Source organism: Magnolia sinica, chromosome 11 (genome assembly GCF_029962835.1).
Source record: "Magnolia sinica isolate HGM2019 chromosome 11, MsV1, whole genome shotgun sequence".
Classification (NCBI taxonomy): domain Eukaryota; kingdom Viridiplantae; phylum Streptophyta; class Magnoliopsida; order Magnoliales; family Magnoliaceae; genus Magnolia; species Magnolia sinica.
In genome coordinates, this window is record NC_080583.1 from 7,220,481 (window position 1) to 7,364,659 (window position 144,179).

The 144,179-nt window shown below is 40.0% G+C and overlaps 4 protein-coding genes across 10 annotated transcripts; 2 read left to right on the forward strand and 2 right to left on the reverse strand.

Moving 5' to 3' along the window:
• Nucleotides 1–3,260: 3,260 nt before the first annotated feature.
• On the forward strand, nucleotides 3,261–36,996 carry LOC131218709 (chloride channel protein CLC-e). Of its 5 annotated transcripts, none has more exons than XM_058213432.1 (8): nucleotides 3,261–3,875; nucleotides 13,729–14,116; nucleotides 16,174–16,374; nucleotides 16,849–17,315; nucleotides 33,727–34,278; nucleotides 35,666–35,883; nucleotides 36,029–36,259; nucleotides 36,404–36,996. In XM_058213432.1, the coding sequence occupies exons 1-7, from the start codon at nucleotides 3,459–3,461 to the stop codon at nucleotides 36,216–36,218; spliced, it is 2,433 nt and encodes an 810-aa protein (XP_058069415.1). In that variant the 5' UTR covers nucleotides 3,261–3,458; the 3' UTR covers nucleotides 36,219–36,259; nucleotides 36,404–36,996. The 5 variants fall into 5 exon arrangements, with proteins under 5 accessions (XP_058069415.1, XP_058069416.1, XP_058069418.1 ...); XM_058213433.1 differs by having other exon boundaries at nucleotides 36,029–36,255; XM_058213434.1 differs by lacking the exon at nucleotides 36,029–36,259 and having other exon boundaries at nucleotides 3,263–3,875.
• A 1,178-nt stretch (nucleotides 36,997–38,174) lies between these two features.
• Nucleotides 38,175–71,755, reverse strand: LOC131218711 (dynamin-related protein 3A-like). Of its 3 annotated transcripts, XM_058213437.1 has the most exons (21): nucleotides 71,046–71,670; nucleotides 68,263–68,545; nucleotides 68,090–68,118; nucleotides 67,866–67,967; nucleotides 67,273–67,341; nucleotides 67,126–67,185; nucleotides 66,682–66,795; nucleotides 62,739–62,787; nucleotides 62,187–62,296; nucleotides 61,804–61,896; nucleotides 61,578–61,670; nucleotides 61,212–61,349; nucleotides 60,385–60,498; nucleotides 60,166–60,264; nucleotides 59,938–59,980; nucleotides 57,671–57,730; nucleotides 45,013–45,161; nucleotides 44,774–44,920; nucleotides 39,923–39,975; nucleotides 39,669–39,768; nucleotides 38,175–38,772 (listed from the first exon to the last, which is right to left on the reverse strand). In XM_058213437.1, exons 1-21 carry the CDS (start codon nucleotides 71,409–71,411, stop codon nucleotides 38,524–38,526), a joined length of 2,520 nt encoding a protein of 839 aa, XP_058069420.1. In that variant the 5' UTR covers nucleotides 71,412–71,670; the 3' UTR covers nucleotides 38,175–38,523. The 3 variants fall into 3 exon arrangements, with proteins under 3 accessions (XP_058069420.1, XP_058069421.1, XP_058069422.1); XM_058213438.1 differs by lacking the exon at nucleotides 57,671–57,730 and having other exon boundaries at nucleotides 71,046–71,651; XM_058213439.1 differs by lacking the exons at nucleotides 38,175–38,772; nucleotides 39,669–39,768; nucleotides 39,923–39,975; ... (1 more) ...; nucleotides 45,013–45,161; nucleotides 57,671–57,730 and adding an exon at nucleotides 54,065–55,891 and having other exon boundaries at nucleotides 71,046–71,755.
• Nucleotides 71,756–101,683: 29,928 nt separating this feature from the next.
• On the forward strand, nucleotides 101,684–109,042 carry LOC131218712 (uncharacterized protein C6C3.02c-like). The gene is made up of 5 exons (XM_058213440.1): nucleotides 101,684–101,821; nucleotides 106,614–106,673; nucleotides 106,977–107,057; nucleotides 107,177–107,352; nucleotides 108,731–109,042. Exons 1-5 carry the CDS (start codon nucleotides 101,800–101,802, stop codon nucleotides 108,827–108,829), a joined length of 438 nt encoding a protein of 145 aa, XP_058069423.1. The 5' UTR covers nucleotides 101,684–101,799; the 3' UTR covers nucleotides 108,830–109,042.
• A 5,844-nt stretch (nucleotides 109,043–114,886) lies between these two features.
• On the reverse strand, nucleotides 114,887–120,736 carry LOC131218713 (gamma-glutamyl peptidase 5-like). Its single transcript, XM_058213442.1, has 4 exons — nucleotides 120,325–120,736; nucleotides 118,129–118,278; nucleotides 116,844–117,011; nucleotides 114,887–115,247 (listed from the first exon to the last, which is right to left on the reverse strand). Exons 1-4 carry the CDS (start codon nucleotides 120,634–120,636, stop codon nucleotides 115,152–115,154), a joined length of 726 nt encoding a protein of 241 aa, XP_058069425.1. The 5' UTR covers nucleotides 120,637–120,736; the 3' UTR covers nucleotides 114,887–115,151.
• Nucleotides 120,737–144,179: the final 23,443 nt, after the last annotated feature.

Below are 144,179 nucleotides of genomic sequence, written 5' to 3' on the forward strand. Positions count from 1 at the left end.
AAGGCGATTTGGATCAATGGGTGGGGCTGATAAACATTTATGGATTGAACTGTCTGATCCATGATCCAGCCCGTTCATCATGTGTGTCCCACTTTGGAGCGGCCACGGTAAGAAAATATCACCGATTGGGTGACTCTTTGACCATTTGGTTGTTGAGTTGCAAGATGCATCTATGAGAGAGACTTTCACAGGTACCTGAGCTGGTACTGAGCCGCATCTGATTTAGGTCAGATGCCTCCGAGATGGTATCCGGGCCTGTCAAGTACTTGCTAACATAGCAAATGCATGAAATTCCGTGCTACTTGGCAAATGTACGTTCATGCAATTGTACAAAGCTATGTTGACAAATGACAATTTCAAAGAGCTCGTACCCTACACCAATACATGATAAGATTCATCCCTTGGAGCAGCTAGACGGTTCTGATTCTGCGACAAAATCCATGCGTGGCACTAGATTTCGATGCTCGAGCAGAGTATGATGTTCCATACGCGAGCGGTAGGAAATTGCATACTTTACATCGATGAAAACACTCCTGACTGTTCAATTTGTGGACATTCAATGAACGGTGAAGAAAAGATAGCCAACCGTCTGAATTCAACAAAAATAAGCCCATTGGCTGGGATCGCTCAACCAATATAAACTTTCACTCCGATTGCGTAGTGTAGCAGTCGGTTCCGTGTGCTGCTGGAAAAGTCTGTGGGCCCCACTATGATGTATGTGTCTTATCCACGCCATTCATTTTGCCAACTCATTTAAGGCAGATCCAAATCTCAGGTGGACCACACTACAGGAAACCGTTGTGGTCTAGTGTGAAGTTTATTTGCCATTCAACCTGTTGATCAGGATTGGACACTTTTTTGTAAAAAAAACCATATCAGCTTGATCCAAAACTTTTGTAGCCTTCAAGATGCTGTTTCCTATGATGCGGTCCACATGAGATTTGGATCTGCCTTATTTATTGGGTTAATGCCCTAAAATGAGTTGGCAAAATAAATAGACGGTGCAGATAAAACACACACATCGTGGTGGGGCCTACAGAGCTTTTTTGATCAGCACACGGTACCTATCCGAGTCCAAACTTTGAACGATGACCTATCAAAGGTGGGCCCCAAAATTTATACTAACCGAATCCTGTATGGGATAGATTGTCAGTTCAGCCACATGTATAATACTGGCATGGCATGGTTGTACGGCAACCAAGCGGACGGGTGTTGCATACTGACACTGCCAGCAGCTACTGGACGGTGCTTTATGGGCCCCACAATGATTTATCCGTTTTATCAACTCCGTCCATCCATTTTTCTTAGGGCATGAGCCCAAAATTGAGGCAGATCAATATCTCAGGTGGATCACAACACAGGAAACAGTGGTGATTAAATGCCCACCATTAAAAGCTTCTTGAGGCCCATAAGTTTTGGATCAAGCTTATATTTGTCTTTTTCCTTCATCCGGGCCTGTGCGACATAATCAGCAGGTTAGATGACAAATAAACATTACAGTGGGCCTTAAAATTTTTCAACGGCTGCATTCAATCACCACTGTTATCTGTGGTGTGGTCCACCTAAGATTTGGATCTGCTCATTTTTGGGCTCACGCCCTAAAATATGATCCTAAATGGATGGGCAGCATGCATTGAACTTTCTATACATTTATCATTGTGGGGCCAAGGGCCAACGGAGCACTCTCCATTAGCCACGTTGTTACTAGCCGTGTCAGTATGCCATCCGCATGGACCGCATCCGTCCAAACCTGTGACTGAATCGTGGATTGAGAATAACCCAAAATATGAATTGATAATGAGAGTACTCACCTGCTGACTGTGCCCGCCCCTTTTAGCTGTATTTGTAAAAGATCCCTCCCATTTCTACATATTGCAAATTACACTTCCAACTTACTTTTGGGTGCCGATTCAGTCACGTCGAACACGGATGGCGTACTGAGTAAACTTTGTGGGGCCCACCATGATGTAGTCTAAATACTGCCCCATTCATTTTACTAGCTCATTCTAAGGCGTAATCTTAAAATTGAAGCATATCCAAAGCTCAAGTGGACCACGCAATTAGAAAGAGTGGGAATTGAATACCTACCATTAAAAATTTCTCAGGGCCGCTGAAGTTTTGGATTAAGCTGATATAACACATACAACATCGTGGGGCCACAAAACTTTGCTGCGTCAGGCATGCGTCAGGCACACCTCACAATCCATTTCCATCCAAACCTGTGAGCATAACGCAAAGTAAGAATTGAAAAAGGTACCACTCACCACCAGATTTTGCCCTTCCCTTTTAGCTGTATTTGCAAAAGATCCCTCTCCTTTGTCAAATATTGTGAACTAGGCCACCAAGTTACTTTTTATGACAAGTTAAATGGTTTTGCTTTTTCACAAGGGCTAGGGTTGCAATGGGTTGAGTTAGGGTTTCACTAAGAGAGAATGGTCTTTGATAAAGGAGGAATTGGGTCCAAACAGGAGGGGAAACGGTCATTGATGGAGGAAAGAGAAGAGGAGAGAGAAGAGATGGCTTAAAGGTTAGTTTTAGTTCCTTAAAAATAAGAGAGGAGGAGAGAGCTTTAAGGTTAGTTTTGGTACCATGATAATATTATAATTTTCCATTTTTAACTTATTGTTAAAGGAAGCTCAACTTTTTAAGTAGGAAGGTTGATCAAGGTATCAACCCTATGTTAAGGACCTAACCAATATTCCTAAAGCTCTAGGACTAAAGAAACATGTCAAGTTAGACTCTTTAAACCATTGAGATTGTAATATTCTACAAAACTCCGCAGCCAATATCTATGACAGCTCACCCTGTGGTAGTACTCACTTCAGCATCATGTTTAGGTAACTCTTTTCAGGGCATGGAGGTTGCACTTTGTTTATTTAAGTGCCATTTCTACACTTTGATTGCTCAAATAGCTCTTTTCATCCCGTGACAATTTTTACTCTAATTCAAGTTATTATTTTCATAGGTCACACTTTTTGTGACTTTAGTATAAAATGTGGTGCTAGCTCTAATACTAATTGTTAAAAGCTTTATAAATAAATAAAAAGCTTTAGGACTGGTGGAACCTGTCAAACTAGGTTCAGTAAGCCTTTGGGATCATAACACCTTGCTTGCCTTGCGAAAGGGGTTTCTTGTAACCCACAAAAAGAAGTAGGGTGTTAGTTAAAAATATAGAAATGGAGGGTTTTTCCTAGCTTAGTAGAAAGAGAGGGAGGCATATGTTAAGGAACCCTACGTATCATGACGTGCGTTGATTTTTGCCGCTTGACGGTTCGAAGTTGGAAGAGCCACGCAGTCTTTTGCTTTCAGTTATCTCGCTCCCGCTCCTTATCCGTTTTCATTTGGTTCAACATCTGGCGAGCAGATAATCTCTTTCGTCTCTTGTTCTTCTTCCATATGCAAATTAGATCTTAATGGCGTGTCGGGCGTTGATACGTGCCATGTAATTGGGCGTCATCATGGCTTTAGCATGCTGCATATGGAATTTTCCAAACCCGATTTCCTACTCGCTTCTTCGCTTGGGTTCTTCTGCTGGCAACAGATCTCCCCCTCCTCATCTTGCCAAGCAGCGTTCAAATGCGGCCCGCTGCTATGATTTGCTTCGATTCCATTGTCGTCATGGCAAATCTAATCAGGGCGTGGTGCTGCCACCCCCTGCCAGTCTGCCTGAAGTAAGAGGAGGAGGAGAAGGAGGAGTTGAGGAGGAGAAAAAAGATCAAACAGGTGATAGAAGAGAGCTGGGTAAAGAGCCGAGAGGGATAGCATTTTCGACGGCGATGATAGAAGAAGCTATCTCCCCTGACGGTTTCATGGTCATCAGCGCTTGTTTAGTGGGGCTCCTCACTGGCATGGGCGTTGTGCTCTTTAATAACACTGTACGCCTCTGTGTTTTTCATCCTCCCCTTTTCTTTGTTTGTTTGTTTCTTTTTTTTCTTTTAAATACTGTTATAAAGGTTCGAATTTGATTTCTCTATGAACGAATTGATTTAACACACATTAATCCAGACAGTCCATTGCACTGACTCAATTGTGGATGGAGAACTTCCCAAAGATCACATTGACGAGATGATTGTAACATCTGAATTTGCCCTTGAAATTGGGAACATTCATGGTGAAAGTTATGGCATAAGTTTGACGCCAGTTGCCAACCTGACGCGACCCTCCTTTATCCAGGCTGGGGACCAGCAATGAGAGCACAAAACTCCCATAGGCTCAGTGTAATAGACTATTGCATAGATTGATTACAATCAAGTGCTATCTAATAGTCTTATTACATTGGTTGAGCACAATCAACAGGTTGCAACACGCCTCTGCCCATAATGTGCCCCACAATTTGGAGGGTATGTGAGTGCTGCTTGTGAAGAGGATGCGTTTTCGCCATTTTCAATATTTTGGCAAACACACACACACACACACGTGCAGGCATACCCCTTCACCCCCCCTCCCCCAATGGGGGCATGATTACTGTGCCAAATGCTTCTAAATGACAATTGAATATTGCGTGGTTAATGCAATTTTATAGATATGCTCCATCCATAATGTGGCCAATTTGGAGGGTATGTGGGTGCCACTTTTGAAGAGAATGAATAACCAGTTTACGACTATTTTTAAAATGGTGGTAAATTAACACATTGTAGACACCCCACCTAGGATAAGTAGCTTGGTCATTATGATGCTTGAGATGCAAATGGTTCTGACTCCCATACCCACCAAACCAAAGCCTAATCCAACCTCTAATCCTAACCAAAAACCCAAGCCTGAGCCAAACCCAAGTTAAACCTAAAGTCAAAGCCAAGCTCCCAAAACTTGGAGCTGAATGCAATCCAATTTTGAGCCAGATGCAAGTCAAATAAGAATCAAATTGAAGCCAAATTCAAGCCCAAAATCCAAGCCTAGACCCTACAAAACCCACATTTAGACGGAGACATAAAAACCCAGAGCCTCCACAAGTCCCAACAAGGCACCCCCTTAAATCTGGGGTCAAGCCACGTGGCAAGCGGCACATCATGTGCCGCCTACCAGCTGGCTCGGCTCCAGATTCGAGGTGGGAGTTGTTATGGGGATGAGATAGGTAGTGCCCCCCTCGATTTGGGTGCCTCGTCTTTGAAATTCACGATATGCCCTCACCTCTTCTTTCATTTTACCCCTCATACCACCCCATGCACATATAGGGGAGTGACACCCGACACTCCTCTCCTCTCCACCAATCACCATCATTCACCTCATCTTTCACCTTCCAACTTTACTAAAATCACACTTATGCCACTCCCTCCACCTTTAAATACCCCTCTCACCCCTTCATTTTCAACAAGAGCAACAATCCATCTTAAGGAAGAGGTGAGCTCCCACACGAGAGAGAGAGAGAGAGAGAGAGAGAGAGAGAGAGAGAGAGAGAGAGAGAGAGAGAGAGAGAGAGAGCACTTACGAAATGCTTGTTCATGGTTGACTAATAGAAGATTATGTCAATTTTCATTTTCTTTTAGCTCTTTTTGGATACTGGTCGTGACAAGAGCACTATTGTGTTCTACTACTTCCATCTCCAAGTTGGGCTTGCTTGTGGTCGCCTAGTAATAATCTCTTTCCCTTCTAACATTAACAAGTAAACTGATGCTAGAACCACACTTAATCTCCTAAAACCCCATTAATCCTACAATGTAGAGAACACTCAAGCGCGGGCGGAGAAGGTGCCTAACACCTTCCTTATCCATTACTAAGGTCCCTTAGAATCCTAGTCACCAATTAGGAGTTATTACAAAGCAGGGAGTCCCTAAACTATCTAATTTTTAAAGATTCTTCAGGGTTTAGCCGACTATGGAATTATGAGATAATTGGCTAGTAGCGACTCCAAGTCAAACGCATCATATTTCAGAATCAAAACACAACCCCCTTTACACACATATTAATGCAGGGGCATTTTCACACTGGACTCGAGTGGGGTAGCTTGTGGGATGAGGGGACACACTCGGGGTGGGCGGCCCATGTGAGGTGGGTGGCTCGTGTGAGGCGGTACCCACGTAATGTGGGGCCCACGAGGAGGGTTCAGCTGAGGTCCTAACCCATGCGATGTGAGACCTGAGCTACGAGATAAAAGGATTAATTCGCCATGCTCCATCAGTTCGAGCTCTTAGAGCAAATGGTTAATTGTCCTGCATCAAAGTGGTATCAGAGCAGGTGGTCTCGTGTTCAAGACTCCACACCGGGGATGATTAATGCAGGGGCATTTTCACACTGGACTCGAGTGGCGTTAGCCTGTGGGATGCAGGGACACACTCGGGGTGGGCGGCCCGTCTGAGGTGGGTGGCTCATGTGAGGCGGGTCCCATGTGATGTGGGGCCTACAAGGAGGGTTCGGCCGAAGTCCTAACCCATGCGATGTGGGGCCTGGGCCATGAGATAAAGGGACTAATTCACTATGCTCTATCAGTTTGAGCTTTTAGAGCAAGTGGTTAATTGTCTTGCATCACATATACACATCTTCATGGGCACATTATTGTTGTGTCAAATGCTTGGTATGTGTGAATCTTTACTTTCCTTTCATTCCATACCAATTTGGCATGATATCATGCAGAAGTCACAATCATCTGATGATTTTAGCCCTCTAAATTTTGGTCATTTTGTTTTGTTCTTTGTACGGCACAAATTTCTTTAGAAGAGGGAGAAAATGAAACAAGACAACTGAGCTATTAGCTAACAAGTAATCCACTCATCACTCCACAAGCTAGTCATCATAAATATATAGAACAATAGTTTTTTTTAAAATAGATCAATGCAAAGCTCCTCATTTGAACAACATCGAAGCTTGGCCTTACTTGAATTATACTCCCATTTGGGTTCAACTCCTAAGATTAACACCTAGCAGATCCTCCTTAGAGTAGTAACCCATGAATTCCTTTCTCAACAAAACCTAGTTGATGATTGTGCAAATAATTCTTCTCTTCAAAAGAAAACCCTTCACCCCTTTATCCTTAGAGATTCTTCCATTTCTCTATTTCCACGAGCTCCAAATGGCCCAAAGAAGACCATCTTCTATAGAATCTCCTTGCGACCTTTAAATGGGCCAAATAACCAACTCACCATCATGCCAATAATGGACCCATTAAATGTCCAACTCACACCCAAAAGAGCAAGGACAATGTTCAACACCTCTCCTGTTGAAGTACAATGGATGAAGAGATGGTGAACAAGTCTCCTCATTTCTTCACATGATGCACATATTGGGGAAGGATATATTGCACTTCTTTAAGTTATCCAATGTTATGATTTTGTATTCATAGAAAACCATGCTAATGCTTTTATCCTAGGCTGGACAAGTCACATGAACCTTCCATAATCTAGCAGACAGATACAAAGCACTATCTTGAGTTGACATAAATGACAGGGACTTCAAGGAGAATTTTCTGACCATTCCAAACTTCCCTATCACTGTTGCCGTGAACAATCCACAATATACCTAGTAGGCTAGCAAAAAGTTTCCATTCCTCCTGATTTGAGCAGTCTGAGAGAAAGTTACCCCCCTGGAAATGTAATCTTCTTTCTTTGGATGGTAGAATTACTCTCATTAAATCTTCTCTGTCCAACTTGCATAATCTTCTTTCTTTGAGAGGTAGAATTATTTTTTATTAAATCTTCTCTGTCTAACTTGCGCAATCTTCTTTCTTTGAGAGGTAGAATTATTATTTTTATTAAATCTTCTCTGTCCAATTGGCCTCAATACTACATGTCCCTATTTTCTTGCCCCAAGTTGCTTATTGTCAGGATGGACAAATTGTGTAGATCCTATTTATGGCCAAGGGGGATCTACCTCGAAGAAATTCCCTCCTCTCGATTGAAAGGAGGTTTGCACCCCCTATTCAGAGGGTGGAGCTGGGATCAGATGCCTGGAATTGGTTAATGAAGCTTTGTTAGGTTAAGTGGTCCTCGATGCTTTTGAAAATTCCAGTCTTTGGAGATCTGTCATAGCTACTAAACACGGCCTTTGGGCTGGGGTTGGAGAACTATGTCCCCTTCTCTTTATCGTTCCTCGTCATTGTAGGAAGGTATAGTTATGCTTTCTCCTAAAGTGTTTTCTAACATCAGGTTTGTCCTTGGGAAGGGTGATTGTATTAGATTTTGGGAAGATCCTTGGTGTGGGCCTTCCCCCCTAAAGGATTCTTTTCCTTCCCTTGCCCTTCTTAGGCTAGTTAAGGACATATTTGGTGTCAAATTGTTTTTCGAGGTCCAAAGATTTGCGTTTATGGACCCCTCCGTTGCGGGGGAACCTTATTGACGAGGAATTCCAAGATCGTATGTCTATTCTTTCCCCTTTGCATGGGAATATCTCTCTCTGATAATGAGGATTCCATCTCCTGAAATCTCTCAAGCTTGGGTGCCTTCTCAGTCAAATCCTTTTACAATCGTTTGGCCTCTGAAAACTCTTTAGGTTCCATTGTCCACATGGGGAATATGTGACTGTATGGAGCCCCTCTCAAGGCGGCGGCCTTTGGATGATTTTTAAGAAGAAACTGTATCCTTACTATTGATAACCTCCAAAAAGGGGTATGATTCTGCCCAATGCTTGCTGCCTCTGCCTTCTTCAGGAACAATCTACTAATAGTCTCTTCATCCACTACAATTTCTCTTCGAATATCTGGTCTCATGCCTTGCAATTGGCTGGGATTAGTTGGGTCATGCTGGAAGACGTTAGAGATCTTTTCTCTTTGTGGTATGGTGAAGATGGAGGCCTCCTGTGTAGGAAGAAGTGGTGGATCTTGATGCTAGCTGTCCTGTGGTTGATCTGGCTTGAGAGAAATAGCTAGTGTTTCAACAACTCGAGTAGCTCTGAGTCTGGGGTTTTCAACACAGTTCTGATCTTGTTTAGTGATTGGGCCCCTTAATTAGGATTTGTCTTTGGGGTTTTGAGTGGATTTTCAGCTAGGGGACTAGGGCTTGTATTGTCTTGTTTTCTTTTTCGTTTTTTGTTTTTGTTTTTGTTTTCTTTCTTCTTCTTCTTCTTCTTCTTCCTTTTTTTTTTTTACTTGTTGTTGTGTGTTTCTTGGGTGTTCTTAATAAATTTCTTCTTAAAAAAAAAATAAAAATAAATTCTGCACCATGCGATACCCCACTAATCCATAGCAGTCCCATGCCAAGAATAGGACCTGATTAGAACCTCATCCAGCCAAAAAAGGATTTCATTGCCCTTTCTAACCAAGAAGCGGGCGCCATTACTACATTTTGACCCAATTCGGCCCAAGATATTTCTACTTGTCCCTCTGATTCCATTCGTAATTTACTAATTGCTTTCCAGATCTTTGATCCTCTTGACTTTGTGACAGTTCTCGAGAACCGACCATCTTCAGATTCGCCATATTTCCTAGTGATAGCAACCCTCACTAAATCTTCCCCACCACTTACGTCGGAGTACCTGATTCTTCTCTCCAACATTTCCAATCCTAAGACCTCCACTCACCGGCTCTTTCACCTGATTCCAGTTTATGAGATGAAACTTGTGTGTTGGTTCATTTCCTTTCCAAAGAAAATTCCTTTTGAGCAACTCAATTTTTGTTGCCACGGCTATTGAAAATTTGAAAAGTTAAGAGGAATTAGAACGGGATATTTGCCAGTTGATCGCACCTAAGGTCCTTTCCTTGTTAAGTGAAGCCTTCATATCCCTTCTCAATACCTCAACCTAAGGTCTCTCTCATCCTCTTTCAGGCCTTTCAACCCGAGTTGATGTTCCCCTCCTTACAGGAGCTGTCTCGTGTCTTCATTGCACATGACCAAACCATGATCCGCTCTACCTCATCTTGTCTCCTATTGGACTTTTCTTCTCTACTAGATGAAATTTTATTGGCTCTCGTATTGGACTTTTCTTCTCTAATTGATGAAATTTATGATCTTTTTTAGTGTAATTTTAGCTGCTAATAGAATCCATCATCAAAGAAACTTGCAGTCATTTAAAATAATGTAGTAGCTGGATATCTTTCAAAATAAAAAATAAAAAATGTAGTTGCATTTTTTGGTAGAATATCACTATATTTCCATATCCCAACAGAATTGAGAACTCAAAGGCAAGTTGGATGCCAAATAAGCAGCTTGTCAGTTTCTACTACTTGAATCTGAAGCATGTACATTGTCTATATTTTTTGTCACACATTACTGATGGTTAGCACCTCTATAGTTTGTGAGACAAACATATAAAAACTTTTAAATAAATTATGCATAAAGATAGAGGTCAGTCTATTAGGCTTCTCCCTCTCTAACTTTCCATGTTTTTGCTTTTTAGTTTCTATAATATGGATATGGCGAAAGTGGACAACTTCCAAAAAATTATTACATGTTTTGAGGTGGTGTTGGGGTTGAAAGTCAATATTATCAAAAGTGAGTTATTGGGGGCGGATCTCTCGAAGGAAGAAGTTGATGGTTTTGCTTCACTATTCGGATGTAGGGCGGGTTCTTTTCCGTCTTCATATCTTGGTCTTTATCTATGCATCAGGAAACCGACTAAACACTTGTGGGACAAAGTCATAGAAAGATTTGAAAGAAAACTTGCATCGTGAAAGGGTATACATCTTTCTTTGGGAGGAAGGTTAACGTTAATTGAGGCAGCCATCTCCAATTTACCAATTTATTTCATGTCTTCTTTTAAGTGCCCAAAGTTTGTTTTGGATAAGCTAGAGAAGATTAGGTGGGATTTCTTGTGGAGAGGGACGAAAGAAAAGCATAAATTTCACCTAATGAAATAGGAGAAGTATGCGGAAGAAAAGCTTAAATTTCACATAATGAAATAGGATAAGTATGCCAATAGATGGATGAAGGGGGTGGTTTAAGAAGTTGGGAGATAATGAATTCGACACTCTTGGAAAAGTGGATTCGGAGATTCAGAGTGGAAGAAGGTAGTCTTTGGAGAGAGGTGGTTGGTAGGAAATATGGGGTAGAAGAAGGGGGTAGATGGTTAAAGTCTTCATCGATGCATAGAGCTTCGTTTTTTTGGAAATCGATAGCATCATTAAAACAAGAGTGTTGGGAAGGGAATGTTTATTTATTTATTCATTTTTATTTTTATTATAAAGGTAATGGGCAAGACATTAGGTTTTGGGTGGATGTTTGGTTAGGCGATCATAAGCTGAGTGATATGTTTCCATGTTCAGCCGGTATCCCCGAAGATGTTAATTTATCAATTGATCGTTGCCTCTCTTTATGTCAGTGGGGAAATTATTTGGGCTCCTCCATGTAGAAGGAATTTGAATGATGAAGAGGTAGAAGAGTTGCTTAAACTGCCTAACATGTTGAGTAAAGTGCATCCTTCAAGGTCAGAAAAAGATTTCATGGCATAGTTATTGGAAAAATAAGGTAAATTCTTTCTATAGAATGATCGGTGGGTGGTTTGGTGCGGGCAGTGTGAGTCATACAACTTACATGTGGCGATATGGTGTGTCTTCAAAGGTGGGCGGCTCTAGCTAGGTTAGTGGGGTGAAACAAGGTTCTTACGATTGACAATATGCACAAGAGGAAGATGGCTTTACTGAATGTGCGCTTGATGTGCTATCAGAATGAGGAATTGGTAGATCATCTTTTAATACATTGTGTTTTTGCAAAAAAAAGTATGGGATTGTTTCTCTAATTTATTTGGAATAGTATGGGTTTTGCCAAAATTTTCAACTCTCTTATATTGGCCTAGCACGATGAGGCGTTGGAAAAATTGGGAAGAAAGTTTAGAGGTTTAGTTTACTAGCTGGGTTATGGTGCACCTGGTTAGAGAGGAACAATTGTTGCTTCAAGAATTGGAAGGGGCAGATTTCTGAGGTTGTCAATAGGGCTAAAAGGAATATAATGGAATGGGCAAAAGCATAAAATTCTATAAGCTTTGTCCATTTCCTCAATTTATGGTTTGAGTTCTAAATAGGTTCCTTTCCCCCTCTTTGCTTTCATAATTTTGTTTTGTGTAATTCTTTAGGCTTTTGCCTTATCTCAATAAATTCTCACGGTTCCAAAAGACAAAAAGGATATGGCCAACTTGCTGGGATCAATGGTTAAGAAGCTAGAATACACTGCCCTCTTCTAAATTTGATTATTAATATATCTCAGACACTTCAGAACTAAGAGGAGTCATTTGGTAGTTTGTTTTACTACAGGTTAGAGAAAGAAAATTTTAGCAATGAAAGTTATATACTATTTGAGTCATTGACTATAATAAGTTACATAATGATTTTTTAATGTTTCTTTGGCTCCAAAAGCATCATCATCATCATCATCATCATCATCTTTTAAGCCTTATCCCAACTAACTGAGGCTGGCTACATGAATCCTTTTCGCCATTCCAATCTATCAAGGGCCATAACTTCAGTTATACCATAGGTCTTCAGGTCTATTTCTTACTACCTCCACCCACGTCCTTTTGAGCTCTCCCTTGCCTTTTTAGTGCCTTTAACTTGTTCCAACTAATGTTCATAGTATTGGTATCGTTACATGTATCACTAGTTGGGGATACGGAAACATGTATCGTTAGTTGATATCTGGAAATGTATTGCTAATTGAGGAAAACATTGGGGAAACACAAGGAAATGGTGTAATTTCTCAATGAAACTTCAAGAATTGCTAAAATACACATTTGCATATTTAAGAATCAAATAATTGCAAAAAAGATGCATACATAATAAGTTTCTCCTTAATGGGGTTCTAAAAGCATGTATTGCTGACTCAAGGAAATGTTAGAGGAATGTGGGGAAAATGGTGGATCCGTCCATCCATCTGTCCAACCAATCATCCATCCATGCATGCACATACATGTATACAAACACACGTGCATGATCCATCCATCCATCCATGCAGACATCCATCTATCCATCCATGATCCATCCATCCATCCATCCACCATGCATCCATCCATCTATCCATCCATGATCCATCAATCCATCCATCCATCCATGCATGCATACATATCTACACATACAAACATGCATTTCATCACACATACAACCATCCATGCAGACATCCATCTATCCATCCATGCATGCATACATATCTACACATACAACCATGGAACCAAAAAAAAATTGAAGTGGAAAATTTTTTAATGAACAGATTTTTGGTGATGTTGATACATTGGTGATAATATCGAAATATCACCGATGCATTGGTAATAAAGTGACATTTGGAATTTGTAGTAAAAAATATTGGCAATACAAGTGACACCTGGAATATACATAGTCGAAAATATTGGCGATACATTGGTGATACTTAGCGATATATTGTTGATACTTGGATTTTTTTTACTACAAGTGTTATCGGTATCGCTGAGTTGGAGATACGGATAATATCGGGGATACTCCGAACAATGGTTTTAGCTTACAACTTCTAACCAGCGCAGTTCTTAGTCTCCGTTGTACATGACCAAACCATCTAAGTCTACTTTCCCTCATCTTATTACCTATTGGTGTTGCTCCTAAGTTCCCTCGAATGCAATCATTTCTAATTTTATCCTTCCTCCAAAAGAATACAAAAAGAAAATTCCAAACCTCACCATACATGAAATGGTGATAAATTACCCATTCATATTGGATAGTTCAAAAATCACAATTTTCTGTTATTTGGTCTTTTTTTAATCAATTGTTAATTTGTTATTTATTGATCTTTTGTTAGATCCCACAACACTTTTTCATTTATTTTTGGTACTCTACCTTAATATGAGCACACCATTGTTCTCATGATACAAGGAAATCTCTCAGAGCACTTCTCCACTCAAATTTTGTAGGTGCATGAAATACGGGATTTTTTCTGGGATGGAATTCCTGCCCGAGGAGCTTCATGGTTGAGAGAGGAGCCCATTGAAGAAATTTGGCAACAAGTAATATTAGTTCCTGTTTGTGGGGGTGTGATGGTAGGCATGCTGAACAGCATACGGAGTGCTCTTGACACATCAGGAGGTATCCTGTCATCTAACTTGAAAGCCGCATTGAAACCATTTTTGAAGGCATTGGCTGCTTCCATCACCCTTGGGACAGGGAATTCATTGGGGCCTGAAGGTCCCAGTGTTGAAATAGGTGCATCCATAGCCAAGGGAGTGGGTAATTTATTTGAGAGAGGTGGTGAAAGAAGGCTGTCTCTTGTGGCTGCAGGATCAGCTGCTGGAATTTCATCAGGTTGGTACTTCCCCCAAACCATGTTCTTCAGACCGTACCTATGGTAGTTCCTTGCTAAATCATGAGTCTGTCTTTCTATTGTTAGAGATAAGTCTTTCTTGAACAGGTACAGAAAACTGGTTAATTAGTTAACATTTTCATTATGCAACAAGGACACAGAACTTTTAGGTATTTTTCACCCCTGCTGGTAATATTAACATGGATGCATGTTAATGCAAGCCAAGCTGATCACAAGAAGTGTGCGATAAAGATGCAGGTCCGAAGGCCTAACCTGTTGGTTCTACGGGGTGGCCCCACTAGCATTGGACGGGGTCCTAGAAAGGGGCTTACAGTTTTTGACTGTTTTAGTTGCTTTCTTTTAATCCTTCAAAACAAAAAGTAGCTTTCTTTTAAGTCTTTCTATGAATGGTATTACACAATGCTTGAGTTGAAGGTTTGCACTGGACGCTTGAGCTTTCAGTTTGTACAACTGGGTCCTGTACTTCAATGATCCAATCTGTTGATACGATGGGACTCGGTTTGGATGGCTCATGCACCAAAATCCCCCAAATTGAAAGATCCTAGCCAAGGAAAGTTTAGCCTCTCCTTAATTGATGTGAACTGTTGTTGTGTTTTCCTTCTTGACCATATTTTTCTTCGCCACCCATTGAACTATTAGCAATTTTCCATCTAGGACTTTTGGTACACGGGCCATCCATGGTGAGACCCATGATATCAGTGGTTTGAATCACTTAACCATGGGCCCACTTGTACAAACTGAAGGGTGGAATGGTATTTTGTACAAACGTTTGCCCTGAGCATTGTATGAGGCCTCTTTTGTCAAAAGGTGTGACACACTACGATGTCAAGAAGGTGTGTGATTTCATCACTAGATTTTTCTCTTCTTCTTCTGGTAGCTATGGTCTGATAGTCCATATCTGTGTCCATGTCCTACGGAGACACTTTCTGTATGGAGGTTACTGTCTGTTCATAGCTAGAGACAAGTTGTATTCATAGCTTACATGCGAGTGCACTCACATAAATGTATGCTTGAACACGTTTCAAGAACTGATTCCAAAAGCCATTTTTGTAAAGAACAGAAATAGTCAGCCAGTTTTTTTATCCAATAGGCAAGTTGATTTAATGAAGTCAAAATTGGAAGAAAGACCAATGGTTTTTAGTCAGATCTGAGTTTCTGAAATATTTTTTAAGACTCCCATCCTTAAAAGAGAAAAAGAAAAAGAACGAAAGAAAGAAAAAATAAGAAGGAAAAAAAAGATTTTTTTTGGATGAACATTTGTTGACTTCTAAGGTACAGTTTAGCCATGATGTTCAAATGGTATTCCCAACCACCACCATACATTTAGCATGACATTCGGATTATATGGACTATCCCTCCAGTGTGCTGTACTGTAGATGAGTAAAGCTTCTGAACTTACAACATTGAAATGATTTTATGTCTACACATCCTATAATGGCCTGTGAAAGAGCAGTGGGAAATAAAACTGGCTTCTTATGTTTTAACCATCTGGTTTAGGTTTACCAGTCAGACAGCTACGGCTGTCCAACCATTGCAATTCATTCATTTTTGGCCCATACATAGTTGGGTCTGCCAGGTGATTGGTTACAATAAGCCTCCACCTTGGCAAGGAGATTGGGCAGGATACTATTTAGGAGTCCTTGCTGGAAACCTTCCTTCACTTGTAAATGACCATTCATTTGTTTTGAAATTTTTTTTTTTTAAATAAAAATAAATTATAAACGATCTTTCATTTCTATTGTTATAATATCACGTTTTTTAATATTATATGGTATTCCTGGCTTCCTGGCTGTCATGCGTGATCTGGATTCGACCCTTGGCATTGACTTTGCCCTTTTGCCTTTCAAATAGATAAACTTTACATTTCTTAATAATCTCAATGCATACTGCAAAAATATCTGACCGCTCAATGAATTGCAATACTCTATGGTCTGTACTTGCTCTCTAAACAGAATCTTTTAGACTCTTACGTCCTTATTTCTGTAATCCAATATGATTGTTTTACATTACATTTATACTTATTATTCTTCTCTTGTAGGGTTCAATGCTGCGGTTGCTGGCTGCTTTTTTGCTGTGGAATCCGTCTTATGGCCATCCCCAGTAGATTCGTCCTCATCCCTTGCAAATACAACCTCTATGGTGATACTCAGTGCTGTGATAGCATCCGTGGTTTCTGAAGTTGGTCTTGGTTCAGATCCAGCTTTCACAGTTCCAGAATATGATTTCCGTTCTCCAAGCGGTACATTTTTACTTTGTAGTTTTTAAGCAAGGTTAAAGAAAGATCGAAACTTGGCCTGGAGTGAATGATTGTCAAAGCTGAAGTCAACTTGGAACCTGGTCGAGTGCTCGATCGAGTCCATCAATTTTCAAAAGCTTATGCTTTACTCTAATCTTTTTTGTTGATGATAAATTGATCAACCTTTTCTGGGCTTTCAAAAGCTGAGCCTTGATGTAGTTGAGTAAACCCGCTTTCTAGTGTTTGATTGAATTTTGAAATTCCCATATCAGTGATATATCTCTATAAGTTTGGTTATACATACATACATACATACATACATACATATATATATATATATATATATATATATATATATATCTATATCTATATATATTATACGTACTTTTCTTGTTTTAAAGCGCTACTTTTCTTCATGTGTTCCCAGAGCTTGAAAAAAATTTCTGATGGTGTGTATGTGATTCGGTACATCTTCAGAACTTCCATTGTATCTTTTGCTGGGTGTCCTCTGTGGGTTGGTTTCACTAACCTTATCTAAGTGCACATCATATGCGGTTAAGGCTGTTGGCAATGCACAGAAGGCTACAGGAATGCCAAAGGCTGCATTTCCTGTGCTGGGTGGCTTGGCTGTTGGGCTAATAGCTTTAGCATATCCGGAGATTCTTTATTGGGGTTTTGAGAATGTTGACATTTTGCTGGAATCACGACCGTTTGTGAAAGGCCTCCCTGCTGATCTATTACTTCAGCTAGTGGGGGTAAAGATACTCACAACTTCATTGTGCCGAGCTTCTGGATTGGTAGGAGGCTACTATGCACCATCTCTCTTCATAGGCGCAGCAACGGGCATGGCATATGGAAAATTTGCTAGCTATGCTATTTCTCAGTCAGATCCTATCTTTCATCTCTCTATCTTGGAAGTGGCATCACCTCAAGCATATGGCCTGGTAACGTTGACATGGTTATATCCAATTTTAACATTCGTATACTATTAAATATAGTTTCGGTGTATTTTTATTCATCATTTCATCTGGATACATGTTTCTATATCTTATGCTTTTCTGAACTTGTATCCATGTAATGATGCACTCAATCAACATTATCATGTGACTATAAGGACTATGCATGTGTTGGCCTACCATGCTTTTTCAGTCCCTGATGCAAATGTAACCCTTCTTACTTGTGTGTAAGGAGACCCAAAGCATACTACCTCATCACACATGGGAAATAATTCCTGAAAATTCACTCCCTACTGACAGTTATATACAAGTAGCAGGAAATACAACCAGTGTTTTGAATAGTGAATAACATGTAGCTTAGTCTTCACCCCTATGGAATGTAGCTTAAGATACATGCTAGTGCTACTTCTAAATTTTTAATTAAGGCAGCGCTTGGTTGCACCAAATATCATGATATTTTCGTTAAAATTTCATGATATCTAGTGCAACCAAACACAACCTAAAATTATATGAAAAATGGGGCAAAGATGAAGTATAAAGACAGCAATAGCTGTGGAACTGGTTTAATACTGTTACTTGTATTATTTTAGTAAAATCATTGATGCCGATCCAACACACAAGAAAGGGAAAAATGGAGATAAGCAAGAAATAGAGAAAAAAAAAAGGAAGATTAATTGCTTTAATTGAAAATGGATATGACAGTACACTATAGATGGTTTGGGGATCCACTCACCCAAATACAAGATGACTCACTCATTGTCAATGATCAAGATATCTCATAAAAGGGGAAAAACACCAATATAGAGAGAGAGAGAGAGAGAGAGAGAGAGAGAGAGAGAGAGAGAGAGAGAGAGAGAGAGAGAGAGAGAGAGAGAGAGAGAGAGAGAGAGAGAGAGAGAGACGTTGGGGGTGGTGGGGCCCAATGGTTGCCAATGGTGCTGCATCAATTATTTTACTAAAATCATTGAAAACATTAACTAATTCCTATTAAAATAGAAAAATGTAAATTGGAATTATTAATTGATTTTAATGTTTTAGTGAAAAATAACTTGCAGTGTAAGTTACGCAGCGTGTTAGCATGGTCTATGTGGCATGTAGCATATGGCATATGCTAATTAGCTTGTAACGTAGGCTACTTGTGACTTAAAAGTTATTTTTCATGAGCTATGCAGCATGAAGGCTAAGCTGCACTACATAGTAAGCTACACGCTGTGCAGCGTATGTTATTTAAAGCAGCTATAAAACAATGTGCATAAAGTTTCAGATTTGTACATGCTTTATGCATGGAACACCAGTTGTGTACTTGTGTATGACCCAAAATAGCATGTATTCATATCCGACATGCATGTATTCATAAATATGGAATAAGTATAAAACAGTTTTTCCATGATTTCTTTGTGGTGATTACAAGCTTTAGGTTAGTAGCCTGTTGAACAACTTGTTCACAGCCTTTATTTATATCGGCTTACTGCATGTGGATTTTTCCTGGACTTTCTTAGTGATTTCAAGCATCATTCTGATGTAAGATTCAAATTTCTACAATCACTTTAGTAGTTCCGTTAGTCTCCCACGCAAGGTGTTCCAAATGGTAACAGTGGCTGCAGCGGCCACCATCGTTATTGTTGTGATACAGGCCGTAATGGCCGCTACGACCATTTAAAAAAAAAAAAAAAAACCGTTACAGGACCATTACGGTCTGTTAAGAGTCCATTACGGGCCCTTACGGACCGTTATGGGACCATTGCAGGGCCTTTACGGCCTGTTTTTTCTGTAACAGCCGTTACAGCCGTTTCGACTCGTAACGTGTAATGGTTATGACTGTTACCGTTACATAACGGCTGTTACATAACTGATTTTGAATACCCTGCTCCCATGTTTGACACATTTTAGCATCCATCACAGACACATTTCCCGCTGTAATTTGCATCACTTGAACAAACAATTTGCTTATTTGTTAGGTGGAAAAGTTTGGATGAAGCATATTGCGTGGGCTAGTCTGTTGGTTCATGCTTGGGCTTAACTCCTAGCCTGTTGGGTTGGTTTGAAAGTTTAGGGCTAATTAATAACTGGGTTGGGCTCACTCATGTGAATTGATCCATTGGACCAAATTGGCCAGCACCAACCCATGCCATTATAATTGTTATGGGTAAAAATGGATTGGCTAAAGAGAAAAGGTTAGCTCGGACATCTTTGCGGGACACGAGGTCGGCCAATGCCGGTCATGACCAATGAGCTCCTCAATGGAAGAGAGGTCGATTGCCTATTACATATGAAGGCTGGTCGGCAGGTTGGTAAGTCTACATACTCAATGGCCAATGATAAAGGGAAGCTCAAAGCTCATTCGAGTACCCAAGTCAGGTTGGCCAAGACCACCTCGGCCTCGGCAAGTTGGCAGGTTAGGTCGGCCATAGACCTCAGCCTCAGCCATCTGCCTCAAATTTCTCAGGGTTCGACCACTTGATCTTATCTTCACCAAAAATCTCACGTAACGATTGAGAAACTTATGTAAAGATTACGCCTAAGATCAAGAACTGTCTCTAGCCCACCTACACTATAAATAAGGGGCCCATCTACATGAAAAGGTGTGCAAAATCTCTCACCCAAAACTCCTCGATATTTGCAAACCCAGATTTCTAGCCTGACTTTGGCATCGGAGGCCCCCCTGCTCTAGCCAGGGTCTCACTTCCTGTGCAGGTGTTTGAAGGTCCAACAACTCAGTGAGGGTGAACCAGATTTTTGCATCAATAATTTGGCGTCGTCTGTGGGAACGACATCAAAGTCGTTCCTGCTTTACCAGAAAACAACAATGGCGAAAGGAAAGAAGAAAGCTCTAGTTGCCATTGCTACAGTCATCCCATCTCTTCCTGAATCATCAGCCGAGCAGGGTGCCTAGCCTTACAGCAGCGGGCTGACTCTACTCTCGCAGCGCCCGCTCCTCGATCCCGCACCCGGGGTGGTTGATTAGTCTCCTTGGAGAATCGAGTTGAAGCCCTGAATAAAAGCATGGATCGACTCATGCAACTCCTGGAGAGACAAAATCCACCCCTCAGTCGCAATGCGGAGGATGGTGCTACCACAACATCACCTCAAGCGCCAATCAACTCGCAGAGAAACAAGCAACCTCCTGAGCTGTTAGCCCAGGCTCTTTCCCATACTTCGAGAGCAACCACGCTCGCAGACTCCGACCAACACCCCACGCCAAAGAGGAAGAGTTGTGGAAAAGCTCCCAAAGTAGTGGCCAAGAACGGGGGCCCTTGGAAGGTAAAGCTCAGGAAAATTCGAGGGCAGATCAACGACATCAAACAAACCTACCATGTTCGAGTGCCGACCTCAGTAGAGGCCATGTTAGGAGAAACCGAACCACCATTCAATGATGACATTATGGCATCTCCGCTTCTGCCTAAGTTCTGGATGCCGCAGATAACCCCCTACTCTAGAACCGTCTATCCATCCGAGCACCTCGAGTCCTTCAAAGCCCGGATAGAGCTTCACGGCGCCTCGGGCCCTGTAATTTGCCGAGCATTCTCCCTGACCTTATCAGGAGCTGCTTGGCGCTGGTTCAGGCAGTTGAAGCCGAGGTCCATTAGTTCCTTCTCGTAGCTCAGCAAAGCCTTCCTCACACAGTTCATCGGTGGGAGAGACAAAAGAAAGCCATAAGCTCATCTTCTCACAATCAAGCAGGAGGACAAGTTGTTAAGAGACTACCTCATCCGTTTCAACGCTGAAGCTGTCCAGGTCGACGATTATTCCGACCAGATAGCTTTGACTGCCATGGTAGCTGGCCTCAAACAAGGGAAGTTCCTCTTGTCTATTGGTAAGAACCTCCTGACTACCATCACCGACCTACTTAACCGAGCTCAAAAATATTCCAATGTCGAGGAGCTCTTTAATTCACGAAAAGTTGCTCAAAGAGGAAATAACTCGACTGAGGATAGGAAACGAAGGGAAGGAGGGGAGCCCTCTGACGTTAACGCCAAAAGAAAGAAAGAGGACGATCAAGATCGAAACCATTGTATCAACTGACATCCGAAAAATCGCTTTCATCAGTACACTCCCTTGAACACCAAGCCGGAGCAGGTATTGAAAGAAGCTGAGCTGAGCAAGGAAACTTGACGACCGAGCTTGGTAATAAGACTTGTCGGCCAACTCCGACCTACTCGACTAAGAGCGACTTACATTTTAAAAAGGGAAAAAGGCGCTCATGATTCTACTATTGTGTTTTCGACAATAAAAAACTTCTCTCAGTTAGGAGAAAGGAATTTCTTTTAAATGTATCGACGATCCGAGTTAATGGGACTTCTCTCAATTAAAGGGAAGAAAGTCCCTCTTACTAGAACTATGCGACCGATTACGAGGACTTCCCTTAGTCCAACGGAAAAATAGTCCTTAACTAGTCGTCCGACCCTTAAAGAAGAGGTCGGACCACTAATTGGTAACGCCACTCGAATCGCATGATCTATAATGAGGATCTCTTATTGCAAGGAAAAATAATCCTCCTAAGTAAACTGCTCGGCCCCTCATGAAGGGGTCATTGCAGCTAACCCATCTGTTCGACAAAAGCAAAATTCCCCTAGTAAAAGGAAGAGCTCAAGAGCTCACCTCAACGCTACTATTTGGTTAAAATATTCGACCTCACCAAAACCAACTTACTTCCCAAGCCTGCTGCGCGAGCTCGAAAGTAAGAGGGCTTACTGTTATGGGTAAAAATGGATTGGCTAAAGAGAAGAGGTTAGCTCGGACATCTCTGCGGGACATGAGGTCGGCCAGCGCCAGTCATGACCAATGAGCTCCTCAATGGAAGAGAGGTCGGTCACTTACTACATATGAAGGCTGGTCGACATACTCCTCAATGACCAATGACAAGGGGAGGCTCAAAGCTAATCCGAGTACCTAGGTCAGGTCGGCATACTACCCCCATGTTAGGTCGGCCAAGACCACCTCGGCCTCGGTAGGTCGGCTATAGACCTCAGCCTCAGCCTTAGCCATCTGCATCAAATTTCTCAGGGTTTGACCACTTGATCTTATCTTCACCAGAAATCTCGCGTAACGGTTGAGAAACTTATGCAAAATATGCCTAAGATCAAGAACCATCTCTAGTCCACTATACTATAAATAAGGGGCCCATTTATATGAAAAGGTACGTAAAATCTCTCACCCAAAACTCCTCGATACTTCCAAACCCAAATTCCTAGCCTGACTTTGGCATCGGAGGGTCCCCTACTCTAGCCAGGGTCTCCCTTGTCTTCTTCCTGTGTAGGTGTTTGAAGGTCTAGCAGCTCAGCGAGGGTGAACCAGATTTTTGCATCAACAATAATAATCTACAATAGTCACGCATACAGTTAAAAGTTTACAATCAATATGCCTGTAGAAACTACCTAATGGGCCACGCGTAGGCTTACTGGGTCGGGCTGAGGACTGATAAGTTTGGACCTTTATGGTTTTGTGTCAGGCTCAGACTAGGACCTCGTATTTTTGGGCTGGGCTTGGGTGACCCGGAGTAGGCCCATGCCTGGCATATGTTGACACCCATATGAAGCATATAATGATATAGGGAACATACCGCTTGGTTTATATTATATCCTATCAAATAGTTTAATTTTAGATCACCTACCAAAAAAAAAAAAAAGTTTAACGTAGGTCGTAGATTAAGATGTATAAATTGATTTGCATCAATAGACCTAGACAGTAATAAATTGATGGAAGAAGGAAGGCTGAATGGTGGGGAAGAAGTTAATGTTTTGTAGGATGAGATCAAGGTATTCAATAACGGTATTATGATTTGGGCTGTTACGGCCTTGTAATGTCAATTTTATTTTTTAATTTTTCCTTTCAAATGAAGAAATTGTATTGGTCCCATCAGCCCATTACAGCCATTAGAGGGCCATTACGGGCCTTCGCTTGTTTGTTTGTTTTTTCAAAATTGCCGTTACAGCCTTGTATCGCATAACGACCCCCACCGTTACCATTACATCATTGTTTTTGGATACCATGAATGAGATAGTTGAATGCATTGGGTAAGTGGTGAAAGATGTTTTATGAGTAACTAGAGGTAAAACCACTCGTATAAGGAAACTTGGGTGGTGGAATGACAAGGTACAAAAGGTTATTAGTGAGAAACAATCATCTTTTAGAGCTTGGCAAGGGACTAGAACTGAGGAGAATTTAGAAGAATATCAAAACACTAAAAAGAATGCGGGTAAGTAGTAGGTGAAGCTAAAAGTTGTGGTGTATGATGTGTTTTACAATTGATTGGGAACAAGAGAAGGTGAGAAAGATGTCTTCAAACTTGCAAAAATGAGAGAGGGGAATGGTAGGGACTTAGATCAAGTTAAATGCATTGAGAGCAATGATTAAGGACGACGAGACCAATGGGATTTGGATAAGCTATTCTGGAGCTTGTTAAATGATGACCATTCTAAGAGTTTAGGGATAGAAGGAATCATCAACTCAAAATGAGGCTGGAGGCTAGATACTTTCATCGGATTAGGATACCCAAAGTAAAAGAAGATTTGAGAAAGATGAAGATGGGAAAGGCCCTTGAACCAGATGGTCTACTAGTAGAGATTTGGAAGTGCATGGGAGACATTAGTTTTTGGGTAAAAGAGCTGTTCAACAAGACTGTAGGTTAAAGAAAATGTAGACAATGGAGGGAAAGTACCATGGTACTAATAATAACAAACTAGACATACAGAGCTGCACTAGCTATCCTAGGATTAAAATCATGAGTCGTACTACGAAACTTTGTGGAGAGTAATTGAGCAAAGACTTTTTTTTATATTTTATATTAGCAATGATTTAGGCATGATACAAATGTATCAGAAAATCATTTTGGATTTTTGCTAGGAAGGTCCACCATTGAGACTATTTTCATGCTTGGACGACTTATGGAGAAATATAAGGAGAGTGGTCTTTATTGACATACAGAAAGCATACAATCCTTGAGAGTTAATTTAGTGGTGTTGGGAAAGAAGGGAGTCTCAAGACGATACATTGACATGATTAAGGATATATGAGGGAGCGGCAACAAATGTGAGGACCACTAATAGAGAGAGAAGTGAGTGTCCAATTATTGTAGGCTTATAGAAGGGGTTAGCTTGAACTTGTATCTTTTTGCAATGGTTATGGACAAGTTAATGAGGCATTTAAAAAGAGGTCACATGGTGTATGTTATTGGCAGATGACATAGTTTTGGTTGATGAGATGAGGGAGGGGTAAATGCAAAGCTAGAACTATAAGCGAGGTGCTTTAGAATCGAAGAGTTTTAGTATTACTGAAGGACGTGAAATCCAATCAGAATAATCAGAGGCTAATAAAGAAAAACCTCGATTCATTTCCTCCTTAACTTTCATTCCAAAATCTGGCCTTAATCTTCTCATCTTTTGCTCGACTGGTTTGACCCCTTCTGCCAAAAACTAAAACGGTATATGAAATGCAATTTTAGTAGCAATAGGAGTGGAAACGAAGAATTAATTAAGATTGTTGACTAAGAAGTACCCTAAAATAACCGCTTTTTATATCTCATGTCGAAAATTCAGGAAATTGGAGAGATTAAGAAGGATGTTGCTCATAGAATTAGAGCTGGGTAGATGAAGTGAAGATGCGCCTCTAGAGTTCTTTGTGGTCACTGCATACCAATGAAACTGAAGGGGAAATTTTATGCAATAGCTATAAGACCAGCCATACTTTATGCAATAGAATGTTGGGTAGTCAAGGAACAACATGTTCACAGGATTGGCGTAACTGAAATGAGGATGTTGAGATGGATGAGTGGCAAGACAAGTATAGAATTAGAAATTAATGCATTTGAGAGAACTTAGGAGTAGCACCATTAGGTAAGAAGATGAGGCCGCAACCAATATATATGAAAGAATAGAAGACCAAAGGACCAACTACCGCCAGCCCAAAGGAAAAGGAAAAGAGCTATTAGAAACCGAAATCCAATCTATGACTAAAGATTTAGCCCTCCTGAACAAATATTCCACTTCATTGCTCTTGTTTTTGAATACTTGACCATTTGTTTCTAACCAAAGAGCCCACAACACCGCTAGCCCACTAAGCCTCCATAACTTTTTCTTTGATTTCCCTGCACCCCATCCGTGTCAAGATAGGAGAAAATCCTCAATTGAACCCGGAGTCACCCATAGAACCCGGAACAATTGGAAGAAGAAATCCCACACCTCTCTTGCAAAAGAACAATGAAGAAACATATGATTTACTGACTCAGCATCTTGCAAACATAACGAGCAAGCATTAAGAAGAACCATACTCCTCTTTGAAAGGTTATCAATAGTAAGAACCTTGTTCCTACCTACTAACCAACCGAAAACCACAACCTTCAACAGAGCACCGTACTGCCAAATAAAAGTTGTTGACGACCCCCCAGAATTTTTGATAAAATGCTAATGGAAAACCGTCGGGACCCGGAGCTTTATCACCTCCCAAATGTGCCGCCATTTTCTTTACTTCTTTTAAGAAAGGTCTCTCTAGAGAATATGCCCCCTAAGATGAGAGACCTTTTTTTTTAAGGTAAGGATTTTATTGACTAAGGAAACAGAAAACAGAGAAGCATCAAACAAACCAGACAAAAACAAAAGCAAAAGGAGAAGAACAAAGCCTAAACCTATACATCAGCTGTCCCCAGGACATCAAAGACCCACAAACACCCACAAATTAAGGAGCCCAATCCCTATACATGACTAGGACCCGAGAAAAACCCCATGCCGCTGCAACTGAAGTATTCCTAAAACAATGATTGTTTCTTTTAGATCAGATGGCCCACATCACAAGCATGAGGATCCTCCATTTTCTTTTCCCCAACACCGCACCCAAGAGGCCCCAGAGAGTCTCAAGATGATCCACCAAATGTTTGTTGAGAAGGGACAATGGATAAAGAAATGATCCACTGTTTCTTCAGAATGAAGGCAAAGGAGACAGACATTCGGGATGCACATTCCATGTTTTTGGAGGTTGTCGATAGTGAGAACTTTGTTTCTTCTCAGCAACCAACCAAAAGCAGCAACTTTGGGAGGAACTCCATATTTCCACAAGGAAGCTATATGCGAAGGCAAGACAGAGGAGCCTGCAGTAAGAGATTTGTAGAAAGATCGAACAGAGAAGACATTCAATGCTGAATTACTCCATCTCATCGAATCTTCCACCCCAACAACGAGCTAGATATCTTGCAAGAGAGAAAGTAGACTAGTAAAGTCCTCGACTTCTGAATCAAGCAAGTTCCTACGAAAAGGGGGGAGCCAGATACCTCTCAGAAGGTGAAACAATCCTTGACAAGAATATCCTTATTCACACAAATCGTAAAAAGAGATGGAAAGGATTCAACCAAAATTTGGTTACTACACCAGAAGTCGATCCAAAATTTAATTCTGCACCCATTCCCAACAGAGTGGGAGATTCTTTCGAAGACCAGGGGGGCACTTCTGGCTATACCTTTCCAAATAAACAAAGCTCTATAGAGCGATGAAGGCTTATTCCACCACCTTAGAGGGGAAGTACCGTATTTAGCTGAAATGACTTGATGCCAGAGGCAATCAAATTCCAGACCAAATCTCCAAACCCATTTGCCTAACAAGGCTTCGTTCACAAGGGAGAGATCCTTGATGTTTGCCCCCCCTTCCTCAACAGATAAGCAAACCTCTTTCCACTTTAGCAAAAGAAATTTATTTCCTTTAGAACTACCTTGCCACATGAAATTCCACCGTAACTTGTCAATCCTAACAATGATCGATCTTGGACATATAAAGAGGGAGAGGTAGTAGATGGGCAGTTTCGAAAGGGAAGCTTTAATGAGGTTAATTCTCCCACCCAAGGAGAGGGCATTCATACTTCAGGAAGACAATTTAAATTCCGTTCTTTCAACAATCCTATTCCAAAGAGCTAGGGGAGGTTTAACTATACAGAGAGGGACCCCTAAGTAAAGAACACAAAGCTCACTTACCTTGCAACACAAAAAATCAGCAAAAGACAAGCAAACCTCCGGACTAATATTAATCCCAAACAACTCAAACTTCCGTAGGTTGATCTTTAGCCTTGAAATGACCTCGAACAACACAAAGATCATACCCAAAGAGGAGATCATCCTATCATCTGCCTGACAAAAGACAAGCGTGTCGTCAGCAAACTGCATATGTGAAATTGGGGAGTTAAGATTGGGTATGCTGAAACCTTTATAGAGACCCAAGTCTTGCCCCCTAGAGAGTAAACCACTAAGAGCTTTAGAAACAAAGAGAAATAACAAGGGGAGAGGGGGTCTCCTTGTCTCAGGCCACGAGAGGACTTGAAAAAGCTGAAGGGAGATCCATTAATAAGAATAGAAAATTTAGGAAAGGAAACACAATTCCTTATCCAAGATCTCCATTTGCCCGAAACCCATTTTTTTGGAGCATCAAAGCACAAATTATCTAATGGGGGTTAACGCCAAGAGTCTTTTGACAAAAGATTCTTATAGAACTCCACTATAGCACCACATTTTTTTTCTTTCCCCTCTAACCTCTCACCATCTTCCCAAAGAACTTTAATCTTGTTAGCGCGAGCTCTAGCACCGGCAATCCCATGAAAGAACTATGTATTTTTATCGCCTTCTTTGAGCCACAGGGCCCTCGGTCATTGATGCCATTTAATCTCATCCTCCTGAAGTCTAGCACCATATTTCGCACAATAGACCTCTTGCCATGCTTTCTCCTCCTCTGACAGTTACCCTGATTCTTCTCTTATATCCAACCTCTACAATTCCTGAAGCCGCAATGACGTTTCCTCCTCCCGACCTAGCAAGGTCTCTTTTTTCAAATCACAAATCTTCTTCTTTAGTAATTTGAGCTTTTGAAATAAAGAAAAGCCTGCCCCCCATAAAATGGAAAAGAAGCCCACCATTCTATTATCTTCTTCACAAACCCTTGAACCTGTAACCAAGCTAGCTCAAATCTAAAAAGGCGGGGACTCCATTTCTCTTTATCTACCTCAAGCAACACCGGGCAATTTCGGAAAAGGTTTGGGCATTCCGTTCTGGGGTATCAAAGGGAATTTCTCCGCCCATTTCGTTGATATAAGGAACCTATCTAATCTAGACATGATTGGATCAACTCAACCATTTGACCATGTGAATCTTACAACCCCCCCCCCCCCCCCCCCCCCTCGATCCACCAGCTCATTTTTTAAGATCCATGTAGATTTTTTTTTCATACTTTCAGACAACCTCCCCTCATTAAACTTCTCATTAGTAAACTGAATTACAATAAAGTCCCTTCCCAAGCACCAAGGAATAGGCCATCTACTCCACCTATCCAACTCGTTCCATAGCTCACCATGAAATCTTAGTTTACACGGCCTGTATACTGTTGTGAACATCCAGACAAATCTCAACACAATATCTTTTAAGACCACTGACACCGAATATTCCCCTACCTAACTGTCCTCTTTCTGCCACACCGCGAATTCCATATCACCAGAATACCTCCCGTTGAACCTATTGCATCTAGCACTACCCAATCATTCTGTTCTCCCCACCATACAAAATTAATCACCCTCATATCTACCTTTTCCAAATCTGCTATTTGAATTTTGAAATTCCGACACATCTTTTATTTGAGCCCACTTTTGGGCACAACCCATTCCCCTAACATTCCAAGACATTATCTTCATCTAGAACTTGTTGAACCCTTATTACACCCACTCATTCTAATCTCAATTCCATCTCCACCAATAAGATTGTTGTCTTCTAATATTGTCGTATTCATTAAATTGAAATGGACCTGTTTAGGAATTAATGGCCTCCCCCTTTCCTCAACAAATTCAAAGTAAGCTATGTAATCCTATGGTCCGTCCCCAAATCTAACCCCCACTGATCGAGCCACCTCCATTGTGACCAATTTAATTATCCTCATTCCTTGCGCCATAGAAATCCTCTGGTTCTGTAAGGGGAGTAGGTTCCCAAAGACAAGAAACCGTGCTTGACCCATTGCCGAGTTCCCCGAACTTTCTGCACCTCGAGAAGAACAATCGATCACTAGTGAAGCACAAAGAATTGGGATTTGAGAACCTACTTCCTCTGATGTCCTTGTCACACTTGGATTAAGATCGGTTTGTCGATGGTCAGCGGAGGAGGAGAGAACTTGAAATCCCTTGTTCTTCACAAATAATTATGTAACGATTGGAAACAAGGAAATCAAAGACTCAAATTGAAACGTTTTTCCCTTGTTCTTTCTATGGAGTCCTCACCTCACCCAAAAAGGGCCATTCTTCCTCGAAATTAAATTCTCACTCACTAGGAAAAGGGGAAGGAACCTTGTAAGTCCCATGTTCTTCACTGAGAGCTATTTGACGATCTAGAAAGACAAACACTTTTGGTAAATTATTTTGCCCAGAATCAACAATCGCAGTGCTTACCGACGAATGAAATGTTAGAAAATATTGATTCTCTCTCTGATCACGTACACCTCCTACTCTGACTTGAGCAAAGGAAGCTTGTCTACCATCTCACCACTTAGATCCAAAGCTATTCTTCACCAATTTGGGAAAAAGAAAAGAAATTGAAGAAGCCGCATCCAGCTAAGGAAGAATCGCTGTCGAGATCGAAGAAACCACGACACTAGGAGGAAGATTTGCTCTCAGGTTCCTTCTCCAACTGCTCCGCACACTGAGGGATGTCGCGTAGCACCCAGAAAGCGTTGGAATCGGGTTTAGAAGGGGAGAGTATCACACATGCTACAACTTAAGTTATCCCCCTGACATGTAGGCCACACATGCGGGCGACAACTCAACCCTATTCGATCGAGCACCAACTAGGGAACTCAGCCCATTTTCCAAATTTCTCGTCTCTTGAGAAATCTCTTGATATGGGGAGACACATGACACATTCTCTCCAAAAGAGAAAATCTGTTCGGAAGCTCCTTTATTTGAACATGCGTCGATCCCCGAGAGAACACCTTTGCACCGCCTTTTTTCAAATCAATCCCAAGTCGACAACACTCAAAATCTCATTCCAGAGTCTCGAGGGAGCACCCGAATGGAGTTCTACCATCGTCATCATCGTCCTTGGCCTCTAACAACAAAATTATCAACTCGAAAGCAAGATCGCTCTCCTTTTCCTGCACTACCGACATTACGATAACCGCATCTTCGATCTTTAAATGAATCTGAGTTGGAGGACGAGTTGTCTTCTTCTTCCGAATCTTTAGACGGGGAAAACGCATTTCAAAAGTCACAACTGATCTCTGATTTTGTATCGATCTCCATTAACTCCCCGAAACAAGCTCCAAGTTCTTTAAAGGTCTCCATCCAAAGCTCCAACGGAATCTTCGAAATCTGATACAAGTGCTCTTCCCACCCAAAGATTGACCAGTCCCCCCATCTAAGAACGTCTTTTATGAGATCGTTGCAAAGGCCCTTAGAAGCCCCATATACCTCCCATGCCTGATATTTGTTGCCCAATGAAAGAAGTAGTTTATCTGATTGTATTCGTTTGACAATCACATCCTCTTCTTCTATTGCACTACATAATCCGATGATCCGTTCCACCCAAATGTATTCAAAACCAGTTACATAATGGTCGTTATGTAACAGTAACGGTCATAACCGTTACGCGTTACGGGGTCGAAATGGCCATAACGACCGTTACGGAGAAAATAGGCCGTAAAGGCCTTGTAACGGCCCCGTAACGATCCTGTAACAGTTTTTTCAAAAAATAAAAAAGGGTTGTAACGGCCGTTACGACCCATATCATAATGGTAACGATGGTGGCCATTACGGCCACCGTTATTGTTTCGGAACACATTGGCTCCACCACTCTTTGTTTCAAGACCCCCACCTCCATCGAAACAATGAAACTAAACTGAAAGGACCTGAGAGAATTCTCTAAAACCTTGTTATGAATCGTCACAGTTGGAATTTCATCAGACAAATCCGTCCACACCCATTTTACTCCATGACTTACCACTTCCTTAGTATTTTGCCTCTCCTAATAGGATTTACCTTCCATAAGAGGCAATATTAATTCTTAACTTGTGCCTCTTTTTCTCTATTCCCTAATCTAATCCTCTTTCTTTCTAACGAAGTTCCTACATTGAAATCCATCTTCTGTTCTTTATGCTTCCTTTTCGGGCCGTACTTTGCTCTTTGCACTTTGATCTTCGTCCCCCCAAAGCTCTCCCCATTCAAATGGTAGACAACGTTGTTAACCTCATTGATGAGGATATCACTTCACGTATATCCTTGCGTACGTATCAAAGGAGGCGCATCACACCAATTTTCCCGTGACTAGGTGAGTATCCGTGATCGTGCTAAAGACCCCACACTGGGAAGATGCACATGGACTGCTTTATGGAGTGATCCAGACCGTTGGATCGGAGGGACGTGACAATCGGGCCTTTGGATCATGTGATCAGGTCATTGATCATGGAGCGTCCACACTAGTTTTTCTTAGATTTTATCAGCTTATAGGATTTAGTTTTGTTTATTTTATGTTTGGACACCATTATGAGTGTTTTTAGTTGATTTTAGTTAGATTAGGGATATTTTCATCAAATTTCACAAAACAGGGTGTTTATTGTAATTTTTTAACTTTCTTGAAGCTATAAAAGAGGGTGGGTGTGTGACCCTCTCCCTCATTGGATTTTGTGATTTTTTTTATTTTTATTTTTTTAACAAGAGAGAGAAAAGCTATTGCTTTCTTCTTCCATCTTCATGCAATGTGAAGATACTTCTATACGATTTGGAAGAAAGACTGGTGCGATGCTAATATTCACCAACGGAGTTGCAAGGTCTCCATCTATCCCCACACCATCTTCTCTTTTCTCCTCCGTCAATGTATTTTCTTCAAATTCTACGATTCTCCCATCCTAAGCATTCATTCTTTCATAAACCCATATTTCATTTACCTATCCACAATCACAAACCCTAACCGACCTAACCCGTCCATCCCACGCCGCATGTGTGACTGTACGGCCGCACGTGTGAATCCTTCGAGTTAGCCGTACGGCCACACCTTGCCCCCATTTGACTTCCCATCATCTTTGTATCAAAACCCCTTTCTTCTATTCTCAAAACCCTAACCCTAAACCTAAAATCTCTAATTTTCCTACTTTCCCAAATTACCCAAACCCTAATTTTTACCCTAGGTTGTATTAGGCCTTCTACTTTGAGATAGATTATATCCTATGCTAATTGGATGTCCCTACATCCATTAGATCCTAGTTTCGTTTTATTTAATGATCTTGTATGATGATGTTGGTAACCTAGGCTAGGATCATGCATGATGTTCTTTTGGTTTTCATGGGATTCGTGATTGTTATGGCAATGCTTGTGTTTTTTGTTAATTATCTTAATTCTGCTACTTGATCTCACATCTTATTTGGTTCATGCATCAGTCCTGTGTCACTCCTCCATTGTGCTCATTCTCACAAACACAAAACCTCTTGGAGCGTTTGAGAGTCTATCTTTCGGGACCACAACTTCCATTACCACCCCAAAACCTCCAAACACCCTTTCGAAATTAACTAGAGACCTACCCTCCGGGAAATATTCCACAAAAGGGTCGGTATTCCGATAGAGGAAGCTCCCCTCCTCGCCCACCTCCCCGTCGCACCGTCTTTTTTGTCCTAATCATCTGCCACTCGGACTGCCCATCCTCCGATATCGGGCCCTTCCCTCTTCCCTCTCTTTTCTCCATCCACTCCATTTCAGATGTATGTATTAGATAATGTTATATGGTGCATAGAAATCACCAATTTATGTACAAAATTAGTGACATGCTTTTTGGATTTCCTTCCTTTTCACTATGGTTCTTTTTGTTTATTGCCATGTAACTTGGATATGCATTTTTCTTGGTGTCAGGCATTGGGTCCTTGAAAAACCCAACAGCCAACTTGCCTGTACATATTATGACTTTGAAAAATGTATTATTATATTAATTTCATAAAAGCAGTAGATATAGAGAAATGTATCTGCATAAGAAAATACAGTGAGATGTAAATAAAAAGTGGATGCATACCGCTAAAATACTGGAATATAAGATGAATTAAAGTTTTCCCGATACAAATATCTACATGTCCAAAATGTGTGGTTAACACAGTAAATTTTTTTTTAATGCTATCCTTGTTATATAGGATTCTTCCTTTTCAAGGCAATCAATCAACCGGTAGAAAGCCCCCCTAAACTTTTGAACTTCCTAGCCATGTTTACCTTTTATGTGTAACCAATTTGAAATGCTGTTGTGCATAAATGAACTGCTGCGGCATTTGGAAATCAGATAGGCTCCATCCTAATGTTGATACTGAGATATGGTTTAGTGTATAGATGGTTTTGGGGTTCTATCTTGGGGTTCTATCTATAAATGAAACCCTTCATTCATGTATCTAGGCATGCATTTATACTCGATGGTTTTCATTTGCAGGTGGGGATGGCTGCTACTCTTGCAGGTGTGTGTCAAGTACCTTTGACATCAGTTTTGCTACTTTTTGAGCTGACACAGGACTACCGCATAGTTCTACCACTACTGGGGGCTGTGGGATTATCCTCATGGATTGCGTCATCCCAAACAAGAAATAAGGAAGCCAGAGATAGAATGTCATCTTTGGAAGCAAAGACCAGCACCATACAGAAACCTGAAACATCTTCATTGTTTTCAAGTCAGATATCTTCTGTTTCTGCAAGTGGAGCCTATGTGAATGAGCTCTGTGAACTGGAGAGTTCACTCTGTGTGGATGATTACAGAACTGAAACAAAAAAGTTGGAAGAAAGGATTCTTGTTTCACAAGCTATGCGAACAAGATATGTTACTGTCTTGAGGGGCACTTCTTTAACGGAAGCAGTGACTCTCATGTTTGCAGAGAAGCAGTCGTGTGCAGTTATAGTTGATGGTGACAACTTCGTGATAGGATTGGTGACACTCGGAGATGTTCAAGAGTTCAGCAAAGTGGCAAGATCCAGGTCCAAGAACCCTGAGGTAAAACCACCTTGGATCTGATCATCATCAGTACTTGGGTCAGCTTTCACATGATTGGTTTTTTTTTTTTTTTTTTGGGAAGATTCACCCATCCTTTCTCAGTACTGCATCCAATGTCTAAGGGCCTGTTTGGACGCCACTTAATAATTTGTTCATCTCATTTTAGTTTATCATAATTACATGGTAGATTTCTCTCTTTTCTTTTTTTGGTAACATGATTGCAATGAACTCATTTCTAAGTGGCACCCAAACAGGTCCTAAAGAAATTTAAATCAGCCTGGAAATCGGTCAACCTTGGTAACTCAGTTGAGTAAACAAAAGATGAACTCAGCTGAGTTCTTGAAAAATGGTAAAAATCAAGAGAGAAATGGAATTAGAAACCAGAAATTCAGGGGGAAATGCTGAAAAAAAGAAGGCCATAGGGAGCTTCAATGTAAAGTTCAGGTAGGTGGGTAAGGGTTAAGTTCAGGGAGAACCAGGAATGTACCAATGAACTGATTCTTTAGGCTATTATGGATTGACAAGGATGATTTTCTTCAAGTGAACGGCGGTTCAGATGAAAATTCCGAAAATTGCTACAACATTCCAACCTGCCCAATAGCAAACATGAAACAAATATAAAAATTAATCAGAAGCATCTGCTTCTTACGAAAGGATCGGCAAGTTGGTCATCCTCTTGGGCCATGATTGTGACATTTTCTAGGACTGAGAGATCAGATCCTGGCCAAGCCAATTCATAGGCAAAGTTCTGAATGAGTCTAGTGTCTATTTGTTCTTTTATATGGATTGGGAGGCATGATGTTACGTGTGGAGAGAGTGGGGGAAAGAATGAGAGAAAGGGTGTGGCTACACTCAAAGAGAGAGAAAGAAAAAAAAAAAAAGAAAAGGGTTTCAATGGTGGTGATGGTGGGTGGCCCATGCCCACTTTTTCTGGTGTTGTTACCCTCTCGAGCTTTAGATCCACTTCATTTTTGGGCTGACATCCAAACATAAGCCAGCATTATAGATGTACGGTGTGGATGTTGCAGATTCATCCCAATGGGCCCACAAAGGCTTTGTTGTACTAGCTACCTAACACTATGTCTTCCGTATGGATTGCACACAAAGAAGAGAAGAAGTTGATGTGGCTACTCCTAGGAAGGAATTGAAAGGACAAAAATGCCCATTGGTTGAAGGGCTGTGGACTTTTCTCTCCCCACTACTAATTACACGGGCAAAACCATCCAAAAGTTGCTCACGTTGTATATAGTGTGGATAAGAGCGTGCATTATTTATAGTATTTTGCATAATAGCTGGCCGAGTAACATTGATGTTGTGTATTCCTTGAGAAGAAGTCACATATTTCTCATTTTTTGGAAGTATTCTAAACTCCAGGAATGTCAGGCAGGTACGGAAGCTTATGATTTCTGAAATGTGCAACTTGGATGGTGAAGGATGTAGAGAAGTCTGGACTATAACACCTAGCATGAGTCTTCTTTTCGCAGAAAGGATTATGACTAGATATAGTGTGAATCAACTTCCGGTTGTATCGGAACATGTTGAGGACCGTAAGGGAGGACACCTGGTTGGTCTTCTGGACAGAGAATGTATTAATCTTGCTTGCAGGTTTATCACCAACTTCTGTTGATTCATTCATTTTTTCTACAATTAGAATGTAGAACCTTGCTAAGCCCACATGCCGCCACATGTACCAGTATGGCACATGTGGCATGAGATCCAATCACATCTTTTTAACCCAAAGCTTGGGCAGGTCGGATCAAAAGGTATGCTACAATTTACAAAAGAAATGGATGGATGAAAACACTACCGGCAAGTTTTTTCTGACAGCCAAACTATTTCTAACATTCTGGAGCCCCTCACAAGTCACAAGTGAACAGGTTATGGGTGTAATTTCTGGTATGGGGATTTACATCGTGGGGTCCGCAGGACGGAAGGCTTGATCTTTTATGACCATGTGCCACTCTGGAACATACAGTGGTGTGTAAGTGAATTGCCTTGTACACGTGGGCTTAGCAAACCTCTAGAATGTATTAGTGTCTGGGGTCCATTAAAATGCAAAAGATTATGTTGCTGAAAACTGATTTTTTTTTTCTTTTTTTTCTGTTTTTTTCCAATTGTTATCCAGAGCCATTGCTACCAAGGAATTTCTAAGTCTGTCCTCTACAATAGAAAGGCCTGATTCTTAGTAGCAGGAAGCAATGTACATATATTCTGGAAATCATTCGTGTCAAATATGCCAAAGATGGGACTCCCCAAGCGGCTGCACTGTACAGAAACTTGGTTCCTGTGGTGATGTCTGAAGAGTTTTTTTTTTTTCAGTTATATTTCAGAGTCCATACATGTTGTGCAAGAAGTCATGGAGTAGCTACTGCCAGTAACAAGCAATGCAGTTCATTGGCGCAATGCTCTGTCCGTTGTGGTAGCAAAATCATATGTTGGGTTTTACAGAATCAGTGAGAACATCGAAGTTGTTAGCATGGCGTTACTGGTGGCTGTAGCGGGACTGTTGGTGCTTGTAGTAAAGAATCGGCACTAGAGACTTGGTCCTTATATGATGTACAGATGGGATTAATTGAGGATTATCTACTGCCAGAGTTGCACAGTGCATGCCATTTTCTACCGTGAGGATTTGAGAGGTGAGTTTAACCGCCCCATTACAATCACTTTGCTCAAGCCGTTGGTTATCTTTCCCATTTTGTAATAATATGTTTTTTGTCATTTGATGTTTCCCCCACCCCCAATTTGCAAGCACTAATACAAACCCTCTATCACCCCTCAAAAAAAAAAAAAAGTTCAAACCATCTATCACTCTCTCTCTCTCTCTCTCTCTCTCTCACTGAGACAGTCCTACTTGCCATGAAGGGAAACATGTGCCACATATCTCCAGCACATATGAAGACCCTAACGATTCAATCTGCGGCCTGAATGGAAAACTTAAAACTGCAATGGGCAAAAGACATGGATGGGTAGGATTTTATAATCTGGGAATTTTCCTGGGTCATGGTCCATCCAAGTTAGGGACATCAGATCAGGGATCTGGATCATCAAACCTTTGCACCTACTGTAGCTAGAGCTGTACACAAGTCGAACTCTCATGTACATCTCTAACCGTATCTGGTGATCACATAATAGTTCCTCTTCTTAGATAAAAGATTTATTCAGGAGATTTCAGACCAAGAGAAAAATTGCCTCACTCTGTCATTTAACATCTCGACAAATTTTCCCAAATCTCCCCTTCCTAGGCTTCTTTTTTTTTTTTTTTCCTCCTAGACATTGATAGGCCCGGGATCACCTGACCCATGTTGTATGCAATATCCATCCTATTCAGCCAGTGGGCCCAACTGCTGATTGATCATCTCCAAAATTAACACCAGGTGAATGATCCCAACCATTCGCTAACTGCAAACCGGAATAAACCACATCAGATGAGGCTAGTGGTGCACCTCTTCCCAATAGCATATTCAGGAATCCGAGGGTGCACTCTCCCGAGCACGTCCATGGATCCCATGTGAGATATTCAGACCCATTTTCAAGCCGAGACTAATAAGCAGTTTGGATGTCTCACGCGTGCACAATGTTTTGTTATAAGGGCCTGTTGATACAAGGGAATCCATGGAAAAAGAAAGTGAAAGTGGACTCCATTTTCCCATGAATTACCACTCATAAAAAGGGGGCCATAAGAGGCCAGCAAGTGCTCTTGCATATCAGAAAGTCTCTTTTCTTTGCCTGGCGATGAATGAATCAGATTCAATGACCAAATTGCAGCAGATATCCTGACCATCAGATTTAAAAGATCAAATCAACAGCAGAGCTCAAGTGCCCTCTGCACTTCCCACTTGCAAATCAGAAACTCCCTTCTTAACCTGGCAATGCATGACTCAGATTCAACAACCTAATTGCATAAAAAATCATCACCATCAGATTGAAAAGATAAAATCAACAGTAAAGCTCATCGTAGCAGAACTCTTAACTCCATTCATTCAGTAGGCCTTGAACAGGACACCATGTCACGAAGAAACGAATGAATTATACTATTATTATTATACAAATGCAGCTGATGTCCGACTTTCATTTTAACTCGTCGAACCAGCTCAGAAGGTATATATGAAAAAAGAAAAACCAGACCTCTTTTTTTTCAGATGGCGAGGAAAAAAAATGCTTTAATACTTGAACAAAATAATTTTGAGTACCGAAGAGGACTTTGAATGCTTACAGTATCTACTATCATTGGATTATGGATGAGAGTCAGAAGTGATGTCCACCACCATTGGAATCCAAGTTTGATCGCAATGGCGACGTTTGCTCCCCTGAGTGGGATTTCCGGGATTTTGGGTTCTTAGGCGAAGCTAAGTAGGACGGGTTGTAGTCTGATGCGCTTGTCGTGTGAAGAGACGAAGAAGGGAACCCGTGCATCCTTGGCAACCCAGTTGGATCAGAGCTGAGGCTGTAACCTTTTGCTGCAGTTTCAGCTTCGAGTGGTAATTCATCCAGCGTCTGGTGAGAAATAACAAATCAGTAAAAATACCAAAAGTTAATGTGGTGTTTGTCTCAGAGTCATTTCTGGTGCAGATTTATTCTGGAATCTCTACTTGGTAGAATTTCCAAAAATCACAAAATCTAGCTCCTCTGTGTAGTATTAGGAATATTCATTTGTCTACAAGTGTATCGTTTCATGATTTTTTAAATTCTACTGAGTAATTCCAAAATTTGCAAATCATTTTTCTCGCAAGCCAAATATGGCGAAGTTTTTCAAAGAAACCAGTCTAGGTGATGTTAGGTATTTTTAGCATATAACCACAATTCATGGGAAATTTTGGGGCAGATTTCAGCCACAGATTTCCTTGATGCCTGCACCAAATAGCACAAGGGTCCATGATCCAAAGTGTTCATCAGGTCGGACCCACCTTAATTTCCATAATCGCAATGGATTGGATGATCACGGAGGTTTAGTTGGTGGGCTTTTCACCATTCGAATACACCACTGACATTCTCTAACGTCCACTTGACCTGTCTGATACTAAAAGATTGTCCGATCAGTGGAATCTTCCACAAATTACACAGTTCAATTATAGCTGCCCAAATTCCAAATGGGTCTTTACACATTAAGTTCCATCACTGAAAATACGCTCTAGACTGTCCATTTGTAGGTTGTCAGTGTGAGAGTGTCTAATCAGTGACATTTTTCTACCGAGGCTAATCATCTGAGGACCCACCAGATGAGCAGTTCAGATCAAGACCATTGTGCCATGTCTCAAATTTGAGGGCAGCGCACCAAATAAGGAAATTGGTGCCCCGCACTCTACTTGATTCCTCACAACACAAGTCAGGGAAAGAAGATAACTTCAGTTGACATTATCAGAAACATATGTGCAATCCGCACATGCACTCACCCGGAAAGCCTGTTGCAAGACTCGGAGTGTTTCTCGAGTACGCTTCCTTTTTGTTGCTATTTCTTCCGGTTCTTGCAGCATCTCTTCAAAAAGGTTGTCTCTATTTGGACACAACACAAACTGGTCATGCATCTTATCAGATGAAAACCAGACTCTGATAGTGACAAGCTAGACTGCTGACTGGCAAACCAATCAAAAGCATTGCATGGAGAAATAGCAAGAAATCAATGAAATGGGCTAGTTTATCATGGCACCTGTACAATTCTCTAATGAAGACATTGTGCAGCTCTCGTTTTGTATGGTTGACCTGCTCACGAACAAATATAGTGGGGTATGGTATTAGCAGTGTAATTTTTAGCAATAGATGGATTTTTACGATGAATTAACCTCATATGATGGGGTCAGCAACAACTCTCTCGGTAAACAACAAATAAAAACAGAAGACCAAGAGTTCAAGAGGCTAAAGCACAAATGAACTAAGGGCCCTTTTAGAATAGGCCCATGCCATTACATCCAGCTTTGCCTTTCTGAACACCTCATCTGGCAACCTAAGCCAATTCTGAAAACAACAACCATGACTCTCCACCCAAATAGAACAGAGAACTGCTAGTAAGAAGGCCCCAATCGAACTCTGCCCTGAAAAAATTCACCTCTGCCTATTCTTCCCAGAAGTTTCCAACAAAGAGAGTCAGAAAGCCAGTGGTAGAATTTTGGAGTCTGCCTTCATCTTTGCATCTCGATCTCCCTCTCTGATTTACCACCAGTCTCCAATCTCCCTCTGTGATTCCTTAGTAGTTGTTTTTGGATGAATTCTTTAGTTAGTTGTTGCTCAATGTGGAAGACGCACGATATTGAAATTCATTACTTACTTTATGGCCATATTAACCACCTAAACAGCTCTAGAACTAAACTTTCCTAACTCAACTTCTTCTTCTTTTTTGAAAGGAAGATGAAATTTTATTAAGAGAAGAGGAGAAGAACAAGGCAAAACAAAGCAAAAACAAAGCGAGATGCCAAGACGGCGACTCAGCTACAGCCCCAGAAACTCCAGATTACATCCCTTTAGCTTTAGAAGGGAAGGTGGCATGCACTGATCAATCAACTCAGGATGGCTCCACCAAACTTGAAAGCACTTGAAGAGATCAGCTTATTACATGAGGACTTTCTAATACTTAAAACTTATTACATACCACTAAAAATGATAGAAAGCAACCCTAGCACGAAATTTCTCAGTGTTCCCTCCCTTCCTCCCTCTCTCAATTGTCCGTTTTCAGGATCTGAGTGTTAGCTAAGACAGTCTGATAGCTATGATTTTTTAGCTATAAACCCTAAAAAGTAGCCTACCAGATCAGTGTTGTCATTATTGTACGATTTACGATAATACACTTAATATCATATCATATGGTCATATGATATGGATCGAGCATATGAATCACAATTCCAATCTGAATCATACTATTCCAATCCGAATTGTGCGATTCGATGATCGGTCTTCAAAACCGGCAATGCCCGACCAAAAAATCGATTTTTGTCCCCTTTTTTGTTTTTTGCAAAAAAACAAAAAAAGGAATTTCTGTTTTAGAGTGTGTGTGTGTGTGTGTGTGTGTGTGTGTAGCAACTTTTGAGAGATTGGAGTTTATGTGGGCCCTAAATAGTTATTTTTCAAGAGTTTTCTTGTTTATTTCAAATGTAAATTAATTTTCTCTCATTTTTAATCAATCTGTAATCTTCTATGTTTGTGGAAGGCCGCCTAAATAATTTTTTTCTTAATATGTATGTAGGCTTGGCTTGTTACTTATGTGTTGCCGACTTGCGGTGTTGGTTCATTTTGAGCATTGAAAATGAGAAAGAAATAGAAGAAGGACAATGATCTTACATAGGAGTATTGTTCAAAGATTGATGAGAACAATGATCTCCACCTAAGATGTAATTTTTGTGGGAAGGCATATTGGGGAGGTATGTTTCAAACGAAACATCACCTAGCCCGAACGAATAAGAATGTTGTGGCGTGTCCCCAAGTAGGTGATGAGGAGCAAAAAAATTCAAGAAATTATTGGATATTAATGTTAGCAAGAAAAGACAACAAGAAGAAATGGCATATGATGTTGGAAGGGTTCCTATAATTGTATAATTGATGATGTCAATGAAATAGGTGGTGGAAAGAGAGAACAATGGATGACTTTATGAGAAAGAGTGGACCAAAAGAAAAACAAGCCACTCTAAACAAAATCTGGAAGAAGGGAGATAGAGAAAGTGTGTGCCTATTTATTTCGCGTTTCCTATATGCGAATGCTCTACCATTCAATCTTGTAAAGAGCCCATTCTTCCAACCAATGATGGAAGTGGTTGCTGCATTTGGGCCGGGATTGAAGCTTCCGTCGTATCATAAAATGAGAAATAAATTTTTAAAGATGGAGGTCGAGTCGATGGAGAAATCTATTGATGTATATAAGTAGTAATGGCGGAAGATCGGATGCACGATTATGTCGGATGGGTGGACTGATGGAGTGAATCGGTTGATTACAAATTTTTTGGTTAATAGTCGTAGTACGGTATTTTCAAGATCTGTTGATACTTGATACGTCCGATATTTCAAAAAATGCAGACAATTTGTTAGGGTTACTTGAGTTGGTGAAGAAAATGTTGTGCAGGTAGTTACAAATAGTGCATCCGCTTATGTCAAGGCGGGTCAATTGTTAATGGAGAAGAGGAAGACTTTGTTTTGGTCTCCATGTGCGGCCCATTGCATAGATCTAATGCTTGTAGACATTGGAAAGCTACAAGTTCATTCAAAGACCGTGGCGAAAGCAAGGGCCATAACGGTCTATATTTACAAACATTGTTGAGTCTTGAATTTGATGAGGAAGCACGCATAGGGGGAGTTGACTCGATCGGCCGTAACACGGTTTACTACGTTTTACTTAACTTAAAAAAGCATTCGTGAAAATAGAATTGGCCTAAGATCAATGTTTACCTCCAAAGAATGGCAAGGCAGCAACTTCTCCAAAACCCAAAGGGGAAGCACGTTGAAGACTAGTTTTGGCTGATGTAGATTTTTGGCCATCTATCAAGTCTTGCCTAAAGACCACTCTCCCATTGGTCAAGGTGCTACGGCTAGTTGATTCAAATGTGAGGCCGGCCATCGGATATATTTATGAAGCAATGGATTAGGCGAAAGAGACCATAGAAAAAAACTTGAGAGATGTGAAGAAACGATGTTCGGCTATATGAGAAATAATAGACCAACGATGGAATCTTCAATTGCATAGGCCCTTACATGCGGCGGCTTATTTCTTAAATCCGAGATTTCGGTATGATGACAATTTTCATCCGGATTTAGTGATTAAAATCGGCCTATATGACTGTATTGAAAGAATGGTCCCTGATTCAAGGCAGAGGGTCATCAATGATGAGTAAATGGATAAGTTCAAAAATGCCTATGATTTTTTGGAAGAGAGATGGCAAAATTAACCAGAACGACAAAGCAACCAGGTAATTTTACTTGCATAAATTTTGCTTCTTTGAGTTTGATTATGTGCCTATTATTTATATAAATTATATATGATTGTGTTTTAGGTCTATGGTGGGAGAGTTACAGAGACGTGTCTAGAATTGCAAAAGCTAGCTATTTGTATTTTAAGTTTTGACATATAGTGCTACTGGTTGTGAGCGCAACTGGAGCAATTTTGAGCAAGTGAGACATTATTGAATTCATTAATTAACCTATGAATTCACTAGTGAGTAATGACGAATAGCCTTATATTATTGCGGTCATGGGCTTGCAGATACATTCAAAGAAGAGGAATAGACTTGAGCAACAAAGATTGAACGCGCTCGTCTTTGTAAAATATAATCTCCAACTCGAAGTCCGTCATGCAAAGAGAGAGAAACCAAGGTTTTGATCCTATATGTTTATCATATATGGAATCTGATGATGAATGGATTATGATGAAAGAGGATCCCACACTTCCTACAGATAACACCTGGATAGACATAGGTGAATGCTTTGCTAAAGGTTTGGAGGATGTGCAAGGTGTAGGCGGATCCACATCAAAATTAGATGAGTGATGTGGTATGACTCATATTCTTATTGTTTAATCTTGTAGCATAGTCTTATAATTATTATTTAATAATTTAATAGCTTATATTATAATGAATTTTGCAATAACTATTTTGTGGGTCATAGAAAACTTACTATTCGAAGCAAGGCAACAGGAAAAGCGAAATTGGTAGAAGTAGAAGAGGAAGATGAGTTTATTTCGATATCGAATTCTGAACATGAAGATTATGTTGATAATGTTAACCCCATCGGGAAGATGATGAGGGCGCAGCCGAGGAAGAATAGATTTTGTTTGGACTTTTTATTTACTTTTTGAATTGTAGAAACAAGTGAATAGAGCATTATGTATATAAATGGGGATGGGAAAATGTTATTTTTTAAATTATATAGAAAACTCACATGTACCTGGGATGGGAAAAGGGATTATTGTTTGAATTTGATTATGACATAATGATATATACATGAATGATACATCTTTTTTTGTTTTTTGCATATTCATGACAAAATGAATGATTGATGTGTTTTTTATTTTTTTATTTATATACATTTTATATATTTTTTATGACATGTTTTATGAAAATCTGAAAAAATCTTACAATTTACAATACGATACGATTCAGACCCCTGTATGATTTACGATACGATAACAATTATGATAACATTGTACCAAATCAATGATTCCAACTACCCTCGAATTATATCACAAATCCTGTAGAGCTGCTAGAGACAGAAAGCGTCCATCTCCAAGGAGGCCTGGGACTATCACAAACTTTTTTCCTTTTTCTTTTTCTTTCTTTTCTTTATACACACACACACACACACACACACACACACACACATCAGTAGCTCTATAGCAAACAACCAGTACTATTTATAAAACTTCCAAGTGTTTTGGCCGATTGAATTTAAAGTTAAAATTTTCCGAACTGACTGTTCCATGATGCATTAGGAAATCTCAATTCATGTGACCAAGGAAGATCCTCATAAGTAGTAAATGCTAGAAGTAATAACAATTCACTTAGCAAAAAGCAATGCGAACACTTACCAGGAAGTGCATAATTGCTTTAGGCACAGAGTCCTCAATATTCTTTCTGACAATGTCATAATATGATCTCAACAGCAACTTTGTGACTGTTATTTCAACCGCCTCCTGCTCTGTGTGAGTTTCTGAGGACCTCAAAACGGTAGGGGGCTGTGGTATACAGGATATCAATTAGACACACATCATATGCAACATAGCAAGATAGCCCAATCCAATATAGAATGCATGCCCAGTGCACATACCTCTTTCAATTGGATCATAGAGGGAGTCCGCGCCATGCTGGGAACTGGTTCACTATGTGGCTTGCTCACTGAGCTCTCTCTGGTGGGAGCACGGCTTTCACTACTGCTGAAAATCGACGGAATACCCCAATTTGATACAGAGCTACTTCCTGATTAAACTTCAAGTTAGCACATAACCAGAATGACACGTTTCCACCTATGTTACTCAGGTTTGGGTGTCAAACGCACACAGATATTATAGTTTCTATTGTTTCACAATATTATTTTCCTTAAGATGATGTGTTAGGAACTTTTTTTTTTCAAAAAAAAAAAAATCTTTGTTCAACCACCATATGATGGGTTGTGTAGTTGTGCCTTGTGAGTGTACATGAGGCCCACTTCCATATGCAACCAATCATGACAGTTCAAAGTGGGCGACGGCTAGATTTGAAGATCAGGCGCAAGTGCAGAGATCGTGAATGAAAGTGATTGAACAGTTTTTCATATTCATAGTCAATCGATTCATACATGTGTGGTAGTAATCATTGCTCAATGCTCTCTTGAAGCAAGTGTTGGGTGAATTCAAGTTCTTCCATGTCTGTTAGATTTCTTCTCTTGTTTAAATATGGATGTCAAGAATGAAACTAATAATGGTCTTCTGCCTCCATTTAAATAAATGAATCTTCAAATTACATTGACCAAACTTAACAATGCGAATTATTTACAATGGGCCACATCAGTAGGAGTGTTTTTTTCACAAGAAGAAGAAATTTGTAGTATCTGACATCCCCTAAGCCTGCTAAAGTTCAACGGATTATAAAGATTGGGTGGCAGAAGATGCTCTGATTAGAGCCTATTATAGAATAGCATGGAACCACATATCAATGCAAACGTTATCTTTTTTTAAAACGGCAAAATTAGTTGGGAAAATTTTGAAAGAGATGTATTCAAGTGAGAAGAATTTAACTCGCATATACAAGTTGCTTCAAAACATCTTTGTGTTTCAACGGGAGGAAAAGAGTGAAAGCGAATGTTATTTGGTGTTGCAGGGTATGTGGGGAGAACTAAACATATGTCAGCCCCTGTCGACTGATTATAAGACTGGCATAGTCACAACACTCCCATTTTTATTAAAAACGATATGAAATGGCACGAGAGAGGAATTTCTTGTTGGCAAATTCCTCTATGGTCTTCGTCCTGAGTTCGAACATGCGTGAGCTTAGATTCTTAAAGGTAGTGAAATTCCATCTACGACAAAGGTGTTTGCTCGTGTTCAGCGTGCAGTTAGTATAAATACCCCGGGTTCATCTAAATCTAATCACTCAGCATTTATTTCTTCATCTAGTAGGTGAGATGGAGAAAATCATGGTGGTCGTAATCATGGCTAACAATTTAGCGATAGTGCAGGGGGGAGTCATTCTAGAGGTAGGAATACTTGGAGAGGTCATAGTATATACTTTGGCGGAAGCCATGGTCATGATTATGGTAAAGCAGTGCTCTCATTGTGATCTTCCTAATCACACTATTGACACGTGTTGGGACCTCACTGGTAGGCCACCTTGGGCAAATCAGGTTCAATCTTTTGATGACGGTTCTGAAGGTTATGTCACCAAAGCCTGTCTCAGCCCATTCCAAATCAAGCACTGCAAGTAATACGGTTACGTTGTCCAAGGATGACCACATCAAATTGCTAAAAGATCGTTCCACACACGTGTCCTCCACTGCCACTCTTGCTTAATTAGGTATGATGTCTTGTTTTCTTTGAAAGTGTTCCTTTGGTTATTGATTTTGGAGCTTCAAACCATATGATTGGCAAGCATGGTGTTTTGTCTCAATTAGATAAGTCTATTCCTATTTCCTCTGTAACATTAATTGGAGACACTATAACCCATGTTTGGACTGAGTATTGCTTATCCTACTCCATCTCTTCCATTGTCATTAGTGTTAAATTTTCCTTTGAGTTTGTAGATAGGAAGTTAACCAAATCTTTGATTTGTTCTGTTACACATTATCATTTCAATTGTGAATTTCAAGATCTAAAGTCGGGGAGAACAATTGGTGGAGGACATGAAGCGACTAGTCATTATTATATTGACAGTGAAACAATCACACCTGCACTACAGACAGATATTTCACCTCATTAGTGCCATTGCAGGCTTGGTCATCCTTCATTGAGTAGTTTAAAGAATTTTGTTCTATCACCATCTAATGTGTCTAAGTTAAAGAGTGGAGCTTACGAGTTAAGCAAGCATCTTGGAGTCCCGTTTCGTCCTCATGTGGACAAAAAGAGTGAGTCATTTCTCTTTAGTACATATTGATGCTTAATGATGCGGACACAGGTGCATTCAAGGTGTACCAACGAAGAAAGCGCCAACCACAAGTGCCGTCCTTGTGGATAGGCGAATATTGAGGAGCTGAAGACCTTTCACATGTGATTGGACATATTGAAGACCCCACTTAGGGAAGACACATGTGAAGGAAGATTGGAGAAAGAGGACCGAGCGCCCAAACTTTCCCATACTTATGTTATTTGCACGTTTTTTGACTTAGTTAGCGGTCTTTTAGTAATCTTATATCTTTATTTGCTTATCCTAGGGGTATTTTAGTAATTTTATGTCTTTATGTGCTTATTTAAGTGGGGTAAAGCCCTAAACACGAAGTTCGACTATTGATGAATGAAAAGCAAACCCTTTGGTTGCCTCCTTCCTCTCTTCTCTCTAATGGTGCTTCTTCTCTCCCCTTGATCTTCTTCTTCTAATTTCTTCTTGTGCCCCTCCAACTTCCTCAAGGTAATAACTTTCTTTCTTCTATTTTTTTTGTTTTGGCTAATTCCTCTTCGATCAAAATCTTGAGAACCGATCTAAACCCTAAATCCCCAAATTCTCAAATCCCTAATCCGAGAAACTTCTTGGTTCTTCGGACTAGTGATCTTCATTGATCGATTGGGTGTGACCATGCAAGATCGGGAGGTCTCATCCCTCGCCGGATCCAACCTAAGTAGTAATTGAATTCCATACTCCATGGTTGTAGTGATGGCCCGCTCCATTGCATGTTTCCTTTATGATTTTCTCAGTTATGATGATTATTGTTAGAATTTTAGATCATTTATTCCTTTTATTTCCGCTGTTTAATTATCTCCATGAGCATGCATCATAATTAGGGTTGTCCTGCGTCAAATTTGGTATCAAAGCCTAGGCTTGCATGGTTTTTGTCTAGATCGAGTTATCAAATTAGGGTTTTGATTTTTAGGTTTAACTTGGGAAAGTTTCAAATTTTAGAAAGTTTCTAATCTGGAAAATTTTCAGATTTGAGTTGTTTCCTGTTTCAACTTAATTGTGTCAGTTCATAGTAGTTTTGCATTCATCGCATTCATCTTGAAAGTCATAACACCTAGTAGTCTAGTTAGGTAGAGTTTGGTTCAAGTCTTCATTGTATGCCCACGAGAAGAGGTAGAGGTTTCGGACTTCAACCTACCATGAATAACGAGCAGTTATCTGAGCAACTTGCTCAATTGATACAAAAGATAACCGCCCTAGAAGCGAGTCAAAGGCGTGAGTTTGCCCGCCTTGAGAACCAAATTACCACCACCATGACTAAGGTGGAGCAACTAGAGGCGTCCCAAAAGGAAAACCCCGCTGTAGGGGAAGATGCGCACTCCCAAGTGGAAGGAATCATTGAAGAACGTGCTGCCACACGTGGTGGTAGTGAGGATAGAGATCGTGGTAACGGTCGTGGTGTGGTGCGAGAGGCACGAACCACATGTGGTCATCAAGACCGTTATGATCCAGATGAGCGTGCGATGAAGAGTGTGAGAGTTGAGGCCCCGAGTTTTGATGGACGCTTGGATCCCAAGGCATTCCTTGACTGGGTTGCTGACATGGACCACTACTTTGAGTGGTATGGCATGTCAGAAAACCGTCAAATGCGGTTTGCTAAGATGAAGCTTGTGGGTCAAGCCAAGCTCTTCTGGACCAACACCGAGCGTAGGGTAGAGAGAGTTGGTAGAGCCCCTATCACACATTGGTATGAGATGAAAGAGAAGTTGAAGGAGTAGTACCTTCCTCTCTCATACCGTCAGAAGCTCCTTGACCAATGGCAATCCTTACGCCAAGGATCAATGTCTGCCGCTGACTACATCGCTAAATTTGAAGAGTATGTGATGCGATGTGATATCCGAGAAGACCCTCTAGTAACGCTCTCGCGTTTTAAGACGGGCCTTTGTGCGGATCTTCAGCGCGAGCTTATCACTCGGCCCTTAACGGACTTAGATGAAGCATATCAAGTCGTGCAGGAGTTAGAGCAGTATCTGAAGGCTCCTGTCGTTCGTCGTTTTGAGTCCCGAGACTCCAATACTAGATCTAGTTCCCAAGGAACTAGACCTAATATTGGTAATCAACCTAGGGCACAGGCGACCATTCCGCCTAGGCCTAGGGAGGACAAGGGCAAAGGGATTCTTGGTGCCGGTCCTAGTAACATGAGCCAAGTGAGGTGCTATGAGTGTGGCAACCTTGGCCACATGTCTAATCAGTGTCCTACGAAGAGCCGTGGGAGAGCCTTAGTTATAGGCGAATCCCACGAGGGTGGAGATGACCAGGGTGATTATGAAGTTGAAGAGTATCACCCTGAAGGAGGACTTACTGATGAAGAAGTGGATGGAGAAGCAACGCTTGCAGTAGTCAGGCGTGTGTTAGCTCAGTCTAGAAGTAGTGCTGACCGGCGTCGAAGCACTATCTTCTACACTATTGCCAAGTGTGGTGAAAAGAATTGTAAGGTGATAGTGGACAGTGGAAGTTGTCAGAATATGATTTCCACTAGTACCTTAGATCGCTTAAAACTGAAATCCACACCTCATCCAGACCCGTATAAAGTTTCTTGGGTTGACAAGACATCCCTACCTGTCACCCAGCAATGTCTAGTCCCAATCGAGTTTGGGTCATACAAAGAGTCCCTGTGGTGTAATGTTTTACCTATGGATGTGGGGCATGTTATCCTAGGTAGACCGTGGCTATTCGATAATGATGTCACGATCTTTGGCCGTTCGAATGCGTGTACTTTTATGTATAATGGTAAAAAGATCAAACTTAATCCCATGCCACCTGAGAATACACTAGGAAAGAAGAAGGATGAGAAGGCAAGTGAGCCTAGAGAAATGGGGAAATCCAAACCTAAGTCTTTACATATAATCAGCGCAAGAGAGTTTGAAAAAGAGGCTAAGGAGGATTCTATGGTGTATGCCCTTGTGGCTAGAGAAATTACACCTGAGGTTCCATCAGAGTTGCCCTGTGAGGTGATCTCAGTCCTGAAGGAATACAGTGATGTATTTCCTGAAGACTTACCAAATGAGTTGCCACCTATGAGGGACATACTGCATGCCATTATCTTGTCCCATGGTCTACTCTACCGAACCTTCCTCACCACAGGATGAACCCTGCAGCCGCATGCCGAGTTGAAGAAGCAAGTTGATGAGCTTCGCAAAAGGGTTTCATCCAAGAGAGTATGAGCCCGTGTGCCGTGCCTCGCATTGTTGACGCCAAAGAGAGACAGCACGTGGCGCATGTGTGTGGACAGCCGTGCCATAAACAAAATTACTGTCAAGTATAGGTTCCCTATACCTAGACTTGATAATATGCTTGACATGATGGCCAGGTCCACTATATTCTCTAAGATAGACCTCAAGAGTGGATATCACCAAATTCGTATATGCCCAAGAGATGAGTGGAAGACGGCGTTTAAGACGAAAGATGGGCTGTGTGAGTGGTTGGTCATGCCCTTCGGCTTGACTAACGCACCCAGTACTTACATGCGGGTGATGACATAAACTTTGAGGTCGTTCATGGAAAAATTCCTAGTGATGTACTTTGACGATATTCTTATTTATAGTACCATTAAGGAATCACACCTTGAACATTTAAAGAAGGTCTGTAGTGTCCTTAGGAAGGAAAAGTTGTACGCTAATCTTAAGAAATGTGCATTCATGTCTAACCAAGTTGTGTTCTTAGGATTTATAGTGTCATTTGAAGGGATGCGCGCAGACCCTGAAAAAGTCAAGGCCATAGTTAAGTGGCCAGAACCAAGGAACATTCATGAGGTGCGAAGTTTTCGCGGCCTAGCAACTTTTTATCGTCGGTTCATTAGGGATTTTTAGCACGATCATGGCTCCCATTACTGAGTGCATGAAAAAGAGAGTTCGTGTGGTCTAAAGCCGCTGTCAAGGCTTTTAAAAAAATTAAGGGCAAGATGGTGGAAGCTCCTGTCATGCGTCTACCTGACTTTTCTAAAGTCTTTGTAGTAGCATGCGATGCGTCTGGTGTCGGTATAGGCGGAGTGTTGAGTCAAGAAGGACACCCAGTGGCCTATTTCAGTGAGAAACTGAATGAGGCAAAACAAAAATACTCCACTTACGACAAAGAATTTTATGCGGTAGTGCAATCCCTGAGACATTGGCGATACTACCTCCTACCGCAAGAATTCGTTTTGTTTTCTGACCATGAGGCTTTGAGATATTTGCATTCTCAGAAGAAACTCAACCCAAGGCATGCCAAGTGGGTAGCGTTTCTTCAGGAATATTCGTTTGTTTTGAAACACAAGGCCGGGGTTGAAAACAAACCAGCGGATGCCCTTAATAGGAGAGTGGCGTTGCTCAACTCTTTGAGTGTAGAGGTAGTCGGATTTGAGCAACTGAAAGATGAATACCCCATATGTCCTGATTTTGGGGGTACTTACACGTCGCTCTCTAGTGACCAGCATATTATGGGTGGATATGTTCTTAAAGATGGCTTTCTTTTCAAGGGAGACAGACTTTGTATTCCCCGTATGTCCCTTCGTGAATTCCTCATCTGGGAGCTTCATTCAGGAGGGATAGCTGGCCATTTTGGTCATGATAAGACCATTGCCCTCGTGGAAGATCGTTTCTATTGGCCAAGCCTCAAGCGAGACGTAGCCAAAGTTTTAGGGCAGTGTCGAACATGTCAGCTGGCAAAGCAAAGAAAGCAAAATACTGGGTTGTACACGCCATTGCCAGTGCCACATGCTCCGTGGCAGGACATTAGTATGGACTTCGTGCTCGGGCTTCCCAAGACTATATTTAAACTATTTTCCGTTTTTGTCGTTGTGGACCGTTTTTATAAAATGTAGCATTTCCTCCCATGTTCGAAGACGTCGGATGCGTCTCATGTTGCTCGTCTTTTTTTGATGGTGTGGTGCGTCTCCATGGGTTACCGAAAACCATAGTGTCTGATCGTGATGTTCGATTTACTAGCTATTTTTGGAAGACACTGTGACACATTATGGGAACTCATTTGCAATTTTCTACTGCTTACCACCCACAAACAGATGGTCAAACTGAAGTGGTAAACCGTAGCCTTGGAAATCTTCTACGTTGTCTAGTGAGTGAACATGTTAAGACTTGGGACCTAATTTTACCAACTGCTGAACTTGCTTATAATGGGTCAGTTAATAGATCTACAGGGTTGAGTCCTTTTGAAATTGTAAGTGGTTATAAACCTAGAATGCCCATAGATCTCTTACCTATGTCTATTACCCAAAGGTCTTCTGAGTCAGCCGATGCATTCGCACGCCATATTCATGATTTGCATACACATATTAGACAGCGGTTAAATAAGAGCAATGATGATTATAAAGTTTCAGCTGATTCTCATCGTAGAGTGCAAGAATTTCAAGAAGGAGACTGTAATGGTGCGAATAAGGCCAGAGCGATTCTCTCAAGGATCTGCAAAGAAATTACAAGCGCGTAGTGCTGGACCATTCAAGATATTACAAAAGGTTGGGTCCAACGCGTATCGGGTTGACCTTCCATCTGAAATGAGCATTAATCCAACTTTTAATGTGGAAGATCTAGTCCGTGCCCATACTCCCATTGTTGATACATCATCCCTTTCATGGCCTTTTTCTGAGTTTGCTACCCAACCCCTTCCACCCCCTCCTCCACCCATTACCCATAAAGAAGCAATTGAGGAAATCTTAGATGACGAGATAGTATCCACGAGAGATGGGGGTTTCCAAAGGTATCTTGTCAAGTGGAAGAACAAACCATCGTCTGAATCTACGTGGCTGTCGGGCGACGCATTACAGGGTATTGATCCAGATCTACTTGAGCGTTACAAAAGTTTCAACTCGTCGGAGTCGAGTTTTAATCAATCTGGAAGGGAATTGATGCGGACACAGGTGCATTCAAGGTGTACCAACGAAGAAAGCGCCAACCACAAGTGCCGTCCTTGTGGATAGGCGAATATTGAGGAGCTGAAGACCTTTCACATGTGATTGGACATATTGAAGACCCCACTTAGGGAAGACACATGTGAAGGAAGATTGGAGAAAGAGGACCGAGCGCCCAAACTTTCCCATGCTTATGTTATTTGCACGTTTTTTGACTTAGTTAGCGGTCTTTTAGTAATCTTATATCTTTATTTGCTTATCCTAGGGGTATTTTAGTAATTTTATGTCTTTATATGCTTATTTAAGTGGGGTAAAGCCCTAAACACGAAGTTCGACTATTGATGAATGAAAAGCAAACCCTTTGGTTGCCTCCTTCCTCTCTTCTCTCTAATGGTGCTTCTTCTCTCCCCTTGATCTTCTTCTTCTAATTTCTTCTTGTGCCCCTCCAACTTCCTCAAGGTAATAACTTTCTTTCTTCTATTTTTTTTGTTTTGGCTAATTCCTCTTCGATCAAAATCTTGAGAACCGATCTAAACCCTAAATCCCCAAATTCTCAAATCCCTAATCCGAGAAACTTCTTGGTTCTTCGGACTAGTGATCTTCATTGATCGATTGGGTGTGACCATGCAAGATCGGGAGGTCTCATCCCTCGCCGAATCCAACCTAAGTAGTAATTGAATTCCATACTCCATGGTTGTAGTGATGGCCCGCTCCATTGCATGTTTCCTTTATGATTTTCTCAGTTATGATGATTATTGTTAGAATTTTAGATCATTTATTCCTTTTATTTCCGCTGTTTAATTATCTCCATGAGCATGCATCATAATTAGGGTTGTCCTGCGTCACTTAAGGTCCAGTTCATACTACGAGTGTATTTGATTTCAAGTGCTTTATTATCTATACAGACAATTATTCTCGTATGACTTAGTTATAATGAAAGTTTGCTCTGAAGTGTTTTCTTACTTTTAAGGAATTTTATATGGAAGTACAAACACAATTCAATGCTAAGGAGTGTATCTTATATTTAGATAATACTAAGAAACATATATCTAACGAATTTATTTCATCTCTCAAATCTCATGGCATTATTCTCATGTGCACACACGTCACACGCCACAACAAAATGGTGTAGCTAAACATAAGAACCAGCACTTAAGGTTGCAAGGGTGCTATTATTTAACGTGAAAGTTCAGAAAATGTTTTAGAGTGATGCAGTTTTAACCATATACCATTAAATAAATCAAATGCCATCATCTATTTTAGATGAAAAATCCACTTTTTGTTTTATGTCCTGGTATTCGTACATTTTCCATTCCTCCTAAAGTGTTTGAGTGTGCATTTCGTACATCAGTTGGATCATATTCTTCACAAGTTCAAACCAAAGGCCATCAAGTGCATCTTTCTTGAATACTCGCGTACCCAACGAGGATATAAATGCTACAATCATCTCTCACAAACGTTATGTATCAGTTGATGTCACATTCTTTAAATGCATTCCTTATTTTTTAAAATGCTAAGACCTTGCAGGTTGGAGAAGTCTGCTACTCTTCCCATTATGCCTGACACAACTTTCATTGAATGGAATGTAGGTACAATGTTTTGCTCCATCGTTCCAAGTATACTCCAAATGTTCCAAGCATGGTAATGAAACTCATATAATTGTGGCTCCCACCAATCCTCCTCCTTCATCCAAAGATCATCATCCTCCTAAATTTCCTTCTTTAGCATCTAATGAAGGCGACTTACCGATCGCTCTTGACAAGGCTATACGTTCTTGCACTCAGCATCCTATTTCTCATTTTGGTTCCTTTGTCGGTTTATCTCATTCCCGACGCAATTTTACTTTTTCCTTGTCATCTATATGTTTGTTCCTCATTTCCACGAAGCTATCAGTAGTGATGGATGGAAACAAGCTATAGAAGATGAGATGGTTGCTCTCCATCGTTAATCAAACTTAGAATTTACCTGACTTACCTACTAGAAAACGTGCGGTTGGGTGTTGATGGGTATACACAATTAAGTACAACCACGATGGTTTAGTTGAACATTTAAATGCTCGGTTAGTCGCTAAAGGGCACTCTCAAACCTTACGAGTTGACTAATTAGAGACATTTTCTCATGTGGCAAAGCTTAACTCTGTGCGGGTTGTTTCTGTTGCCACAAATTTGGATTGGCATTTATGTCAGCTTGATGTGAAGAAAGCATTTCTACACGGGGATCTTACCAAAGAAGTCTATATGGAGCAGCAGCCTGGCTTCTTTTTTTCAAAAAAAAAAGGGTATATATTAACAAAGACGTCTAAGCCAGAACTTTACAAGAGAATTGAAACAAAAGAAAAACTGCTCAAATATTACACCCGGAAAGATGAAGAAGCATTAAATTACAAGGGTGACCAACACACCGGAAAACGATCCACCACCTTGGCCACCAACGCCCACTCCATAACATTTCCTTTGGCTCTACTGAACACATCTGAAAGACGCCCTGACCGATTCCGAAAACATCAGTTGTTCCTCTCTAACCATAACGACCAAATTCCCCTCAGTAAACATAGCCGCCACACTTTCAAAGCTCTCTTTCCATGAATTCCTTCATGCCACATAAAGAAGAAATGCCCAAACAAACTGGGCATGACCCAAGCAATTCCGAATAACTTAAGGAAAGACTCCCAAATTCCCCTTGTGAACTCACAATGGATAAATAAGTGATCTATTGATTCCTCATTCTGCATACACAACAATCATACATTTGGAAGAATCATTTGACACTTGCAACGATTGTCCACCGTAAGAACCTTGTTCCGGCCAACTAGCCATGCAAACACCGCATGGCTTTGTTGCCCGGGGGGGAGTCAAACAGTGTGTCATCTTAATAAGTCAATTTATGGCCTAAAATAATCTCTAAGAGCTTAGTTCGACAAATTCAATAAAGTGTTATTTGAATATGAGATGAAACGTAGTCAGGTTCACCACTTTGTCTTTATGAGTCAACGACTCAACGTGAGGTAAGTGTCATTGTGTTCGTCATCTATGTTGATGATATCATTGTCACCAACAAAGTATAGGTATTAACAAGTTGAAGACATTTTTACAACAGTCAACACTTTTATACAGCGGACTTGAGCCGTCTTTGATACTTCTAGGATATTGAGGTAGCAAGATCTAACATGGGCATTAATTATTACAACGAAAAAATCTGATGGATTTATTGGCCAAGACATGGTCTTCTGGGAGTTAATCTCATCAAAACTCCTTGGACCCAAATTGGAAGCTTAGTGTAGATCAGAAAGAATTCACTAATGATCTAAGAAGATATCAACTTGCTGGAAAATTATATTACTTATCAATTACTCAACCTATATTACTTTTCCTGAAAGTGTGGTTAATCAATTTATGCAAGCTTCTCGTGTTCCTCATATGAAAGCCATGTTTCATATACTCAGGTACTTGAAGGGAGCTCTTAGTCGTGGTATTTTGTATAAGCACAATGGTCAACTTCAAGTAGAAGGGTATTTAGATGCAAACTAAGCCGGTTCTTCATCTAAGAGACGATTTACTACAGACTATTGTTCCTTTGTAAGAGTAAACTGGTTGCGTAGAGAAGTACAAAGTAAAGCGTGGTAGCCCATTCGAGTGTAGAGGCAGAGTACAGGGCAATGGCTCATTCTACATGCAAGTCTGTTTGGTTGAAGACATTAATATGTGAATTGGAGTTTATGATTGATGTTCTCGTGAAGCTATATTATAATAATCAAACTGCCTCAACAATCTACTTTATCACAAGAGAAAAAAAGCACATCGAAGTTGATTGTCACTTCATCAGAGAGAGTTGCGAGTAAGGAAATTTGCATGTCATTTCATCATCTCAATATTAGTCGACAGGTGCGTCTACTAAGGCTTTAGTCACAATTCATTTAGATCATCTCTTCATCAAGCTATGCATTCATAATATATATGCTCCAGTTTGGGGAGAAATGTTGACAGACCGTGATAATCATACATGTGGCCATTTGTGGCCCACTTTACATGGAAATTATGGTTTCTATTGTTTTACACTATCATTTTTCCTTTTAGTCCTTAAGGTGATGTGTTAGAATCAGTGTGCAAAGTATCAAAGTCGCTACAAGTTTCACTAGCCGGGGATATAGAAACAAGTCGCCGATGATATTGTCGATAACTAGAAATGCGGGGAACCATTAGGGAAACATGGGGAAAACAGTGGAAATTTTTCAGTGAAACTTCATGAGATGCTAAAATACACTTGCATATTTTAGGAATGAAAATTTTGCAAAAATAATGCATACATAATAAGTTTCCATTTAATGGGGGCCTAAAAGCATGTGCTGTCAAAAGAAATCAGTACAGCCATCCCATCTATCTATCCAACCATCTAACCTCACATCCAAACATCCATCGATATTTCAAAATATCAACAACACACGATATTTCACTGAAAAATCGTTGACAACTAGAAATGAAACGAAAGATTGTGGTCTCGATATCACCTGTGTTGTGATAAAGATAATATCGCGATATGATTGATAATATCGTCGGCAATTTGAACACTGCATACAACCATGCGCCCATAAAAAATTTTGAAATGAATTTTTTTTTTTAATAAGCAGATTTTTGCCGATATTGATACATTAGCGATATTATCGAAATATCGCTGATACACTGACGATACAATCAACACCTAGAATTTACATAGTCGAAAATATTGGTGATATCAATACATTGGCAATACAAACGATGCCTAAAATTTATATGGTCGAAAATATTGGCAATGCATTGGAGATATCGATACATTGGAAATACTTAGCAATATTATCGAAATATTGCTGATACACTGACGATACAATCGACACCTAGAATTTACACAGTCAAAAATATTAGTGATATCGATACATTGGCAATACAAAAGATACATTGGCATAGAACCATGCACCCATAAAAAATTTTGAAATGTATTTTTTTTAATAAGCAGATTTTTGCCGATATTGATACATTAGCGATATTATCGAAATATCGTTGATACACTGACGATACAATCAACACCTAGAATTTACATAGTTGAAAATATTGGTGATATCAATACATCGGCAATACAAACGATACCTGAAATTTACACAGTCGAAAATATTGGCAATGCAATGTTGATATCGATACATTGGCAATACTAAGCGATATTATCGAAATATCGCTGATACACTAACGATACAATCGACACCTAGAATTTACACAGTCAAAAATATTAGTGATATCAATACATTGGCAATACAAAAGATACATGAAATTTACACGGTCGAAAATATTGGCAATACTTTGGTGATATCGATACATTGGCAATACTTAGCGATACATCGCTGTTACTATCAATGTTAACGATATCACCGTACTAGAGATACAGATGGTATCGAGGATATTTCAATAATATCAGGGATACTCCGAACCAATGTTTTAAATATCGACAATATTGGCCGATATATCCCACGATATATCTTGTATCCTACCTGTGCGATACAAAATGCACAGGTAGTGCCGATATATCCCACATGTTCGATCCAGTGAACATTTCCAATTTTGTATCCCTTTTTTGGTTGAAATTATATTAAATCAGTGTCAAATGGTTACAAATTCATTGGTTCTTCATGTTTTGCATGACAAATCATGGAGTTGGAGCTTCAATTTCGATATCCATTGGTTCATGTTCTCCATGTTTTTTTCAAAATTTTCCTTCAACCGGCTATTAATTGAGACTAATTTCGAAGTATTTAGGAGTGTTTGATGAAATGATCATCGCATACACTCTAAATGTTATGCATTCACTTTGAATATAGTTCCATTAGTTCAATCAGATGGTGCATAGGTTAGGACCCTATACAAAGGAAACATATTATGTGAACTTCTTTTTTGAGATGTTATGATTTAAAAGAATGTATTAAAGTATTTTTTAACAATCCCTAAAGTTTCCTTGAAAAATTCGACCATTTTCCCAATGTTTCCCCATCTTTCCCTAAAAGTGCGATAAATTACCCCATACAAATGATATATCTCTTGTGATAACTGTTACGTATCTATATTCCAAGGGTACGATACATAACGCGACACCGATATTTCAAACACTACTCCGAAAATGGGTAGAATAGAGTATAAGTACACGGGCTTTGTTCTATATAATAACTTAAGTATGATGGGGTATTTTTATGCTTTCACATTTACTATGGAAGCCCTAATAATAAAATGAGGAGAGGCTAGGCGCATCTCCATCTATTGAGTCCTTTATCTCAGTTTCCCATATTGCTTCTCATATTCCCTTTCTTTCTCTTTCTCAATCTCACTCGAGAAGAGGACAACTATTTGGAGTTCTAAATTTCGAATATTTTTAGCATGCTTTGCTAAATCTTGAACAAAAACTTTTTTGGGTAGGGCTGAGGCATATCATATCTAACATGGATACCCTGAGGAATTTGTAGGATCTAAACATCATAAAACCTTTTTTTCAATTATTATTATTTTTATGTGTGTGTGTGTGTGGGGGGGGGGGGGGGCACTTGGAATCTTCATTGACAACAATACAGCTAAAGAAGTAAAGATTATTGCTGAAGGCCTGGATGATTGATATGCAGAATGAAGGTTCTCAAGCCATATGAACATCATAGTTCTGAAAAATTACATCGCTTACTAACAAGCATGGGAAGTTCATTTAAGATATTAATATTGAATGTCATCTGTTAAAAAAAAAAGTCATTCTTTCGAGGTAAAACATTACCAGCTGATCCAGGTCTCTCTGCATCTGCAACAGGTCGAACTCCCTATTTGTCATCCATATGAAAGCATAAGAAAAGAAAAATGTAAGCTGAACCAATAAAATGGTGCCCTAACATAAGAAATGCCTCTCTAAATATTCTATGGGCCTAGCATCCTAAATCCCTAAACATGAAATCTGGACAATAAACAAACACAAAATGTCTATAGTTTATAAGAATCTATCACATACCTGGTCGGCAACAATTCCATTTGCAGCAGACCTAGAAAAAATAGCTCGAGATTTCAGACTTTTTTCAGATGCTTGCATTTTATCAGAATCTACCCCGTCCTGGATCCACAATGCAAGGAACCAGTTACATTAATAGACAGAATGCAGCATCATTATGCCTGGTACACATTCAAACTATAACAAATCTTTTAGCAATGCTACAAAGACTAGATAGCATACCTTCAGTTTGGGCAGAGATACAGGTAACCTAGAAGACTTAACTTGCTGCAATGCAAGCTCTACAGCTTTACTCCCACCGACAAAATTCGGGTGTGAAGTGTTTATGTAATCTATCTACAAATCAAGTAACTTAAATCAGTGCATGGAAAAAATACAAAGCTTAGGACTTTGACAACACTGGCAAATCTGAAGTTACAAGTTTATGGTTAATTGGTTATGGAGTTGCTGAAAGGTGGAAAAGGCAAGAGAAGTATTGGAATGGCATAAAATCATGGCCTCAACCATGCCTGTGACAATTGAATAATAATTGGAAGAACCATGTGGTTTTTAAAATGGACCATGAGTATGCGCAACATGTGCAATTTCAACTTTCCACTTTTTCCTTTCAATTAAATTCATTGAAAACATAAGATTTTTCGTTTTAACTTTGTTTCCAAAAGATTGACATAAGAACTATATAAAAAGTAACATGAACTGTATAAACGATGCTAGTCATAGTGAGACGTGACATCACCAAACTCTTCCAGCCACAAATTTTCAAAGGCATGCCCTCAAGGTCTCTGCCCCATCAAAACAATATATGTCCAGACCAAAGAATCCATTTCTTGATGAGAAGTTGTATAGAGAAGGCAAGCTTATTGATTTTTTTTTTTTTGTTTTTTTGAAAAAACCTAGCTTGACAGAAATTAGGCATAATCTTGTTCCTGATCCTGGTAAACGGAAGTATCACCCAGTTCATGATACAGTTTCTATGGTTCTGGTAGTGGTTCAGAAAATCATGTCTAATCAATGGAAATACAGTTTCAAGCATTTGAACTTCATTATACCTCCATTTCAATAATGTGGCCTATCATTGTCTCTGAAGGTTCCAGGCCTTCTCGCAGAAAATTTCCAATAACTTCATCCATGCGCTTCCTAAGAACAGGAAATCGTTGCAGTTCACCAGCCAGACAGCAGTGGCTCATCTGAAATAGAATCCAAACAATTTAGCACACCAGAAACGCACACAGACACAGGTACACATTTATGGACGCAATTGAGTGATGTATGTATGCTCTAGTATATAAATGTATAAACCAGTGCTACATGTACAACTTAAAATTTACATAAACAACAAACACCAGGCATTTTTTGTTATCCTTTGAAACAAAAAATAAAAATAAAAAAGGATGGGCATGTCCAGACCAGCCAACCTTAATTAATTCATCATAGATGAACCTTGCACATTGAAGGCTTGGATCTAACAAACGAGCTATCTGCCTTCGGACCAGAACTTCAAATGGCACCTAAAGATTTGGTTAATTATCAAGTATCAGAACACAGGAAACCAAACAACCGGGAATTTCAAAACAAATGAATGATTTCTCCAAATCATTTGGAAGTCCACTCCCAGAAATCAAGAAGCATTACAACACTCACCTCTGGTACAAATAAAGCACTTTTAGGGCCAGTAGCATTTTGAATAGCAGTGCGGATGTCTTCATCAGTTAAGTCATCACATGGATCCACTTCCTGAAAGAGGTTCCAAATTACATGAGGCCAGGACTAGTAGCAATGTAAAAGTCAGGACAAATTCCCTAGCATACCACATTACCATACAAGTGCAAAGATAAGAAAGGGAGTTCAATAACAGTTACCAGCAGAGAAAACTTCGTTACACTAGATTGACAATGAAACTATATATTAACACAAGTAGCCATAAATTCAACATGGTTGCAATAGTAAAGCAGGGCAGTAGAAAGGAACATTTTAAATTTGAATGATTACTTGGAGATAAGATCATAAAGTAGTGTGATGCAAACCTCCAAACTCTTCACAAAGATTGATTGAAAAATATAGTGGACTCGTGCTCCACCAGAAAGCTCTGATGTTGACATTTCCTCGTTTTTCCCCTCCACCATCGAAGAAAAAGCTGTCAAAAACAGATTATTTAATGAGTTCCCATCTGAGCATTCAACTCATGATGCAAATAATTGGTATGAAATGATAACAAATCGCCTTCAGCTTTGTGTTTAAGTAGATCTTTAGCAAATGTCATACATTGCACTTATTTGTGCCACTAGTGTGTTCAAGCAGTCTATAGATGTACTGTTTCTTTGTTAATTAACAGAGTACGTGGGCCTGTGTCACCTTCATGCATGCCAAAGACAATCTCAATTCCAAGATTCAAAAGCAAATTCTAAGCAACTGCTTAGATAGCTAGTCACAGGTGGCATTGCGAATATTGAAGATAGACATTAAACTCAAGAGTGGCATTGCAAATATTGAAGATAGACATTAAACTCAAGAGCGTGGAATGTATCTTAAATTTGAAGATGCTAAAGGCAATCAACATATTAGCAGCAAGCTTTTACCTTCAGAATATTTGGCAAGAATGTTCAAGAGAAGAGCTCCCTGACCAGCCTGCACTTATCAAATACAGAAAAAATTACAGAAAAATTATGAAAGTGAAAATTATAAAAGCATCAAGTACAGGTAGATATGATAAACGAAACTCAGACACCTATTGCTATGATCTTTCTTCTCCTTCTTCTACTTCTTTTTTGGGGTGTGTGTGTGTGCGTGTGTGTGTGTGTTGTGGGGGGGGGTGGGTTTGTGGCAAAGCTGCCATCCTAGGGGGCGTAGAACAGGGTTCAACATCACGGCAGAACAAGGTTTGATGCCCTGGCTATAACTACTGTCATCATGCTCTATATCATCCATACATGCACATGCCTCATGCCTCGGGGCCTAAAACAGGTTTTGACACCAACAATATAGCCACTTAGGCTGTTTGGAAACTGATGGTTACAGGTATCTAACTGGATGAGCACCCAGTTGCACAGCCAGCACTAAGGGCCAAGGCAACCAACCCACAGCAAAGACGACAGCCCCCATGATTTCTTTTTGATAGATAAGCTGAACTTAAAACTGAGAACTCAACGTTGAAATATAGGCCGTGTACCATTGAGCTGTGACTCAAATCACATTCAATCCCCATGCATTACAACATATATTTTCTTAGAAAAATGGTACACATGTGATTTTTATAGATCTATAGAAAAATAATGGAGCCCGAGGAGGTTATGCGGTGGGTGTTTAGGAAAAGGGCCCTAGGAGGATATATTGACATCATTAAATATCATGTATAAAGTATTGTTACCAAAGTGGGAAGGGGTTGTGGAAGAACTGATGAGTTCCCTGTAGTAGTGGGTCTTCGTCAGGGGTTGTCGTTAAGCTCTTATATTTTTACGATTTTTATGATGAATTAATCACCAGTATCCGGAAGAGGCCCCTTGTTGTATGTTGCTAATGGAGAATGCAGTGACAGTTGATGAAACTAGGGAGGGGTCGATACTACATTAGAGATGTGGAGGAAGTCTCTAGGATCTAAAGGTATAAAGATTAACAAAACCAAGAAACAGTATTCGGAATGCAACTTTAGTAGGAACAGTTATAGAGGCGAGGCTTCAATCAAATTAATAGCCAGGAGATTTCTCAAAACAATGCATTGACCTTGGCTCTGTAATGCAAAAGGATGGAGAGTTCAAAGAGGACATTCAAACTTAGTGCTTGGTGGATGAACTGGACTTGTGCCCCAATGGAGTGGTGTGTGATCAACACATTGCCAATGAAACTCACAAGCAGTTTGTTTTTTTGAAAGAAAGATGAAATTTATGAAGGCCGAAAAGAAAGCAAAACGAAACAACAGAACGCTAGGCAAAACAAAAGGAAGAGAACCAAACTAGACCCAAACAACAAGCACAGCCCTGCGGCTGGCAAAACCCACCCAACGAAAACTAAGGAACCCACTTTGTGAGGACGAGCAGGGCCCCTCTAAAAACCCCTACAGAAGAAACGCTTTTATTATAGAAACAACAAGCATTTATTTTGCCCCGGATAGCCCAAAGCACGACAAGCAGAGCAGCCTTCTATCTTTTCTTCCCTAGCTTCCTGCCACCTCCAACATGCCAAGACTGAAAGTGACCCTCGATGAAGTAGGGCACAACCCAAGACACCTCCGCCATAGTTGGACTAGATCGACGAAGAGAGGGGGCAATGGAAAAGGAGATGATCGACTGTTTCAGAGAGAGCAGGAAGGGCAAGACCTCGCTTCCGAAGAAAGTGAAAACTCAAGGAGATTCTGCTATTTGACCGAATGTGCTGTATGGACGGAGTGGAGTGTTGGCCATTTTGTTGGGGGGGGGGGGAGAGAAAGAGTCGTTTGGAAAGACTAGGAAGAAGAATATAACCAAGAAAAGGATGTGCAAAGCAGCCTACGAGTATCTACATTATGAGCTAAAATAGTGGGTGGTTCGGCCATGCACTACAAAAGTCAGAGACAACCCGATAAAGCAAGGAGCTCTGCTTAGAGCTAGAAGGGCCTAAAAGGAGGATGAGTGAAGACCTAAAAGAACTTGGTCCAAGGTGGCAACAAGTGGCATGAAGGCTTGTACACTTACCAACAACAGGGCCTTAGATAGCAATGATTGGCAGAGTAGGATTCATATAGCTAACCTCAAATAACGAGGACAAGGCTATGAAGATGACAGCGACGATGATGATTTCTACGTCTTTTCAACTTGTATATTACCCTTTGCATGTTACGTGGTTGAAAAATCATGTTTTATTGAATTTCATACATTTTTTTTAATTTAAGGGTCAATTTTTATACTATATTAGTAAACGAAATTGTATTTATGTTTCTATGCATGCCTCCCCCTACACGAGCACAGCAATGCCCTCACTTCCTTGGCTTTGGTATTGATTTATTGGTGTAGACAAAGTATATTATTGACTCAGATGTAAAAATGCATTTGATTCGGAGTCACTACTAGCCAAATTGTGGTAATGAAAAAGGTAGGGATTAGGCATCCTTTTTCGCCCGCACAATGTGTGGTCTCTACTTCACAAGATTTTACAGTTTTTTGAGTGATTCAGTAGAATTTCAACATTTTTATATTTGGTTGCGCTTTGCATAACCCAAGGGTTGGGCAGGCAAAAATAAGAAACATGAAACTATCTAGCCTTACATCGCAGAGCCAAGTAACCCCGGGTAGGCAAATGAAGTAAAATGGAATGCAAACAAGCCTTACTTCGTGGAGCTAAATAACACCAGGTAGGTAAATAAAATAAAATTACAGTAAATAAGATGAAATACAAACTAGCTTTGCTTCGCAGAATTTAAGATCATAAGCAGGCAAATAAAGTTAAAGAAAATGAAAGAAAGAAAATAATGTAGAATAAGATATAAGGAAATGTGGATGTAGTTGATGCACTTTGAATGTGTAGAATGGAATGCGACTTAAATGGATCAACTTTCCTTCTATCTCTTTCCATTCTACACATTCAAAATGCATCAACTATCTCGTCCGTTTTCGGTAATCTTAGTCTCATTGGAAAGATAATTAGATAAGCTTCCTAGCAAGACTATAATTACTTCAATCGAAGCCCGTTTGACCTATCAAAAGTATGACCGTTCAGTATACGAAATTAGTTGTCTGCATTTTGATCGATTGTCCCTTTTCTATGATCTTGGGCTCATTGGAAATGTCGCCTGATAAGTTTTTCAATGGAACTGAAATTATTTCAATTGAATCTCATTTGACTAATCTAAAGCACAACCAGAGTTTTTACGCCTTTGGGCACTTGGCAATGCGTGGTTTTGGTAAACGAGCCGAATCTTCCTCATCATAATCCGGATTGGAAGAAACTTAAGTTCGTTGAGAAAATCATTTGATCACCTTTCCAATGAACCATAAATCATCTCGATCGGTCAAATTTTGCTTTCAATAACACCATGGTCATTTTGTGTACAAGAACGACCGTACTTTGCTCAATCTTGAAGATGTAACGTTTCACGCCTCAACACAACATTTTCCGGGAAGACTAAATAATAAAGAGAGTGGTCCTTGGGTAGAGAGAGTTCATTTTATCCTTTTTTTCGCACATCAGTTGTTATGTACAAAGAGTTAATAAGATCATGATATTTGCGGCAAGCAAATGCACCCTTATGTTTTTCATCTTTCTTTCATGTCAAAAATTTCCCTCCCTCAACTGGCAAAAGGAAATTATCGAAGTACAAATTATTTTAAAAAAATGATGGAAATATAGTACGAAATGTTTATTAATCTATGAACTTAAACAAAAAGAAAAATTATCATACATTAGGACCAAGCGTATCCACCAACTCATATTGAACACCTATTCGGAAGAAAGAAAGTGCGAACTTATCAAATAAGGAAAGAATAATTTAAACTTTCATAATCTTGTGCAAATGATTCAGCCATACTCTCGGAATCATTATGAAAAAGATACCTTTGATTCTGTGATTTCACCATAGGCAGCATGCTCCTTTGCTACAGCAACCAATTGAGCACTTATGCGGGCTTTTAATCCTGGAAGAACTGCCCTGATGTGCTGTACCAAAATCTGTAAATAAAATTAGAAGTGTAAGGTAGTTTGAAACAGAGTAACAGATTCATGTGAATGTTCAGACGTAAGCACAACCGTTGCTATGGAATTACTTAAATGGCTTCACCAATTAATTTAAGGAAATGCCAATCCATATGAGATAATCCAACAAAAGGATAAAGTGAGATCTATGAAAGAAGCATAAAGTAGCAGCACAGTAATGGGTTGCAGCAGAGAGATCACCAACACCTACTGCAGGTGCAGATTGAGACATCCATTTTAGGTTAAAAACTTCCACTAAATACTGTAATGCTTGACAGTGAATGATATTGCCACCAATCATCCTACCTGATTCAACTTCTTTGCTAACTGGGGGATGCCACAACGATCTGAAAGGCCATGGTATACCTGTAATCAGTATCAAAACTAAATCAACAAGTTGCAAACTTAATGTAGACGTAAGCCATAATAACTTGAAAATGGTATGGGTTATACAGCTTTTCTGCGGAAGAAGTCCTCTTCATAAGCAAGTGCTTCCTTAATACTGCGGTTGTAAATAATATCCTGTTGAAAATAAAATAAGTAAAATATTTCAGAAGCTTCTTTAAAAAGAACATGCATCAGCCAAGAAATGCACCAGTATTCTATTGGCAACAAATCATTCACCAATTTCCAGAATTTTGATATCATCTCAATACAAGCAATTTTGAAATTTATACAAATATAGGTCCCCAATCCCCACCAAGACGGAAACATGTCAGTAGAATTAATTTCATATGAGGCATTTCCAAGACAACATCCAATATCATACATGAATGAAGTTGGTTCATAAATTCAAAGGAGTGAAATTCAAACACCAAGGCGCGAGTACACATACAAGGTCACATATCTGGTCTAGAAGCATGAGTAGCTAGATTGACTGTCACCAATGAAATGAAATTCACATTATCTGTAAATATGTATGGATGGTCTATTATACCTATGGATGAAGCATGAAGCAAGAGTTTATAATATTATAAGCTTACAACAGATGGTGTAAATATAGGAAAAGGTCATAACGAACATCCAGTGTTTCATAAAGGGATTACCTCCTGACTACGATTCACAACACCGACATAACCAAGTCGAAGAGGGATCACTTTTCCAAGCAAAAAATTGCGAGCATCAGTACCTCTATCCATGATATCCAACTGAACACAAAACAAGATATCATTTCCATGTCTCAAGATAACTGCAGATTTCAGCATGCAAACATTACCGAAGTATTAGAAATTTAGAATAAACAAAGAACTGCAACAGAGAGGTGTCTGACCTTTGTGATTACACCAATTGTCCGAGAACCTGTCAATAAAAGTAGCATAAGAAAATTTTAGAATCATGTGGGCAAATCCACTCCAACAGCTGCAAAAGAAAATTATTGTGCCCAATTTTTCAGTTATGTGAACGTACATCACCATCTCATAAAAGCATAGTTGCAGAATTTACCATCAGGATCAGCCACCCTTGCCATCGAAAGTGCATCTGAATTGGCCAAATCTGAATTCGCAGGTGTAACAGCTAAAATAACACAAGTCGGGTGCTTGATATATGACAATATCATATTTCTGATTCGCAGCTCAATATCCGTTGGCTGATCACCAACTGGAACCTTCGTAATTCCAGGCAAATCCACCAATGTAATGTTGAGAACATTTGGAGAGAACACCTTTAAACGAATCTGCTTATCCGAGACTCCCTTGTTTCCTCCTGCTTCCCTGTCAGTTTCAGCCTGCATTTTCAAAACCATAGGTTTAGGGTGGAAGTCCAAAGGAAATTATAACATTCAATTATGCACGAGTCCATGAAAATGCAAAAACAAAAATGATCAAATCACAGTAATACATGGCACCAGAAAGATCAAAAAAGAACAAGAAAAAGAAAATTAAAGAATCTGATAGTAAATTAAGTGGACAATGGACACTTTTTTTCACCAAGGATCTGAGAATAATTGTTCAAAGTATGTTCTTTTTTCTTTTGTTCTTTTTTTTTTTGGATACGTACAGAAATGTTATTGAGTAAAACAGGAAAAGACACATCAAGAGAAGAAAATCATCTTGAATACAGAGATGACCTGGTGTGTGAAGTTGCATTTGCATCCATCTAGCTCGGCGTCTCACCAACATAGGTATACAAAACACCCATGCTTTAGCACCTGGTGCAACAGCTCCTAGTGCAACAACAAGCACCAGCTTGACTTGGGGGGGTAGTAATTTAGTAGCAGTAGGCGGCAAAGTCGCTTTGTTACCTATTCCATTAGGAACCGCAGATTTTTTGATACATCACATTCATGCATTTACGATCCATGTGACCGTATTGATACTACTTAAAGGTATCCTATTTGCTCGTAGCTCACGTTTGATACCTGATAAAGCAAATCTTGGTTTTCGTTTCCCTTGTGACAGACCTGGAAGAGGAGGGACATGTCAAGTACCATATCCATCACACACCGACACCCTACATCATCCATGCTAATAACATCCAGTATTCTATCCTCTGAGCATTTATCTTTATTATTATAAATAAATAAATAAATAACAAATACTACCCCAATCCTAATATTGTCCTTCCCCACATACAACTTGTATTTGTCTCCAATCTCTTTGGATTTTTCTCTAGCAGCTAGTCCATAAAAATTTGAGAAATTTATCACACACAGTCTGATTGTGGGGGTTTGTAGCTTGCACAAGAAGAAAGCTTTAAGGCAGACAAACTTGTAAATGACAAGGTTGAATGTAACCAGTTTGGCATTTTATGCTTAAATGTCATTTTACTCTTTCATACATTTTAGTTTTTCATTTAATTTATGATATTGTTTTATCACAAAGAAAGGGTGTTGATTTATCAAAATACAGTTTAACTACCACGGATCTCTTTGCCATTCTCTTGACCTCCACTATTCTACCTTTAAATCTTTATCTAAGACGATCTCTACCCCATTCCTTGTATACTCTTCTTGTATATCCAGCATTTTTGCTGTTTTTGGATGATACCATGTATCCAACAATTTTTAGCCATTGGCAATGTCTTCTCTCTCATTTCCATTTCATATCTTGTAAGCACATGCTATATTAGCCCTCCCTTTTCATTGAATTCAAACTCCATACTCATGCCTAATAAAATTCCCACGTTCAACATGACAAGATGAATTTTCCTCTATAGGGATTAATATTTCTGCAGGTTTGTGATAGGGAAGATCTTATAGGTGAGTGGTTTAACGTGATATAATTTCTTGGGCTTCGGGTATCAGATGACCCCTTAAAGTCCTCCCCCTATAGGATTTATTTGTATTTTGCGTTTTATTGAATACTCAGATGACCCCTTAACGTCCTCCCCCTATAGGATTTATTTGTATTTTGCGTTTTATTGAATACCTTTCCCAAAAAAAAAAAAAAAAAGAGTAGGACAGTGACGATGATGAATTCCTCATCTAGACTTGCTTCTTTACCCATTCTGATTTAAAAGCCTAGATGCTTCTGCACGCAAAAAAAGAAAAAAAAAATCAAGAAATTTATCGCACGCATTGTTTGATAGAGGGGACTTCTATTTAGAGGTCCTACATAAAATTAATGTTTCTTCCCATTTCTTGTTAGGCCAGAACTAGGGTTTTAAGGGTCCATGGACTATATCAGCAGCTCCCTCCCTCTTGCTTTTCCATGGCTCTTTGGTTGATAAACCTTCACCCTCTTCATGTCAATCTTCTAGCAATCTCTCCTCTCCTACATTTTCATTGTTCTTTGGTTGATAAACCTTCATTTCTCCTCAATGTGTATCTCCTACCGAAACCACCCACCCCCCTTCTCTCTCTAATTGCTCTGTGATCGATAAACCTGCACTCTCTTCATGCGTACCTTCCGACCACAAGCTACAGCTTTTGACGGTGTGAAAAGGACCAAACGAGACACTATTTTTAATGGTATTAGGAAATATACAATCCTCAACCAGGTAAAACATCATTTTTATCGATTGAACAGGCAGGCCAGACATTCATGTGATCCACACCAGTCGTGCAAAAAAACTCCACAATTGGAACATACCACCCATACAATCAATGGATTCTTTTTCGCGGGCATTAAGTTGAACATCCACTTCGAGTCCAGCAATCTCAGAGTTAAGATATGCCAGCCAGATGATCAGTTCGGATAATCGAAAGGTGGGCCCCACCAGATGATTTTTTTTTAACCTTTTCAACGAAGAAAGAAACGGAAAATCAGTACTTCTAGAATCCTAACCTGAATCTCCCTACGAATCGCGGCGAAATCAAAGAATTTCTTCCCGGGAAGGTGCAAGAACTCCCCCCACTCATCGCCCTCTTCCGCCCCACTCGAAGGCGCGTTCACGAGCTGCAGCACGAGCGGACGCCGTGTGCAGATGTCGGAGCCCCTTGGCAGGAAATCTCTCCCCACCAGAGCTTCTAAAACGCTGGATTTCCCGCTGCTCTGGCTCCCAACGACCGCCACCTGCGGCAGATCGATCGTCGACGAGCTGCCAAGCTGGGAGAAGATGTCTTGGAGTTTGTTGACGATCGGAATCACGGCATGGCCGAGCGGATTTGAAGGAGGAACAGATGCGGAGGAGGAGATCGGATCGTCGGCCATAGATTTCTGCAGAGATCAAGAGATCTAGGGTTTTAGAAGGGGAGAGAGACGGTGGTGTTTTCTGCTGCAAGCGATCTTTTAAGCAGGAGAGCAGGGGCGACTGAGGGAGGGAGACGATCTTGGGCCAGAAGAAATACTACTACCAGACGCCCCAATTTTCAAGCGACAAATGGAGACGCACCACACGCACGAGTTTTCACATGTGTGAACGATCCAGGACGTACATCAAAGAATCCCCCAGTGCATATCTATTGTTCTCAGATTGAAATGGTGATCCTCAAGTGCGAGTTTGATATACATCGATTGTAGTTTTCTCAACGGTCCATGTCGTTGTGTGTGTGCGGCTCACCTGATAAATGGTCAGAATTTTCGGACTAAGGAAAATTCGGTGTGGCGTTTCCTCTATAAACGTCCCAGATGCTTCACACGTGGTATGCGGTGCGTTTGATACGTTTATACATGGCGCTTGAAGATGGGGCGTCTGTAATTAGCATTCCGTTCGTGGGCAGAAAAATTAGAGGAGGGCTTTTCTTCATGGACGCGGATTACGTCCTACCCCCGACCGGACGGTAATCCGTCCGGGCAGGGCTCTGTGGGGCCCACAATGATGTAAGTATTTTATCCACGCCGTTAATCGCTTTTATCAGAACATTTGATGGTGCGGGGTTAAAAATAAAGCAGGTCCACAGGTCCAGTGGACCACACCAAAGGAAGCTACAGTGATATGACATCCACCGTTGAAACCCAGGGACCACTGTGATTTTTTTTACCCTCCAACCTATTAATAAGGTCATGTAGACGTGGATGAAATGAAAAGACAAATATAAGCTTGATCTGAAACTTCTCTAGCTCCCAAGAACTTTTCAATGGTGGAAGTTCAATCCCCAATTTGTGGTTCAATCAAGATTTAAACCTGCCACATTTTTACAATTGTTACTTAAAATGATCTGAGAAAAACGATGAACGGTGTGGATAAAACACTTACATCACACCGGGCCACATAGCTCTGCCCGGACGGATTACCGTCCGGGAGGCGGTAGGATGCAATCCGCGTCCTTTCTTCGTGAGCTCGTTTTGCGTCTCTTGCGACTCAGGATTGCCAGGAGCTGTCGCCCTACGGGCCCCACATGCTGAGATGATCCAATGATCAGAACCCTCCATCTTCTCGCTACTATCATATATTAAAAATCATTACTCGCCATCAGTGATGATCCTGACCGTCGATTTATGAAATCACCTTCCAATGTTTGCCTTTGAAATCTTTCTTTCAATGTTCTAAATTAATCTCCGCATGTGATGTTCATAATCATCCGTTCAGTGGAAGTTCTGATGATGATCCTTATAAAGTCCAGAGCAACGACGCGTGGGTCCCAATATTGCGACATATGCTGGGTGTCTGAGTCGCGACGGAGGTAAAACAAACTTTTTCTTCATCGCGCGATGAACAGTATTGATTCGTTGCAATTTCAATAAGCACGTGACCTCTGGTCAGATGTCGGAAGCTGGAGCCTCTCGGAGATGGAAGTTCGCTGGTCCAATATCATCGCTTCTAAGGCAATCTGCACCGTTGATATGGTGGGGCACCTTTGCGAAGGGGCTGTAAGCTAAAATTACGACTGCAGTGGGAAAATGGAGGGTCGACAATCAATGCATAAAACTGACAGCAAGCGAAGGCTATGCTCACTAAATCACCGCTAACTTATCTCGCTCTACACCTGGTGGCCCACATTACCAACGGTTCGGATTGCCCTGTGCGCGTGGCAACCATCTCCTGGACTTTTATTTGTTACTCCGGCAGGATGTGAGATTGATACGCATGCCCCCGGAAATTAAAGCTCATCCGTTTGTTGAATTCGGACCATTGTAACTTTTCATCCTGGCCGTTCATTAATTGTCCCCCAAGATCATCCATCTTTGACGTAATTAAACTTTAATTTTCGGTTTATGATCCATCTATTAAAATCTGCTACTTGGACGGTTTTATTTAGTCATATGTAAGGTGCATATGCAACGTCTTGGTATCTGAGTATCAGCGTCACACTCCACCATAGTGTCAAAGTTTCTTCTCCTTTTCATGCGGAAGAAATATATGGATATTAGCTGTCGTCTCCGCCCTTCATTTTGTGCACGTCTGGCCCTACGTTTGTCTGGCAAGAACGTTGATATGAAGGGCCATTATTGCGATGTGGCCCACCATGGATGGATCATCCGACAAAAAAATTCCAGATTAGAAGATCTGAGTCACTAGGGTTATGATTTTTTCGGTTGAATATCAACTGCTATTGTATGTCTAATCTTAGCCGCATGTTCTTGTGGAGATATTTACATAATAATATTTTACCTGTAAAATATAAACCTGAAAAAATTTAAGATATGAAATAAGTACAGGTTGAAGCACATTTAGGACGCTATCCTTATAGTGTTATTTACCCTTACTCAAGTGAATTAAGTATGCTAATAGGTTACAGGCAAACCACTTATAGGATACGACAAGCCTGATATGGGTCTGCGTTCAGCAAACATGAAGGCCCACTAATGAAACTCTGTTACAAACTGTCTGACAAAACTACAATAAAAGAAAATTCCCAAAAAGAAAAGAGAATAAAAGAAAATTTATGGTTTGAACAAGTATACTGGTCTGTTCTTCAACTACTGGTTCAGTTGAACCGTTCTAGACCACACCACTTGTCTATTCTTCAAGCAATAGTTCAACTTTGCTGTCTTACTGGAGTTACTGGAGTATAGGAAATGAGTGGTTGTCTTAATTCGTATGGGTCTGCTAGAGTGGATTAAGAGATGGTTTGGAAACTCATCCAGGCCCTGTTTATATATACTGTGGTGGCTATTGGTTATGGTCCAGGGAAATTAATTTCATTGACCGTTTTCTAGCTGTTAGAGAAAACTAGCCGTTTATGGCCCCTTTTTTTTACTGTTGTGCATGGGCCATTAAGCTACTACATACTAACTATTGTGAGATAGTGGCTAGTCGTTTCTAACTATTGGGCTAGCCACGTGTAGCGATTTCTGCATTGTCTGCAATGAATTGTGGGAGGAGTTACACCTCTGCTGCAACAACTCTATTCTAGCCTCTATATATACTGAGAGACTCTCATTCGCACCTCTACAGCCACACTGCATTACATGCCTACGCCCTCGCACCGAGCCCGTGATTGAGACCGAGTACGCACTGGAACACGCAACTCCTATGGTCCATAGACTGTGGGCAAATAATAAGGTACTCCACCATATTTATTTAAACCACAAAAAGGTATCTTCTCTTTTCCCATGTGGGACTATTCTAAAAACCCTCACAGAAGCTTTTAATATATCATATTATATTTTATTATAAAATATATTTTATAAAATCATTATTTTATAACAGTTCGTAGACCAAAAATTGAAAGGTTATGGTTGTCCTATCAAAGATATATGATAGACCCAGTTATCCAATCTGGGGGATGCAACAGGCCAGTGATCATCTCCAAATAAATGGGCCCTACTCGACATTATCGAAGATCTGCGTGTGTTATGCAAAAGCCCGGTGCTGTGGGTCACACCAGGCACATGAAACAATCCTAGGCATCGCATCTGGTGGTCTTCAAATGGACGGTGGATGGAAAAACTAGATGGTCCAGATTACTAAGACAGGAGTTTTTTTTTGGTTAGCTTGTTAGTACACACCCATGTCAGTACACACACTCCATGTTAGCCACCCCCACTAGGGATTGATACTAATACATCAAGGGCCTGTTTGGCCTTGCAAATCCCATGGGATTAGGAGGGATGGGATGGATTTTAAGGTAATGATGTGGTGTCAGTGGATTGGTTTAAGATCCATGGGATTGCTATATCCCCGGACAAGTTCAATGGGTCTGTTTGGCACGCCCAGCATATCCCAAGATTTTACCTTCCAATCCATCCAACTAAGGGATGGGATCAATTTCAAGGTAATGATGGTGATGTCAGTGGATTGTTTTGAGATCCATGGGATTACTTATATCCCGGGACAAGTTCATTGGGTCTGTTTGGCTCGTCATGTATATCCCGGGATATCGCGATCCCATCCCTCTTAATATCGTGGGATTGGTCTGGCCAAACAAGCCCCAAGTGTTGAAACGAGGTATCTCCACTCAGTCTAAGGCAAGAGTTGTATACGACCATTGGATTTGTATGTTTCTCATGTAGTACGGTGGATGGATGGGATTTCACGATCATGCGACACATGTACCGCACTAAAGGAAACGAACCAAAAGATGCGACTCTTTTTAGTTTTTACACCGCCGTAGAACACCCAAGCACTGTGGGGTCCATCGTTACGTAGTATATGTAAATTCCACTCCGTCCATCGGGTGATAACCGTTAGCCGAATTGTACTTTGAAACGATGAGCCAATTTAAAGTCTCAAATTGGCGAAACCAATGGGAAAAATGTTAGATCGATCCCAAAACCGCTAAGATCACAATGCATGGCCTACCTGAGTTTTCTTTATCATGATGGTTTTTACGTCTTCTCTTCATCGTGGTGACTTACACCTGATTAATGGTTTTGATGGAAGATACACGCCATGGTGGGCCCACACATAAACCTATGGTTGGCATCCCATCCCCATTGTTCCATGTGGTGTGGTCCATCTGAGTTGTGGATCTATCTGATATTTTATCTTTGTCCTCTCAAATCAAGGATGTAATCTGATGGACGGAATAGATTTTACACTTACAGCATTGTGGGCCCCACGCATGGATTTTTATACAACACTACGATCAAACATTGTTGCTGAGGAATCCTGTCCCTTCAAATTTGTGGAGTACTACGGTTCGGATGACCTACCTCGCTCGTCGTTAAAGTGCGCTTCATGTGTGGACATGATTAACGTATACAAACCTGGGAAAAATACCGAAATAAAGGATTGTTTCATTCGAACGGTGCATCTAGTGCATCATCATGTGGGCCACATTTGAACATTCGTCATGGATGGCCATCATTTTCTCTAAGCGTCCAATTTGCCTGCACGGATATTGTCTGCAGTTTATCATGGGACCATTCATGTTGCGTGCTACTACTAACGGATTTCCTATAAATCAACATGTAAAGCAAATTTCACATACACGATTATTAATTTTAGCCTAGGTTCAATAATTGGCCACCTAAGGATAATGGTCCGCACCTAGGAATGATTTGATGGTTTGCGAAGCCGCTCTCAAGGTGTCGATCCCGCGGGTTAGAGTATTGGAGCCCTGTGCCGATAGAATTAGCATGTTAGAGTGCATGCAAGTGGTCTAATATGCTAAAACTTGGGAAAGAGCTAGATAGATTACCTTTTGATTGCTGGTGGGCCGCTTCTATAGCGATGGTGGGCTCTGACACGGGCTGTGGTGGGAGGGAGAAATTCCTCAAATTCTAGCTCCTTGGAGCTCTCTCTTTCTCTCTACTCTCTCCACTCTCTCTTTCCCTTGCAGTAAAAATTCGTATGGGAGTGAGGGAGTGTGATTTGAAACTTATATAGTCTAGAATTTTTGTCTAAATGGCCCTAGGAACTCTTATTCTAACACACATACCCCTAGTGGGTTGATTTCTGGTCCTTGTGGCCATTCCAGTGGCCCCCTGACCCATTTGTGTCATGAGGCAAGTGTCCCATTGTTTGATGAGCGGCTGTTCCGAATTTGGTGGCAAACGAATGACCCAATTGACTGTAGGGACTTAATTTGTGATCAACAGTCACTGATGTTCGATCAGGGCCTCAGTTTTACGGATATAAGTAGGAAAATATCTCTGGCTCATGCCTCGAGTTTGATTGCAATTCAACGGTTGGAAAAGTCGCTGAACGGCCTACATCTTTCCCACCCAATGTAAAACTACGAAACCCTAGATGCCACAAATAGAAGACAAATTATGGGATAACAGTGGCTATATCATATCGTAAGGTCTTTTATCCGTCGGCATGTCATGTATGCAGACTACCGTGTCCGTACAAATGGTGGGCCACACCATGGTAATCATCCGATGTGAAAAAAGGGAGGTCCACACATATGAATGGATTCCTGTGACACTCGATCTTCATGCTCTGTCTGCAGCTTATCATGGGACCATTCATGTTGCATGCTACCTGATGAACGGCCTAGCTCTGTCCCACCTGATGTAAACCTACGAACCTCTGGATCCCACAAATAGAAGATAAATTATGGGATAACAATGGCTATATCATATCGTACGGTCTTTTATCCACCATCATGTCATGTACGCAGAATATCGTGTCTGTACAAATGGTGGGCCACACCATGATAATCATCTGATGTGAAAAAAGGGAGGCCCACACATATGAATGGATTTCCGTGACACTAGATCTTCATGTTCTGCACGCTCTTTCATCTGGGTATGAAATGGGCTCGGATTGGCTAGTCCCCCCACCAGTAGCTCCTGGGCTGGTGTTCATAGCGGGCGCCTTACCATTGGTGCGTCAGAGTGGGCCCCATCATGCCTATCGAAGTAAGTGAAATGACATTTACAAACGGCATTAGAGCCCGTTTCACCCGAGTACCTGCTCGAGATGAGAAAAAACATATGAATTCTCTCCCGCCTCTCCCTCTCTCAAGTCCAACAAAAACCCAATTTCTCTCCCGCTCTCCCTCTCTCAAATCCAACAGAAACCGCTATGTCTTTGTTGCATCTCACGGCGTACTAACCCCAACGCATGAATCGGAGCTCGAATCCAAAGCCTCTCTCAAGCACACCATAGGAGCCCTCCACTGTCCGAGAGAAATCCAAACACTCCACATCAGGTCTAACTCTCTCTCTCTCTCTCTCTCTCTCTCTCTCTCTCTCTCTCGATCTCAATCTCGATCTCGATCTTATTTGCAACAGCCTGGGGATTTGGAGATTTCTCATTTTCGAATGTGGATTTGGTCATTTTTCAGCTTCGTATGTCGATTTTTAAGATTTGGGGATTTTTCAACTTCGGAGGCAGATTTTAGAATTTGGGAATTTTCCAACCTGAATGTGGAAATTGATTTGGGGAATTTAGCATCTTCTTCTTCTTCTTCTTTTTCTTTTTTTCCTTTTTCTTTTCCATTTTTGTTTTCAAATTGATTGTTGGAGGGCTGTTCAAAGTGGCACCTACCTGAAACCCTCTTTTGTACAGCCTTGTGCTCTTCCCCATATGAAATGAAGTATCCGTTTGTCTGAAAAAAAAAAAAATGGCACCTACCTGATGAGTAGCCCGGATTTTGAGGCTTGGGAGCATAATGTTACCATGAAATTCGAGTAAGGAAAGGGTTCAAAACATGTGACATGTTGGTGGGAAAGAGAAGGCTGCATTGTTTCTTTTTCTTTTTCCTCCCCTCCCTCCCTCTTCTCCCTCTATAGATAGATGAACAGGTATAAAAATAATAAGGCTTGCCTGTTCCGACAATGCAATCATTTAGAATTCCCCACTGTATGTGGGTCACATGGCAAAACTTTTATCTCAGTCCATGAGACTCAATACAGAGGTCGGTTAGAAATGTTGGAATTCCATATGAGCAGTTCTTTTGGATGGTTAGTATCTTTAGTCATTAAGATTCCTTCCTAAGTGGTCCATGTATGGGGTGAGCTTTTGGAATCGTCTGGATTATCATATGGTGGGTCAGTAAGGAGAGTCTCAGCATTTCTGAAACAGATAAGTTGTTACGTTTTTTGTTGGAAGATGAAAACACCAATTAGGCTTTGGATTAGGGATGGCATGAAATCTGAAGTTGATATGTTATAGCTTTAAAAGCTTACAGAGCTATTGTTTTCATGGGTTGAGTTGAAATCAAATATAAATTATGTTTCTCTATAATGTGCAGGAAAGGGAAAGTGAAGAGGATGGTTAAGGAAGAACATGAATTAGGGCATAATTCACAAATTCAAGCTTGGTGAATGCTTTTTTACTTTGAAGGTTGATTGGTAAAATGAATGGTAATCACTGAAGAGTCATGCATTTGATGAACCACGTCGAAGGTTAGATTTTGACACCGAAATAGATGTTCAAAAAGCAAGCCAACAAATAGATGACTAAGAAGCAAGTCAACATGTATTGGTCAATGTAGATGAGAATTTATATGAAGAGCCGGAACTTGGTATGAAATTTACTTCTGACGAAAGTGCATTTCAATTTTACAATTGGTATGCTAAGAATGCAGGGTTCAGTGCTCGAAGGGGATGGGTAAAGAAAGCAGATGATGATGCTACCATACTTAGGAGAAGATTCCGTTGCTCTAAAGAAGGTAAAAAACGTGACAAAAAACAAGGCGAGCTTTTAAAGTTTAGGCGTCCGATTACAAGAACTAACTGCCTAGCATTCATGATGATTAAGCTTTAAATGAATGGAAAATATTGTGTAACTAAGTTTGTTGCAGAGCATAACCACAAAGTTATCACACCAACAAAGGTACACATGTTAAGGTCACACGGAGGCATGACCGATGCTTAAAAAGACGAAGAGGATAATGCTAATGGCTCGGGAATAAAACCTAGGGAGGCTGTAGAATATTTTAGTAGACGATCTGGAGGTCGGGAGAATCTGGGATTCCAATCCATTGACTACAAAAATTACTTACGGAAAAAGCGAATGAAAGTGATAGAAAGGGGTGATACAGGGGTCGTTTTACAATACTTTCAAAAAATGCAAGTGGTTAATCCATCTCTTTTTTTTAATGTAATACAAGTGGATGAAGATGATCAGATCACGAATATATTCTGGGCAAATGCGATTTCAATAATGGACTATGGTGTTTTTAGAGATGTGGTTTGCTTTAATGCCATATACAGAATAAATAGTTATGGACGACCATTTGTCCCATTTTATTGGGGTGAATCATCATAAGCAAACTATAATATTTGGTGGGGCTTTGCTATACGATGAAACGATTGAATCTTTTAAGTGGTTGTTCGAAACGTTTCTAAGTGTCATGCTTGGAAAACAACCAATGACAATCCTTACCGACCAAGATGCTGCAATGGCAAATGCAATAGCCTCAGTGATTCTAGGAACATATCATCACCTATGTATTTGGCATATCTACCAGAATACTTTCAGGCACCTTAGTCATGTATTTAAAGGTTCAACAAGTTTCGAACATGATTTGAATAGATGCATATATGATTATAAGTACGAAGAAGAGTTTCTAACTGTATGAAATAACATGATTTTGAAGTACAATTTAATGGATAACAAGTGGTTACAAAATCTATTTAAGGAAAAAGAAAAGTGGGCTTTAGTTTATGGAAGAAATACATTTTGTGCAGACATAAAAAGCACATAACGGAGTGAAAGCATGAATAATTTGTTAAAAATTTATATGAACTCTAAATACGATCTTCTACGTTTCTTCACCCATTATGAACGGGTAGTGGCTAGTCGACGATATAAGGAATCCATGGTTAATTTCAAAATGAGGAAAAGTGCCCCAGTAATATTTCTCGATGTGAAGATTTTAAATGAAACGGCAAAGGTGTACACTCCAGAGGTATTTGAAATGTTTCAATAAGAGTCTAAGAAACATCTTAGTTATTCAATTTCTAAATGTGGTGATCTTGACACAGTTGCAAAGTATTGTGTATATAATGATAAAGATGAAAAATGTACTATTAGATTCGACTATTTAGATGGTACAATGACGTGTAGTTGCAAGAAATTTGAGTTTGTGGGGATCCTATGTAGTCATGCATTGAAAGTTTTAGATTTTTTTAATATAAAAGAAGTTGATCATCAGTATATTATGAAAAGATGGAGAAGATATGCAAAAGAAGATTTTGGTAGAGATCATACCAAGGTACCACCAAAAGGCGAGTGTAATATTGTTTTAAGTAAGCGGTACAAATATTTGTGTAGCAAGCTTCATAGAATTGCAGCAATGGGCGAAGAACATGATGAGTTGTTCAAATTCGCTAATAAATACACGGATAAATTTCACGATGAAATGATGGAACGTATGAAGGGGATGAAGGAACCTCCACTAAGGTCGTCTAAATCCATTGATGAAAGCGTAGAGATCGAACACGCACACCATGAGCCGACCGAAAGTGAATAGACTAGACGTGCGCATTCTAGACGAAATGAAATTGTTGATACCAAAGGTGCATTCCATGAGCCAACTGAAAGTATAGATATAAAATTAACACACCCTGAGCCTATTGAAAAAGAAGTTACTTTTGTTAATAACCAGAGTTCACAAACTATAAGAGGGATTAAAGTAAAGCCTCAAGTTGGGGGCAGCCGTCGTGTATATCAAAATCCGCTGGATAAAGTACGAAAGAAAAAATCTCGTACTAAATCTGTTCAGCCACAAGTAAATCAAGAGAGACAAGAAACTACTCAAGCACCAAACATAATGCACCCTACTTCATTTCAACCTTCAAATTATTCAATTCCATCTCCTGAACTGAGTCATCTTAATCAAGTATCAGTGAGAACTTATTTACTAAATCTTGTCATGTCACATGTTTATGTTCTTTAAATTCTTGATTTTTCCCCCTACAGCAATGTGACATGACAAGATTCGAACATGGTTTGAATAATTGTATATAATTATACCCTGATGGAGGGAAAAAAATAAAAAATTTAAAGAACATAAACATGTGACATGACAAGATTTAGTAAATAAGTTCTCACTGATACCTGATTAAGATGACTCAGTTCAGGAGATGGAATTGAATAATTTGAAGGTTGAAATGAAGTAGGGTGCATTATGTTTGGTGCTTGAGCAATTTCTTGTCTCTCTTGATTTGTTTGTGGCTGAACAGATTCAGTACGAGATTTTTTCTTCCTTACTTTATCCAGCGGATTTTGATACACACTACGGCTGCCCCCAACTCGAGGCTTTACTCTAATCCCAATTACAGTTTGTGAACTCTGGCTATTAACAAAAGTAACTTCTTTTTCAATAGGCTCAGGGTGTGTTGTTTCTATATATATGCTTTCAGTTGGCTCATGGCATGCACCTTTAGTATCAACGTTTTCATTTCGTCTAGAGTGCATACATCTAGTCTCTTCACTTTTGGTTGACTCATGATGTGCGTGTTCAATCTCTACGCTTTCATCGACAGATTTAGACGACTTTAATGGATGTTCATTCATCCCTTTCATATGTTCCATCATTTCATTGTGGAATTTATCAGTGTATTTATCAGCAAATTTGAACAACTCATCATGTTCCTCAGCCATTGCTGCAATTTTATGAAGCTTGCTACACAAATATTTGTACCGCTTACGTAAAACAATATTACATTTGCCTTTTGTTGGTACCTTAGTATAATCTCTACTAGAACCTTCTCTTGCATCTCTTCTCCATTTTTTCATAATATACCAAGGATCAACTTCCTTTATATTTTAAAATTTTAAAACTTTCAATGCATGACTACATAGGATCCTCACAAACTCAAATTTCTTGCAACTATATGTCATTGTACCATCTAAAGAGTCGAATCTAATAGTACGTCTTTCATCTTTATCATTATATACACAATACTCTACAACCGTGCCAAATTCACCACATTTAAAATTGAATAACTAAGGTGTTTCTTATACTCTTCTTTAAATATTTAAATACCCCTGGAGTGTACACATTTGCCGTTTCATTTAAAATCTTCACATCGAGAAACATTACTGGGATACTCTGCCTCATTTTGAAATCAACCATGGATTCCTTGTATCGTCGACTAGCCACTACCCGTTCATAATGGGTGAAGAAACGCAGGAGATCATATTTAGAGTTCAGATAAATTTTCAACAAATTATTCATGCTTTCACTTCGTTGTGTGCTTTTCATGTCTACACAAAAATGTATTTCTTTCATAAACTAAAGCCCATTTTTCTTTTTTCTTAAATAGATTTTGTAACTAATTGTTATCCATTAAATTGTACTTCAAAATCATGTTATTCCATGCAGTTAGAAATTCTTTCTCATACTCATAATCATATATGCATCTATTCAAATCATGTTCAAAACTTGTTGAACCTTTAAATACATAAATAAGGTGCTTAGCAGCATTCTAGTATATATACTAAATACATAGGCGATGATATGTTCCTGGCATCACTGAGGCTATTGCATTTGTCATTACAGCATCTTGGTCAGTAAGGATTGTCATTGGTTGTTTTCCAGACATAGCGCTCAAAAACGTTTCGAACAACCACTTGAAATATTCAATCGTTTCACTGTATAGCAAAGCCCCACCAAATATTATAGTTTGCTTATGGTGATTCACCCCAATAAATGAGGTAAATGGTCATCAACAACTATTTATTTTGTACGTGGTATCAAAGCAAACCACATCTTTAAAAACACCATAGCCCATTATTGAAATCGCATCTACCCAGAATATATTCGTGATCTGATCATCTTATGTAACAACCCGAACTTTTTAATACCCGAGTATTGAAAGTCCTCGAGTGTTACCATAAATTTAACCTATTATATATACATGTACGGTACCAATCTAGTCAACCTAACCCTATATCCATCCTCCAACATGAATCTGACCGATTACGAATGATATTCATCCATAAATCAAGTCGTCCAACCATTGCTCATTTAGTTCGATACATGTACCTTTCTTTAACAAAATCAGTGAATAAGTCTTTATTTATAATGATTTAAATATAAGTCATTTTGTAAGAATTGTTTAGAAAATGACATATAATCATCTAGAACCATTAGATTTCACAAAACTCTTAGATCAACAATAAGTACGAAAATGCCATCAACCTATACCCTGAATTCCAACTCACATGGTTCTCATGATCCATTTCGTGTGAAACTTTATACCAAGCCTAATTATCATAAATTAACCGTACACATCAAATTTCAGCCCTTAGATCACATTAATTTAGCTACTTGATCCCTACATCCGTCCGTACACTTATCAGACCAAGATTCTGATCCATTCATCTTGTTCACACCATATGAATATGCTTAACTCACCATTAGAATTACAATCTGAGAAACCTACACGTGTAAATAAGACACTCTAATCTGACGATACACATGCTTTATCCCTATCTTCCTTAAACCCGCTCTACATATTATTCGTTTACGAAATTGACCGTATACCCACCTACATACATAGTAAGAGTGCTAACCATTAAGTCCCATTATTTTTAGCTAATCATCTGACCCCCAGTTATATTCGGATCTGCCAAACGGGCCACAAAAATATCACGGTAAACTGATCATCATAAAGATCTTAGGTTCTAAGTCCAAATTGCCCGGTAACTTATCGATTAGAGGTGTACAAATATCATTTTGAAATTTTGAAGTATATTAGCCATTAAAAGAACATCTTATTCATCCTCGAGAGATCGGGACTCAAACTGGATCACAGGAAAGAGCACAAAAAATAATGCATGTTCGCCAAATTTCAAGACATTCGGACAGCACATTTCGACATAACGGGCGTCGAATGCTGGTTGAGAAATGGATGGCGAGTTCGTAAATAGTGAATGCCACTACATGCCACTATTGATGCTTGATTAGATAGTATGGCCCACCCGATCAACAGATCTGCCCCAATTTTGGACCTTAATCCTTACAGGGCATGTTAAACACAATGAACAGAGCGGATTGTACAACTACAAGTAGTAAAGTGGACTTCACACAAAATAACTCAATTCATTCAAAATTTCACAGGAAGCTACATCTCTCGTGTATGGGGTTTAAAGGTGAGTGTTGGTTGCTATTGGATACACCGTACGACTTACTCGACTAACTAAATCGTCTCATATTTGACCCCGTGTCCTAACATAGCGATACAAAAGTGGTGAATGGCATGGATTCTATGAAAGACTATCACAGGTGGACCCCACTTATTTTGAACAGCAACGCGAAGAAACATGAAGAAACTGGAAGTGACTATGGTTTCCACCACCATGTCCCTACAACATGTGGACCCAATCGTCTGGTAAATTTCAGGGACTATTTTAGCCATTGACATTCAATTTCAGAACAATCTGACCATTAGATCGACGAGAATCCACCGTTAGAGCTAGGAATCAACCCGTATGGCCCACCTAGACCTTAGATCAGTCTAATCAACGACCAAGATCCATTGGTGGAACTTCTAGAACTCAATGGATGAAGTAGATTTGACAAGGAGTTGGTGGACCCCACCTATATATTTAGAGTGTGCACACGGTACGTGTGCACCGGCAACACACCGAATGGCATGCGTGGTCAGACCAGACACTGACCCGCCATTTCCCGAAAATGGGAATTCTCTCGCTGCGTTGCCGTTTAAAACATGGCTTGTTGTGTTTTCCCCTCCCCCGTTTGATCAAGAAATGGCCCACCATGAGGGGTCATCTCAATGATCCAAACCGTCCATTTGATTAAGGGGGTAGAGTTGACCAAAACTCAACCCACAGTACAGGTTTTCCTGTACATGTGGACACAAGAATCTCACCGCAAATAGGTCTCAGAAACACAAAAATTTTGAAAATGGAAACTGTTGTAGCCTGCTGGCACGATCCGCGTGCCCTCTCCCATTTCCAATCCCAATCGTCCGTCTTGGAGAGATCTCAGCCGTCCAACTGAGGGCGTCAATTCCTCAAAACCAGGGGAGAAAACCAGTGGCCGAAACCACCATTTCACCAGCTGTTTTGAGAAGCCAGTCAGTGGAATCAATCCGGGCCATTCGTGGCTCATCCGACGGCCCTGAGAAAGCTTAGGGCTCGATTTAAGTCAAGAATAGGGAGTTACAATGGGTCTCTCTCCCTCGCCCTTGCCGCAGCTCGTAATCAGCCATTTCCCTTCTCCATTAGAACCCATCACCCAAATCTCTCCCAAGCTTCGAGAATCCTTGCCTAAAAGCTTCCTAGGGTCTATATAAACCTTCCTAAAGGGTTGGATTGGGGGAAGGAGTCGTGTTATGTAAAACGCCATTAATGGCCGTCTTCTTCTTCCCTGTTCGAGCCGCACCAGTTGCCTCGAATGGGGCAAGATCTGATTAATTTGGACGCCCGTTGGTCACGACCGAAAGTGAATGTGAGAGAGGGTTTGAGAGAGAGAGAGAGTGTGTGCGTGTTGCATCGTTCTCAGCCCAACCGAGTCACGAGTGCACCCGCCCTGGTTGTTGGGGCAGGCCAACCGAGTTAGTCTTGGTTAGGGTCTGCTTCAGTCCTTGCTGGAGTTCCAGCATATGAAAGGGAGGAAGGTTAAGACGAGGTGAAGAAAGAAAGGATTAGAGAGAGAAAGGAAATGGGAGAGGGAAGAAAGGAGGAGATTGTAGGGGTTGTTCATGCCGAGCTGGGGTAGTGGCTGGGTCGAGTCCAGATTTTGTTGGAGGTATTTGATAAAAAGGAAGAAGACGAGTAGGGGAAGAATGAGAAGGAGGGGGAGTGGATTCGAGTTGGGAACCCGAATCGTGGCCGATTCAGCGGTCCGTGACTCGCTGGTGTGACTGCCTGACTCACCGGTTCAGGTTGTACAGATCAAACCGGGCCTAGTTTGGTCCAGCAAACTTACCAGTGTGTAGGCCTGAGTGAAGTAGAAAAAGAAAGAAGAGAGAGAGAGAGAGAGAGAGAGAGAGAGAGAGGCAAAAGAGAGAGAGGTTGAGACAGGGTTGCTGCCGAGTCAACTCGGCTGAAACCGAGCTTGGCTGGGTCATGTTGGGTTTGGACCGGGTCCATGTCTTGCTGGACATTCCAGCAGGTGAAGAAAGAGAGGGAGTGAAAGGGAGGAAGAAAAGAAAGAAAAGAAAGGGAAAAAGGAAAGAGAAAGGAGGAAGAAGTGTGATTGTGTCGAGCCGAGTCAACTCGACTCGAACTGAGTCAAAAAGGTTAGGATTTTCATTCATTTCCAGATTCAACATCAGTCATTTTGCTTGTAATTATATCGCTATTATTTTCTATCTATTGTAACAACTAATGTCATCTTAATGACACTGACTAGAAATTATAATCAATATTACAATGTACTAGTTAGCGTTGTGGATATTAGTGTGATTTTTACCGGGTTAGCTAAGGTAAATTACAACACTAATGATATTAGTTATCATAATTAATAATACACCATCCTAGGGTTCAAACCCTAAAAACCTAGGATAAAATCCTAAAAGCTAAGTAATTTAAGCTCTATGTCAATACCTTGAGCAATGATAATGTGTTAGGTTTGAGCTATTTGTACATTTTCATAACTGATGGCGGATCATAATGTCTAGTATTGCTAGACTCGCTATTATTGACTATTAGCATTTGAAAATAGTTATCATGGGATTAGTATAATACTTGTTAATATAATAAGTCATTATTGTATTATCAATAGTAAACATTCTATTTTATCACCTCTGCTATTTAATAGATTATTAGTTACCATAAGAACATTAGATATTGTTGTTACATATATATATTTTTTAAAAATAAAAATAAACTTGTGAACCACCATTACTAATATTGATGGATTAACACTCCTATTATGAATATTACCCGATCCGTTGTACAATAAAAATAAAAATATTAATATTAATAATAACTTAGGATTCAAATCCTAAAATCTAAGTTTAAGACTAAACCCTATAATGAAAACCCTAACTCTACACTAAGACCCTAAAGGATAACCCTGGGTTATGATCTTAAACCCTAGGTAGTGATTAGAACTTGGACCTAATTATACAAGTTCATGATTTGTGGTAGGATACAATTCTAAGGGCACAAGCACTTAGTGACATTAGAAGGCGATTCAAAACATAAGATGATGATTCTTCCCCTTGAGCTTTCCATCTTCTTATTAGCTTAAGTTATAGTTTTTATTTAAATTCATAATTGATTTCTCCCTTTATAATCACATGTGTTAGCTGACGGGAATTAAATTGCTATATTATATGCTTAATATTTATCCTGCATATTTATTCATTCCGTGGAATATTTGTGAATTGCTTGTGGAACTTAAATTAGTACACCAGTGGAAAACCCCCACCTATATGTGTACACCCATATTTGAGATGTAACCTGACTGGTTGTGATAGTAATGGACCTTCGGCTTAGTGGTTATTGAATGGTGGTTTAAATTAACTATTGATGTGAGCCTACCATCTAGAGTTGTTGTGTCCAATGGTTTTTCAGGAATGGTCTTTTATCGCATGGTTTTGATACTCGCCCTATGTGGCTTATTTTGGTATTTGCCTTATGCGGTTTATTTTGGTATCGCCCTATGAGGTTCTGTTATGGTATTTTTCCTATATGGGTTTGATGTTTTATATTGTGTAACCATGCAATGGTAAATCCCATATACTAAATATGATTGCCCACTAGTCGATTGAGTTTCATTAAACATCCTAAGGTGGTAGCCTCATGAGCCAGAGATGGTGGTAATGTGACACTATGCTTGAGCTATCGGCCTATGCTGGGCTCTGAGCTCCCCGTAGTGATCTTGAGCTTACCTAAATTGGTTGATTGTAACTGGTCTAATAACGGTTTGGCTAATCATGCATCCATAGTATGTTGGCGATGACGGGTGGCTAATTCTGGATGCTGTTGCATGTGCCCTTAGGATCTTTGGGGTATCGTTTCGCTAGCTCCCAGACCACCGACTATCGACCCCTATCCGACTGGATGATTTTCCCATGTCGATGATTGCATGGGTGACGAGCCCAAGTCCGGCTGGATGTGCATCCCCAGGCCGATGTGCATTCATGCATCCATGCATTTAAAAAGACTGCATCATGTATTATTTTGATTGTTTTGTTGTTTTATAACTATGCTTATCTAATGCGGTGGTGTGAAATCTTGAGGAGAATTCATACTGAGCTGGCCACTCATCCATCAAATATACAACCATACAGGTAAAACAGGTGGCCCAAATGATGTATATGTTTAGACTTGATGAGGAGTTGTGCAGGTGTCATAGATGTAAGACTGTATTTTTAAGAGGAGTTGTGTGGTCATGTGGCTTACATTTATATGCTTTTTATTATTTCTTATGTATGCAAATCTTGTAATCGTTAATGTTGAGACATTGGTTTGTATAAGTCATTATAGGCTGCTTGTATATTCGAATGATAATGAAATTTATCTTATGTTGATTTGTTCACTCTATACTCATTTGCTTACTCTGATGAAAGATAGAAGAAAAAAATATATACTCGAATTTGACCATCCTTTAAGGTTAACACTCAGGTTTTCAGGAAACAAGTCATATACTCAGGTCCTGAAAACACGGAGCGTTACATCTTCATCTACTTGTATTGCATTAAAAAAATGGATTATCCACTTGCATTTTTTTAAAGTATTGTAAAACAGCCCCTGCATCGCCCATTTCCATCACTTTCATTCGCTTTTTCCGCAAGTAATTATTGTAGTCAATGGATTAGAAACCTAGACTCTTCTGACCTCTAGACCGTCTACTAAATATTCTACAGCCTCCCTGGGTTTTATTCCCGAGCCATCAGCATTATCCGCTTTGTCTTTTTGAGCATCGGTCATGCTTCCGTGTGACCTTAACATGTGTGCCTTTGTTGGTGTGATAACTTCGTGGTTATGCTCTATAACAAATTTAGTCACACTACATTTTCCACTCATCTGAAGCTTAATCATCATGGATGCTAGGCAATTAGTTCTTATAATCGGACGCCTAAACTTTGGAGGCTTGCCTTGTTTTTTGTCATGTTTTTTACTTTCTTTAGAGCAATAAAATCTTCTCTTTAGTATGGTGGTATCATCATCTACTTTCTTTACCCATCCTCTTCGAGCACTGAACCCTGTATTCTTAGCATACCGATTATAAAACTGAAATGAACTCTCGTCAGAAGTAAACTCCATACCTAGTTCTGGCTCTTCATTTAAATTCTCATCTACATTGACCAATACATGTTGACTTGCTTCTTGGTCATCTATTTGTTGGCTTGCTTTTTGAACATCTATTTCGATGTCAAAATCTAACCTTCGACGTGGTTCATCAAATGCTTGACTCTTCAATGAATTACCATCCATTTTACCAATCAACCTTCAAAGTAAAAAAACATTCATCAAGCTTGAATTTGTGGATCATGCCCCGGTTCATGTTCTTCCTTAACCATCCTCTTCACTTTCCCTTTCCTGCACATTATAGAAAAACATAATTTATATTTGATTTCAACCCAACCCATGAAAACAATAACTTTGTAAGCTTTTAAAGCTATAACATATCAACTTCAGATTTCGTGTCATCCCTAATCCAAAGCTCAATTGGTGTTTTCATCTTCTAACAAAAAACGTAATAACTTACCCATTTCAGAAATGTTGAGGCTCTCCTTACTGGCCCACCATATAATGATCCAGGCGATTCCAAAAGCTCACCCCATACATGGACCACTTGGGAAAGAATCTCAACGACCAAAGATGCTAACCATCCAAAAGAACTGCTTATATGGAATTCCGACATTTCTAACCAACCTCTGTATTGAGTCTCATAGACCGAGATAAAAGTTTTGCCATGTGACCCACATACAGTGGGGAATTCTAAATGATTGCATTGTGGGAACAGGCAAGCCTCAACATTTTTATACCTGTTCATCTATCTATAGAGGGAGAAGAGGGAGGGAGGGGAGGAAAAAGAAAAGGAAAAATGCTGCCTTCTCCTTCCCACCAACATGTTACATGTTTTGAACCCCTTCCTTACTCGAATTTCATGGTAGCATTATGCTCCCAAGCCCCAAAATTTGGGCTACTCATCAGGTAGGTGCCACTTTTTTTCTTTATTTTTTTTAGACAAACGAATACTTCATTTCATATAGGGAAGAGCAAAAGGCTGTACAAAAGAAGGTTTTAGGTAGGTGCCACTTTGAACAGCCCTCCAACAATCAATTTGAAAACAAAAATGGAAAAGAAAAAGGCAAAAAAAGAAAAAAGAAAAAGAAGAAGAAGAAGAAGATGTTAAATTCTCCAAATCAATTTCCACATTCAGGTTGGAAAAATCCCCAAATTTTAAAATCTACCTTTGAAGTTGAAAATTTCCCAAATCATAAAAATCGACATATGAAGCTGAAAAATGACCAAATCCACATTCAAAAATGAGAAATCTCCAAATCCCTAAGCTGTCGTAAATAAGATTGAGATAGAGAGAGAGAGAGAGAGAATCAGACAGACCTGATGTGGAGTGTTTGGGTTTCTCTCGAACAATGGAGGGCTCCTATGATGTGCTTGAGAGAGGCTCTGGATTCGAGTTCCGATTCATGCGTTGGGGTTAGCACGCCGTGAGATTTAACAGAAACATAGTGGTTTCTGTTGGATTTGAGAGAGGGAGAGTGGGAGAGAAATTGAGTTTTTGTTGGAATTGAGAAAGGGAGAGGCGGGAGAGAATTTGGATGTTTTTTCTCGTCTCAAGCAGGTACTCGGGTGAAACGGGCTCTAACGCCATTTGCAAATATCATTTCACTTACCTTAATAGGCATAATGGGAGCCACTCTGACGCACCAATGGTAAGGCGCTAGCTATGAGCACCAGCCCAAGAGCTATTGGTGGGGGGACTAGCCAATCCGCGTCCGTATGAAACATATCTTATTATACGTCATCATTTCTAACAGGAAAGGTAGAATTTAGGGCTGTCAACGGGCTGGGCTGGGGTAGGTATTGTTTGACTCTATTTAAAATTCTAATTTTTAGGCCTGAGTGTGGCCCATTGACCCCTGGTAGATTTTTGTCTTTAACGTACCGTCTGGATGGGCACACTATATCGCATGTAGCCAACGCATAAGGTGATATGCAGTCACTGCCATATGTCATATGTGGAAAATTTTCATAAACAGAATTGTTGATCTAAATTAGGCTAAAGCACGTATGGTTTGTCCCATTTCCTTTCTAATCAAAGATTGTAGATGGATTATTGGTGAATTACTTTGTTTAATACTGTGTGTAGGAATTACGGTGGAACTACTCCAGGAACTCAGCTAATACAGTCATTGTTTTTAGTAGACTAAGAAGTAGACCAAGTAAAATTTCAAACTCAGTAATCTAGTGGGTTCGAGAATTCAGTTTATTATGCAACTAAATTAAAAATTTGTATTTTTAAGTGACATGGGACCAAACAAAATTCATTTTTTTCATACATTTTCAAAATTAATGCAGAAGGAAATGAAAATTTATAAATATTTTAATTTTAAAAATTCAAAATTTACTATTTAGTTTAATCAAAAGAATTCTCAATAATAAAGAGCCTAAATTCAGTTAGGTCATAGGTGTGGGCCCACCTTAAGCCTAAAACAATGAAGCTGATTCAAATCTCAAGTGAACCACTCAATATAAAATAGGGTCCAAATTAGGTACTACCTCCCTCGGTACCTAGCTAGAGGCAGATGATCTTGGCAATGTTTTGTGGTGACTACCATGATGCATACTGTTTTATCCACAGTCCATCCATTATGACATAGCATTTTAGGGTGTGGGTCAAAAAGAAAGCAAATTGAAGGCTTGAGTGGACCATACCACGAGAAGCCGTGATAATAATGATGGCCACCATTGAAACCTTCTTGGGGTCTACAATGATGTTTATCTATCATCTGACCTATTTATAAGGTCAGAGATACCTAGACGAAGGGAAAACATACTTATTGCCTTAATTCAAAACTTCCATAGATCTCAAAGGTTTTACAACCATGGGCATTTTGTCCTTATTGTTTTATGTGGTGTAGTCCACTTGAACCTTAGGTTTGCCACCTTCTATCTTAAAATGATTTGTCAGAATGGGGATAGCATGGATGAAATACATACATATGGGTGGGTTGTAATACCCCATACATCTGGTACACAGGTGTTACCTCTTAAAACCACGTTTATGAAAACTGAGATCGATTAATAAGGCGATTTAAAACTTACAAATGTAGGCCGGGATTCCCTGTTACCACTAAAGACATCCAACAGGGACTGTGGGAGCCGAGTTGAACCCGACACCAGCCAGAAAGGTTTAAAAAAACTCAACGGATATTTTTAAGACAGCTTATGAGTAGAATTTTCAAGTCTGGTTGGAGCAATACACCCACTAACAGCTCAGGAGGAATAACTTATGACCAACCGAACAAACAATGTGCTTTAGGCCCCCATTTAACCATTAAGACCGACTATCAAGTTAATCTAGCCGTTGTTTTAGTGTACAACGGAAATATTTGGTTCTAGCATACGGCCGTCATAGATGTCCCTGGGTGAAAATCTCTAAACCTCCATGGCCAGAAGATGCCCTAATGTCGAGGCCGGGTGGATATATATGAGCGCATGAGGGCCGTATACTAGTAAACCGCGTCTCCCACTGTGTCGTGGTTTGTTGGGAGGGGGTATGACCTTACCCGCCTAAGTGATAGGGCAATATCTAGGTTGAGTTTGACCAGCTTGAGGAATGGGTCCGCTATCGATGAGCTAAGCCCGATATTGGTAGGCGGATAGTGAGGTCTCTTCCACTTACCCAATTGTGTGCTCGGATAGGGGCGGCAAGCTGGCGTAGAGTGTAATAAACCCCAGTGATGATCCCAGAGATATACAATACTGATATGTGGACTTATTGAGTAGGAGTTGCATACTCAACATTTCACTAATTCATTCATTCATTCACTATCCACTCGGCTGGTGGTTTGCAACTAATTGATATGTGTACATTCGCAATGGCCAGGATTTCGGTTGGGGCACCCAACCAACCTGAGATCAGGAGTTCACTACATTGAGTCTAACTATCCAATTTTAGGTATGGAACTGGTCTGGATAGAAGTCCCTTGTAGTGGACCTCCTATCCTGCGATACTACGTACTATTATCCCAACTTCACACTCCAGCTTGGTTATTTCATTCACATCGCATATTGCATTACATCCGTGGCATACAATATTATGAGTTGATGTGTTTTTGCATTTATATGGCCTATACGAGGTTGACGGTATTCGTAGACTCGGTATGTGATATTTGGTTTACCGTGTCTCCGTGTTATAGAGCTATTCTACATTGCTTCTTCAGTATATAATATTGGCTTATTATGTTTTTGCATCGCATAGTCTAGATAAAGGCTGATGGTATTTATAGACTTACCAACATGTTTCTGCATTACTCTGTTATTGTATGATTTGTGGATTGCCGGTATCTCTGCTTACTCTGATATCTATATGTTTGGCATGTGCATCGCACACACTTACACCCCCTATAAGCTTTGTATAAGCTTATGCATGATAGATGTGTGCAGGTGGCGTTAAGTTGCAGCAATGTTAAGTTTGGAGCATGCAACGGTTTTCTAGAGCTTTGATTTTTGATATATGTATTTCCCTTTCAGTATTGTATTCAACTGTTTATATTAGTAGATATGTGACCATGATGTTGCCTTTATGATTTAGGTAAACTTGTGGCTATATTTATTACGAGTTAAATGTACGTTGAAAAATTCTCCTTGTAGGATCCCATGATCAAAATCTGACATATGGACGCTGGGAGCCGAGAATGGGGTACTACGGAGGCTGTCGGCACCGGATTCAGCGATCGAAAATTTTGTGAGCCCAGTTTCTGAGTTTGGGGCGTAACAGTGACCTTGAACATTCTTTTGAGTTTGGATATATCTATGCTACGCTTGTTTCCACAAATCGCACTTTGATAAATTGTCTATTTTGACCACTAATCAACACCAGGTTTTCGAGGATAGGTTGAGTACTTGGGTTTTCAAAAACCGGGGTGTTACATGGGCCTCATAAAGCCCATATATAAATCGACCATCTTTAGCTAGGTCCAATTGAGGTAGTACAGGAGATGCAATTGAACAATTTCCCAATGGAAGATGCTCGAACAATGATTACTTAAATGGTGTTTGCTTATGAAAAACATTTTGGGACATTTTGATAGGAGTGGATGGAGGTAAATGGTGAAAATTTGGAGTTGATTAAGGTGAGCAATATTTGATGTTGTTTGCATGAAAGTAAATGCATGCAAATGAAATGAAATTGAAGTAAACGGCCTTGTAAATGAAATCATCATGAGTAGATGGGGATAAAATGCTTCTTTAAGATCTATTGGAGAGTCCCACGAGAAAACAAAGATGATGTTATGCACATATGTACCATACACATGACATGCTAGTGATGCTCTAAAGCATTCAAATACTAGCTACATCACTAAAATCACACCAATAAAATGATCTAAAATGTGTAAAGGTTAGGCCATCTAAATTGATGCTTAAAAGCATTAGTGAGTTGCTTATTCATGATTCTTATATTTTCATGGCCCACGCTTTTTTAATTTTTAGCTAAATTATATATTTTAATATGCTTATTACAGTCAATCTATTAAACATCACATATGTACACTAATTATTTATTTCAATGGGCTTATTTTTGGCAAAATTATATATTTCAAGGAACTTATTACAATCAATTTATTAAAGCTGATCTGGAATATTATATATGTTACTGTGAATATTGTTGTAGTTTTTGGCTCACCCCCTTTAGCACTCGAGCACCTGCACAGGAAGAGAATAAATAAGACCCTGACTAGTTTAGGGGACCCTCCGATGCCTAAGTCAGGTCTAAAATCTGCATCTAACAGTAAAGGTTTAGGGGTGAGATTTGTGTGTGTGTACTTTTCATCGTGGGTAAGTCCTCTATTTATAGAGGTGGCATAATCCCGTAGTGTTAGGATCTTTCCCTGGAGTGGATTGATCGTTATCTTAGAGGATTTCGAGATCTTCGATCTCCTAGATTTTCGAAATTGGATTTTATCCTCCGAGGATCTCGGAAAGAGATCTTAATATTAAGCCATCTTCTTGGCTCGGCCTGGACGAGAACAACTGATGAGGCTTGGTTGACCGTTGACTTGGCCAATCTGTTGATTGATGGTAGATTGTGATTGTTGATCCTTGATCAATGTGGGTATGGTCGACGCATAATCAATCCACTACCAACTGAAGGTCGACCCATGGCCGACTTAGAGGATAGGTCGTGCCGGAGTAGGGCCAAGGTCTGTCCAACCTACGCCTGGTTTATATCCAACCTATGCATATAATCAGCATGAAGTCACCTCTGAAGGACCCTTTGAGTGTCCGTAAAGGTATATCGACCTCCTTGGAGGTCTCGCCTCATGACTTTGGACATGTGGGCCTCGATTAGGCTCACCGCCTGGTGAGTCCGGGCCATGTCAGTAAAGTTGGTCCATTCCATAAGCCGACTTATTGACTTGTCATATTTTTCCCCCAACAAATATATTGAAAATTTCTAATGTATTCCAAATCATCTCATTCACTCCTATCCAAATACATGATGATTAAGCCATCTACTCCAAATTTATTTACCTCTAATTTCATTTTTCATTTACCTCCATGTATAAGTTCCCCAACGATTTTTATAAAAGGCATGGGGAAGTGGACAATTTTATTAGAAAATTTTTCTTTCGTTAGTAATCTTTTGGGAAGCAGATTATGTGTGCGAAGCATATTGAGTAAACTTTAAGCCCAAAAATAAAGCATATGCAAAGCTCGAGTGGACCACACCATATGAAATAGTGTGAATTGAATGTCTACTGTTGAAAAATTCTCAGGCCACAAAAGTTTAAGATCAAGTTAATATTTGTATTTTTTTCTTCATCCATGTATGTGTGATCTTTTGAATAGGTTGGATGACAGATAAATGTCATTGTGGGTTTATAGTGGTTTCCATCATAGACCACACAAAATAATAAGCTTGGGGTTGCATTAAATGCAAGATAACACTGCATTAAATGCGAGAGTTATCCGTGGTGTGGTTCACTTGAGTGTTGGACATGCTTTTTAGCTCATGCCTTAAAATGATATGAGAAAAGGGTTGGGCATCAAGGGATAAAAAGATACAGTACAGTGGCCCCACACAAATATGCATGTTGGTGGTTAGAGACTCATGGGGTATGATCCAATCTGCTTCGATTCATTTTTCAGAAGGCACGAGAATGTAGGCTCTTATATATAAAGTTCCCTTCTATTGTCACTTTATTAGTTGAAAGTAAGGGTTCCTGTGTATGTTGATGATGTTTAAAACCTTGTAATGCTCGAATAGCTATGGAGTGAGATAAGCGAGTGCTAGTATTATCTTGATGGGAGGGTGGTGGAATCTCTTACAACTAATGGAATAGTTGAAATCCTATGAGATTCACTTAAAATGTTCTTTTATAAGATTTAGACAAATGATATGCTAATAAGATTGGGTATAATCTCTATAAATTGAGGAATTTAAGTTCATATTTTCATTGAAGGTCAAAACCTCCGTTAGAGTATCAAAGCCCATGAAGATGACTTAAAACTTATGAGATTAGAGGTCTATAATATGTGATATTAATATGCAATCACATAATCTATTACACAAAAAACCCCTTTAAATGCCTAAATATCGAATGCCATATACAAATAGTTCAAGCTCCAAAGGTAAACAAAAAATGGTAGAAAATTGTTCTATCGATGGCATCGAGGAACTCAAATTTATAGATGAAATGTTGTTAGACAGTTCATACTCCTTTACTCAATGCCATCGAGAGTACCCTCCAATGCCATCAAGAGGACATTTTGATGCTATTGAATGCGTCTTCGATTGAATGGGTCCTTGATGCATTGAGTGGTTTTCGATGCCATCAAAGGCCCCTCGAGGATTGCTTGATTGGATCGAGAACCACTCGAAATCTGTTGTGTTTTGGACATAATAATTTACAACAACTTAACACCTTTTATAACTTAACTTGTCATGTTCTAATTGAGGTTTATAAGCTTATGTATGACCAAACAATATTTACCTATTAAGGTTATGATCATCTAGATGTTTGATTTATTTAAGGATAAAGTTAGGGTCACTAAGGCATCTCATATATATATTTTTCACTTATTTTGTATTTCGATATTTTTGTGTCTTTGGTCTTTAACTTCTAAGAGCTCAACTGACTCCTTAACACACTAATGCATGTGATTGACAAATAAAGTATATAAATAAGTACACTAATAACATCTACACAATGTGCCATAGCTCGAACAATTTAATTTAATTAATTATATATTACACGTGAAATGTCTGCATAAAATTTAAGTGCTTGCATATCATCCATGACATTGCCTGGGCATAAAAATTTCCTATTATGACTTGTTTGACACCCTAGATTTAGAGGTAAATAGGTGAATTTCAAATTCAAGTTGCCAAGTTTTTACGTTTGAGAGCCTCATATTTGGAGGTAAATATAATTGGGAGCATTTCAAATACACCCTTTTGATGTATTCTGACATCTCAACAAAATACTAGGATCCTTATTTTGCTATTTTTAAAAGGTGGGAGAGTCGCACTTATAATAAAAGAGTTACTAGGCTATTAAATTATTGTACATATTGCATGCTAATGATACCCAAAACAATCCTATTATTGCCTCCAACAACAAAATCAAATCAATAAATTGATTCGAATCATTCAAACGTTGGACATATAAATGGATGGTCAAAAATATTTGTCAGTTACTTGATTGTGATCCTTGTGTCTATGACCCAAATGAGGCTAAAAAATTTCTCCCAAGCACAAGATTTGAATTTCAATGTATTTCAACCAATCACAACTTAGAATTTATATCACCTTGATTCTAATGTAATTAAGGTTTGAATTCCAATGCATTCCAAATTGAAGCTCAAAATGGGCCATCACATTTCGGGCAGCAGCGGAGAGCCACCGACTTTAAGTCTCTGATAGTGCCGTACTTGATACTGCAGGGAGGAATAGTTCATACTCGGCACCGATAAATTTTGCATGGAATACATGCGACTCATGTTAAATAGTTTGAATGGTGTATGATAACTTGGACACACGGTAGCCCCTAAATCAGTTTTATTAACTAATTCCGACCTCAAGTTCACTGATATTTTCCTCCTGGCTCATAAATGTGCATCAGATCTCCACCAATCAGCTAGTTAAGAACCGGGCCCACAACATGGATGGCTTAAATTGACTGGCATGTATACCCTCTATAACTTTTGACAACATGCATATGAACCCAAATAGACGACTTGTCTGAAAAAATCAAAACGGTCCACTGAGAAACGACAGTTTCTCAGTGTACCGTTCATTAGGTGGGCCACGCCCGTACACTTTTTCATTTCATTGACCATCAACTGATTTTAATCTTCTGTCCTTATTGATGAGCGGATCCGTCTGACTTTCATATGAGGTGATCATCATCATGTGGCCCACCATTTAGAAGAGTTGGATATTCTACACATGTAACATTTTTTTCGGGAAAAAAGTTACTTGCACCAGAACTTATGGTACAGCTGTTGTATTCGGATCATTTTTCGTGTGCGCTGCTGCTGCAGCAGGAAACGGATTGGCTACTCCCTTGCCACCATCGGTGGCTGATGGTCGGTGCACTGGTGGGTGCACTGTGGGCCCAGCATGATGTATGTGTTTCATCCGTTTTATAAGACCATTTTAAGGCTTGATACCAGAAACGAGTAGATATAAATCTTAGGCGATCCACACCATGAGAAAACAATAGTGATTGGTTATCCACTATTAAAGTCCTCAATAGGCCTGTTGTACTTTTATTTGACATCCAATCTGTTGATTAGTTTATATTGACATAAAAGGAAAAACAAAGATTACGTTGATCTAATACTTTTATGGCTTCAAAAAAGTTTTGAATGGTCGACGTTCATTCAATGCAGTTTCCTACTATGTAGAATATACCTAATTTCTAGTCTTATTCTGTAAAATGATATATAAAAATAGATGGACGGCAGGGACAGTAGCCAATTCGTTTCCGCTACGGCAAGGTGGTTCCCTTGAAAATGGACCATGGGCAATTCTAAGCCATCCATTTTTCGCCACACGCACGGCTAATTTCGTAGATATGAGTTAGGCGCACGCATTCCAGGACTAAGTCATACACATGGTGGGACCCACTTCATGAATGGTTTAAAATACGTGCAGCTATCTGACTAGTTCAGGCGGGGACAACGATTGGGTACGCCCACGGTGGGATCTTATTAAAACACATTAGTGGGTATTATGCTGACCGGTCGAGTCTCACCTTGATAAATTTGTTTATATCAGTACCGTTCATACTTTTTTCCATAATATTTTAGGACGCTAGCCCAAACCTTAAATAGATTCACATCTTAAATGGACCACACCACTGGAAAAAGTGGTGAATAATAGTTAAAAACCTTTTCGTGGGCCACAAAAGTTTTACTTCAATCTTATCTTTGTATTTTTCATTCATCCAGAATTTTTTGACCTTATCGAAAGGTTGGATGGCAAATAAAAATTACGAAAACCATAGATGGTCAGTAGGAAATGTTTAATGGTGGGGCTCAATCAATACTGTCCCTGTGGTGTGGTCCACCGGAGATTTTGATCTCCTTAATTTTTGGGTTGAAATTCTAAAATGGGCTGAAAAAACGAATAAACGGCGTGGATATACATCGCATCATCAATGTGGGCCTGACGGTAAGGGTCAGCTAATACTCTCCCTTTTCAAAGATGCTTTTGCATGGCCATGTCTGAGCTCCATTGTTCCCACTGTTTCCTCTGGCGTGGTTCACTTGAGCATTGGATATACTTCAATTTTAATAACAAACCCTAAAACGAGCTGAAAAATGAATAAACGGTTGGGATAAAACACATACTTCACGGTGGGCCCCACCGGCTCTTGCACGACGGCAAAAGGCGATGCCTTGCTACACAATCCGCGTCCCCGCCGAAGATTGGTGCGTTTGGCTTAATCCATCGCTTCCAGAATATTCGGAAAATGCCGATTCAGGTTCCTCGCACTGGACTTCCACGGCACCTGCTAGTCCTATTCGCTCGTGTGAGATGAACGGTGGCGTCACCCTACACGTGCTATTTTAATATCTTTTTATTACATCTGGCCGTTCATAATGTAAGAATAACAGCGAATATGCATTCACTTAAATAACAGGATCATCTACCAATGAAGCGGATCACACCTCCACAAGAAAATTGAACTATCCCTGATTAGTGGACCAGCTCGACTTTCGGTCCACGGAATGACTACAGTGCAACCCGCCTGATGAGTGGTCCTGATGCGAATTCTGAAACAGGTACAACAGATTCCCATCATTGCCACCGTGAAGCTTGGAGCGGCCCATATCCATCACCAACCACGTAAAAGATATTCTCACCATATATTTGGAGGTGGAACTTGAGCCGTTGAAACATGCCTTTCAACGGTGTGATTTAAGCTAAATGTAACGATCGTCAGAACCACTAGTTTAGAGTAAGTTTCATACTGCGAGCATGAACGGTTCTGATCGACGCCACGTAGTTTAATTGTGGGCCCGAATGTGGGTGACACATCGGGGCAATTATGTGTCGCGACAAAGGGAAAACTAACTCCTCGCTATAAATACCCCAAACCCCCCTCTCTTCGTCCGTGAAGTGCTTCGTCATTAGGGTTTTCGAAGCTTTGATTTATTCATTCTCATCTCTCATAAATCATGCCTCGCCGTAGCTCTGGAGGTCTCTCTCTCTCTCTCTCTCTCTCTCTCCCCTCTCTTTATTAGGGTTTTCCGGGGTTTGAGTACAATCTCTCTCTCTCTCTCTCTCTCTCTCTCTCTCCCCTTCCCGAATCCATGTATATATTTCTGATGTTCTGTCTAGATCGTATTACTTGCGGATTAGAGTACAATATCTGTTCGCCGGGCTCGATTTCTCACTCTTTGTGATCGATTTATAGATTTATAGATTTTTATCCTTTTTGTTGTAGATTTATCGTTGTTTCACAGATTTTTTTATTATAAAATCTTTCTGTTCTTGTTTTAGATCTCTTGTTATAGAAATTGTTATACATGGTTTAAAGTCCTATTTTAAGGGGTTGGAATGGGACTCCTGGTATATCTGTTAAATTTATTTATTTACATATTTAACTTTAGGGGTCAGTTGGATGCCTGTAAATGCTTTTAAGTTGTAGATGATTTACAGGTGTAAATCATCTACTGCCTGACCTGTTTGGCTTTAAGCTGTAAATTATTTACAGGTAAAATGATTGTTTGTCTGGATGGCCTCCTGTAAATGGGGAGCCAATCCTTCCATTTATAGCTGTTAGGCTGTAAATGGAGAGCACGTAAATGAAATCCGAACTTTTTGCCTCTAAATGAGATAGGGGTAAATGCTGTAAATCATAAATGATTTCAAGGCAAAAGAGGCCATCCAGACAACGAGTGTAAATTATTTACCTGTAAATCATTTACAACCTGGCCCATTTACAGGCATCCAACTGCCCCCTTAATATATAATAGCTGTTATGGAACGATATCTTTGAAATGTTTATATATCTATCTGTGTGATATATCATAACGGCACATATCTGCAACTAGTCGTAGCGAGAACATCTCTGCAACTAATTGTAGATGAGAAGCCTGTGTAGCGTAGCAAGCTGCGTGTTGGTGTGTGTTTAGTTTGCGCGCGTGTATACATGATATGTGTGTGTGTGTATCGCTTAATGCAACTACTTGTATATGAGAATTCCGTCCAGCAAGTTGCATGTGGGACCACTGTGATGTGTGTGTGGTTTGTGCGCGTGCATTATACATATCATAGGAGAACATCTCTGCAACTAGTTGTAAATGATTAGTCCCTGAAGCAAGTTGCGTGTGGGCCCACTGTGGTGTGTGTATGGCATCCAAGATGTCTGTCAAGAATTGATTTTTTTTTTCCCATTGAATGGGGTTCAGTTTGTGTTTATCCAACCCGTCAATCAGTGTGGCCTCACCATGAAAATTGGATACCTCAAAAATTGAATGGGCCAGTTGCTATATTGGTTTTGTTTTTTATTTATAAATGTAAATCTATGATAATATATAATAGTTGTGATAACAGAGATATCGGCTATTATAACAGCATTATAGCTGTTTTGAAACAATATCTTTGAAATGTTTATATATATGTATGTCATGAGAGAAGTATGCTCAACAAGTTCTGTGTGGGAGCACTGTGGTGTGTGTATGGCATCCAATTCAGAGTTGACCTTTTCTGTTGAATGGGATTTTCAGTTTGTCTTTATGGCATCCAACCCGTCAATCAGTGTGTCCCTGCCATGAAAATTGGATGCCTAAAAAATAGGATGATCAGGTGAGTCATGTGTAGAAAACAATGGAAAAGGGTCCAAAATCCTCCAAACATAATTGGGGCTCTCATGATGTTGGATAGGCGTATTTTTTGGTGTCCAGAAGGTGGTGCGAACCTGCTTGGACATGTTGGTTGCCATGTGAAGACCATGCGAGCCCTAGAGAGCAACCAGTTGCACCATTTTCTTGCTTATAGCTTGTCACACCACAATATTTTTTTTAAAGTGTAAAGTTTTAATTTTAATTATTATTTCATGCAGTTTAGTTAATTAAAATATTTCAATGATTCACTAAATGGTAGTTGCTATGTTGTGATATATCGGTCTTTATTGACCGGAGGTATAAAGGAATCAGTATGGGCACCACAGGTTGGGATGCGGGTTGGAAAAATGCTATGTTTTGTTCCTGCATGTTTTGGAAACCTATTGTATGGAAAAGATGCGAGGTCGTGTGACGTGTCTTGAAGATGCATTCTAGAGAAGGTTTGATGAGCACAGATGACTGTAGTGCGTCCCATACACACAGAAGCACTCGTGACAATATGTGCATTGTTGTGGTATACAAGCTTTCCATCAGGTGGGCTGTTAGATCACCATCATCTTCATCTAAGCCTTATCCCAATTAATTGGGGTCGGCTATGTGAATCCTATTATGCTGTCGTTTGTATTCAGGATGAAAGTTATGGCATAAGTTTGTCGATGGCTCTCAACCTGACACAACCCTCCATTTGGATGCAGACCACAGTTGCAATGTAATAGGCTTATTACATTTGTTGCACAATCTTTTTAAACCTGGCTGCACACTTTAGATCTGCCTCAAAACTCAATTCATTACATTGTTCCCAAAAAACACACACATAGAGTTATGGTCTCAGTCTCGAGCAGCAATAATTTACAAAGAAAATATGGAAAAATACATTTCTTTTCTAGCCATATGGTTGTTTTGTACAATTTGGCTGCATGACTAGTGGCACTGCCTGATTTCTAGACTAGGAGATCTAAGCAGCACAGCCGCCTTTGATCTGGTACATGTGACCCGTATGGCAAACTTCTATTCTAAATGCATGCTTACAGGTTAATCAGTGGTGCACACGGATCACGCAGGTGCGATATCCAGGCTGATTGTCTGATGATCACACCATAGGTTGTGAGGGAGCTCAAAGTTGCACGGATTGGGCAATACTTGTCCTTCATCATTCATTGGAGAAATTCTGAGGAGTGGGTTTCCTACTGAGTTTCAATTGATTGTTCTTCTCGTTTCTCTGAAATTCTATTTGTCAAATGGGTTGGATTTTGCCATATGGCCCATGATTGGTCAGTCCTGTGGAATCAAGTTTAGTCCTGTTTGTATGTCTGACGGGCATGGTTGGATGGATTCACTGATGAGTTGGAAAAAAGGAAAGAGGGAACAAGTTAGGTTTTCTCTTGGTTTTGTACATGGGAAAGGGAAATTGAGAAGTGCACTATTTTGGCTTTTGAGTCAAAATAGTTTGATAAAGCAATGCAGCTCCAACCCAATCTTTCTGCTGTGTTTGGGCTGCAAAACTCGAATTGTGAGCATAAACTGTCTGGTTTTTTGTATGTTCAAGTGGAACCGTGGTCATCTGAGCTAGATGTGAAATAACGGTTCTCTCTGTAGATATTACATGCCCAAAAGTATCCTATGTTGGAAGATCCTAGCTGTCCGATGATCCGACTTGTCTCTATTGAACATGGATGTTTTGCTCATGTGTTACTGTAGCTTTGCAAGCAGCTGGGCAAAGTGTCGAGGATGTGTCATGGAGTTTAATGTTTGGGTCATATCACTAGGAAAAAAAAAGATAGTCTTCAGGGCAAGACCATCCATCTCACAACAGTTGGTATACTACGCTGCCATGACTCTGGTCACTGAGTCCTGAGTGAACTTGTAGAAAATTTAAAGCTCAACCGCACTATGCATCCTCAGATTGAGGAGCATATTGTTGCTCAGTTTACAATCCATCAGAGGAAATGGGTGTTTCTTAGTAGTTAGTATTCACAATTAAGAAGTAGCCATCAGATTGCAGTTTCATTTTATGTTCCACATGCAATTAGCATAACTCAATGTGAATACTAGGAAATTAATACAATTTACACATTTTCCACTTCATTGGACTAGGTAATCCAAAGTCAGCCTTGGATGTGCTGTATAAATCAATATTTAATATCAGAGGTCTTCTTTGGATGTTCCCAAATTGAGGATTCCAGATGCAAGGATCTGTACATCTGCGTTTGGGGGATGTTTTGGGATAGAAACAAGCTGTTCTGATAGGTTAGCTGTAGGGCTGAAAGTTGGGCAGGTTCAACCCGACCGACCCGTGACCGACCAGACATTGGGTTGGGCTCGGGCCGGATGTATTGGGTTCGGTCTTGGGTTTGGGTTATACAAACACCAACCTGATAAATCTTGGGTCGGGCTTGGGTTGAGGTCTCGGGCTGCCCGACCCAACCTGAACCCGATCAATATATAATTGAGTGTGGATCGTCTATGTTGAAGGCATGAGAAATTCTAGTGTTGTCAGGTCTCATCAGTCCACGTTATTTCCGATCACCCAATCTAACAAGATATGCCGAATTTCTCTATCCCAAATAGATTGCCTCCCAAATAGATTGCGTGCTACACAACACGACTTTTAAAGGAGTGGTTGTCCTATATTTTAGCTTGTTTATTTAGAAAAAGTGAAGTTCTTTACGATAAATAATTGCACATATAATTAATAAAATCAAAGGTACAAACAATAAGACATTTCTCTTTCTTTTTTTTCTTTAAAAAAATAATTTTCCAGTGTAAAATTCAGTACCTAGTTTGAGAATTTCAGATTTTAAGTAGCGCAATGACCAAAACTATTGGATGGGCCCCTAATCTTTATACTTGCATATTCTTTTTAATTTATTTATTTTTATAGGGGTTTTTCTTGCACCATAATTTATCCTGCACCATAATTTCAGGTTTTCCTTCTGCCCAAAATAATGTGCTTCTGAGAATCAAGAAAGGCAACTTGAATATCCCCTGATTCCCTATTGGCTTCTTGATTTGTAACCTGTCACTTTTCATGTATTAGTATCTCTTTTTACTGTTTATATTCTTCATACTGTTGTGGTGTGGCTCCTATATGCGTATTTTGAGTTACGATGATGAATGGTTTTGATTGAACATCACATTTGCAGGAAGGTCTGCTCCTCGTGCGGCTCCTCGTCCTGCTCCAGTACGCAACCCCCCTCAACCAGGTAAGATGGGTGTCCCGCTTGTACTCTCCCAGCAAGTCCCTACTGGTGGGAATATTTCCCCCAAATGTGTTATGCCTGAACTCTTTTGAGTTACAGTGTTTTCTTTTTTCTCCTTGTTCTCTTATTGGCTTTGGTGAAACTAGTTTTGAGCTTGCAACTTCGGTGTTTTCTTCATGCTCTCAGGGATTGTCTTGTCAAACATGACATTCTGTTTGCTGGGAGAATGATGATGATGATGCATGTCTGATTTCCGAGTTGCATATTGTTTCTTTCTCATGTTGTTTTATTGATTTGTTGTTGCAGCCAGTCGTGCCCCTCCTCCAGCACCTGCCCAGGGTGGCGGTGGATCTATGCTCAGTGGAATTGGTTCCACCATAGCTCAAGGTAGGTGAATGATACACGATTTTTTTAAGCTAAATAAGTACTATATAATTCCTACGTGTTCGCAAGCATGGATGCATCAACGTCCAGTTTTTTGACATTTCATGTTTTTCTTGTCACAGGCATGGCGTTTGGCACTGGAAGTGCAATGGCACACAGGGCTGTTGATGCGGTAGTGGGTCCTCGTACCATCCAACACGAGACCGTGGCCACTGAAGCTGCTGGAGCCCCAGCACCTGCCATGAGCAGTGTTGGCGGGTCTGATGCTTGCAACATCCACTCCAGGGCCTTCCAAGATGTATGTAAATGAATTTATTGTCATCTTACTAGGGCCTGCTTGCATGGGGGGCTGGATCCAATTGGATTCCATGGTAGAGCCCCCACCAACTTCATTTTGGTCTCTCGAAGTGTCCAAGCTTCCTTGCATTCAAATCTCCCTTGTGGATGACGAATCCCAAGGAAATGGGGATTCCTCCCTCAATCCAAGCAGGTTCTCTAGGTATTTTCTATTAGGGAAATTTACAAAAAACTGCCTCCTTAATATAGAATTTACATTCTGGTATCTATAGCAAAAAGGTTTTCGATAAGCTACCTGATTAATTTAAGTAGTTATCATTGTGGTGCCTTCTATTGGTGTTGGCCGTGGGAGCAAAGTGGAGGTGTAATACCTGATTCTAGGCACAGGGACCAAACATCAGCCCCATGTGGTTCAGTGGGCCCAACGATTGGAATCAGTGTATGGGGCAACTCTCACACTCTAAACTGTTCCCATTTGTGTGGTCCACCTAAATTACGGATGGGGCCTATTTTTGGGCTGCAGGCCTACATTTTGGTGTGGCATCAAATGGTTGGATTCGATTTCATATAATCATCCTGGTGGGACTTGTAACAAATCAAGGGTGGACACTCTCAGTCAAACTGTTTCCTTTAGTGTGGCCCACATGAATTGCGTATCAGCCTTGGGATTTTTTTTTAAATTTTTTTTGGCCCTGGGTCTAATTTGGGATTACAAGTCTAATTGGCTGCATGGATCTAGGTGAGCCCTGCAAAAAGTAAGAAAAATCAAGGGTGAGTGTCCCCTTAAGATTCCCCTTAGTATGTAAGTGGAAATCTGGGAACATTTGGGAGAGGGATGCCCACCCTCGTTTGGAATCCACTCCAACCACTAGTTGGTAAAATCCCATCTAAAGTCTTGGGCCAAAACATAGGCTGAACTTTGATTCAGGTGTGTCCCAACAAAGGAAACATATGGAGAGAGATAGTGATGATTGTATGAGATCTACTCCAACCAGATGCCACACCAAAATTTAGGCTTGTGGTTCAAAAATAGGCCCATCTGTGATTAAGGTGATCCACGCCAAGGAAAACAGTTATGGAGGGTGAGTGTTGCCCTGTACACCTCTCCAAAAGAGTGGATGGTGCTGATTTTTGGTCCCTGGGCCTAACAAACACTGGCACAGTTGGGGTGGATTTCATGTAAACATGGTTGATTTCTCACTTGAGCTACATCCCTTCCAATGAAAGGTAACTCTTATCAATGGTGTTGCTCATGGAGAACCTTTTTGTAAAAGGCACAGGAAAGTAGGTATATATATTGTAAAATTCTCCTTCCGTTGTTACCTTATTACTCTAAAGTAAGGTTATTGTGTGTATTGATGATGTTTTAAACCTTGCAGTGCCTGAACAGCTATGGGAGCGAGATCAGCAAGTGCCAGTTCTATCTCGACATGCTGCAAGAATGCCGCAGGAACTCTGGTGGTGTTCTGGGTGCCTAAGCATCTTCCCACACACTTGGTGGTGGAAATTTGTTCTTCGTCCTGTCTGGTTTTCAGATATTATGCTCTCATCTTTTGAGATACTTTGGAACTCTAGACATCCACATGACCTGCAATCCATGATGTTGCTATTAACTGATTCATATCAATAATTTTTCGTTTGTGAACTTTGAAAAAAATTGGCCTACTTTTGGAAGTGGGACTCCTTTTTAAGCTTGCGCATATTGTGGAATTAACAGATGCGGGTGGTTGGATTTTGGTGTTAGACTATCAAGATCTTGGGAGATTTGCAATAATATCTTGCTTTGGTTGAATTAACAGTAGCAAATATCATGCCAAATAATATTTGCTAGAAAGGTCTGTTTTTGCAAGACTAATAATGAAAACGGCATATTGTCATTTTGTACACGACAATGTTTTGCATTTCATATTAGGCATCATATCTAATGCATACGCGATGCCCTTTCACTGGCCCAGGTCAGGAGTTCTAAGAGAATGCATACGCGATGCCTTTTCACTGGCCCAGGCCAGGAGTTCTAAGAGAGCTCTTTCATTGGGCCATGTTTGGAATTCTAAGAGAGCTCTTTTGAGGGCAATTCGTGTCCCTCGCATCTTACGAATGCATATACCAATGTGGTATCTGTTCCTTTTGTCCATCTTCAATTGCTTTATGTGCGCCAATATGCACAAATGCTACCCTGTAGCAAGTGTCTTCTTGGTTCAGTGCTTACATGAAAACGTGTGGATGCATCCCTGTCTCTTATGTCGTATGTGCTACCCCATACAGGGCTGAAAGTCGGGCGGTTGGTGCTCTACTCTAACCTAACCCAGCCTCAGGTTAGGAATTCTCAACCCAAGCGGGCTTGGTCAAGTTGATACTTACTAATATTTTCGTTTTGTTATTACATCAGTCTATTATATTTTCAGTACACATCTTATTTGTTGTACTTATGATTTTATTAATAATATATGTAGTTATTTATCATAAACAAGTTCACTTTTTATAAACAAACAAGCTAAAATATAAAACAACTATTCCTTAAAAAAGTTGTATTGCGTGGCATGCAATCTATTTGGGAGAGAAATCCGTGTCTTGTTAACTTGAGTCATTGGAAATGACATGGACCGATGAAACTTGATTGCACTAGAATTTCTTGTGCATGGACCAATGAAACTTGAATGCACTGGAATTTCTTGTGCATTCAACACAGACTATCCACTCTCGATTATAATTTACAAGTAACTTGTATGTCGAGGACTCTCCACACTCAATTATAATTTATAAGTAACTTTTATATCGATTGGGTTGGGCTGGGCAACCCGAGACCTCAACTAGGGCCTGACCCAAGTTTTATCGGGTTGGTGTTTGTATTGCCCAAGCCTGAGACTGAACCGGGTACATCCTGCCCAAGCCCAACCCATTGTTGGGTCGGTCAGGTTGAACCCACCCAACTTTCAGCCCTACTACCATATAACCTCAAGCACCTCGCATATTTACAATTCACTCACGTGTTACAAATCAACTTCAAGTGTTCTACATATTTTGTGTATGCTTTATATGCATGCAGTTGGTCATTTTGTCATATTCTAACATTGCTTACGTGTTAAATGCGTTGATTTGATCTAAATTTTTTTCAAGAACTTTTCTTTTTGTCAAATAAAAAATTCGAAAATTGGTCCAAATTTTCTATGCAATTTTGATGAAAAATAGCTGAGAAAAAACAATATTTCCCTTTCACCCTTTATTGAAAATAAGGTTTATTGAGAAATACTATTCTTGAAAAAATGGGGGTCTATTGAAAATAAGGTTTATTGAGAAATACTATTCTTGAAAAAATGGGGGTCTCTATTCACATGGCTCAGTGGTAGACACTGTATTTCTACTATGAGGTCATGGGTTCAAGAACCCATGTGGTGTGTGTGTAAATTTTTTATTATAAAGAATTAGTCCAAATTTTCTTAAAAAATCTTATGAAAAATAGCTAGGGGAAATATATTTCCCCTTTCACCATTTCTTGAGAAACACAATTCTTGAAAACTTTCACCATTTCTTGAGAAGCACTATTCTTGAAAATTTTGATGTGAATTTTTTTTTTTAATCAAAAAAATAAAAATAAATTAAAAATAGGTTCAAATTTTCTTTAAAAATCTAATGAAAGATGGCTAAGAAAAAAATTATGTTCCTTTTCTCATAGTTTCTTGAAAATAAGGGTTCTTGAGAGACGCAATCCTTACCCATGCTTTTTATAAAATTAAACGAGCCCTAAAGTTGCTATATTAATATAAAATCTCAGTATATTCTAAAATATTACATTTTTGTTAGTATTAACTTGAAAAATAGTAGAATAATATTTAACTTGTTATATAAATATATTTTAAAATTTAAATTCATATGCTTTTCTGTGAAAATTTCCCAACCATAGCCCAAGGAAAACCTCGACATTTGAAAATTTTCAAAATTTGCTAAGAGGAGATTTGTCACTATGGTTGTCATTGTATTAGTGCTACACCTCTATGGGTATTGTAAAGAAAATTGAATTGTTTTTTATTTTTATTTTTATATTATTCTCTGGCCAAGTAAGATGCTTGATATACAGGCATTAAGAGATTCCTCATTGTCAGATAATCAATTGTGGTTTTTTTTTTCCTCCCTCTAAATTGGGAGTTATAGTTTGGCTAGTGTAATTTGAATTATTTCATGCACATGCAGTTTTGAAATATTGTGTACCTGTGTATCATCCATTACACTGCCAGATTATCAAATCTTTTCTCATTTTGAATCGTCAATTTTTGGAAAAGATTTATAGTGCTTCAAATTGCAATCGGGTGGTTGGACCTGAAGCAGAGGGAGACTGTAACTTTGAAGGCTTACTCCCATTCATGGGCACAATGAAACATCATCTGTGTTTCACTATGTTTCACTAGTTGCATCCAAACTCAGATTTGATGGAATGTGCTATTGGGCATGTTTGGATGCGCAATCCATGCATTAAGGAACAATTTCTTCCACTAACATGACTGTTTGGCCGTGCGGATTCTCATTCCGCGGCAGTGGATTAGGTGAAGACCCAGTCCTCACCAAAGACGCACCGGCCCTTATAGTGGGCCCCTCCTTGATGTATCATCATCCGTTTTTCCAAATCATTTTAGGGCATGATACCAAAAATGAAGATCCAAATCTCAGGTGGACCATACTCTAAGAAATAATGGTGTGATTGAACGCTCTCCCATTAACCATTAAAAACTTCTTAGGGCGCACCTTATTGTTCTGTAGTGTTTATTTGCCATCCAATCTGTTGTTAAGGTCACGTAACCTCGATGAAGTGCACAAACAAATATCGCTTGATCCAAAACTTTTCTAGTCCGTTATTGGTCAATTACCACTGTTTCCTATGGTATGGACCACCTGACAATTGGATCTGCTTCAATTTTGGGATAATATACTTAAAATGATCTGAAAAAAATATGGACTGCATGGATATAGAATAGATACACAATTTTTACAAACATATTTTTATATAAATAAATAAATAAATAGTACAAAATGGTACTATAAGGTCCACCTCGTGGGAAGTTCCCATGAGGTCGAGCTGTGTGGGCCCCACTGTGATGTGTGTCAAAGATCAACACCGTGCATTTGATGGGTTCCCCCCAAAATCAAGTGTATATAGAACTCAGGTGGGCCATACCATCTAAAACCATGTGAAGACGTGTAAAACATATAAAAGCACTTGGTGGGGTCCACTTGACTTTTCGATGCGGCTTAAAATTGGTCTGACCCCTCATCCAAGTGGGCCACAGAATGGATGGGCTGGATTTGTGAACCACATCTCGATGGGCCCAATAAATGATTATGAATGTTTTAATGGGAGGGTAACCCCTCTCAACTGTTGTATGTGGTGTGGCCCACCCAAGTCTTTGATTGACTTGATTTTTAAGCCCGTGGCCCACCATGGAAAGGTGCGTCTGACTGATGGTGTTGATGTTCCACACACATCACAGTGGGCCCACACAACTTGACGTCATGGGAGAATTTACCATGAGGTCGACCTCATAGTACCATTTCCATAAAATCAAGTCAATCAATGACTTGGGTGGGCCACATCACATATAACAGTTGAGAGGGTTACTCTCCTGTTAAAACATTCATAATTATTTATTGAGCCCAATGAGATATGGTTCGCAAATCTATCCCATCCATTGTGTGTGTCCCACTTGGATGAGGGGTCAGACCAAGTTTAAGTTGCATCCAAAACTCAGGTAGGTCCAACCAAGTGCTTTTATATACTTTAGCCATGTCTTTACATGGTATGGCTCACCTAAGCTACGGGCTGATTTTTGGAAAATCCCATAACCTAAAGGAGACCCATCAAATGCATGGTGTTGATGTTCCACACAGATCATGGTGGGGCCTGCACAGCTCGTCCTGATGGAAAGTTCCCTCCGACACACACACACACACATAATATAAAATTGTGATTCATGGAATTAAAATGAAGTTCATGTATCCAAACACGGTCCTAAACCCCAATGCTTATTGTTTTGTTTGCGGTGTGCCTTGCTTTTTAAAGCTCTACAAAATCGGAAGGCGAACATGGGCTGTTGAAGTTGCTTTCTTAATATGGTATAGCCCTGAGTTTGCAGACTGATTGTAAACCGCATTGCCTTTTTCCGTAATGCTGTTTGGTGACTAATGACCATTAGTCAATGGAGGTTGTTGTGGATGATGTTGATGGACCACTTTCAGAGTGGCCCATTCTTCTTCTGTTATTCAAACTGTTCACCTTAGTTGGAGTGCAAGGTTCCATCATCCAAACCACACTATCCAACCATCATGTGGACCTCATCTAAAGTTTTAGATTTTTTGATGGTCTTTTCTTTTCTGATGTATGGCTCATCTGTTGATTGCACATGCCTCATTTTTGGGGTGTCCCATCTTCATCGTTGCTTTAATCTGCTGGACGGTTTGGATGTCATATACACATGTGGCCCCCACTTGCAGCTCATCTGGTTTTCATTTTTATAGATAATGATAGTTATCTGTACCTGAACCTTTTTAATATTATTGTATTTGCCAGGTGAGGTTATGGCAGGCGGGAGCGGATTAGGTGTTACTGTAATACATTAATGGGTGTTATCCTTACATTGGGGTCTACCTTAATGTTGGATTATATATCCACGCTGTTCATCTGTTTTTTCAGCCCATTTTAGCATGTGGTCCCAAAAATTAAGAAAATCCAAATCTCAGATGGACCACACCACAGGAAACAGTGGTGATTGAACACCCACATTTAAAACTTCCTAGGGCCCGCCGTGATGTTGTTTTTCCATCCGAACTGTTGATAAGGTCAAGCAGACCTGGATGGAGGGAAAATACAAAGATCAGCTTGACCCGAACCTTTTGTGGCCCACAAAATTTTTTTAATAGTCATTAACCACTGTTTCCAGTGGTGTGGTCCACCTGAGATTTGAGATAGAAAGCATGTATATACATAAAATTCATCAAGGTGGGCCCCACACGGTCAAGGTAACGCCTAATCCTCTCCCATAGCTGGCAAGTGGGTTTGGACAACTAGACCACATGAAGTAAACGGGAGCTAATGAGCCAGCTAAGGTCGTCGCAGGGACGAGTAGACCACATGAAGTGAATGTGGACTAATGAGCAGAGAATTCTATAATTCTTTCTCATATGCTTGTTATTATCAGTTGCTGTTATCTTATTGCTTGCTGCTGTTTCATCTGCATCTCGCCCATCTACAGAATTTGATTTGACCTCCATTCATGTCTTATGATGGCTAGACCATGGCCGTCAGGGTAATCTGGACCGTCCAAATTATGGGCCTGGTTTTGGATGTGGCTGGCCTTGTTCTCCTCAAACCCAAAAAAAAAACAAAAAAACAATATATTTACATCTCTGTCAAATGACAGTGGGTCACCTTGGGATCTCAAGAAATCATGATCAAGCAATGTTCAAGAACAATAGCTCAAGATCCATATAAAACCATTTCGGGAAGAAACTGAGATAGATTTCTAGTGTGGACAGTAGCAAAAATCAAATGGAGTCAAACGATCATAACCATCTAACTGGTTTCCATTTAAAGCCGCCGGAATGATCCGCAACGGACACTGCTATTTGGATGGTCTGGATTACCTAAAATTACCACATTTAATGATGATGGGTCCCACCAGTGGGATGCCATATGCAAAAAATCAGTGATATATGCTAACCCAAAAGGCCCAACATTTGCTTGGAGTGACACATGTACATTTGTATTATTTTGGAAGAGAATCATCCCATGAATTTTATTATTTATAACAATAATCATGCCTTGAGAAAGTCCTTGCATAGTTTTTTCCATGGCTCCTGATCAGGCTCGCATGCCTCCATAGTCGCCTTAGCCTCCGCAGCATGACAATCCTGCAGAAGTTCTTGTTAGCGAGCAAAATCTTGCATTTATCGGGTCCTTGCTCAGGCCTCGCTGGTAGACTCCCAAGAGTTTCAACAAGAGGTCATGGGTTCAGGTACCCATTGTGGTGAAATCCTTCTGTGGTGTGAGTGCTTGTAAAACAATACAAAAGATATTGCATTTCTATTCAATTTTATCAATTTTACATGTTTGTGTGACACCTAAAAATGGATTTAATGAATTCTTCTCCCGTATGAGTGATAAATGAGATAAAATGAGCTTAATTTGTTCTTTTTTAAAAAAAATTCTATTTTATTGATTTCACATGTTCGTGTGCCACCCAAAAATGGATTTAATGAATTCTCTCCTATATGCACGATAAATGAGCTTAATGAGGGTCTTTTATTATTATTATTATTATTTTTTTATTTTTTATTTTTTTATTTTAAATTATAAATTTTTATAAATCCATTTTATCGATATCACAAGTTTGTGTGCCATGCAAAAATGGATTTAATGAATTCTTCTCCTCTACGCGCAATAAATGAGCTAAAATGAGCATAATGAGTGTTTTTTTTTTTCCTACTCTATTTATCGATTTCACACATTCGTGTGCCACCAAAAATGGATTTAATGAATTCTTTTCCTATATGCGCAATAAATGAGCTAAAACAAGCTTAATGATTATTTATTTATTTATTTATTTTTTATCGATTTCACGTGTTTGTATGCCACTCAAAAATGGATTTAATGAATTCTTCTCCTATATGTGGGACGTTACTGATAGCAAATCATTATCTTTCATGTATATAGATTTTGCATTTATTTTCTCTTCATATATGTAGAAGTAATTTATTTTCATGTATAGAGTCAATTCTTTTCCACATATAAGATATACATTTTTATAAAAGCGTATTAGAATTAAAGTAATAGACAAGAAATCATAAGAGAATTCTCTAAATGATCTTGAGTTATCATGGTATCAGAGACAGGTTAATGGAACCGACCCCATTCCTACTATAGACCAACCTAAAGAATTAGCTTAATGAAAAGTTAGAGGACTTTTACTAATGGCTAAGATTTTATCCGACTATGGCCCCTTTGTTCTATCTGACATGAACAATTTTCAAGGAAAGGCCCCTTCTTGTGATTGCAGTGTCTTGTAGGTAGTTTGAATCTTGCCCATGTGGTGCATGCTTATGAGGTTTTTCTTTTTTGGTTAAAAAACAAGGGGACGACTGAAATTAAACTTCCCCATTTTTGGGTGGCAGCCAAACACACCTTTAAGATTGCATTTATAAAAAAAAATCCCATTTTGGAATTTATTTCAAAATTCATAAATGGGGCTTTTCATGTTGTATTGGAAAGATGGGTGCTCTTTCCTACCACATGGGTTGATATTGCAAAATGCAACCTATATGTAGTGCCCATCTAATATATTTCACATTACGACTTCATCTGCACCACTTATTCTGTAGATGGTCCACTAATCTGATGTGGAATTCGCAATATTATATTATTTATGTGGCATCCAAACAGTTGCCGACATGTTACGATTTCGGGCACATTGAAAAATGAACATATAGAATGGATTATAGGATGCAGACCTGTATCAGATTGCGTTGGAGGAGTCGATCTATGAGGTGAATGAGAATGTCTTTCGTGTACTCAGGATGGCCTTGGATGCCCATGATGTGGTCCCCACACTTGAACATCTCAACACCTGTCTTCTTGGAGCGGGCCACCACCTCCGCCGATGGAGGCAACTCCCATACCTGCATATGGGTCATTTGAGCTCATTGATCACACAACATTGAGGTGTTTATGTTGAAAAAAATATGTAAACTGCGCCAAAGCTTCATGTGTTCATTGAATTTGAACCATCCAACTCATGTCCCTTTCTTCCTTTCTTTGATCTTCATGGTTCAAAATATCATCATTTAGATGATTCTAATGTATATTGATTAAGTGCATTTATGTTTATAAAACCAATGAATAATAAAGAAAAAATATATAATATTTCCTACTCAACAATATACCATATATCCATATATCCGGTAGCTAATGGGTGAGCCCAACTCAGTTGGTACCCAAGAAGTCCGAAATTACCATCATAGCCAGTGCAGATGATGAACTCGTGCTAACCAGAATCACTACTGGTTGGAAAATGTGCATTGACTACCGATAATAAACCCGTGCCAACAAGTTCTTCAATGTTGCCGATGGAAGGTTAGGAATGCCCGATTTGGCCCATTTAAAGGCTGTGGACCATTGACTGGAGCGAGCATTTGCAACAATTAGATGTACAGATCGACTATACACTGAGTTTTGGTATATAGTTTTCATGAAAAATAATTTTAGCCTAATGGGGGATGATCACATAATTCGAATTGCAATGCAATTACCATACATTCAAGCTGTGTGTGGCCCACCACATTGTGCTAGTACCATCCAACCTGTTCACTAGATGTGCCCCTTCATGTTAGACCTTGACGCTGAGAGTTAGCCTAATGCATTACTCAGGTGGGCCACAAAAAAAGAGAACAATGGCACCCACCGTAGGAACTTCCATACGGAATGTGGATTCCACTGCATTTTATATACATCATCTGATCCATTCATCAGGTGAGAACCACAAGGATGAAGGGACACGATTAAACTATAGCGATTCCAAAACTTAGGTTAGCCACAAAGCCTTAAGTGTTATTGTACATTGATCATTGGGTGTGTCCCACCTGAGTTTTGGATCGGGACAATTCTTAGGATATACAGTGAAAATGTGGGTGCACACCAGATGCATGGTTTGGATTCCATATACACATCACGGATGGCCTACAAAGCTTGAACATTCAAACGTATGTGATCATGAATTGATTTTCATTTATTACGAACCTCGTCTCGATGGCACTCGATTACGGTCAGTAGAGAAGGGATTTGCAGAGATGATAGTGATTTAGAGGGCAGGAGATCAACGGTCCTCAGACCGATATCCCATCCGTTGGCTGCTCGGCCCGTCTTTCCACCTAATGCACGGCTCAAAATCTGTAAACGGATACACATTTATCATCAAGATAAGTACATTTAATCACAAATTAAGAGCATTCTCAGCTTAATGAAGATTGTTTATAGTAATCATGACGGTTGATCTGGTGGGCCCCACCATGAGTGTGGGCCATAGCTGAACGATGCAATGGCAATTCTACTCACCCGGCCACTAGCCAAGTGGCAGGTGCTTTGTGGGCCCCAACATGATGTATGTGTCTCATCCATGCCGTCCATCCATTTTTCCAGATAATTTTATATCATGAACCCAAAACTGAGGCAGATCAAAATCTCAAATGGACCACACAGTGTTGATTGAACTCTCACCATTAAAAACTTCTTGGGGCTACAAAAGTTTTGAATCAAGCTGATATTTATTTTTTTACCTTCATCCAGATCTGTATGACCTAATCTACTGGTTGGATGTCAAATAAACATTATAGTGAGCCCTAGGAGGTTTTTAATGGTAGACATTCAATCACTACTGTTTTCCCATGGTGTGGTCCACCTGAGATTTTGATCTGCCTCATTTATGAAATGAGATATCAAAATGATGCGTAAAAATGGATGGACGGTGTGGATAGAAGACATATATCATGGTGGGACCCACAGAGCATCGACACTAGCCACCTGGCTAGTGTCAGCATCACTAGCCAAACCGCGTCCTGTTTCTGGCTGGTTGGAAGTGGACATTGCGAATCTTTTGTTGATTTTCTGTGGACCGTCTATTTCAAGCCGTCGTGGGATTGTCGTACGTGGGATTTCAGTTCTAAGAAATGGGCCATGGTCCAGTACAATCCGGACCATCGGTTTTTAGCATCCTACGGCGGGTGGACCATGTACAAAAAATCTCCCAGATTGCAAGATCCTAGCCAACAATCTTGGTATTTTCTTTTTCAGTTGAATATGGACCATTGCTTTATTTTTCTTTGTTTTGGATGGTCTAGATCAAAAACAAAAGCGGCATCTCAACCATTCACAGATGAAAGAAATACTACTCAATCGACGAAAATTCCCTCAGAATGAAGACCGACAACTGTGGCCAGTGACGGGGATTGCATGGTGAGCACAACACCACCGACTAGCTCCGTGGTGTCAGACTGTGGGGCCCACCATGATGTATGCGTTTTATTCACGCTGGCGGATTCGGTGTTACCTGGGCCACACGTTAGTGGGTTTTCCCCTGAGCGTGGGGCCCACCTTGATGAATACGTTGTATATCCACGCCGTCCATCAAATTTTGTAGCTAATTTTAGTGCATGGTCCAAAAAACCAACCAGATCAAAATGACAAAATGTCAAGTGGACCACATAGTAGGGATTGAATGTCCACCATTAAAAACTTAGTTTTGGATGGAACTGATATTTGTGTTTTCCGTTCATCCAGGTCCGCGTGACCTTATCAACAGGTTGGATGGGAAATAATCATTACGGTGGGGCCTACGAAGGTTTTAATGGTAAACGTTCAATGGCCACTGTTTCTTATGGCGTGGTCCACTTTAGATTTGGATCTAATTTATTTTTGGTACATACATTAAAATGAGGTGGGAAAACTGATGGACGGCGTGGATATACAACACTCATCAAGGTGGGCCCCACATCAGGGAAACACCCGCTACGGCGCTCGACGTGGTGCTGGGCTCACCACATAATCCACGTCCACATGCCGTACTTCTCTATAATCCAACTGACAGAAATGCCCCTTCTCCTCGTTGGATGATTCGAAATGACATAAATGCCCCTTCCCCTCGGACATGGTTCTGAATGACAAAAATGCCCCTTCTCCTCTGCATATTCAAGATTACGGCTACGGAACTTACGGCCGGTCAAAAAGACCATTATACCCTTTCTGATTTAGACTTCAGGTGCGAAAGCCAGGGGCATTTTCGTCAAAATAAGTCTGTTCTTCTCAACTTCTCAATTCCTTCAAATGCCCATATGGGTATTTTTCCCTCCTTTCAAAACCAATCAAAATCACCCCCATAAGCTAAAAAAAGGGGCCGTTTTGTCAAAAAACAGGACCATGGGATGAGCTGAAATTCCATACCTGGTGTCCAAAACAAATGCCCAGCACTTTCTTCTGCATAGAATCCAATCTCTTCAGCAGATTCACCAGCTTGCAGATCCAACTGTCGTTGCTGTGGGCATCGTGGCAGCTTCCAGTGACAACGAATCCATCGTAGCCGTCGATCTCTCCGTCCTCCGGAAACTCACCAAGGGAGACGCGATAAACGTCCCACGACTCTCCTTCTTCTCCCAGCATTGATACGAAGACTCCAAAATACCCTCCGTATTTCTTCTTCACGTAGTCGGAGTCTTCTGCGCAGAGAAGTACTGCGAATCGCTTCTTCTTCTCCATTCTCTCCCTCTCTCTCTCTCTCTCCAAACCCAAATCTCACTCTGAAAACGCAAATCTCACTCTGGAAACCCAAATCCAAAAACCCAAATCTCTCTCTGCAACGTTGCTACGATGTTTGCCACTATATAAAAGGGCAAGTTTGGAAATACCCATGTTTTTGGGTTCAATTACATAAACACCTTTCAGGTAAGGTTCTGAAAATTACTAAATTGACCTTACATTAATTCGATTTTGTAAAACGTACCTAACCTTTTGAAAATTACCGTACTGTATTTGAAGTAAAATGAATAAATACCACGAATTTGGTTTTTGGTTTTTTTTCCCATATTGATAACTTCAACTCGCCTTGGTGGGAGCGGATCAAGTGAGAGACCCGGGATCCACCGAGATGGGTGGGACCCTGACTGTGTGCCCGCTGTGGTGTATGTGACTACTTTCACTTGTTTAAAGCTTGTTTTAGAGTATGATAAAAACAAAAGAAGCATATCCAAATCTAAGGTAGATTATAATATGAGAAACCATGGTAATCGACCATAAAACCTTCCCGTGGGCACAAAGATATTTATCCGTATCTTTGTAACCTTATCAATGGGTTGGATGGCAAATAAACATTTCAGTGACCCTCATGAAGTTTTTAATGGTGGGGATTCAATCATTCATGTTTCTTGTGGTATGGTCCATGTAAAATCAAGATTTGCTTCATTTTTGAGATCATGCCTAAAATGAGCTTTCAAAATGGTTGGACGGTGTGGATTTAAGGCACATATATAACTGTGAGCCCCATAGTTAAGGGTCTCACCCACCTTAGTTTATCGGACATAGATTAGGTGAGATTGATCCGAGGTGGATGGGACCCTTGCTGTGGGCCTACTATGATGTATGTGACTACATTCATGTTATCTATGGATATTAAAAGTTTCTTTTAGAGCGTGTTTCAAAAAATTAAGTATATCTAAATATGATGTGGACCATGGTACAAGAAACCATGGCAATCAATTATTTAAAACTTTTTATGGGCTACAAAAGTTTTGGATCAAGCTTATATTTATGTGGTCTCTTCATTCGGATATTTGTAGCCATATTTATGGGTTGGATGACAAATAAACATTTTGGCGACTCTTATGAAGTTTTTAATGGTGGAGATTCAATCACTTCAGTTTCTTGTGGCATTTTGGATTTGCTTCATTTTTTGGATCACGCCCTAAAATGAGCTTTTAAAATGGTTAGTCAATATCAATTTAAGGCACATACATTACTATGAGCCTCATAGTTAAGGGTCCAACTCACCACCTATCAAATAGTAGCATGCTAATGGTCAAATGTAGGTTAGTGGGTTTTCAACTTAAGCAAGTGAATAAATTTTCACTTGATGCATTCATGTATTTATACAATTAAATATCATTCGTATTGTGCATTTATATTGTTACATGATTGCTTGTTGCTCTATTTTAAATTGATGCGAAGAGTTATGTTGGGACTTTTCATTAAACTTAGCCAACTTATCCTGCATTGATGTAAAACCGTACAAATGTGACCAGGAATGAGCTATTAGCTCAAGATAGGAAAATATGGTCGAGTTAGAAAATGGATCATAGGACACGTGATCCTACTTGACCGCGAAAGAAGTTGCTGCTTTAGTCCAATCATGATTATTATTTCTAATTCTATCTGATATTTTAGGATGTTATTTGATTCTTTGAATTTTGTTAAACATGATTTGATTTGTTGATTGAATTAATTATTTAACTTTTAATTGTTTAAGACTCTTAATGGGAGGGTCTTTAGTTGGATTAATAATAAATGATTGGAATGAATATGAATGGAACCTAAATTCTATGTAAATATATCACTACTACTTGTGTGACTTTGTGTAAACATATATCAAGTGACTTTGTGTAAACATATATAAAGAATGAACTATGTACACATACCTGGATGAAGGGAAAACACAAATATAAGCTTCATCTAAAACTTTTGAGGGCCCAAGATGATGGTCGTCCCCACGGTTTCCAGTGGTGTGGCCCACCTGAGATTTGAAAATGAGGCAGATCCATCCATTTTGCCCTGTCCTTGCTGCTTCCTGTGGTGCGGTCCACTTGAGCCTTGGATCTGCCTAATTTTTAGGCTCACACTCTAAAATGACAGGGCAAAATGGATGAACGGTGTAGATAAAACCCATACATCATGGTGGCCCATCGGAGCCTCTACCTGTGCTGAGCTCGGGACAGGTGGGCTAGTATCCAATCTCCGTCCCTTTAGAACAGGTGCACGCCACCTTGATGATTGTATGAACCAATGATCAGGAAGATCAAATCACCAGGTGGGCCACACTCCAAAAAACACTCTATGTCTTCCATATCCCTCAAATATACGTTCAATCCACCTGATGAACGGATGCAATTTCTTGTTTACTTCTTATATATGATGATCATCATCAGGTATACCTGTTGAACGGTTGGATGTCATACAAAGACAGAGACCATGTGCGCCCCACAATACTCTACCTTGTAGAAGAAAAAGTATGGAAGGTAATCACATCATCTCAGAAAATGCAGGTCTTAATAATTTTGATAGAAGTCTAGGGTTATTTGGTAAATTAAATCAGATATTTTAAAGAATTTTACGAAAGTAGGAGTTCCTGTTGTAATTCACCACCATTTTGGAGGTGGTGGTGACTCATACATCTTACTCACATGCAGCCCACATATAAGTCTATGGACACCATCCAAAAAATTGGGCATGTCATGGACGGGACATCTCTAAGATTACATCAATGAAGTGATTTGACCATTTAAATGAATGGTTGAAAATAAGATAGTAAGTGGACAAAATTACTAAAGTAAAATAAAAATGTTACTATTGTTGTATTTTGTTTTAAAATAGCATTAAAATTTGAATTTTCAAATTTTCGGTAATTTCCCTCCAATTTTGAAAAGTTGTAGTATTTTTGTGTTGTGGGTTTTGTCCTACATCGGATTTGAAAAGGTAAACTATCTTGTATATAAGATAGTATTTTTGCTTAGGGCTTGAGGCCCTTTCAGGGGGCATGTGAATTTGGTCCTGTGGGGGGGCTATGCCAATAGCTCTAATATATGCCATTGACCACACACGCGCGCGCGCGCGCCGAGCCGAGCCGAGCCGTGCCGTGCCGAGTCCGAGTCCGAGTCCGAGTCCGTGTCCGTGTGCGTGTGCGCGTGCGCGACGCGACGCGACGGGACGGGCTGGGCTGGGCTGGGCGTGGGCGTGGGCGCGGGTGCGGGTGCGGTGTGTGTATACTCGCGTGGGTGTGTGTTTGGGTACTCGCAGGACTGTATGTGGGGGAGTGTACTCGCACTTGCGCCTTTTCGTTTTAAACCAGAGAGATGCGTCCCTTCCGGTTGGTCGCACCTGTTGGGTTTAAACCCAACGGACCTAACCTTTTGTAAAGGGTGTTTATGCACCACTTCGGAGTCTATATAAAGACTACCGATTCCAGTTTTAATATACGAAAAATTCTTCTCTTATAAAACGCTCTCTGATATTCGGTTTTAAGCATTTTTTACTGAGTTCATCGCTGAGTCAACTCAGCACTTTCGGATTAAACTGCAAGTAGTTCGAGCCCGTGTACAGTGAGTGCACCGCTGGGACCGGGTCATAGTCGTTGTATCCTGGAGGTCGATTGCTCTGGGAACCTGTTGCACTTGGGACGCTGTCCAAGGGGAGCAAATTCGATTTCAAGCCGAGTGACTCAGTCACGCCTCGACTCATTCAATAAGTTCTTCTTTCTCAAAATTTATTTTCCTTTTTTGGTTCTCGATTTTTAATAGTCTATTTAATTCAACTAAATATTCCAACAACTATCACTTTTTATAGTGCAAGCTTCGGGTCACGCTCCATTGACGATTGAGTCATCAACTTGGACGGCTTGGATCTCATAGCTATGCCTTGTTAAGAGTCGCATATAAACTTATGAGACTCCTATGTTAATTCACCACCATTTTAGAGGCTGTGTGACTCATCTTACTCACATGTGGCACTTATGTAAGTCTATGGACACCATCCATAGTGGATGGGGCAATTCTAAAATTGCATATGAAGCAATATAACCATTCATTGATGGCTATTAAATGGATGGTTGGAAATAAGAAAGTAATTGGACTGAATTCCTAGCTCAAAATCAGATGTTACTATCTATTTTGTCGGCCAGGATTTCCTTATAGCGGATGTAGAGTGTCTGTGAAAGGCCATTGTGGGAACTTTTTGCACTTGGTGGGCCCCACCATGATGTTTGTGATAAATCCACCCTGTTCATCTATTTTGCTAACTCATTTTAAGACATGAGACAAGAATAGAGGCGGATCCAAAACTCAAGTGGGCCACACGAATTACCACCATTGAAACATTTCTATGGTCACATGAGTTTTGCATCAAGCTAAGTTTTTTATGTTTTCAATTCATCCCAATGGGAATGATATTATACACTATTTGAATAGCATATAAACATCAAGAAGGTTTCAACCTAGGCATTTTTTTTCTCCACTTTTCCCTCTCATGTGCTTGCTTGAGTTTTAAATCCACCTCATTTTTTGTATCATATCTTAAATTGATAGGACAAAATGGATGGATTATCACAAACATCACAATAAATGTTACTAACTTCCCTATACAGGAACTTTCTTGTGAAATCCTACTAACTTTGCTAGGAAGGAACTTACTAAGAAAGCCTTTTGCAGAGATTCCACCTCCCTTATAACTATGCCATGTGTACGATTGAAGAGTCACTCTCAAAATGGGACATTCCCATGATAAATTGACCATCATTTCGGAGGTCATGTTTTCTCATCTAACATGTGGCACTCATATAAAATTGACCACCATCCAAATAATGTGCACATTGTGGTGGGGCCATCTCTAAAATAGTGTCTATGAAATCATCTAACCATACATTGATGGCTATTAAATAGATGGTTGAAAATAAGAAAGAGATGGGTCAGATACAAGAATGCTATTTGATCCACTCAAAACTCCTATAGTTTGTCGAGTCAAAACTTTGATCCAATAGTCTCATAAATCAGTATCTGTATGATAGCATTCATTAATGGAGCGTAGCATCACTTGCTTGCATTAAATAATACAAGTTCCTAGCTCAAAACCATTTTTTAATATCATTTTTACATTGCAAGTTCCAAGTCATGCTTGACGGAGGGATGAACGTGATGAGGTCGATCACCATCTTCCTCAAGGATAACTTCTCCGAATATACAGAGCTTCTCTAGACTCCTCATAGAGACGGTTTGAATCCACGAGAAAAGAAAATAAGAAAATAGAAATAAATTCTAATAAATTTAAAATTTAATTGATTAATAAATTAAATGAGTTCACGACCCTTTAAATAGGGATATCAAGCAATATGAGAGAAATTAGAAGCAAATTATAGCTAAAACTCCTAGAAATTCGAAACTTACTATAAATAATAATTTTACTTTTATAGTAAGTGTCCTATGTGACTTAACCACATTATTCTCCTAATTATTCTAAGCACTTTTTATGTTGGACACAACTCCTAAAGCCCAACGGATGAAGAATTATAATCAAACTAAAACTTACTATTTATAGTAAAAACGGAATTAAACATGAAATTCGACTGTTGATATGATGGAATCTCGCAAATTCGGCATGGGTAACCCCACATAGCAGGGTTGGTTGGCTAAAGTAGCTTGTCCTACCCCAAAATCATACATGGTACATCGAGTAATTCATTTCAATTCGCAAGATATGCCTATTTTAAGGTTTGTCTTGATGTCTTCTGACTCTGATCGAGCCTTGTCTGGTCCATTCTTGGATATGAAAGTGTTCGTGCGACCTGCTCTACATCAATGCTTCATTAACAATTGAGTTACATGGCTTAAATCTCCTTATGGCTATGCCATGTGTATGGTTGAAGAATTGCTTATCAACCTAGAGACTCCTTTGATAATTCATTGCCCTTTTTGAGGTAGTGGTCACTCATTTTATTCACATGTGGTGCACATATAAATCTATCAACACCGTCTAAATTATGGGGCATATTGTGAATGAAATACTTGTAAAATTACATCCATAAAGCAATGTAACTAGTTGTTGATGGCTATTAAATAGACGGTTGAAAATAAAGTAAGCGGACTAAATTCTTAGCTCAAAATCAGATGTTTTTATCATTTTTATTGTGATTTTTTTTTTTTTTTACACACACCATCACACTCACACACACCACATGGTACTTGAACCCATGACTTCAGTATTGAAACCTACATGGTCTACCATTGAATCATAAGGATCCCACGGTACAAGTTTCAAATCATGCTTCATTGACGATTGAGTCATCGGTTCAGATGGCTTGAATCTCCTTTGGACATGCCATGTGTATGGTTGAAGAGTCACCCATCAACATAGGAGACTCCTTCGATAATTAACCGTCATTTTGGAAGTGGCGGTGACTCATCTTACTCACGTGTAGGGTACATATAAATCTATCAACACCATCCAAATTATGGGGGACATTATGGATGAGGTATTTCTAAAATTGCATCTATGAAGCGATATAACCATTCATTGATGGCTATTAAATGAATGGTAGAAAATAAGATAGTAAGTCAACCGAATTCTTAGCTCAAAATCAAATGTTTTTATCATTTTTACAGTGCAAAGTTTCAAGTCATGCTTCAATGATGATTGGGTCATCGAGTTGGACGGCTTGAATCTCCTTATAGCTATGCCATGTGTATATTTGAAGAGTCACCCGTCAACATAGGGGACTCTGATAATTCACCATCATTTTGGAAGTGGTGGTCTCATCTTACTCACATGTGACCTATATATAAATTAATCTATGAACACCATTAAAATTATAAGCCACATTATGGATGAGACATTCCTAAAATTGCATTGATAAAGTGATATTATCATTCATTGATGGCTATTAAATGGATGGTTGAAAATAAGATTGTAGATCGAATTCCTAGCTCAAAATCAAATGATTCCGTCGTTCTAATAGTGCAAGCTTCAAGTCTAATTGACTAGGCCGGCTTGAATATCCTTATAGTTATGCTATGTGTGTGGTCGAAGAGTCATCCTCCAATGAAGGAGAATAGTGACACCATCTAAATTATGAAGCACAATTGTGGATAGGGCATCGCTAAAATAAAATCATTCATTGATGGCTATTAAATGGATGGTTGAAAATAAGATAATAAGTGGACCGAATTCCTTGCTCAAAATTAGTTGTCACTATCATTTTTGTAGTGCAAGTTTCTGATCATGCTTCATTAGCAAATGAGTCATCCATTTGGATGGTACGTGTGGATCTTCTTTTGGCTATGCCATGTGTATGGTGAAGTGCCATTATCATTTTAGAAATAGTATTAAGTTATCATTGAAGTCCACTCACATTTCCTAAATCAAAATCTTCTCAACTATTGATTGTCTTTTGACAAGCTTGGCCTTTTAGGCTTTTAGACTTGGAATTTGCTGGGTATACTTACAATGCGGCCCAATGCATTGTTATGTGTGGATGCATGCGTGGGGAGAGGCCTATTGTGGATGGGTTAAGAATGATATAAATTCACTTGGAGTCGTGGATGGGTTAAGAATGATATAAAATCAATAGCCAATGATTTTAGCATGTATTGTCGGCTAGATGCTGCAGGCTTACAAGAGATTAGGATATCAGGGATTTTTTTACTTGAGTGACTCTTGTGATTAATTTATGACTATTGATTTCAGGTAGTGAACCTTAGTGATGGAGGAGTTAGGCACCATTTTTCACCCATATTAAAGTATGGTCTCTACTTTATAGGATTTATAATTTTTTTTTAAAGATCATTCAATTTTTAAAAAGTAAAAAATAAAATAACCTAAAACACTTCAACTACGGCTACAATTATGGTAATGGAGTGTTTGATATTATTTATGACCAAAGAGACAATTATTATATATATATATATATATATGTATGTATGTATGTATGTATGTATGTATGTATGTATGTATGTATGTATGTATGTATGTATGTATGTATGTATGTATGTATGTATGTATGTATGTATAAAACAATTGGAACTCAACAATTATTTTATATATATATATATATATATATATATATATATATATATATATATATATAAACAAAGAAAAGAAATGTAATAAGAACATAAAAGAAAATTAATATTGCATCTATAATTTGAAATGGATCATAGCGTGCCTTGGATCTACAAGAAAAGAATCAAGAAACTCAACAATTTATGTACTAGAAATGATTAGATATCTTGAAATCCACCTCTACTTTGCTAATTTGAACTATGTTGTTGAAAGATGTCTTAAATCTTTCGCGTTGCTTGACCAGTCGAGGGACTAGCTCGACTAATCGAAGGTCCCTTCGAATGGTCGAATACAGTTCGACTCGAAGTCCAGCAATGATGTATTTAGAATTTTATAGACGTTCGACCAGTCAAAAAGGGTCCTTCGACCAGTCGAAGGTTACGCAAACGGTGCGAGGATTCCGCACGGACTGCGTAAATTTGATGTGGTTTCTAGAGAGGTGTGTAAGTAGAGTTTTCCCATCTATAAATAGGAGTTCCTAAGGCCATTGTAAGGTATTCTAAGGTTTCTTAAAGGTATTTCAAAAATTTCTAAAAGGGTTCTAGGGTTATTAAAGGGTGTAGCAAGGGTGAAATTTGAAGTTGTTCAAATCGGGTAAGTTCTCTCTCTTTATAATTTGTATTTTCATAGTGAAGATTTGTCACTTTGTACCGTGATTTTTTTTCCGAAAGGATTTTCCACGTTAAATCTTTGTGTTTTTTTGTGATTACTTGGTGCTCTTGGATTGTTATCCTAAATCCATATCCATGTGATTCCACAAACCAAACCATTGGACACGCAAAAATATTAATTGCTCTCTCCAATGTCTCTCTTCAATATCCTAAATTTAAATGCTAATCTCTCTCTTTTAATAAGGAGGAAAAGAGACTCTGGTTGGAGTCTAATTACCACCTGTGGTAATAAGATTTTCACTAATAGTTGAGCTGGCTTAGTTGGAAGAAATTATATTTCCACCGGTCTTCTAATTCTAATCCTAAGTTGGAGTTTTTCCGAGTTGACTGGTATAGCATTCAGGTGTTCTTAGAACCAGCCTCAGCTGCCGGTTCAGATTAAACGGTGTAGATTTTCTATTTCACGTAGGATATCTATGGTAGAATATGGAATGTATAATTATTATAGGCATATGATCTTAGTCATGTTTTATAATCTAGACCGTTGATATGATATAATGGCTTCACCATGGATGGAGTATTAAAAGAAAAATATCTTCAATAAGCATATTTCACTCCTTTGAGCATTTAACAATTTTTCTTTTGAATATAACCGTCCACCTAAACTTTGTTCCGTAGGCCACCACCAGCTATGCATGATGCAGATTCAACGGTTATACTCCCCCTTACCATGGACGCCGTTTCCTAGGAAAGCGTTTCCGAGATGAGTGCGGATCCTCTCTTTCGCGGAAACAGTGAGCGGCTGAATCCAGCTTTATTATTGTTCTACGTCACTGTAGGTGCCACGTCACCAGTTTTGTTAAATATATTTAAAATATTACATTTCCGGAAACGCTAAACGGTTTCCATTTGAAAATCGGATTGGGCACTGTGTACAGTAGGCTCTTATTGTACTGAGTAAACTCAGTTGGGCCCACCTTGTATGTATGTGGTCTATCCACGCCGTCCATCCGTTTTTCCATCTAATTTAAATGGTTGAGCCCAAAATTGAAGTATATCCAAATGTCAAGTGGATCATATCATGGTAAACAGTGGGGATAATGATTTCCACGGTTGAAACCTTTATAGGCCCTATAGTGATGTTTATTTGTCATCCAACCTGTTCATAAGATCACACGGACATGGATGAAGGGAAAACACAAATATAATATTTATCCAAAACTTTTGTAGCCCGTAGGAAATTTTCAATGGTAAACATTCAATTCAACTATTGCCTATGATGTGGTCCATTTGGACATTGTATATGCTTCATTTTTTGTCTTAAGCCTTAAAATTATCAGGTAAACTCGATGGACGAAGTGGATAAAATACATAAATCATGATGGACCCCACAAAGTTTACTCAATACACTACTCATTGGGCAATCCAATTCCTTCTATCCGGGGATTCAGCGCACTAGCTACTAAAGTTGCATCGCCTAGTTACATGGATCCCACCATGATGTATGTTTTGTATCAACACCATTCATCCATTTGGAGAGATCATTTCAAGACATGAGCTAAAGAATGAATCAGATCTGAGTGGACCCCACCACAGAAAAACAGTGGAGAGAGTCACGCCCACCGTTAAAAACTTATAAGGGTTACAAAAGATTTCAATGAAGCTGATATTTGTGTTTTCCCTTTTCTAATCTTTGTCTTAACTTATGAACAGGTTGTATCTCAAATAAAAATCACGATGGACCTTAGGAAGGCTTTAAGGGTGGAAGTCACTCTCCTCACTATTTTCTGTGGTGGGGTCCACTCGAGCTTTGAATCTGCCTCCTTCTTTTGATCATGCCCTAAAATGATCTCTCTAAATGGATGGATATTGTGGATACAACACATACATCATGGTGGGCCCCACATAACTGGGTGACATCACTTCAATAGTAAGTCTAGCTACTCAACCTCCCGTTGGTAGCTAATCCACCTCCAATTTTATTAGACAAAGTGACCTAATTAAGAAATTAGAGGCAGATTAGCTACCGACGGGAGGTTGAGTAGCTAGACTCACTATTGAAGTGACGTCACCAAGTTATGTGGGGCCCACCATGATGTATGTGTTGTATCCACACTATCCAACCATTTGGAGAGATCAATTTAGGGCATGATCGAAAGAATAAGGCAGATCCAAAGATAGAGTGGACCCGCCACAGAAAATAGTGAGGAGAGTGACATCCACCCTTGAAGCCTTTCTAAGGTCCACTGTGATTTTTATTTGAGATACAACTTGCTCGTAAGTTAACACAGATACATTAAAGAAGGTAAAACACAAATATAAGCTTAATTGAAAACGATTATGACCCTTGGAAGTTTTTAACAGTGAGCATGATTGTCTCCACTGTTTTTTATGGTGGGGTCCATTCAAGTTTTGGATCTAATTCATTCTTTGGCTCATGCCCCAAAATGATCTCTCCAAATGGATGAACAGCGTGGATACAAAACATATATGATAGTAGGACTCACGTAACTAAGTGACATCACTTTAGTAGCAAGTCTCGCTCCTCAACCCGTGTGCCGAATCCTCAAGACGGAAGGAAGTAGAGTATGTCGTGAGTAACTTAGGGCATGTTTGGCCGGACCAATCCCATGGGATTTGGTGGGATGGAAGCATTTTTAAGGTAATGATGGTGGTGCCAGTGGATGTCGGCTAATCCCATGGGATGGAACGAATTCCACGATGAAAAGCCGGCGTGTTTGGGATGGCTGTTGGATTCGGTTCACACCACCGATTTGTAGCCGTTTGTGTTTGGGATGGCTGAACCAATCCCATGGAACTAGACGTCTGCCATTTCCAATGCCCGCCCACTTCTTGCACAGTATTCCACGCAACGAGGGAAACGGATTGGGTCGGTGCTATGTGGGCCCCACCATGATGTTTGTGTCTCATCCATGCCGTCCATCATCCTCTATACATCATTTTATAGGATGAGACTGGATCAGAGAGATGGCGTCGGGCCTAGTGAGAAATGCGCTGGAGTTTGATCGGATGGTCGAGAAGAAAGGGGTTAGGTTGCCGGATGAATTACAGTCGAGGACTAATTGCAACGGAAATGTGGGTACGTGATTCAGCGAGAGTGTGGGCCCGCTAAGTGGAAGGTACTGAAGGCAGTGGGACCCGTTTCGATTGGTGCAGGCGTGTTGCTGGGGAATGGAAGATGGTCCGAGGGTGAGCTCATGTACATGAGATCCAGGTTCGAGCGGGTAATCGGGGCAAGAGATTCAGAAGCTGATTCTGATGATGAATCCTGATGGGAATGGTGGGCCAAAGATTAGTACATATTTGTTGAGAGTTTGACAGCACTGTTTTACAGTCATTCTCCATCTTAGCTAGTTTTTTTTGGGGTGTTTGGTTTTCTCTATGAATGATACGGTGCCTGGTATATATTTTGAACATTGGTGTATACAGTCATCATCTTCCTTCCCTTTTCATTGGGTCTACACGTCCAACATACACCCATGTTTAGTGTATACGCTGTATACATTCTATCATTCCTTGGTTTCTTTAAATCTGGTTAGACTCCTATGATAGTTTATCACCATCTAAGAGTGACACTGACTCATCCAAGTTAATTATTGTATGGACATCCAGACCATCCAGGTCGTGAGGCACATTGTTGATGGAGCATATGTGGAAATCTGCACTTGTTAAGCAATCCTAACCATCCAGTTTATAGTTATAAATTGGATGGTTGGAGCTAAACTAGTTCATGCTGTTATGGTGATTTTGAGAAGTTGTGCTCCATCCATTGGGTGGAGAATTGGGCGGTCCGTGTAAGACCCGTGTCCTAATCCGTACTGTTCCGTTAGCTTCCGCGGTCCTTCCGGTCAAATTCTGGCAACCTTCGCACCGTATTCGGTATTTGTGCACGATCCTAAGCCAGGTCCCGCGCACCGACGTCGGCTTGGTCTGAAAGTTATATCTTAGCGACCGCGTCGTTGCCGCGGTTCCAACGCCGTGACTTGCGCACCGAACCGATACCCAGGCTAGAAGATGCCGATCAGCGTTTATTCCGAAGAAACACCGCGCGTTGCGAATTTCGAGGGAATCTCTACTATTAGTCCCATCAATCAACCATTAAAGCATCCCATACCCTAAGTACATCAACCCATCCCCACCTTTTTCAAAAGTCCACCATTCTTTCCACCTCACCACTCCTCTTTTCCAAATTTCAACAACAACCATACACCTTTTCACAATTTTCAACCCAAACCATCCCCCATCACTCCATCACCCATCTCTTTCTCTCTCTCTCCCTCCCTTTACAACTATCTCTCTTATTCTTTTTTTCAAAAAAGAAATCCAAATCCAAGAGAGAGCACCATGAGTCCCCCATGGTGAGAAAACTTCATATGTGAGGTCCACCTTTCCCACCCCTTCATCTCTCATCTCAACCATCCATTTCCCATCTTCCTCCATCAAAGGGTAGTACAAGGAGCTAAGGAAGCCAAGGGAGCAAGAAGATCAAGTGGTGGGTGTTTGGATAGGATAGTTTTTGATGTTTTTAAGATGGGCCAAGTGAGGCCAACCGATCAATGGTTTGGATCTCGCTTTGGACCCTAAGGTGTGGCCGATGGCCCACTTGGATCATCATGATCATTCCATGATGGGGCCATTCTCCATGGACCCCATCATGATGTTTATTTTCTTGTATGTTTAGGGTCATCTAGACCGTTTAATTTGGTGGAGAAGGGATCTCCACCGTTGGATTTAATTTTTAATGGGCCACATAAAATGGGACCCACTTGATGTATGATTTGGTGCAAGGGAGGGCCCATAGTGCCGGGGTCCCTCCATCACATGGTCTCACTCTCTATCTCTCTCCCTTTTTATTTTTAATTGTTTTATTTTTATTTTTATTTTTATTTTTTTATGTTAATGAGGTTATGTGGCCCACTTGAATGGACCCCACCATAGGGCATGTATTCCATCCAACTCACCTACGAGTGGGGCCCACCTTGTGTGTAGTATACACACCATCCTCCATGAGGTGGCCCACCTAAGCAAGGCCCACCTCTATAATAGTTGCAGAGTCCAGCGTCCAGGGACGCTGGACGTTCCATGAAAAAAAAATGTAAAAAAAAAAATTTGCTTGGTTTGGGGATGGCCCACTTGTGTAGGCTCCACCTTGATGCATGTATTAAATCCACACCATCCATTCCCTTCCCAAGCTCTTTTAGCCGTTGACTGAAAGATGGGATCCATCGACTTTCGTGTGGCTACCACGTAGCAAATGATGGTCTTTACCATTAAAACTTTCCCTATTGGTTTTATGCATCGAACAGGTCCAATATTGGGCTCGTTTAACTTTTCTGCCGTGGAAGGCCATTGGATGGAGTGGATGGCTTGGATATGGACCCCATCGCAAAACCCATCGAAAAACAAAAATCCAAAAATTGAGGCTCGTTTAACTTGTCAGAGTGGAAGGCCATGATGGAGTGGATGGCTTGGAATGGCCGGCGCACGCAAACCCATACGCAGTTTGGTACACGTACGAGTGGGCCCCACGTTGATGTTTATATGTCATCTAGTCCGTTCATCAGGTGGCCCACTCTCTGAAGTGGGCCCATCTCAAAAATCAGCCTGCTCCAAGACTCAGGTGGCCCACACCGTGTGAAACAGTGGAATTGAACATTTACCTTTGAAACCCTTTTTGGGGTCCACAGAAGTTTTGGATCAGGGTGAAATTTATTTCACCCTTCATCTAGGTCTGCTGGACCTTATCAACGGTCCGGATGGGATATAAACATTATAGTGGGCCCCACATGGAGCCCACATTGATGTATGTGCTTCATTCCCACCGTCCGCCTGGACGGTGGACGTGGACCCACTGTGACGTGTGTGAACTTTTGTACAAATAGAATCATTTCGCCCGCGCGCGTGTGTGTGTATATATATATATATATATATATATATATATATATATATAATATTATACTTCATATAATATTATATACATGTATTATGTATATATATTATATACTATATACATATTATATACTATATTATATGTATATATATTTTTTTTTTACTAATGTGGAGGCCCGTGATTGAGGCCCACCTCAGTACTTGTGACCCATGGTTGAGAGCCACTTTGATGTATATAAAAGGCCCATGGGTCGAGGCCCATTCAATGTATTAGAGGCCCATGGGTCGAGGCCATTTAATGTATTAGAGGCCCATGGGTCGAGGCCATTTAATGTATTAGGGGCCCATGGGTCGAGGCCCATTTGATGTAATGGGGCCAATGAGTTGAGGCCCATTTGATGTGCACATGGGGCCCAATTGGCGAGGCCCATTTGATACATATAAGGCCCAGGTGAGTAGGCCCATTTGATGTACATATGGAGCCCAACTGTCGAGGCCCATTTGACACGTATAAGGCCCATAAACGTAGGCCTATTTGACACGTTCTAAAGCCCACGGGTTATAGCCATTGCAATGTACATAAGGCCCATTGGTGTGGCCCACTTAGTGAATGTAAGGCCCATATGACTTGGCTAATTTGATGTATTTAAGGGCCCAATGGATGTACCTAAGGTCCATTGCAATGGGTGATCCCAAAATAACTTATGAAATGATATTTGTGGCAGTCGTGCCTTGGGAGCAATGTTGGTTTGACGTCCACATTGTAAGTGTAGTGTGGTTAAATGTCCGCATTATGACTTTCCCTTGGGCCCACTGATAGGCCCATATGTGTAATATGTAGGCCGTCTAGGCCCGTCTTCATTATGAGCATCATCCACCCCATATGACATATTTAATTCCATGATTCATGATCATATGCATCATACGTATGCTTGATATGAGAAATGACTGATCATAGCATAGCCTTCGGGCAGATTGTTTCCCGAATGTGCAGTGTTGCCCTACATGAGCGCACGATACGCGCGAGATTGCTTTGCATGATTGAATAGTGTGATTCATGCATTCGCATTGTGTGGTATAGTTCTTGTACGCCCTAGCGACATCGGGCCGTGGCCTACAGACGTATCGTGGTTGGCAGGATTGGATACCGGAAATACTGTTCTACATGGGGTGCGATAGATATCCCTGGGTGAAAGTCCCTAAACCCTTATGGTACCAGGAGGTTGCTCCAATGTCTAGACTGAGTGGGTGTATGAGCGCTGAGTGCCGATTACCAGACGGTTGCGCTTTCCACAGTGTCGTGGTCGGTTGGAAGGGGGTGCGGCCTTACCCGCCCGAGAGTAGGGGGCAATGCTAGGCTGAGTCTGACCAGCTCGAGGAATGGGTCCGCTATTGACGAGCCGAGCCCGATATTGGCAGGCGGATAGTGAGGTCTTTTCCACTCACCTTATTGCGCGCGATGGGGCGGCAATCTGGCTTGGAGTGTACTAGACCCCGGTGATATTCCAGATTTGAGCCGTATTGACATGTGGACTTAGATGAGGATTTGTATGCTTGACTTGCATTGCATGGCCTTGGTATGGCCGACATCATTCTTTGCACCGCATGGCCTTGGTACGGCTAATGGGATTCTTAGCATGTTCCGCATTACTCTGATACTGCATGACTACATTATCACTTGAGCATACACTTTCACCACCCTCTAAGCTTTCTATAAGCTTATGCACGACCGTTGCGTGCAGGTGACGTTGGATCGCAGCAGCGCTGAGGCTCGGACGCGTGGCTGATCTCTTTTGGAGTTTTGGTCTATCTTCATTGTATTTCCCTTCTGCTCATTGTACTTGTAAAGTTTTTTTTATTATAGTGGAAATGTGATGGAGTTTCTGGTTGTTGTTTGTGGGTTATGCCTTTGGTTATGCTTATTACGAATCAAACTGATGTTAAAAATCCTCCTTATAGCATCCCAGGATCGGTACCTGGCGAATGGGCGCTGGGAGCCGAGAATGGGGTTCTACGGAGGCTGTCGGCGCCAGATTCGGCGATCGGAAATTTTGTGAGCCCGGTTTCCGAGTTTGGGGCGTGACAGTCCGGATTTCAGTACAACTATGGTAGTGTTTGGTGGAAGAGGCATTGCCATTTGTTAAACATGCGGTGAATGGTCACATGTTCTCAGATGAGGTGTGGGGTATAACAGTGTATAGCTTTTTTTCTTCTTTCTTCTTCTTCTTCTTCTTTTTGTTTTGTTTTGTTTTGTTTTGTTTTCGTTTTTGTTTCTAAAATGAGACGAAAAAAGAGAGATGTCGTCAGGAGTTGTACTCCATCCATAAGGATGGTCCTACCTTCTACATGTTTTTTTCAAAAATAATATCTGGTCCAGTCTGCGTGTATGCCACAGTATTGGAAACAGGGGAATGAGTTAGAAACCTTCAACAAAGTGTTCTACTAACATAGATTTGCTTTGCAGACTTTGGCCTGAGACCTATCATGCCATGCCAGTCCATGTGTAGTGCATACATGAGCTTTATTGAACCAACACATGGGCATAACGAAGGTCTCTTTCAAAATAAAGAAATTTAAATGTGTAATCAACTCTTTCAAAATCCACTCCATCTATCAGACATACTCCTGCGGTCGGGTCTTGGGGCCAACAATCATCTAGATGCATAACCTATATGAGCACCAACACAGGGAACAATTAGGATGAAACACCAACCATTTATGTTTATGTGGGGCTACCATGGTGTCTCTTTTATCATATCTAAATCATTGGGATTGACTCTTCACGATGAAGGGGAATATGAATTAAAAATCATACTTTAATCCAAAACTCCGGCTTGTTCGAGCATGCTATACTATAGGATAGGTGGGGCCCATTTTCATGCTATCCAAAACTAGGCTCCATGGTGTCGGTCTGGACTTGCTAACTTTGCTCGCCATCTATTTCACGGCGACATATTACTGCCATTTAATTCACTTTAATGGTAGCTGCATCAATTAAGATAAGTATATCAGCAAAAAGTTGTCGAGCAGGAATTGCATTCCATGTAACATAGTATCATGGTATGCTTAATTAATACTGAAATTATTTACTAGGAAAATCAAGTGACTAAAGTTTGATAACAATATACAAAATAAAAAACACAAGTACAATACCCGTTAGCAATGCAGCTAACGTTTCACCCCTTGACACATCGGCATCATCCGTTGAAGTCGCACGAGAAACCACTGTTCGGGTTGTCTGTTGGGTCGACGACCATGACGTCATCCGGGAGGCGAGCCCTTCGTTGGAATGGGATGCAGGTGCCTCGATGTGTGGTGATACTATACTTGCTTGAGCAATGGTGCTAGAATGATAACTCTCCCAATAAGCTGTAGCTTCTCTCTAGTTTTTGAAGGCCCGGAACCTGCTATTTCTGTATTATTCTACTTCCAATCGGGCCTCTTCCCAGGATAGATAAATCCTTGCGCGATGACCAACTAGAACAACGTAATATTTTTCCTTATTCATCTATAAAAACAAATAACACTCAATCAATTTAGGAGATCGCATAGTGAAATAAAGATAGCGGATACAATAAGATATATGTAGATACAAATGTCTGTATCTGATATTGAAGAAAGAGAAGTGAGATGAATTTTTTATTTACACCTGCCTTGGTGGGGCTATTGCATTGCATTGAAACCCAAATTAACACGTACCTTGCTCCCTCGTCGAAGACCTGTATTAGAGCTTACATGTGCCAAATTTTGGGAGTTTAATATCATCCACAAAATGTTTAATGTTATTGATTGTAAGCAGTTTAATGTCATCCACAAAATGTAAACTTACCAGGATCAAACCAATCCCAAACCAAAAAAGGAATCCACACAACCAAGCCAAAAAAAAAAAGAAAGGAAAAAAATATTAGTTATTACAATTCCAGAAGCATAAACTGTATCATTATCGGACGAAGCCCATCAAACGGAACCACTAGCACCATCACGAAACTTCTCTCGGAGGGTTTGTTTTAACCAATCCACGTGGTGCTCAGGGCGTAGGCTAACAAAGAAGGATGCCATGTTCTCGTCTCTACTTAAGAGCTGACCAACTTCAATGAACTCAGAGTTAGTTAGGCCCTGCACCTCTTTGAAGACATTCAAAACTTTGTTAGTTCGGTTGACCTCCTTTCCTAGCCCAAAGTCGCGCATAGCGTCCGCAACAGACCTCAGAGAAATGCCAAGTACATAACATGGTCGAGGTGGGTGTTGTCGTTTTTTGGTGCTACTCCCACTCCCACTGCGGCCATGATCTGTATCAGATGTCTGAGTGGGAGTGCCGCGATAGCATTGATTTGGCATGCTCAGTGTGTTCGAGGAAAATTGACCACGCATGGTCCCTATAGAATCTCCTAACGTATCCTCGGAGAGGTCAACATGATCGTCAAGATCGTCATCTAACTCCGTCCAAGTCTCATTCAGATCTCGATTAATCCTAGATGACGATGCAGCTATTGTCCTTGATCCCTTTACATAACGTCCGGTCGCTTGATCAGAGCCGACAATAATCCCTAGGTCATCCATTCTCTCGATCCTCTTGCCCCGTAGTCTTGCAGCGCGTGGGTGTGACTACAGAAACAGAATACTCCGCATTATTACCATGTATTCAGATTTATATAATTAGAGGTTTGAGTTGAAAGCTAATACATGGAATATACAGATATAGAACAACTAGATTTAATAGTACTTTGAGATACTCTTCCTATACTTCATCTGGTGCAGTGACCACCATACGCTCATTGTCCCAGCTGAATCCACTAGCATCAAGCATGTCCCTGACAACATTGTACTCTCTTTTGTGATATCGGAGTCTGTTTTGTACGTTCTGCCAGGTGACAGGCACCCCTGTTTGTCTTGTCACTTGCTCGGCCGTAACTTGATATGCTTCTCTTTTGAAGCCATTGTTGGCTTTCCTTCCCAGGGCGATTTGTTCCAACAATGTGTTACATAAAACCTGATCCATTGAAGAGCTCCACTTGCTCTTTGCTGCCTGGAAGAGGGGTTCCGCAAGGAATTTAACTGTCTTTTCTCGTGGTAAACATCGCGTAAGTAAAGCAGGGGACTGAACGGGCGACTGTATAGGTGTGGATGTATCAGATAGACAATTGTCTGATATTTCACCTACACAGAAAACAAACTATTATGTGCCCTGCTATTCAAACAATCAAACCACCTAAGTTCATATGTGTAAAGAAAGTTGCAAAGTTTTAGACAAATTATACGGTTGATTAACAGGATGCAAAATAATCCTTGTCCGCTCCATTTAGTTACAACACGTTTGGTGTAATGTACTTCATATGTCAAGACAGAACTTGTAAAAAGTAAATAATAATGTAACGGCTATCTACTGTGCTATCTTATCCTACTATTACATTGCGCATCTGCCCACATTCGCTCTGCAATGACATCGTGCGCCCTATTCCACGCTTCTTTCTCCATTTGATTCGATGAAAATAAACACTGTTGCTCGTCATGCGTGGAGACCTCAGTGGGTGTAGGGTTACCCTCCACCGCGCCTACTGATATACCAGCAGCCTGTAGATCTTCACCGCAATCAATATCAGATCGAATGAAATTATGTAAGACAAAGTAAGCAATGACAACTTTCACTTGTATTTCAAATGGATACTGGATCGCCGTCTTCAGTATCGAAAATCTACCCTTCACTAAGCCAAAACAACGTTCAATTGCATTCCGCGCCTGGGCATGACGATAATTAAACAGCTCCCTCACGTTCGACGGTGCTCTGCCACTTCGATACTCTTGCAAATGGTATCGAACACCGTGGTAAGGAGCCATAAATCCTGGCGAATGGGCATATCCAGCGTCAACTATTTAAAATTTTTCTACACATTAGAACTAATGTTACATTAAGCGTTTCAGATTGAACCATTAACTATCAAAATGTATTCCAGTGTAACGATTATAGTGATTTATCATTTGGGACCGTCAAAGGATCATCGGTTTGAGTCAATGCATTGTGTAGCACCCTCCCATCTGATGCAGAACCTTCCCAGCCGGCTAGCAGATACAATATTTTCATATCAAATGAGCAGGTTGCAAGAACATTTTGGGACAAAACCCCTTTCCGGTTGCGGAAGCAAGCATGATCGGGTGCTGGAACATGCCTTGGAATATGTGTACCGTCAATTGCACCAACACAGTCCTATGATGTGTTACATGTGAATTAAACCGGCGTGTATTTGTAAATTGATGGACAAAACTAAACAGTATAGTAGGTAAGAGACCTTCGGAAATACTTATACTTGGAAATATGAAGCCCAATTTTGATTTGTTTGGAGGTCGGTGGGTGGCTCTTGTCCGGCCTGTTTCAGGTAAACAGGGTACAGTGACACCACCGCATCAAGAATGAGATGAAAATGCCGGCTAACCGTTTCACTCGAGCAAATGAAACGATGCCCCTATGACACGATTGCGAACGTTATGGCCCACCGTGTGAAGAAAAATAACGACTTGTTCTTCAAGATTGACATTCCGACTATCACGAAGAAGTGTCTTCTCACGGAGTTGAGAACATAGCAAGAAAAATGCTTCTCGACTCATCCTGAGTTGGGTAACACAGTCCTGATCAGTGGCCCGAATAATTGAGTTGATGAACCTTGCCAGCTCATCATCTCCAAAACTCCTACTCTATTTCTATGTGCATTGTTATTTTGTATTTACTTGCAACTAAAACAATTTTATGTATATTGAAATAATCAAACCACCCAAGTTCAATGGAGATATCGATGATTGTCGCCTTTCATCTGATCTACACTAGGTGAGAAATATCCATTATTCCACGTTATCCTGGGGTGGATTCAAGAGAATTGGAAGTCAGGACCTTCCCTATGAAATCAGGAAAGGAGTTGTCTACAAACCTGAATTTGTTTATTTGGTCCACGCATGTCCAAAATGCATTATAGTCTTCTATTGCGTTTGGTAGGTATAATACAAAGTGCAATTTGGTCTTGTAGGGTGTTTGGCAAGTAAAGTACAAAATGCAATCTGGCTTGTCATTTTCTTAGAGTTGGAGTAGCATTAGATGCATGCGATAATCCAATCAATGACCAACAAAATGAAGTAGCATTAGTGTGCAGGGAAAACCCGAGGTCACTCGTAAGTTGTTCTAGTGCTGCTCCTACTTGTATTGGTTAACTTGGACACTCTGAATTATTCATTAAGTCCAGAACACATTTCATGGGCCGCATGCAAAATCACCTTGATTGGATGATCCAATCGATCCTTGAGTTGGCCTTATTTTCTATAGCTATCTTCTTTCCAGGCCATGGATGGATGGTTGCAAATATCAATTGCCTAATAAAAGTGATTCTTTAGAATGGATAGCAACCCATGATACTGTTTTTCACAAAAAAAGATGAATCAAACTAGCTATATTTTTTTGTTTTCTATTTGAAGCTCAACTAAAGCTCCTTCTTAAAATCCAACAAAAAAACAGTAATATCTATATTTGGGAAAATACTTTTAAGCTCTTAGAAAAAGAAAAAATCTCATAAACCCAGTTCAATAATTAAAACCCAGAAATGAATTCTGCAGTCTTATACTTTTCTAATAGATATTATAGCAGCAGAACATAAAAAGAAGAAAACAAGAGATTTCACTTTTCTAACAGAGATTACAGCAGCAGAATACAAGAAAAAGAAACTAAAAATATCCACTCTTCTAATAGAGATTCCAGTTGCTGAACACAAGAAGAAGAAAACAAAAATATCTACTCTTCTAACAGAGATTACAGCTGCAAGACACAAGAAGAAGAAAACAAAAATATCCACTCTTCTAACAAAGATTACAGCAGCAGAACATAAGAAGAAGAAAACAAAAATATCCACTCTTCTAATAGAGATTATAGCTGCAAAACACAAGAAGAAGAAAACAAAAATATTCACTCTTCTAACAAAGATTATAGCTGCAAAACACATGAAGAAGAAAACAAAAGAAAATGGTTTTTCTATGATTGATCCGATTCTTCTTCTTTTTTGACAGAACACAAACGGTATTATAAGAAATTAGAAAAGAGCATAAAGACTAACTATACAAGAAGGTAATGGATAGCTGTCAGTTATTAAAAACCACTCTAAAAAAAGTTTGCCCAGCGGAAGCCGCGGCCTTAAATATCATTTACAATAGAGTGCATACAACGTATTGGTATGCCTATTGACTTGCATGTGTTAACAAATTAGTAATTGATGGATTTTCTATGGTGGGTTACAACAGACATGTCTCCTTATCATGAATGTAACATCTACAACAGCAACAAAGTTACCTAATAATTTTTGCTCAGTGAAACAAACATGCTACCACTCTTAGACAATATATAAATGATCGACTATATTTTGCACCTGAGCTTGTTAATATATGCACACATGAAAAACACATCACACATGTTAACTCAGTGATTGCAAATGCATAGCTACTTATGTCACACACGTTAACTCAATGATTGCAAATGCATAATTATCTGTTTCACCAAAGCCAACACTATCAGTCAAACTAATTTAATTTTAAGGTAAATGTTCCACTGTTGAAAAAACGATTCAACATCTACCTAATGGCTGCTCCAAACTGGGTCATTTTCCTAATTAAAATATTTACTAACATGTGTATTAGGTTTAATGCATCTTAACACTACCCAATCAGAACAGATGGTGACAAGTTCACCCATATGCTAGATGGTGACAAGCTTTTGAACCAATTATCTGTTGACAGTCATCAGTATGCTACTACAGCAATTTGAAGTTGCTTGATCTTCTAACAGAAATTGGATTGCCGTTTATTTAACCGGCATCACCAAACTTCAATCTTTGAAAGAAAACAATAAAGAAAAAAGATGACAAGGGTTTGAACCATTTC

Excerpts from the sequence above, each read along its gene's own strand:
- LOC131218711 (XM_058213437.1), bottom strand. The coding sequence starts at position 71,411 with ATGGCCGACGATCCGATCTCCTCCTCCGCATCTGTTCCTCCTTCAAAT. Across the intron at positions 68,119-68,262 it reads AAGGGTGGCTGATCCTGATG|GTTCTCGGACAATTGGTGTA; the intron begins GTAAATTCTGCA and ends TTTTATTGACAG. Across the intron at positions 60,265-60,384 it reads TATCTCTGCCCAAACTGAAG|GACGGGGTAGATTCTGATAA; the intron begins GTATGCTATCTA and ends TTGTGGATCCAG.
- LOC131218713 (XM_058213442.1), bottom strand. The coding sequence starts at position 120,636 with ATGGAGAAGAAGAAGCGATTCGCAGTACTTCTCTGCGCAGAAGACTCC. Across the intron at positions 118,279-120,324 it reads GCATTTGTTTTGGACACCAG|ATTTTGAGCCGTGCATTAGG; the intron begins GTATGGAATTTC and ends ATCCGTTTACAG. Across the intron at positions 117,012-118,128 it reads TCGAGTGCCATCGAGACGAG|GTATGGGAGTTGCCTCCATC; the intron begins GTTCGTAATAAA and ends ACCCATATGCAG.
- LOC131218712 (XM_058213440.1), top strand. The coding sequence starts at position 101,800 with ATGCCTCGCCGTAGCTCTGGAG. Across the intron at positions 106,674-106,976 it reads ACGCAACCCCCCTCAACCAG|CCAGTCGTGCCCCTCCTCCA; the intron begins GTAAGATGGGTG and ends TTGTTGTTGCAG. Across the intron at positions 107,058-107,176 it reads TGGTTCCACCATAGCTCAAG|GCATGGCGTTTGGCACTGGA; the intron begins GTAGGTGAATGA and ends TTCTTGTCACAG.
- LOC131218709 (XM_058213432.1), top strand. The coding sequence starts at position 3,459 with ATGGCTTTAGCATGCTGCATATGGAATTTTCCAAACCCGATTTCCTAC. Across the intron at positions 14,117-16,173 it reads AGCTGCTGGAATTTCATCAG|GGTTCAATGCTGCGGTTGCT; the intron begins GTTGGTACTTCC and ends CTTCTCTTGTAG. Across the intron at positions 17,316-33,726 it reads CACCTCAAGCATATGGCCTG|GTGGGGATGGCTGCTACTCT; the intron begins GTAACGTTGACA and ends TTTCATTTGCAG.